Source organism: Oryx dammah, unplaced genomic scaffold, assembly GCF_014754425.2.
Source record: "Oryx dammah isolate SB20612 unplaced genomic scaffold, SCBI_Odam_1.1 HiC_scaffold_6, whole genome shotgun sequence".
NCBI lineage: Eukaryota > Metazoa > Chordata > Mammalia > Artiodactyla > Bovidae > Oryx > Oryx dammah.
This window is the reverse complement of record NW_024070190.1, coordinates 6403350-6547528: the sequence shown is the minus strand read 5'-3', so window position 1 is coordinate 6547528 and position 144179 is coordinate 6403350. Positions and strand designations below refer to the sequence as shown.

General features: G+C 40.0%; 3 protein-coding genes and 1 pseudogene across 3 annotated transcripts in view; 3 read left to right on the top strand and 1 right to left on the bottom strand.

Annotated features, from left to right (window-relative positions):
* The first annotated feature begins 439 nt into the window (after nucleotides 1-439).
* LOC120865414 (integral membrane protein GPR137B) lies at nucleotides 440-30353 on the top strand. Its single transcript, XM_040242691.1, has 6 exons — nucleotides 440-618; nucleotides 5646-5868; nucleotides 9050-9199; nucleotides 12425-12553; nucleotides 24816-24940; nucleotides 26468-30353. The coding sequence occupies exons 2-6, from the start codon at nucleotides 5836-5838 to the stop codon at nucleotides 26580-26582; spliced, it is 552 nt and encodes a 183-aa protein (XP_040098625.1). The 5' UTR covers nucleotides 440-618; nucleotides 5646-5835; the 3' UTR covers nucleotides 26583-30353.
* Nucleotides 30354-35416: 5063 nt separating this feature from the next.
* LOC120865413 (ERO1-like protein beta) lies at nucleotides 35417-107280 on the bottom strand. Its single transcript, XM_040242690.1, has 18 exons — nucleotides 106973-107280; nucleotides 93395-93514; nucleotides 81279-81362; nucleotides 75798-75839; nucleotides 74369-74451; nucleotides 60993-61066; nucleotides 55913-56033; nucleotides 55728-55774; nucleotides 52979-52990; nucleotides 51296-51322; nucleotides 47928-48020; nucleotides 47574-47820; nucleotides 46745-46814; nucleotides 44001-44087; nucleotides 42884-43017; nucleotides 38373-38429; nucleotides 36746-36784; nucleotides 35417-35755 (listed from the first exon to the last, which is right to left on the bottom strand). The coding sequence occupies exons 1-18, from the start codon at nucleotides 107072-107074 to the stop codon at nucleotides 35740-35742; spliced, it is 1455 nt and encodes a 484-aa protein (XP_040098624.1). The 5' UTR covers nucleotides 107075-107280; the 3' UTR covers nucleotides 35417-35739.
* Nucleotides 107281-115891: 8611 nt separating this feature from the next.
* On the top strand, nucleotides 115892-117100 carry LOC120865412 (annotated as a pseudogene).
* Nucleotides 117101-131582: 14482 nt separating this feature from the next.
* The window catches only part of LOC120865112 (ectodysplasin-A receptor-associated adapter protein-like), a 151511-nt gene continuing 138914 nt past the window's right edge, over nucleotides 131583-144179 (top strand). The window contains exons 1-2 of the mRNA XM_040242122.1: nucleotides 131583-131639; nucleotides 132852-132882. Of these exons, the coding sequence (XP_040098056.1) occupies nucleotides 131583-131639; nucleotides 132852-132882 (88 nt within the window). The remainder of the gene's footprint in view (nucleotides 131640-132851; nucleotides 132883-144179) is intronic.

Below are 144179 nucleotides of genomic sequence, written 5' to 3'. Positions count from 1 at the left end.
TTGGTGATGGACAGGGAAGCCTGGTGTGCTGCCGTCCATGGGGTCACAAAGAGTTGGACACGACTGAGCGACTGAACTGACTGAGGACTTCTCTGGTGGTCCAGTGATTAAGACTCCATGCTTCCACTGCAGAGGGTACAGATTCCCCTGGTAGGGGAACTAGGATCCCACACGCATCACAGTGTGAGCGACACAGTGCTGTGTGACTCAGGGAACTCAAACCTGGGCTCTGTAGCAACCTAGAGGAGTGGGATGGGGAGGGCGAGGGGCGGTTCAAGTTGGGGAGACGTAAGTACACCTATGGGCGACTGTTGGTGATGTTTGGCAGAGACCAACACAGTATTGTAGAGCAATTGTCCTTCAATAAAAATAAATTAATTACAATTTTTAAAAAAAATTTAGGCACAACCTAGAAAATGTTTAAGTAGACATTTCAGTTTTAGAGACAGTGACCTGGGCATGAAGGGAAAGAGAAGTTCCAAGCAATGACATTAGTTTGTCAGTACAAGTATGTTGTGGCCCCAACTTGCTGTATTTTTTTGTTTTTGTTTTTGTTTTGTCATTTCAGGTGATTTTTAAAGCCAAGTCAAAATATTCTCCAGAATTACTCAAATACCGGTAAGTACCCCCTGAGGCAATTCTCTTTTTGGCTGCGGGTAACCATTTTTCCAGCCAGGATTTTCACACATCACTCCTCTGTGACCTGCCTGCTTGTCAGGGGTCAAGTTCACTGCTCACTGGGTCACCACTTACCAGGCCTTGCAGCATATTGGCCTTGATTAGAAACAAAAGTCTAGTAGGGACTTCCCCGGTGGTCCGGTGATTAAGGCTTGGTGCTTCCAATGGAAGGGACTCGGGTTCAATCCCTGTTGGGGGACTAAGATCCAACATGCCACGTGGAACTGCCGAAAATGAAAAAAGAAATGAGAGTCTGGTGTGTTTCCTACCAGAGAGCAGAAAGGGAAGTAAGCCGTGCACATGGCGTTTAAACCTTTTGGAGGCACTTGGGATGGACTGGGCCTCAGCAGAAGGAAGAGGGGCTCCCTGAAGATGTCTGTGTGGCCAGGTGGCCCCCCCCCCCAACCCCGGGGGGCAGGTGCAGCTGAGATCTGGGCAGGGCTGAGTAAGAGAGGCTCATAATCTGGACCAGAGGAGGCCTGAAATCATAGGCTGAATTTACTGCAGGAGGTGGACTTGCATATTTTTCCCGTGGGCAGGATCTGTTACTTGCCCCAGGTTTTCAAATAAACCTGTTGACTTCCCCTGTGGCTTGAATGGTCAGCCTCGGCCAGAACGGGAAGGGAGACAAGGTGTCAAGAAGCCATGAGACAGTCGCCACATGAGTCAAGGTGTCTCAGTTTCCTACCCGGGAGAGCTCGACTGTCCAGGCACACATTTCTGGGAAGGAGACTTTGGCCTCTTACCTTCTGGAGTCAAAGTGAAATTTTAATTATTTTATTACTTTACAAATATGTAAAACTATACTCCTATTATATTTTATTTAAACACGTTGAAAGGGAAAGTGTTAGTCACTCAGTCGTGTCTGACTCTGCAACTCCATAGACTGTAGCCCACCAGGCTCCTCTGCCCATGGAATTCTCCAGGCAAGAATACTGGAGTGGGTTGCCATTCCCTTCTCTAGGGGATCTTCGCAACCCAGGGATCGAACCCAGGTCTCCTGCATTACAGGCAGATTCTTTACTGCCTGAGCCACCATTTAAACAGGTACCATCTTAAATTCACAAAGACTGTTTATTTAAAGTTCTGAAAGTGTATATTCTGATCCCCCTTTGCATCCCAGGAAGCTGAAGTTCAGGAAGTTAGGTGACAGTGTACTTAGGCCAAGATACAAGTGATGAGACTTGTGTGCTGTGTTTTTTTCATCTGATCTTGTTGTCTCCCTTCACTACTTAAAGAAAAAATTATCGAAGTATAGTTGATTTATAATGTTGTGTTAATTTCTGCTGTACAGCAGAATGACTTCTTTTTCATGTCCTTTTCTATGCTTTATCGCAAGATATTGAATAGAATTCCCTGTGCTGTGCAGTAAGACCTTGGTGTTTATCCATCCTGTATATACTAGGTTGGGTCTGCTAATCCCAGACTCCCAATCCTTCCCTTCCTCTTAGCAACCACAAATCTGTCCTCTTTGTCTGTCCCTTCACTGCTTTTTGAGAAGTTCAGTTCACGTTTCTGCCAGACTGTTGATTCTAAGAAGGTCAGTTTAAAGTAACAATGCTTTACAGTCAGCCCTCCGTTGTGGAATCCAAGGATTCCACACCTGTGGATACAGAGGGTGGGGGGCCCGATATGCCTTAGATGACATGTACTGCAGCGCTCTCTGTCAGGGACTTGAGTATCTTTGGGTTTCAGTGTTGGCTGTGGGGGCCTGAAAGGTGTCCCTTGCAGATGCCAAGTTATGATTGTATTAGGAAAACTTGGAGAGGGGTAGGAGGGGGAACATTAAGAATTGAGCTTGGATGTGGGCCTCAAAAGAGGCTGTTTGGAGTGTGAGTTGATTTGGGCAGAGGCAGTGGTTTGAGACAAGAGCTTTGGAACTTGGTTGAACAAGAGCTATGACAGAGGCTGGAGGAAGGAATGTATTTCCCGAAGAAGAGGATGCAGGGCAGAGAGACACGGACACCGTCACTCTGGGGGACGAAGAGGAGGAAGAGGGACCAAGGGCCTCCAGAGACAGGCTCAGATGGGGGAAGGATGGAGCGGGGGTCACACCTTTGAGGTCAGGGAGAAGACAGTGGGAGGAGGCGGGGCCAGCAGGGGGTACCTGCAAAGGAGGTGATGAGGCAGGAAGGGACACCTTTTTCTAGAAGTTGCTCTTGAGGGTGAGGATGAGGCCTCACTCTTCCCTGGGTAACATCGGAGGAGAAGCACAGGGTCCCTTGAGTTCTCACGGCAGCTCTTGGAGGCTGGAGAGGAGGGGTCAACTCTGCATTCAAATGTGGGGGCACAGCAGCCCTGAGTGGCCGAGGACTTGCCTGGTGTCGCATCTGTGACCCTTGCTCTCTGGGCCACACCCAGCAGATGCAGGCAGAGCAGTTGAGGCCCGGAGGGGAGCAGAAGCGGAGTGGGTGGCTGGGGCCACGCTCCAGCAGGGTGGGTGCTGCACCGTCCGGGTGGTGAGCGGGGCCTGCTTGTCTTTTGCTTCCTCTGTTCCCAGTGCCCTCTCACTGTCCCATAGGATTTTCACAGTGAAGAAAGAGGAGTAAGAATTTATACCCACCTTAGTGGTTAAGACTTTACCTTCCGATTCAGGTGGTGCGGGTTCAATCCCTGGTCAGGGAGCTGAGATCCCACAAGCCTTGTGATCAAAAAACCAAACATAATGCAGAAGCAATATTGTAACAAATTCAGTAAAGACTTTTGGGGCTTCCCAGGTGGCGCTAGTGGTAAAGAACCCACCTGCCAGTGCAGGAGACGCCTCATAGGAGACACAGGTTCAATTCCTGGGTCCAGAAGATCCCCTGCCGGAGGGCATGGCAACCCATTCCAGATTCTTGCCTGACGAATCCCATGGTCAGAGGAGCCTGGCAAGCTACAGTCCACGGGGTCACAGAGAGTCGGACAGGACCGAGCATAGTATTTAAAACAATGCCCAGGAGGAGTCCTTTGGAAAAGCTGAATGTCCATATTAAGCTTTTTTCTGGAGCTTCATTGCTGTCACATGGATAGAATGTGTGCATACACACCAGCAAGGGGTCAAGAACAGTAGGGCTGATTCCAGAGGTTCCAGATGTTTCCAAATTGTGTTCTTCACAAAAGCACAGCAGATAATAATAGAACAATAAGAAATAGGGTTTTTGAGGAAGCAGATTGCAGATCTCTGCTGACTCCCAGTTGGTCCTTCCTCTGTGTCTGTCTAAGCCCCTGATTCCCTCCGTCACTATGGGAACGTGTAGAGAACTAATGAAAACCTTCATAATTTAAGGTTTTGTGGCTAATTTACCATGAGTTACATGTTGTGCTAATGCCCTATGTCCATTCTCTCCCCTTGCCTCAGCAGCCCTTTGGGCAGATGCAGACATATTCAACTTAAATGGTCTTTTTTGTTAAATTTAAAAAAATAGTGTAGGATATGGCTTAAGAAAATTATTTTTTAATTTTTAAATGATGATTGCTTTACAATGTTGTGTTGGTTTCTGCCATACAACATGTGCATCAGCCATAAGTATACATATGTCCCTTCCCTCTTGAACCTCCCTCCCATCTCCCCATCCCATCTCACACCTCTAAGTTATCACAGAGAACTGGGTGGAGCTCCCTGTGCTATGTAGCAACTTCCCACTAGCTATCTGTTTTACATATGTTAATATATACATTTTAATGCTATTCTCTCAATTCCTCCCACCCTCTCCCATCCCCTGCTGTGTCCACAAATCTGTTCTTTATGTCTGCGTCTGTATTCCTGCCCTGCAGATAGGTTCATCAGTACCTGAATGGTCTGTTCTTGAGCCAAACCAATATTTGCTGCTTGAGTGATACTTACCTGAAGTAAACACAATATGGACAGTCCTAGAGAGAAACTTGAACTGATCTCCATGTTGGTAAATGTGAGAAGTGTCTCTCTAGACCCTGCACAGGTCACGTAGGCAGCATGCAGCTCTGAGAAACTGCAAGTAAAAAATGGCCACCACCACTGTCCCGAGGCTAGTGCAGGGGTTCCCAGCCTCCAGGATCTAATAAAGCCTGATGATCTGAGGTGGAACTGATGTAATAATAATAGAAATAAAGTGCACAATAAATAAAATGCGCTTGAATCATCCCAAAACCATCCCCGACCCTGGTCCATGGAAGAATTGTCTTCCACAAAATTGGTCCCTGTTGCCCAAAAGCTTGGGGATAGCTGTGCTACTAGTGAGTGTTCCCATGCAAAGGGGGTGCTGCCCAGACTTGATGGCTTTTGAGGGGTAAAACCCTTTTGAAACATTATTTCACCTAATCCTCAGGAAGAGCCTGCAAGGTCCGTGTTATTTAGGCTGTTTTCTGGTGACACTAGGGCTCACCCAGGGCCACCTTGCCCAGGCTCTCAGTGTGCAGAATGGCTGGTGCTCTCCCCGAATCCCAGTCCTGCCTCGGAGCCCGGCTCTGCTCTACCATCCTTGTGAGCAGCGCGTGCATCAGCCCACGTCCACACAGCCCCCCTGATCCTCGTAGCCTCCCGGGGAACTGGGAAGCAGGACTCAGGTAAAGGACCTCCCTGAGGCACTGTTTGTAGTTGATTTAAATCTGGGGACCCTCCAAAGTCTGAACCGTTTTTTCATCGCGGTATAAATGTTGGTTTACAGTGTGTGCCAGTCTCCAGGCTACAGCCGAGTGGCTCAGTTATACACATGTATACATTCTTTTTTTATATTCTTTTCCATTATGATTTATCATATGATATTCGCTAGAGTCCCCTGTGCTGTGCAGTGGGACCTTGTTTGTCCATTCTAAATATAATAGTTTGCATCTACCAACCCCAAATTCCGAGCTCTTAAGTGTTAACTTTGACATGTTCTGCTTCTAGCATTTAACCAAACAACAAACAAAAAACCCTCAAAAAGCCACAGTTTCCTTGCGGATTGATCCAGAATGTACCGGAAGCTTGTGGGGAAGGCTGCCTTCAGCCTCTCTCTCTTCCTTCCCAGGTTGCCCCTCTACCTGGCCTCGCTCTTCATCAGCCTCGTTTTCCTGTTGGTGAATCTAACCTGTGCGGTGCTGGTCAAGACGGGCACCTGGGAGAGGAAAGTGATCGTGTCCGTGCGCGTGGCCATCAACGACACGCTCTTCGTGCTCTGCGCCGTCTCCCTGTCCATCTGCCTCTACAAAATCTCCAAGATGTCCTTGGCCAACATTTACTTGGAGTCTAAGGTAAGGCAGACACGTGGTTGAGGTCCTGCCATTAGACCTATTCTCGAAAGAGCTTTCTGGGATTTCCCCGGTAGTCCATTGGTTATGATTTGGCACTCCTAATGCAGGGGGCACAGGTTTTTATCCCGTGTTGGGGAACTAAGATCCCACATACTGTGCAGTGAGGCTCACCTCCACCAAAAAGAGTTCCCTGGTTTGCAACAGAAAACAGAAATCAACCAGTGCCTCTCCCACCTGACCTCTTGCAAATGATTAGCTGTGGTGGTGTTGCCAAGACACAGAGCCGTGTAGTTCATTGAACTTTGTGAGAAGAATTGACTCCGGGTGGCTCGAGGTTTACTGGGGTGTGCAGAGAGGTAAATCTCTGTTTCTGGATAGAGGTTTAAGTGAGAGCTTAGAGGACCTGTGGCATTGACTGTGGCACTAATATTGTTAGAAACACACAGCTTGTATTCCCTTTGTTCATAGCCCTTTTATAAGCACTCTGCATGTAGGTAGGACTGTAACCTTCAAAATTCAGGGGGAGTAGGTGTCACCTACCTAGGGAAATGGAGGCACCGGACGTAAGAGGCTCAGCCCGAGTTCACAACTGGGAGATGCAGAGCCACGGTGTGGCCGCAGCAGCCTGGCTCTGGGCTCTGGGGTCTGTCCTCTTTACCACCAGGTCGTAGTACAGAGACACTCAGATCCAGGCGCGCCCCTGCCTTGACCGTGCCCCTATGAGGGTCCCCCTTAACAGGGGGAGCTGCTCCTGGGGTTCAGGACGGCAGGCCTCTCAAGGTGACAGTTCAGAGATGGAGTCAGACCGTGTGTTGGGCTGCACTCCGTAGGACTACAAGGCCAGGGCATGCCCAGTTTCAGTACTGAAGAAAGAGCCTGGAGTCAGCGATGGCTTAATGGATCGGGGACCTTACATGTCTGAAGCACGGTCATGGAGCAACATTCCGCATGTGCAGTGGACGGCAGCAGGACATGGTAGCGGCCTTCGTTCCAGTGTCGGGGGTCGAGAAGGAAGACGACCAGTTGCAGAGGGAACTGACGTCAGGTGTGATCAGTGGCTCAGTGGTAAAGAATCTGTCTGCAATGCAGGAGATGCTTGGGACGCTGGTTTGATCCCTGGATTGGGAAGATCCCCTGGAGGAGGGCATGGCAACCCACTCCAGTATTCTTGTTTGTAGTATCCTATGGACAGAGGAGCCTGGTGGGCTACCGTCCATGGGGTCACGAAGAGTCAGACACGACTGAAGCGACTGAGCACGCATGGGCTTGTTAGTTACCAGGGAAACCAGCAGAGGGGCATGACACTCACCACCACTTTGATAAGAAGAGTCACCAGCTGGGCCTGGGGGCAAGTCCATAGGAAGGTCAGTCGTGTGAATGGGTGTAGGAGAAGCAGGCAGTGGTCAGGCAGGGCATGTGCAGAGACGATAGAACAGTCCCCTAGAGGGGCCTGGCCACACCCCGAGAGGGCAGCCCCTGCACATTCTCTGGTTTCCCTGCTGTGCCCCAAGCCCTGGAGTCCCTGTTTTCTCCTTTCCTTCCCCCAGAGTTACAGAGAGGGGCAGATGTGCTCCCTGGTGTGGTGGTTCTGAAGTGCCCCTCACCAGCCTGGTCCCCAGTTCCCCCTCATTAAGGAGCCTGGTGATGTGCGGAAGTCATAGTGGATGCTCTGGGCTCCCACTGGCCACAGGACCCTGGCCCACCAGCACGTTGCCCACTGAGCCTTGGTTTTCTCACATGTAAGGTAGTTGAGTGATTTCATAGCCCCTCTGCTTCTGAAATTCTGTGGCGCCCTAACCCTTGCCAGGGAACCCATGTGGTTGTAATGTTGCTGGTCTGAAGACCTGAGCACTCTGCTTCTTAAGATACCTGGTCTTCAGCAGCTATCAGTAGATTAAAATCTGTGCCTCCAACTTCAAAATTACAAAGCCTTCTACGTATCCTGTGATTTGCCTGAGCTCTTGCAAAATCTGAAAAGTTAGTGTGGCTGGGTCCTTTTCTCATTGATAAATGTTGACAAATTTTATACTTGACTTTGCCTTAGCTTTATTATTTACAGTGTCTCCTGTATAAGGTCTATTCAAGGCTTTTTGAAAACAGAATTACGGGGACGTCCCTGGTGGTCCAGTGGTTAAGACTCCATGCTCCCAGTGCAGAGGGCTCGAGTTCAGTTCCTGGTCACGGAGCTAAGATGCCACATGCCTTGTAGTGCGGCCAAAACAAAACAGAATTGTGGGTTTCATAGGAGCGGTCACATTTTAGACTGTCAGATTGTCAGATTTAGATCACCTCTGGGCAAACAATCTGATAGACTGCCATTGGCAAAATAAAATAATAGCTTAGATTTAGTTGGTGACTTCAAAAATGAATTTCAGTGTTTTGGTTACCTGTTTTTAATACCAGGGCTCTCCTGGTGGCTCAGTGGTAAAGAATCCACCTGCCGGTGTGGGAGACACAGGTTTGATCCCTGGGTCAGGAAGATCCTCTGGAGAAGGAAACAGCAACCCACTCCAGCATTCGTGCCTGAGAAATCCCATGGACAAAGGAGCCTGGTGGACTACAGTCCACGGGGTTGCGAAAGAGTGGGACATGACTTAGAGACTAAATGACAACTGTGACAGCTGTTTGCAGTTAGAGGTCATTTAGCTAACCTTGGACATTGATAGCTTCATTAGTGGGGGCACAGATGACCAACTTTCACACAGTCCCAAGCTCTGAATCACACTGGGACCCCAGCCTAGGACAGTTGGGTCTTGAAGACATGCTCCCCACCCAGAGCCACTGTCCACAGCTCCACTGTCCCCAGGCTGCCATCCCTCTGAGGTGGTTTTGTTGTCTCCAAGCCAGGAGGCAGGCCCTGGGCTCATAAGCTCAGAGCATCCTTGGAGCTGAGCAGTGGCACTTAGAGATTTAACCAAATAAGTCATCTGACTGTCTTGCTCTTCCAAGCGAAGGTCTTAGGCAAATAGTTCATGTTTTCAGGTTTTGAAGCATCTCTGTAAAGAGAATTGGAAGTTTTAGGGTGGGTGTGGAGTGAGGGGAGGCTTGCAGTGGGGTTGAGAGTCTGAGAGTGGAAGAGAAGCTGGGAGGGTTTAGCAGTTCTGAACAGAGGCCATGCTGGGGAGGGGACTGTGGTCTTGGGCCCGGATCTGGGACCCCGCTCACGGTCGCTACTTTCCAGGGCTCCTCCGTGTGTCAGGTGACTGCCATCGGCGTGACCGTCATCCTGCTCTACACCTCTCGAGCCTGCTACAACCTGTTCATCTTGTCGTTCTCTCAGAGCAAGAATGTCCATTCCTTTGATTACGACTGGTACAATGTGTCAGACCAGGTCAGTGTGCGCTGGATCCTTGCTTTGGCAGCATGCCGTGTGGCAGAGAGGTGTCAGCTCCTTGCTTTTGCTGCTGAAGAGCTGGGTGACCTTGGGAGTCACTTCACTGGGTGGTGTCTACATCCTCACCCATCAAGTGGAATCACAGTACTTGCCTTGTTCCAGCTCATACGTCTCCTGAGAAAATTAGAAAACAGACACGCTTCTCCTTGCTACTTTCTGGGGCTTTCGTCAAACAGTACTTAAAATTTTTAAGGGTTTTTATATAAATGTAATATGATTTTATTAAAGGGTGAAATTTGCAAAGATAAAAATGAATGGTATTCAGGTTAGAAAACACGTAAAATGATGAAGTGGTTTTTTTTTTTTTTTTTTTTAATGGAGCAGTAAGGGAAAGAAATGTAGGCAGAAGTGACCAAGGATATTAGGGGGTTGGAAAGAGCCCATTTTACATCTCAGTAGGACACACTTTCTTTTTTATAATGTTTTCTAGAAATTTGTAAACAAATGAACAAAGGTAATGAAATATAATATGGCATCCATGTTTGCAAAAGCTCAAAATGTAAATGACTGAGAGGGGAATTCCCGGGCTGTCTGGTGGGTTAAGACTCTGTGCTTCCACTGCAGGGGACATGGGTTCAGTCCCTGGTTGGGGAATTAAGATTCCACATGCTGCATGGTATGGCCAAACAAAGAGAAGGAAAAAAAGAATGAGAATGAATCAGCATTCCCTAATTTGAAAAGTATCATTTCTTTGTCTCCAGCCCTGGACAAAGTGCCAGACACACAAAAGTGAACAGACCCATCCTTCCATGTGGAAGTTTATGTGCACTGAAGAAAAGAGCCACACAGAGAAGCCGTTAGAGCAAAGAAATAGAAGCGTCTATAGTAGTTTACCGGGTTTAGTTGCAAATGCTCCTGAGATTTTCCTGGCTAAACTCTGAATATCCAACTATAGACAAATCCACCTCTAAAATCCCAATAGTGCTCAAACCTTGAATTAACACTCTGGAGGAAAGAAGAAAACAATCATGCTAAGTTAAAACTGATGGCAGGGACTTCCCTGGTGGGTCAGTGGTTAAGCCTTCACCCTCCCAGTGCTGGGGACTCGGATTCCATCCCTGATCGGGGAACTAAAATCCCACATGGTGCAGCTCAAATAGACAGATTCTACCAAAAAACAACAACAACAACTGAGGGCAAGATGAAATCCGTAAGAGGCTCGTGCAAGGCGTTAGACTGGATTCAAACCACAACAGTCATAATCACCACCAATCAAACCAACAGCACAAATGTAGGGTGGGAGGAAGGTGGGCAGGGCACTGGTGAAGAATTTCCCTGTTGTGAGAAATCAAATGCATAAAAATCTAAACGTTCAACGGTGATAAATTAGACACTTACTCATAATACCCAGAGGATTTTTATTGTGGTAACGTGTAGGTACAGTTGACTACTTTAATCATTTCTAAGTGCACAGTTCAGAGGCAGTAAAGTACATTCACAGTGTCATCACCACCATCCATTTCCAGAACGTCTTCATCTTCCCAAACTGAGACTCTCTCCCCATTAAACAACAAGGATTTGGTTTTAACAAAATACTTATTTCAATGCTTCTTTCCAGTATGAGCTTATAAATACAATGGATTTAAAATATCACAAACAACACAATTCTGTTGTTCTGGATGGCTGTTTATAGATGTCTAGATCTGTGTTGCAGCTAAAATAATCTCGGAGCGAGCAGATGGCCCCAAGCTGCAGGTTATTTGTGCAGAATGGTAGAAGCACACACTGCGCACTTGTGAGACGTGTGGGTGGAGTTTCAGTGCAGAGTTTGAGTCCTCTTTCTGAAGAGGAGCGAGATTGGTTTGGGGTACTGTACTTTAAGGCTTCCCAGGCAGCGCTAGTGGTAAAGAACCCGCCTGCCAATGCCGGAGACCTGGGTTCCATCTCTGGGTCAGGAAGATCCCCTGGAGAAGGGCATGGCAAACCCACTCCAGTATTCTTGCCTGGAGAATCCCATGGACAGAGGAGCCTGGCAGGGTACAAGTCCATGAGGCCACAAAGAGTCGGACAAGACTGAAGCGACTTAGCGTGCACACATATACTTTAAGCACAATGTGGTAGAGAAGGTGAGAGGCTTCCATTTAGGGGATTGGCCCTTTATAGTTTGATGACGTTTCTGTCTTCCTTTGAAATGCCGGCCTTTCTGATAGACTTGCCCAGAAATAGCCTCACACACCCTCCCTCTGGCTTTCAGAAAGGAGAGCGCTGCTACACCCCATCTGCTCAGCTGTCTCACTGGTCCAGGAGGCCAGCATCCTGGTGAGGGAACTAGATAGATCTCACATGCTGCAACTAAGAACTGGTGCAGCCACATAAATAAATATTAAAAAAAAAAAAGAATTAGGAGAGGGACTTCCCTGGTGGTCTAGTAGTTAGAATTCCATGTTTCTAATGCAGGGGGCACAAGTTTGATTCCTGGCTGGGGAACTAGGATCCCGCATGACACACAGTGCAGCCTAAAAATGATTTTAAAAAAGAATTGGGAGAAGGCAGCAGAACATTATCATTATTCAGTTGTCAAAGAAAAGTCAGCTTAGAGACTTTAGTTGGATGTAAGGAAGATTCATTCCTGGAGGGTGAAGGAATGAAGCGTCAGAGACCAGTCGGCACTTACTGTCTTTGAATATTTTGAAGAAGATAATTGTCTGTCCTGGGACTTCCCTGGTGGTCCAGTGGTTAAGAATCTGCCTGCTGATGCAGGAGACATGGATTCAATCCCTGGTCCCAGAAGACCCACCGTGCCAAGGGGCAACTAAGTGGGTGTGCCACAACTACTGAGCCTGCAAGCCCCAGAGCCTACGCTCTACAAGAGAAACCACCGCAGTGAGAAACCTGAGCACCACAGCTAGAGAGTGCCCGCACTCTCTGTGCCTAGAGGAAAGCCCGTGCGTTAATGAAGACCTAGCACAGTCAAAAACTACATAAATAAAATGTTTTTAAAATTATCCATCCTATATGGTTTAAATAACTCCTCCCCCCCCCCCCCTGCCCCACCACCCAGGCCTGGCACAGTAGTATTAATAGTATCTCATTTTAACATGCATGTTTTAGGGGGAAGAAATTACACTGTATTAGATTTAGTCTCTGTCATATTAGAACTGAATCAAACTTATTCTATCCTCAGTCTGGTGACTCTCCATTTTCTCCCTCTCTTCTCAACAGGCGGATTTGAAGAATCAGCTGGGAGATGCCGGATACATAGTGTTTGGAGTGGTCCTCTTTGTGTGGGAACTCTTACCCACCACCTTAGTAGTCTACTTCTTCCGAGTCAGAAATTCTACGAAGGACCTGGTAGGTAAACCACTTTGTATTTGCAGAAAGTGAGTGTGAAAGTCGCTCTGTTGTGTCCGACTCTTTCCGATCCTATGGACTATACAGTCCATGGAATTCTCCAGGCCAGAATACTGGAGTGGGTAGCCTTTCCCTTCTCCGAGGGATCCTCCTAACCCAGGGATCAAACACAGGTCTCCTGCATTGGAGGAGGATTATCAGCTGAGCTGCAAGGGAAGCTCAAGAATACTGGAGTGGGTAGCCTATCCCTTCACCAGCAGATCTTCCCAACCCTGGAATTGAACTGGGGATCTCCTGCATTGCAGGTGGATTCTTTTGCAGAAAACATCTCCTAATTCTAATCACAAAGCCTACAGTTGGAATTTTTTCTTAGATTTTTGATAGATTCTTCCATCTTATTCTAATATGAAAAGTTCCTTTGTTTAATTGAGACTTTCTTTTCCATTCATTATCTTTTGAGGGAAATTTGTTTTTCAGTTTAATTTTACCAAAAAACAAACAAACAAACAAAAAAAACCCAAAACATTGCATCTTGAATCCTGGAGATCGTGATTAACTTTTTTCCTAATGAAACAGCTGCCTCACTAGTATTTGAGCCTTGACTTGACTTGCTATGAACCAAATATAGAAGCTTTTATTTTAGCCAGGGAAAATAGAGAATGGTAACTCAGCTTTTTACCCCTGTGTTGTGCTGGATGGTGATTAGGGGAGGGAGTGGTAGGGAAGACAACTTTATTGTGAAGAATGCTTAAATCACTCCCCCAACTCAGTCGCATTTCTGGTCAACCAGCTTCATATAAATGTCCTTATGGGAGTGGGGCAGAAAATGCAAAACCTGGTAGTGTGAGGGAGCTCATGGAAGCTTTGCTCCATGAATTCTTCCACCCAGGGGAACTAGTGGGAGAATCACTGATCTGTGAAGCCCCCAGAAACATACGTATGTGTGTGAGACCCGCTCGGTCATGTCTGACTCTTTGCGACCCCATGGACTGTAGCCCTCTGTCCATCCAATTCTCCAGGCAAGAATACTGGAGTGGGTTGTCATTCCCTTCTCCAGGGGATCTTCCCGACCCAGGGATCGAACCCTGGTCTCATGCATTGCAGGCAGATTCTCTACCGTCTGAGCCACCAAAGAACCCCACAGAAAAGTAGAGTGATGGTTTTTGGTCAACATGAGCACAGTGTGGGTGGCAAGGAAAGTGCTGGTTTTCATGACCAACTTGTGTTTTATCTTGTCTCTTTCTTATTCATCTCTGGATAGTCACTGGTAAGCCAGGAATAGGAAAAAATAAAAAATAAAAGTAAGACTGGAAGGGGGTGCTTGGTGGAGAACTGCAGCCTGACCCATGAGCCCCTGAAGATAGAGTGGCAGTGGGCACCATTTTCCAGATCTGAGGATCAGTCTCCTCTCCTTTTGCCATTTTCAGCTTCAGACCAGCAATTCGATGCCCCCACTGACTATTCCTGGCATTGGAAACACCTGGAGGCTTCTGTAAAGTCAGACTCAAATTATTCTGCATTGGTAGCAGAGAAACATGTGGAGAGTGGGCAGTGGACTCTAGGCTAGAGTCCAGTGCCTTATTTTTCTTCCTTTTCTGAAGAAGTTGAAGTTTTCTGGGAAGAGCCTTTTAACAAAAATCCCTCTGCTCTCTATGCTTCTCCTTGGCTTTCCACAGCCTTCTCACCACTTCTTAGTATGTCAGAGGCTTAGCAACTATACTTCCCAAATCCAAGGCAGTCTGAAGGAGAGACTGGACATCTGAGCCCTAAGGAGTGAAAGATTGTCATTCAAAGTACTATTTTATCAACACATTATTGACCAGAGATGCATTAATATGTCTTTTGTTACCCAAATATTATTGGCCAGAGACAGCATGTTTTTAGAGAGTAAGGTTTCCTTCTATAGCTTATGATTGTCATTATCATTCACGTTTTGCTCCATTAGATTTTTGTTCCAACCCTATGTATATTATAAATGCAAATGTATTACTGTAAAATTTTCAAAATGATCCATCTCAAAATTTTGAATGAAGAATTTTTTGGTGAATTTTATGCAAATCTTTTCTCTAATTATCTGAGTGACCTGTATACTAGTGTCTCAAAAGATGATAGTTCTGCAAAATACAGTTCTGATTCAGACGTTGTGAATATTAGCCCAAAAGAAGACAGAAAGCCTAAGTGATTGGTTTTGATACGGAAAGTGAAAATGAAGCTCCCGGTGCTGGAGGAGACTTTACAGGTGTAATTACAGGTGTAATTACTGAATATAACAACCCACAAAGTGCTAGTGAAAAAGCAGAATTAATTTTTGGCTGGTCAAAATAAAAATCGCCAGCCACAGGCATTAGTTTCTACAAAATTCCCTGGTAAATAATGAGTTAAATGAAGACAATAAAATGGATAATTCATCTGTCCTCTTAGGTTGCATTATCCAAGGAAACATGCAGCCTAACACACCCTATGTGTATATGGAGTTACTTGGCTCTTGTGTTTGAATATATCTACTGTTTAGGGTATTTTCTAGAGCAGTGGTTCCCAAACTTTTTGGCCTCAGGATACTTTACACTGATACACTATTAGTTGTTATTTGTTTGTTGAGGTATAATTGATATAAATTAGTTTTAGGTATACAGTGTAATGATTTGGTATTTATATATATTGCAAGATGATCACCACAATAGGTCCAACTAATGTGTTACCACACATAATCTACAAATTTTTGTGTATGTGATAGGAACTTCGAAGATCTACTCTTTCAGCTACTTTCAAATATGCAGTACAGTATTAACTATCGTCACCATACTGTATGTGAATCCTCATGACTCATTCATTTTTATAACTGGAAGTTTGTATCTTTTGACCCCTTTCACCCATTTCGCCCACCTCCTTCCTATCTCAGGCAGCCACCAATCTGTTCTCTATATCTGTGAGCTTGGTGTTTGTTTGTTTTTAGGTTCCCTATATAAGTGAGATGATACGCTATCTATCTCTTTTTACCTTTTTCTAGTTGACTTATTTAACTTAACATAGTGCTCTCAAGGTTCAACCATATTTTTGCAGATAGTGAGATTTCATTCTTTAAAAAAAAAGTGTAGTATAGTTGATATACAATGTTGTATTAATTTCTGCTGTACAGCGAAGTGACTCGGTTATCCATATGTGTATTCTTTGTCATCTTCTTTCCCATTGTGGTTTATCAGGAGGTTTCATTCTTTTTATGACCGAATATTTTGTGTGTGTGCCTATCATTTTCTTTATCCATCCATGCATTGGTGGACATTTGGGTTGTCTCCATATCTTGGCTGTGGTAAATAATGCTTCAGTGAACATGGGGATGTGTATATCCTTTTGAATTAATATTTTCATTTTCTTCAGATAAGTATGCAAAAGAGCAACTGCTGGATTATGTGGTAGTTCTGTTTTTAATTTTTTGAGGAACCTCTATAGTGATTGCATTCATTTATATTCTCACCAACAATACACAATGATTCCCTTTTCTCTACATCCTCACTAACACTTCTTTTTGATAGTAGCTATTCTGACAGGTGTGCAGTGGTACCATTTGTTTTTGCTATTGAGTTGTATGAGTTCTTTACATATTTTGTATATCAACTCCTTATCTTGTCTAGGACTTGCAGGTATTTTCTCCCATTTGGTAGGTTGCCTTTTCATTTTGTTGATGGTTTTCCTTTGCTGTGCAGAACCTGTTAAGTTTGATGTAGTCCCACTTGTTTATTTTTTATTTTGTTTCCTTTGCTTTTGGAGTTAGACCCCAAAATCATCACCAAGATGAATGTCAAGGAACTTACTGCCAATCCTTTTTTCTAGTTTTATGGCTTCAGGTCTTACATGCAAGTCTTCCATCCATTTGGAGTTAATTTTTGTGTATGATGTAAGATTATAGTCCAGTTTTCCCAGCACCATTCATTGAAGAGGCTGTTCTTTCCTTAGTGTGTGTTCTTGACTGCTTTGTGGTAACTTCAGTTCAGTTCAGTTCAGTCGTGTACAACTCTTTGCGACCGCATGAATCACAGCACGCCAGGCCTCCCTGTCCATCACCATCTCCCAGAGTTCACTCAGACTCACGTCCATCGAGTCCGTGATGCCATCCAGCCATCTCATCCTCGGTCATCCCCTTCTCCTCCTGCCCCCAATCCCTCCCAGCATCAGAGTCTTTTCCAATGAGTCAACTCTTCGCATGAGGTGGCCAAAGTATTGGAGTTTCAGCTTTAGCATCAGTCCTTCCAATGAACACTCAGGACTGATCTCCTTTAGGATGGACTGGCTGGATCTCCTTGCAGTCCAAGGGATTCTCAAGAGGCTTCTCCAACACCACGGTTCAAAATCATCAATTCTTCAGCGCTCAGCTTTCTTCACAGTCCAACTCTCACATCCATACATGACCACTGGAAAAACCGTAGCCTTGACTAGACGGAACTTTGTTGGCAAAAGCATATTCTGCTTTCTAATAGGCTATCTAGGTTGGTCATAACTTTCCTTCCAAGCAGTAAGCGTCTTTTAATTTCATGGCTGCAGTCACCATCTGCAGTGATTTTGGAGCCCCCCAAAATAAAGTCAGCCGCTGTTTCCACTGTTTTCTCATCTATTTCCCATGAAGTGATGGGACCAGATGCCATGATCTTCGTTTTCTGAATGTTGAGCTTTAAGCCAACTTTTTCACTCTCCTCTTTCACTTTCATCAAGGGGTTCTTTAGTTCTTCTTCATTATTTAAATTCTGTGACTCTTTTTAATGTCTGGCTTAATAGAAGACAGCTGGATTCTCCTATCTGCTTCTGTTGTGATATGTTATTTTGAAGTATATGAAGAAAATCAAGCCTCACATTTTAATATAAATGTATTTTTTAATATATACCCAAACTCAATGAGGTATGATTTCTTAAGATTTCATAGCTGTTGTCAATCTATGCCAAAACCAATACAGAATTGTAAAGTAAAAATTAAAAATAAATAAATAAATAAATTGTAAAAAAAAAAAAAAAAGATTTCGTAGCTGCAATTTGGAATTTAAACCTGTATCAGTGAGCTTTTCATGCTGTTTTCTATGTTAACATCTGTTGGTCTGCCTTGCACTTTGATATTTGCTCAGCGTTCAAATGGTCTTTCGATGAATTTGTGTCCTACTCCTGTCCTTTTCCTCCGCCATCTTCTCTCCTCCCCATCTGCCTTGCACTTTGAATGGATCTTTATACCCATACATGGTTTTGTCATGTCATGTATTGGTCATTTGGAAAATTTTGGTTTATTGACTTATGCATATCTTTCAAAAGTGATATTTCCATTATACAAGAAGAATATCTCATTCATTAATCTCACCACTGATCATCAGAAAAATCAAATATTGGGAACCTGTCAACCTCATGGTGGAGAATACAAGGTTTGCAAAGCGTTAATGTTTGCTTAAAAGGTGAAATTTGATCAGTGAAAACAAATAGTCACATGTTTTCCTTGAATTTACAGCTCAGTTCATTCATTTTTGAGAGAGTGTCTGCCAAATGTCCACAGCTGAAAAGCCATGGTTGTCATGAAGCTGTCACGTTGCATGAAGAAAGTAACTGTAACTTGGAGTTGTACAGGTTCTTTTTCTTGTAATAAAATTACAGTAGTCGGTTTTTTCTGCTTTGTTAAGTGAGTCTTCTTTAAACTGTGACCGTGTAGTGGTGAGGAGCGCAGTAACTGCTAGTATAGTTGGTGTCACTGCTTTGAAATGTGCTCAGGCAGCACCAGCTTTGCTAACTACAGCCTGTGGATCACTAGTCCAGTGTCAACACAATAGAAAAGGTAAATAGCTTCTTAATATGCTAATTATGCAAATAGGGATGACCTTGCTGATCCTCGAAAGCATCCCGGGAACATCCAGCAGTTGTTGGGCCACACTGATAACTGCTCATCTGCAGTAGCGTGTTAGTGAGTGAAAATGATTCTTCATTCCCTAAAGGACATTATCTCCTGATTCATCCTGAGAGAGTTAATTCAGCATGAACAATGTAAAATCATAAATAGGAAGTCCTTCCCATGTTTTATATTGTAGTCATGAAGTAATTCTCATTAGGTAAATCTGAGTATCAGGTTTGGCTTGGTGAAGCACCAGTGTTCATAAAATACCCCTGGGCAAGACCGCCAGGGTTAAAAGCATTATTACATACAGTATTTGGTAAAAATAGCTAACAACTGTATAGCACTTATATGTGTTAGGTCTTGTTCTAAGCATTTTAAATATACTAAAGTATTTAATTCTCACAATAACTCTGTAAAGTAGATGAATATAATACTCATTTTGAGATGAGGAAACTGAGGCTCAGAATCATGGTTGGTAGGGGACAGAGTTCCAATTCAAACTGAGGCATCCTGGCTCCCAGATCCATGATTTTTTTTTTTAATGTATTTTATTGAAGTATAGTTGATTTACAGTGTTTCAGGTGCCCAAGTTCTACAAGTACACATGTATTATTTTTGGAATTATTTTCCATCATAGATTATTACAAGATATTGACTATAGTTCCCTATGCTATACATTAAACCTTTGCTGCTTATCTGTTTTTTAGTTAGAAATCTAGCATTCTATTTATACGAGGTCAAACAAGTGGAATCAAAATGTCATAATTTTTTTAGTTAGGCAAAAATTCATAAGTTTTCTAAAATATATACATATTTATATTTATGTATATAAAAGCTTTCCTACTATACCTGATAAAGGCTTGAGAAAGAACATCAAAAAAAGAGATGGAGAAACTGGAGAACAAACTAAATGAAACGGGAGCCCTGAATATGAAATAGAAAAAGTGAAACGAGCTAGATAAAAGAAAAAGATCATCATGTAGTCCAGATGTTTTTAAGCATGACTGCTCATTAGAAACATATCTGGAGCTCTGGAGAAAAAAAAGCAATAACTGAGCATTTGTATTTTTCAAAAACATTCAAGATAATTCTTACATGCACCTGGATTTTAAAAAGTGATTATAGGTTTTTTGATTAGATCCTAGTTTTGGTGACAGAGAGTTCTGTTATTTTTCTGTTGACCAATCATGATACAATGGTATCAAGTGAGTAATAGTTACATAATCACAATGGGAAAAGATGTTTATCAGTTTTCACAATCAATAGCCAGACAAAAAACAAAAGATAATTATAATTGTAAGCCATAATGGGAACGTGACTAAGGTAAAAATATAAAATAATTATGTACAATTTGGGAGCATCAAGCAGAGTGATATGGTGAGTGGAAGTGCATACATGCACACGTTTTCATCCACCCAGCCAGTCTATGTCTTCTGGTTGGTGCATTTAATCCATTTATATTTAAGGTAATTATCTATATGTATGATCCTGTTACCATTTTCTTAATTGTTTTGGGTTGATTTTCTGTAGGTCTTTTCCTTCTCTTGTGTTTCCTGCCTAGAGAAGTTGCTTTAGCATTTGTCGCAAAACTGGTTTGGTGGTGCTGAATTCTCTTAACTTTTGCTTGTCTGGAAAGCTTTTGATTTCTCCATCAAATCTGAAGGAGAGTCTTGCTGGGTAGAGTATTCTTGGTTGTAGGTTCTTCCCCTTCATCACTTTAAATATGTCATGTCATTCCCTTCTGGCTTGTAGAGTTTCTGTTGCGAAATCAGCTGATAGCCTGATGGGAGTTCCCTTGTATGTTATTTGTTGTTTTTCTCTTGTTGCTTTTAATATTTTATCTCTGACTTTAATTTTTGTCAGTTTGATTACTGTGTGTCTTGGTGTGTTCCTCCTTGGGTTTATCCTGCCTGGGACTCTCTGTGCTTTCTGGACTTGGTTGACTATTTCTTTTCCCATGTTCAGGAATTTTTCAGCTGTTATTTCTTCCAATATTTTCTCATGTCCTTTCTCTCTCTCTTCTCCTTCTGGGACCCCTATAATGCCAATGTTGGTGTGTTTAATGTTGTCTCAGAGGTCTCTTAGACTGTCTTTTCATTCTTTTTTCTATATTCTGTTCTGTGGCAGTGATTTCCACCCTTCTATCCTCCAGGTCATTTATTGGTTCTTCTGCCTCAATTATTCTGCTATTGATTCCTTCTAGTGTATTATTCATCTCTGTTTGTTAGTTCTTTAGTTCTTGTAGGTCTTAGGTAAACATTTCTTATATCTTTTCAATCTTTGCCTCTATTCTTTTCCAGAGATCCTGGACCATCTTCACCATCATTATTCTGAATTTTTTTTTTTTTCTGGAAGGTTGCCTATCTCCACTTTATTTAATTGTTTTTCTGGGGTTTTATCTTGTCCTTTCATCTGGGACATAACTTTCTGCTTTTTCATCATGATTAACTTTCTGTACTATGGTTTTTGTTTTAGCTGCAATGGGACTGTGTTTCTTGTTTCTTCTGTGTGTCCTCTGATGGATGAAGCTAAGAGGCTTGTGTAAGCTTCTTGATGGGAGGAACTGGGAAAAACTAGGTCTTGCTCTGGTGGGCAGGGCCTTGCTCAGTAAAGCTTTAATCTAATTATCTGATGATGGGTGGGGTTGCACTCCCTCCCTGGTAGTTGTTTGGCCTGAGGTGACCCAGCTCTGGGGTCTAAGGGCTCTATGGTAAGGTTAATGGCAAACTCCAAGAGGGTTTATGCCAAGGGGGGACCTTCCAGTGCCTCCCGTCCCTGTGGTATGCCCCTGAGAGCCCACGCCTTCACAGGAGGCCCTCTAATACTAGCAGGTAGTTTTGGTTCAGTCTCCTGTGAGGTCACTGCTCCTCTCCTCTGGGTCTTGGTGCGTGCATGGTTTTGTTTGTGCCCTCCAAAACTGGAGTCCCTATTTCCCCCAGTCCTCTGGAAGTCCCATAATCAAATCCTGCTGACCCTCAAGGCCAGATTCCCTGGGGATTCCCAGTCCCTCTTTTGGATCCCCAGGCTGGGAAGCCTGATGTGGGGTTTAGAATCTTCACAACAGTGAGAGAACTTCTCTGGTATTATTCTTGTCCAGTCTGTGGGTCACCCACCTGGAGGGTATGGGATTTGATTTCATTGTGATTGCACCCCTCCTACCATCTTGCTGTGGCTTCATTGTCTTTGGATGTGGGGTATCTTTTATTGGTGGATTCTGGCATCCTCCTATCGATGGTTCTTCAACAGCTAGTTGCAATTTTGGTGCTTTTGCAGGAGGAGATGAACACACGTCCTTCTACGCCACCATCTTGAAATGGAAGTCAGGTCCATGATTTTAATTCTGTCCTACACTGTGGCTTTGCTCAGCATAATAAGGTTTGGAGAAGAAACTAAATTCCTAATGACTCAGTAATAGTCCTATTACTATCTGTAACTTTGACCCTGATGCTGGGAAAGATCGAGGGCAGGAGGAGAAGGAGGCGATAGAGGATAAGATGGTTGGATGGCATCACTCACTCAATGGACATGAGTTTGAGCAAACTCCAGGAGATAGTGAAGGACAGGGAAGCCTGGAGTGCTGCAGTCCATGGGGTCACAAAGAGTTGGATATGACTTAGCGACTGAATAACAATCTGTAACTTCTGTAATTTGACAAAAATCAGATATTCTTTTGGGGAGAAACTTGTAATTTAATTAATACTTACTGACTTTTAAAAGAGCACATCCTGCAGGTGGGGTGTTTTTAAAACATGTTCTCTACCATTTGTATCCAGAACACAGTGGGTATAAATAAGCCTCTATACTTGACATTACTGGAGCCAGTGTAACAGTGTACTAGACGTGTGGCTCTTTGGATCCACATCAGAGACCCAAGGGGTGCTTGCTTGGTCGAAGTATTGATGCTTAGGCCATGTCCTGGACTCAGTTGAGAATCTCTCAGGGTAGGTTCTGGGAATCTACATTTTAAATAATTTAATAAGCACCCCAAGTGATTTGAATGCACTGTATAGTTTGAGAATCTCCATTTTATATATGTGTGTGTGTGTATACACACACACACACACACATATTTTAAACAGCTTTATTGAGATATAATTTCCATACAACAAACTGTTTACCCGTTTCATGTGTGTAATTAAATGGTTTTTGATATATTCAGGTATGTGCAATTATCACTACCATAGAACACTTTTTATCAACTCAGAAAGAAACGTCATACCCTTTATCTACCGTGCCCCATATGCCTGTCCCCAAGCAACTACTGATCTACTTTCTGTGTCTACAGATTTCCCTATCCTGGACTTTGATAAGAATGGGATCATATAGTATGCCACTTTTTGTCCCTGGTTCTTCCACTCGGCAGAGTGTTTTCAAGGTTCATCCACATTGTAGTACGTATTAGTACCTCACTCCTTTTTATGGCCAGTATTTCATAGTGTAGATATGTCACATCTTGTTTATCCAGCCATGGATGGACATTTGGGTTGTTTCCATCTCTTGACTGTTATGAATAATGCTGCTATAAATATTCATTACAAGTTTCTGTTTGAACATAGGTCTTCGTGTCTCTTCAGTATGTATCTAGCAGTACAACTGCTTGGGTCATTTGGTAATTCTAGGTTTAACTTTTTTGAAAAACTGCCAGAGAGTTTTTATTCCCAATAGTGAAGTTTCCTCTACATCCTCCCCAGTGCTTGGTTATCTGGCTTTTTGATTCTGGACACTGTGATAGGTATCTCATTTTGGCTTTTAATTTGCATTTCACTGATGACTACAGATGTCAAGCATTTTTAAAATGTATTTATTTGGCCATTTGTATATCTTCCTTGGAAAAATGGCTATTCAGATCCTTTGCCCACTTAAACATTTTTTTTAATTGGAGGATAATTGCTTTACAATATTGGGTTGGTTCCTACTATTCATCAACATGAATCAGCCATAGGTATACATATGTCCCCTCCCTCTTGAACCTCCCTCCCATCTCCCACCCTTCTAGGTTGTCACAGAGCACCTGATTTGAGCTTCTTGCATTGAGTTGACTTTTTACTATTGAGTTGTAAGAGTTCTTGTGTATTTTAGATTCAAGTCTCTTCTAAGATACATGATTTGCAAATATTTTCTGTGTGGCTGTCTTTTCACATTTTTGATGGTATCTTTTGAAGTAAAAATACTTAATTTTAATGAAATCCAGATTATGTTTTTTGGTTTGTTGCTTGTTTTTGGTGACATATCTAAAAATACTTTGCCAGGTCATGAAGATTTGTCCCTATATTTTCTTCTTAGAGTTTTATAGTTTTTACTCCTATGTTTAGGTCTTTGATCCATTTTGAGTTACTTTTTGTATGTGTGCGTGCAGTAAGGGTTCAATTTCATTCTATGTATAGATATTCTTGAACTGCTACAAATAGTAAAGTTGAAGGTGTTCCACCTTGTATAAGTTCTGCTTTGCTTCCTATGTTTGGCTAGATTAGTCTTAGAAAAGCAGAAATTCACATATAGATACCCATCCTATAATAACCTTTTTTCAGACTCTCTTGGTTAACTTTTAAATGTACCACTAGTGATACGGACAAAGATGCCAAACAAAGGCCAGATTGAATCCACAGATGTGGAACCCACGTAGACTGAGAGCTGACTGTACTATGTTATTTTATATAAGGGACCTGAGCATCCTTGGATTTGGGTATCTGTGTGGGGTCCTAGAAGCAGTGCCCTGTGGGTAACTGTGATTTTCTTAAGCGGTAAACTCAGCTTGGGGACAGAAACAGGAGAGGCAGATTGTATAAACTGGCTAAGAAACTCTTAAAATTTCATCATTTCATTATTTTAATTCATTGCTGTGAATGCCCACATAATTATACAGGTTTAGATCTTATTTGGAACTGTCTAGTTTGGCTGATTGGAGTACTGTCTGGTTTTTCTATGAGAGATTGAAACAGTGATAATTCAATGCTGTGGGGCTTCCCTGGTGACTTAGGCTGTAAAGAATCTGCCTGCGATGCAGGAGACCCAGGTTCGACCCTGGTTCTGGGTTGGGAAGATCCCACAGAGAAGGAAATGGCAACCCACTCTAATATTCTTGCTTGGGAAATCCCATGGACAGAGGAGCCTGGTGGGCTACAGTCCGTGGGGTCACAAAGAGTCAGACATGACCGAGTGAGTTAACACAATAACAACAATTCACTGCTTCAAGCAGAACTCTGCAAGATTTTGTCCATACCAATAAGAGAAAAAGTTAATACTCTTAAATATAAAAGCAACTGAAATGAACACTCCAGCTGAACAGGTGCCTGCACTCAGGTGAATACAGCATCTTTAGTCTCCTGCAAGAAAGGGACGTTGTTTTTCTTTGCCTTGTGCTTTCAGTGACGGAAAGCACACTGAACAATTAAACTGTCCCTCCAGACAAACCCTGGAATGGTCCCCAGCCATGGATTCGGTCCCAGATCTTACTTCTTTGACAACCCTCGAAGATATGACAGTGATGATGACCTTGCCTGGAACATTGCCCCTCAGGGACTTCAGGGAAGGTAAGACCCAACCTAGTTCCTATTAGAGGGGCATGGCTGGGGGCTGAAGGCCGAGCCAATGAGATAGATTCAAACTAAATGGGGGCGGGGGGGGGAGGGTGGCGCAGAATATCTACTTAAAACCCTGGAGCTGGGAGGTGAGGCAGACAGAAAAAGGAGGGGGAAACACCTGAGTAGTGAGACTGATTGCAGCCAGCGTCAAGACCCTCCCTCCAGGGACCATGTGCTTTACCATGGCTGCCAAGGCCATGGTTGTGGTCGTGGTCTGCAGACAGGAGGTGCGGTAGCTCCTGGGTCCTCTTCTCTGCCCCCTGCTCTCCCCTCTGCTCCCCCGCCCCAGCCCAGGGATGTTTCAGCCACACTCCACTGCCCAGTGCTCCTGTCCCCTCTTTCACTCTGGGGCTAAAGCGCTGACCTCATGCTTGCCAAGCTCCTCTCTTCTCTCTGCTGGTCCTTCCAGAACCACTCCGCTGTTCCTATGAAAGGACAGGTTCAGGCCGAGTGGGGTTTTTTGCAGTGAAAGCCAGTCTTATGTAATCCTTTGTGAATTTAAAGACCTGCCATTAACATTTTAAGGTAAATTCTTTTCCTCCTGGGGTAAAATGATAAAGAGAGGATATGCTTGCTTTTCTGCTCTTTATTACCAATAGTAAAATCCTTAGAAAACCTCATAAGAAGTCTGAAAGGAGCCCTTATTGTGGGCACAGGAGAATTCAGGAAAAGCTGGGAGAATACCTTACTCTCTCAGTGGAGCAGGGAGTGGAAACATCCGGTCAGATAGAGGAAAAGATGGTGATAGGGAAAAAGAGGGAGTAGAGCCATCCATCCAGTCAGAAGGTCTGGAAGGAAGGGAGAACTAGAAGGACTTCCTGAGGTCAAAGGTGTCCTACCTCTCTTCCCTAAAACTGTCCTCTTATCCAGTCACGCCCCTGCAGTGCCGGCTCCCTATTTACGTCCCCCTGTATCTGCTGGAGCAGTCCTAACCCCTCCACCTGCCAGTCTTTCCATTATATAGAGGAAAATAGTAATAGGAACACCAGTAATTCAACATGCATGATTGAGTGGTGACCGTATATTAAGATACTGTATGTTCTAAAAGTTTTACGGATATTAACTCACAAAAGCCCAAGTTAGTTCCTAATATTACTCCCATCCTAACCCATATTAACATTGAGGCACAGAAGTTATTTGTCCAAAAACACACTGGTAGTGAATTAGACTCTCCATTAGGATTCAGATTCAATTTGTGGCTAAAGCATTGTGATATACATAGTGATTGGTATTACTGTGTATATCAGTAATACTACTCTTCCAGGCTCTGAAGAGTTGAGGTGACTTTTGTGGGAGGTCTTCTAGCCACTGTGCATAGCTAGCACGGTTGTATGGGAAAACTAGCTTCAAGAAACTACTTTGAAAAGCTTTAGGATTATCTATACAGAAGCCCACTTCTGTCAACCTGAAATAGGCATGTCATCAGCAGTCAGCATAATGTTTCAAGTCACTGAAATCTCTCTTTTCCTTTTCAAGTTTTGCTCCAGACTACTACGACTGGGGACAACAAACAGCGAACAGCTTCCTGGCACAAGTAGGAACTTTACAACCAGACTCAATTCTGGATCCTGACAAACCAAGCCATGGGTAGTGTCAGTTAACAGTTTTATGGAAGATATGCCTCAGTTGAAACATTTAAGAAAGACTAACTTAATGACAACTGAATTTTTAGGGCATGTTTCCTTAAGAAATAGGACTTGAATTTGTTACAGGTTTCTGATGGCTCTATAGGACTAAGCAATAATTTAGATTGATAAAATCTTATTTTAGTACTAAAAAGTGAGCCCGGCTGCCTATTCCGTGAGTATAATTTAAACTTTAAAAAATTCTGTACTTTTATAAAGATGTATTTTATATAACTTAATGCTAAAATATACTAGGATTTTTTGAGAATATTATTGCAATATATGTCATAGTTTGCACAGACTTTTATGCATAATTCACTTTAAAAGTATACAGTATATAGTCTGATGGTTTTTTTTTTTAAAAAAAAGGCTTTTGGACTAAAGTATTCCTCAGACCCTTACCTCGTCAGGTCACTAAGATTCTGTTAGACTCTAAGTATAGTTGACATCTAGGAAGCCAATTGCAACTCAAGTGTTGAAATTTATAATGCAGCAGAATGTCAGCAGACTACACAGTAGGTAGTTGGTTCCTTACAGTGTTGAAAAGCACAGATGGTTGGTTCCTCAAAGAATCTCCTACATTTTTCCAAAATTTAATCCTCCTTTCAACAGGGTGCTGATGTACACACTTCAATGATAAGTTGATAACGTTAGAAACATTGGATAGAATTGATTTACACTATTAAACCTCCTCTTCTGTATTCAGAGATTTTTGCATAGTTTGTCAGCCCAGTAAATCTAATAGCCATTACCTCGAAACTTCAGTAAGACTGCACCTTTTCCAGCTTACTGAACATTCGTGACTGAACAAAGAAGTTCTTAAGAGGGGATGAATAACAGATATCCTTGCATCTTTGAGCCAGAACATCTATGCGGAATTCTAACAGTTTTATTTTAGATTCCAACCATATACCTTTTATTTTTAAATAGCTCTGAAAGCAGCCTACTGGAAGCTGCTTGTTTAAAAAGATATTAATAGTAGCATTGCAATATTCTATAGCATGATGCCTGCCTCTTAAGTCATGGAAAAGTGCATGTTCCAGAGAGCTACTTGTAAGTTGTCTTTCATCTAAGTGAAGCACAGGTCATAAAAATAGTTCCCCAACCATAAGTGCCATTCTAAAGATCTCCAAGACTATATATATATATATATATATATATATATATGGCCTGCAGGTATAAAACTGCCTATAATTAGAGGCTGTACATGGTTGAGGAAGTATTACCAAAGAGAAAGTACCATATCTGGGGACAGAGGGAGGGGCAGGTGAAAAGGAACTTAGTAAGTTCTGTCCTCATGGAGAAGCCCATTTCTGATCTCTTACTTCCCAGTTTGGCCTTCAGAAATAACTTGTCTCTGGGCATTGACTTCATAGGGATCAAGTCTGCTTTTCTTACCCTGATGGTATTTAAAATCAGAATTTCGAGTTTTCAGTGGGTCACAGTAGGGTTTTTCTTGGGTATGGGATACCTTCACCCTGCATAATCACACAACAACTTCTTTGCAATATGTGGAAGAATTTGGGCCACATATTTAAAATAGTTACTGCCAGGGAAAACTCTACAGTGAAGCAAAATTTGCACTGATAATTCAGGTTGCCTTAAAATGTTATAAGCTGTTATTCTAAATAGCTTTAAGAACACCCTACTTCTCATACTATTTTTGTTAATGATACTTAGAATTTAAAGGCAGACTCAGAAAATGCTTAAAAATCCTCTAAGTCATGCTTTCAGGAAGTAATGCAGTTCTGCAGTATTAGGTCATTGAAGGGTAGATATATTTTTTTAAAACATTACTAAAATCATACAAGTCCTATATTCATCCTATGACATACAAATATTTTATTATTATGTTGTTATTGGCAGGAAGATTGAAATACTCAGCATTAACTGATAGCCTGTTTTTATGATTAAGCTGCTAGTATTATTTGAACTATTATTTTTATTGGAAAAGATAAAAATGTCCTAAGTGCCTGTTTTTCTCTTCCCTTTTAAAAGAAGTATCAACATCCAGAATATCAAAAACTGTGATTGTAACAAACTCTCTCTCATAGTAAATAATCACTTTTACTCTGAAATGTTGCATGTATGGTATGGAAAGGAAAATTAAGTTTCCCTTAAATTTCTTTTTACTTGTGCTCCAAGTACACTAACAGCCCTACTCCTAGGTGAAATACTAAAGGTCACAAGAAGACATGAAATGGAGATTACTGGTTCTAAAATACCCAAACATCCTCTTGTTTTAAGGCAACATGATGAAATTATCCCCTCCCCATCCATAATGTGAAAGTTTAAGAATGGGATAGAGGCCGTATCACCGAAAATTTTGTACCATCACTTAGCTAACTCTGATTCGACACTAAAAGGCCGCATATGAATATTCTTGTGCACCCATTGGAAATATACACAATAGGATTAATTATGGAGTTAACTGTCTAAAGAATGCCAACTGGTTTGTGTACAGGCAGACCTTGGAGATTGTAGGTGTGGTTCCAAACCACTGCAGTAAAGCAAAATAACTGCAAAAACGTGAATCACAAATTTGGTTTCCCAGTGCATAAAACATTAGGGATTTTCCTTGGAGGTCCAGTGGTTGCCACTGCAGTGGGTGAGGGTTCATTCCCTGGTTGGGGAGCTAAGACTCCACATGCCGAGTAGCCAAAAAACCAAAACATAAAAAACTGAAGTGATATGGTAACAAATTCAATAAATAACAATGGTCTACATTTTTTAAAGAATTACATTTATACTTTTAAGTGTACAGTAGCATTATATAAAAAAATACATATACCTTAATTTAAAAATATTTTACTGCTAAAAAATGTTAACCATGATCTGAATCTTCAGCAAGTCATAGTAGTAACAAAGATCACTGATCATGTTCAGTTCAGTCACGTTACCATGACAGTAATAATGAAAAATATTTGAAATATTGTGAGAATTACCAAAATGTGACACAGAGACACCAGTGCTGTTGGGAAAATGGCATTGGAAGACTTGAGCCACATAGGCTTGCCTCAGACCTTCAATTTGTAGAAAATGTAGAATCTGCAGTTCAGTAACATGAAGCACAGTAAAATGAGGTCTGCCTGTAGATACCTTTCATTGGCTTTTTTCCCTTTCTACAGTGAACCCATTTAACTGAGCTGATGATTAAAACATCCAGTGTGTTCACACACAACTGTGAACTCTAAGAAGTTTTGATTCTGACAATATACACACATCAGTCACATTTAGCTATGCCAGTTCTTTCTTGAATATGTCAGGCAGTGTTAATGACTATGCTGGCTACTGTGTTTAGCTGCTTACATCAGGCACACTTGCTAATGTATCCCCCAATTTTTTCTCTACCAAAATCCAAAAGAACTGCTCTTTGTTGGCCTTGAACAATTAACCCCTATTTAAGAGGAAAGGAGTAAGAATTAGTAAATCCTAGAGCGTGAGAAGTACTCTGAGAAAAAGGTTCTCATTTACATTTACATAGTTAAGTATTACAAGAATATTGCTTTTACTTTTTGACAATAAAGATGAACTTGTATTAGAACTAAATGGGTCTAAATATTTGAAGCTGTCAAGATTTCCAAGAAACTTAAAAAAACAACTTGCTTTGCTTTAGATAACTGCATGATAAAATATAGACCAGCATAAGGCTGATCAAAGACACATCTAATATGTTACTTCTAATTTTTATCCCAGATAGGTGAGAATTTTGTTAATTAAAAGCATTGTTAACTGTGCATAATATTGCCTAAGAGTTTTCAAAGTGCAGGTGGAGGAGCTTTTGGAAATGATCAAGCTAAATAGTGGAATTCTGAGACTACAAACAAACTGATTAAAGTGAGGAAACTTTTAACATTTTTTTAAGGGACAGTGAGGGTAAGGAACTGGAATTAAGTGTTTATTGAACACTTGCTACGTGCTAAACCCTGGGCTTGGTATTTGTGGGTCCAGTCAGCACAGTCCTTACATTAACCCTGCTCTTGGCCCTAAGCAGGCATGTATGCAGAGCCCTTTCATCAAAGGGTCAAAATACCTGAACATCAGCTAATGTCGTCCATGTGCCCCCAACCTAGATAACTGTGTGCATTCCTCATTCCTGTCACCCAGTTCTTCTGGACCTGGGCACTGATGTGGGCTCATTCTGAGTGGGGTTCTGAGACTAAAACCCCTACTTGATGACCTGGCAGCCGAGTCCTTAGGTGCAAGCCCATTGACGCAAAAGCTCCTAATGCTATCTGCCTAATTTCTCTAAAGCTGGGTTGCTTCCCTCTGTCCCTTGATCTGTGGCTGGGTCTCCCCTCTATTTTCCTTGCCAGCATTCCTTCTTTAGCCTCCAATTCTGATCTGTTCTTTGGACAGGTCAGAGGCTGCCCTGCCATGCAGAATATTAGACTCTCCCATCTGTAGAACAGATTCTCCCTCTGAACTTTAAAAGCCCACTCCAAACTTCAGATGAGTGGCCTGATCTCTTCAGCTAGACCTGTTTCTTTTTAGCTTGTATGACCTCCAAAATCTGTCTCTTTCTCCACTGATTCCTGTCACTCTGACCCTCTATTTCCCATGAACCTTGCTAAGCTACAACAGTCTGTCCTGTCTCTTTGCAGTCATAAGTACCCTTGAAAGGATTAACTGGTATGAACGGGGTACATTTAGCATAAACAAATGCTGTTTTACCAGCACCTTTCAGTTTATGCCACTGTATAATCCCTTGGTGCATTAACTAGCCCAAAGTCTGGGCTTCAGGCTTGCAGACTGAAAACCTGTCAAAAAGAACAGAACACTTACCCATTTGGGGATATGGTCTGTGAAGGAAATCAGCATGGAAAACTTAAATGATATTAGAATGATGTGTGGTGAATGCTGACTCTGCCCTGACCAAGGGTGGTAGGTAGATTGTTTTAATTGATTTTAATCGATCTGTGACAAATTGATGGCACTTTTAAGCAGACACTAAGATTCATTCACACAGTTGTTCAGTCACTCAGTCGTGTCCGACTCTGCGACCCCATGGACTGCAGCACACCAGGCTTCCCTGTCCTTCACTATTTCCAGGAGTTTGCTCAGATTCATGTCTATTGAGTCAGTAATGCCATCCAACCATCTCATCCTCTGGTGGCCCCTTCTCCTCCTGCCCTCAATCTTTCCCAGCATCAGGGTCTTTTCTAATGAGTCAGCTCTTCACATCAGGTGGCCAAAGTATTGGAACTTCAGCTTCAGCATCAGTCCTTCCAGTGAATATTCAAGGGTGATTTCCTTTAGGATCAACCGGTTTGATCTCCTTGCTGTCTAAGGGGTTCTCCAGAGTCTTCTCTAGCACAATTAGAAAGCATCAGTTCTTTAGCACTCAGCCATCTTTATGGTCTAACTCACATCCATATATGACTACTGGAAGAACCACAGCTTTGTCTATACAAACCTTTGTCAGCAAAGTGATGTCTCTGCTTTTTAATATGCTCAGTTTGTCATAGCCTTTCTTCCAAGGAGCCAGTGTCTTTTAATTTCATGGCTGCAGTCACTGTCTGCAGTGATTTTGGTATGGAGGGTACCTTCTCCACTAGACAAGTTTCTATGTTACCTATTCCTCTTCTATTAAAATACAGTTGATTACTGAACATTATGAAGGTTAGTGGGGGCTGAGCCCCAGGGAGTCAAATCCATGTATAACTTTATAGTCAGCTCTGTATCTGTAGTTCCAAATTTGTAGATTGAGTCAACCACACATTAGGTAGTGCTGTAGCTCCTATGTATATACTGAAGAAAACTCACGTGTTTCCAAGTGGACTCATGCAGTTCCAACCCATGTTGTTCAAGGGTCAACTGTATTCTTTCTCTGGGTATATTATTATAAACTAGATATAACCCAGTGAGGTTACAGAATTTACCTGAAGGCAGGGATATTTGTTTTGTTCACTGCTATATGTCCAGCTCCTAGAAGAGCGAGCGAATACTCAGATCCTGTTATTCTGACAAGTTATTGGGGTTTTTTAAGGTGACTTATTACACATGCATTTTTATCCACTGCATATAGATTTTATAAGTTTAATACTCATTTAAGGGCCCCTCCCTGTTTTTTCATGAATCTTTGACAAATATCTAACTTTTGTACAAAGAATCCATAATGGAATAAAAAAGCAAGTAAGGATTATATAGCAAGATCATTCTGAAATCATTCTTAGAAGCTGAGTCTCAGCTGCATCTTCTGTCTCTTTGTCCTTACCTGTTTGGGCACTGGCAAATAGAATACTGCTGTGATTAACACAGCAGATAGTAAAAAGTAGATTTTTTATCAAGTGAAGTATAAAAAGGACAGTGACATATTGTGGTTAAAAGTGCAACTCTCCAAACATTTGAGGTGGGCAGAGTTTTAGCATCATTCATATATTAAAGGATTTTTTTTTGAAGCGTTAATGGAACAAATAACAGCTTTAAAAAATTATTTTAAAGGGGTGTGGGGGGAGACTGAGGGGACGAATGCAGTAGCTATTAAAACCTAGGCCCTGAGTAATTAAAACAATGTGGAACAGGTACAGGAGTAACAGACCAATGGGACAGAAAACCTAGAATTTTAGATATGATTACACATAGCATCTCAAACTCATGAGGAAAAGATGAATGGTGCTGGAATAACTGGGGAATCACCGGGGGGAAAAATAGGTTGGATACTTAATTTGCACTTTATACCAGGATACACTCCAAGGAATCAAAATTTAGATCTAAAAAAATAAAACCATGAATGTTCTAGAAAACATATAGATGAACTATTGCTGTGAACAACGCATTCTTAACTATCAAAGTCCAGAAGTCACTAAAAAAATCAATAAATTAGACTGCATTAAAAAAAAAAAAAAATTCCATGACAAAACCACCATAAGCAAAGTCAGAAGATAGACAACAAATTGGGGAAAAAGTGTACAGCTTATTATAGACAGAGGATTAGTAAGGGTGTGCATGCTCAGTAGTGTTCAACTCTTTGCGACCCCATGGACTGTAGCCCACCAGACTCCTCTTCCATGAGATTTCCCAGGAAAGAATACTGAAATGGGTTGCCCTTTCCCTCTCCAAGGGATCTTCCTAACCCAGGGATTAAAATCACATCTCCTTGCATTAGCAGGTGGATTCTTTACCACTGAGCCACTTGGGAAGCCCCCAGAGGATTAATATCCCTGACAAATAAAACATTTCTAGAAATTGATAAGATCAATAGTGCAGTAGAAAAATGGGGAAAAGATACAAACACAAAAGGAAATTAAGATAAACAATAAACCTTAAACAAATGAAAGGTAGTAAGCCTTACCTGTGATAAGGAAAAAACTAAAACACACTGATACATAATTTTGCATCTTATCAGGATAGCAAAAATCCAACATTTTAATAATACTCATGTTGGTCAGGTTGTGGGCAAGCAGGCATTGTTTTAAATTGCACACGAGTATCATCTGATAACCATCTCCTGTGGAGGGCATATACTAATATCTTTCACAATTACAAATGCACATGGTCTTTGACCTAAAAATTCCATTTGCAAGAATTTAGACTACAAGTACATATTTACATATGTGTAAAATGACATATATAGAATGTCTGGAAACAATCCAAATGCCCATTAATAGACTGGCTAACTAAACAATTGTACATTCATATGTGAGGTGTGAAGTGTATGAAGTGTGAAAGTCGCTCAGTCATGTCCAACTCTTTGCAACCCCATGGACCATATAGTCCATGGAATTCTCCAGGCTAGAATACTGGAGTGGGTTGACTTTTCCTTCTCCAGGGGATCTTCCCAACCCAGGGATTGAACCCAAGGTCTCCCGTGTTGCAGGTGGATTCTTTACCAGCTGAGCCACAAGGGAAGCCCAAGAATACTGGAGTGGGTAGCCTATCCTTTCTCCAGCAGATCTTCCTGACCCAGGAATCAAACCAGAGTCTTTGCATTGCAGGTGGATTCTTTACCAACTGAGCTATGAGGGAAGCCCTGTACATTCATATAATGGAATACTAAGCAGTTACCTTAAAAAAAGAAGGGTGTTTAAGTTATCTATTGACGTGGGAAGACTACCAAGAAAAACTAAGTGAAAAAAAGCAAACAGTATGTATATACCACCACTCTTTGGGTAAAAGTGAAGGAAAAAATGAGACTTTCCATTTGTATTTGTTTGTATATGCCTTAAAAATGTATAGACGAAAATATAAGAAACCAAGAACAGAGGTTGTTTGTGGTAAGGGTGGGGGAAGCATGTGCAGTATGGAAAGTCGGGCCAAAGACAGAAAGAAGACATTCCACTGTATTGCTTTTTATATTTTTTTGGTTTTTGAACTATGTGAATGTATTAGTTATTCAAAAAATTAAATAAAATATATTTAAAAAGCTTTATGAGATTCAGTATCAGTCAAAAGATACTAAAAGCTCCCCAAGTTTTAGTTGATTGGTAATAAGCCAGTTTCTAAAATAACACAAATATACCACATTCTGAGCAGAGGCACCAGAGTAAGACTTTCTAGTTTCAAGTTCTAGTCCCACAACCTAGAATGTGACTGTGGACAAATTACTTAGCCTCTCTTCTCCTCAGTGTTCTGATTTAAAAACAGAAAAGTAATTGTACCTACCTTTTAGGGCTCCTGAGAAGATATATAACCCATGCAAAGCCCTTCAACAGTGGCTGCCAATGCTTGCAATTATTATTTTAAAAAGGAAACAATCACAGACTACTTATTTTCTCTCTTCTCTACCAATTATAACCAAATTTTCATCTCATAAAAGGAAACATTTAAAAGGGGTTTAAAAAAAAACAGGATAGGAAGATTGCAGAAACATTTACTTTAATTCACATTTTCTGTAATCTTGTGGGTACAACAGCAAATCATTTGGAATTCTGTTCAAAATCAAAGCTGCACCTGTAGATGTTACTTCAAATAGAATACACATAAACCTGGTATGTGTCTGTGTTGTTTTTGTTTTACCAAATAATTTCCATGGTACCATGCACCCAGTCTGTGTATTTTGGTGAATAGCTATGGTTTCTGCAGGTACTTCAGTTTGCAAAACTGCTGGGAGGCTTACTGTGAACTGTTCCCAAATTTCCAGATGAAGGCAATGCTGATGGAGATCAAAATAGCTGTTCTTGCTTATATACAGTGGCACCTAGGTAAAGTTGGAGAATATGGCACAGTGTTTCATAGACATACAGAGATTACAAGTATTGAACAATTCACAACGTTGAAGTGTCAAAATAAAACGTTTGACTTAGCAAATTTCAAAACTGTAAAAAAAATTCTAATATTCTGTCTGATTCTCCTCGTAATCTAAGAATCAACACAAGAGAAACATTTAAGTTTATCAGTTTTAATACAGAGTATTTCTAATTTACACAGATGTCACTTAAGAGAAAAAAAAAACTCACGCTATTGAAGGAATATGTTCTTTCTCTTCATTTTCATTACTTTATCAGCTGGTACAATCATTTCTGTCAAGTTATATTATCAAGTGCTGGATTTTTAAATTAGGTGATGAGATAAAGACAAAATGCCAAGAGGTATTGCCAGCCAAGCATTGTCAAAATGCAGTCAGTACTCTAATATCACTTCACAATAAAAGGTAGGAGTTGGAAAAAAGTTTGTATCACAGGGATCATAAAACATCACTAGGCTCACAAAACAGAGATTCCTATCACATTCATTTAAGAAATATACACATACACAAAAATGTAGGTTCCCCCCAACAATCTCATTTATGGTAAAGTTAACCAAATAGATTTCAGCTTAAGACTACTTCATTTGTTTATTTTCTTGATAGTGAAAGATTTCTTAAAACCTTTAAAAGAATTTTTTATCCTAACTAGAATTTTTAATTCCTAGAACTCACTCTAAGACACAATTTTAACTAAGCTTGAAACAAATCACAGTAAAGAAAACAAATGGAAATGACCAAAGACTTTTTTCCAGGAAATAGAACTTAAACAATAGCCTTTAACTGGGAGAATGGTGAAGTAACACTCCCAAAAAGATTTTTAAACTTATAGTAATAATAGACAAAGTGCAAAACATTCACATTTTCTTAGAAAAACACTAAGAATAATTCTTATTAATTTACCAGCAAGATTACCTAGATATTCAACTTTTTAGACAAATTTACCTTAAGGTCCCCCTTTCCCACCAGACAGTACTTGTATTCCTAAAAATGAAAACAAAAAGTGGAGGAGGGCTCCAACCAAATCAGTCTGTTTTATTCAACAAAAATATACCACCACCACCACCATCAACATGAAAACTCCAGGTCTACTAGGGTTAGAAACTGGGTAAGAAAATAACTAGTGAGCTCTTACTCCCCCCCAACCATATCCCTCCAAGGGATAGCTACACATTTTTAAAGGGGGGATGAACCAACTAAGTACAATGAACCAACTAAGTACAAATATGCCACTAAACCATCAATGAAGACATTTCAGACTTTGGCAGGATAAGATGTGGATTTAAGAGCACTTATTTACTTCATAAAAGACTGATACCCGCATTACTTCTACACAGATGCAACCTTCCAAATTAATCACATTATATATACACTAACACCTTTAACAATAATCAATATTTTAAATATTAAAGATATTTAAATCCCAGGTTTAGAAAATGATAGTTTAGGACTTATAAAGTCATCTGTTGGTACAAGTTGCAAGTTCATTTATATACAAAGAACTAAAAAAGAAAAGGTAAGGAAAAAGGAAGCTTACAGAAGTATGAACTAATTATTTAAATACCAAAGAAAATCAGGTTGAGAGAGGATTGCATAGACTGTATTCAAAAATAAAATCTTTTAAAAATGCTTACTTTAAAATAGTAAGTTTTGTGTATATAATGTTTCCAACTGGTGTTATAAATCCATATAATCTCATTCAAATTTTACCAGTATGGAAACTGTTAAGTATTTATGCCATTTTTGTTTTCTTAAACAAAAATTTCTAAAGTTGGAGTAGGGGCAAAGAGACCCAAAACCAACAGAAACTGTTTTCTAGATTCTCAGTAAAGAATCCTCGTCAGCCAGCCCACTGCAGGCCAGGAAATCTGAATGGGTAGTGTAGGGGACAGTACTTATTCACCTTTGCTGAAGGTATTTATTCACCTTTAGACCAAAACAGAACAGCAACAACAACAGCAAGTAAAAATCTTAAAACCAATGACATTGAAGTTGAAGTCTTGGGGATTCTTAAGTAACTACTGTAATTATACACTGAAAGGGTCATTCGTCACGCAGACACTTCCATATGATAGATGGTGACACACCGAGCTAGGCAAGGCTAAATACATGTAAAAATCATTGACAAATTTTTGTTACTGATACCGGCCCTAAGCATCATTTGCTCTCTAGCTCTGCTTTTCCATAACAGACTGTTAACAGTGTTACTTGGATGGAGACATATAGACATTTTTAAGTTTGACTACTGGAAATAAAGAACAGAATAAACACAAAGCCAATTCTTTGTGAATATTCTGCTGTTCAGAATATATTCAACAGATGGTAACACATGGAATTAAACACAAAATTAGTATAACTTAACATGTTTTAAAAGTATATACTTCATTTATAAATATCTCTAGTTGATAATCTATTAAGAAGCATAAATATTCAAGTGAACATTTGAATTTTCTCTTTAAGAGCTCAGGATTCTTGCCGTCTGATTAGTCTCCTTTTGCTGAAATGTCCAAGACTAAAAGGCTTCACACAGCCACTCTATGTCTCTAATTAGACACATAAAAGCCTCTATTACCTACTGTGTTGTAATAAAACTTTGAAATTCTGTAACTCTCTTATACTTGTAGAAAGCCTACAAGAGAAAAGAAAAGCATATTAGTACAGCTAATATGATGTGTACACATTTCATATTATTGATGCTGTCATATGGACTATAACTTGAAAGCAGATTGAAAATAAAATAATGTTTCACTGAACAATGAAGCTTCCATTTTTTAAAGCATATGCTATAATTATTAAAGACTGGCAAAACAGAGCTGTAGTTTGTTACTTTTGATTTAGAAGGGGCAAAGTTACTTCCTATTAGCAACAAATTCTAGATCAATGATGGGAACAGTGATATAATAATTCATTACAATAAAGAATCTCAAATCATTTACATTTGGCCTTAAAAAGTCATTTTGCACATTCCTCTGTAAATGTCCAATTCTTTCTTATTGTTCCCCAAACAATGGATTTGTTTCAACACAAACACTGATCTATTTTAACACAAAGGTACAGATTCTATTTATCTGCCTACTGTTGAATCCCTATGCCCTCCAGCCACCCATATTTATTTGTTGTTGTTAGTCACTTATTCTTGTCCAACTTTTCGATCCTGTAGACTGTAGCCCACCAGGCTCCTCTGTCCATGGAATTTCCCAGGCAAAGAATACTGGAGTGGGTTGCCATTTCCTTCTCCATGGACCCATATTTATAGTGTTCAATAAATAATTACTGGCTGACTGAATGAATAAAATACTTCTGAGCCCAAACTCAGAAAACTCTGAAATGGGAATCATTAAAAAAGAAATTCTATAAGCTCAATTATCCTTATGTATAATTCAGGTTTATACAATAAAAATCTAACATTTTTCTTTCTGTAACTTAAGATGATATAGAATACAGTACTGAGCTTTTATTTTTATTTTTTTTTTGAGCGTCTTTAAGTACATAATAAGTAATAACTTTTCTTATATTGAGACCTTAAGGTATGGTAGGCAATGTTCTGAGCCCATCACACATGTAATCTCATTAGTTGTAAACAAAACAAAACAAAAAACTCTACAAAGTAGATAAAATTAATCCTGATTTTATATTTTAAGAACACTGTGCATGCTAAGTTGCTTCCATTGTGTTGGACTCTTTGTGACCCTATGGACCACCAGGCTCTTCTGTCCAAGGTATTCTCCAGGCAAGAACACTGGAGTGAGTTGCCATGCCCTCCTCCAGGGGGTCTTCCTGACCCAGGGCTCAAAGCCGCATCTCTTAGGTCTCCTGCATTGGCAGGCAGGTTCTTTACCACTATTACCACCTGAGACGCCCATTTAGGAACCCTGAGGCTTAAATAAATCAAGTAATTTTCTCAGGGTCACTCAGCTAGTGGGTAGGATTCTAACCAGCTTATCAGATCCCAGGACCATATGGCTTCTCAAAAAAATCTATGTTCTCTATGGTCTCCAAAACATTTTCTTTATACTCTTACAAGCTGTAGATGAACAGAAAATGAATTCTTACTCAAATCCTCAGAATATTAGAGAAGTAAAAATGTTTATTAGCAGAAAATATGATTATTAAGCAAAATAAATGTGTAAAATCATATTCTGTACCTCAAAGTACCCATTAAAAAAAAAACTATCAAAATACATATGAAGATACAGTAGAGACCAAGGCCCTTAACTAAATAAAAGAGAGAGCTCAGTAAAGAGCAGCAGTTGAAAAAAGTATGCTCAAAGTCTGATTTAGATACAAAAATGGAGAGTATCAGAAAACTCAAGGTTTTATACAAGCTAACATTTTACCAGGAGAGTACAGACTCAGCAGCACTGTGTGGGACCTGAGTCTCTGTGAAGATGCATCCGAGAGCTCACACGTTATGACACAGGACAGAGTGCCCACACTCCCTGTTACTGTTCTCAGACAGACACAGCATGGCTGCATCGATCTACTGCTTCACTGGTACTTTCAGAGGGACACTAAAATATGCTGTAGGACTCAACAGGTTATTAATCCCCTCTCTATTTGTACCCAGGAAAATAAACCATTTGATAGAAATGCTGAAACTATCAAAAATTGGCTGCTAGTGTAGGAAAGACATTTGCAGAGTATTCAAAATAAAGAAAGCACATTTCCCAGCATTCTGTGGCCAGAACCAAAAACAGCGCTCATTATATGTCTCTGCCCACTAGCATTATGGACAAAGCAATGCTGCGCTGGGTGCCCTAGCTGAGGCAGAACTGCATTATATAGGTTGTTAGACCAAGAAAACTCCCAGTTCACTTAAGAACGAGTGCACAAACTCCCCAAAGTATAACAAAATAATTGTGTGGTTAGTGCAGCCAAAATCATTTACTATATAAATGAACTGATAATCAGGTGGAAGATACAATGAACAGATCTGATTAACAATTATTAATTACTTTCACATGTTTTTCTAAATTTTCTATAATGACCATGAATTACTTTAATAATTAAGGGTAGAGAAAGATGAATATTTTAAAAGAGCTTTAAAAAGCAGATGGCTGTTATTTGTTTTCCTGGGGGGATAAGGGTGATTAAATTAGGCTGTTCCTTATTTGTGTAACCATCCCACCCTGAATATCATAACCCTTAAGAAAAGAAAGGTTTCTCACATCTAGTCTAGTCGTAGAAAGAGAGACAGATTTTTAAGTACTGAGCGTATTAGAGCACTGAACACCCAGTGGTGTTTGTAAATTACCATCACCACCAGCCCTACTGCCATGGACTTCAGAGGGCTTCTTGTAATTTAAAAAGTGTCACGTGGACCCTCATTTTACCTTCATGTTAACTCCATGGGAAAGATTTTTACTTATTTATCTTCATGGTACAGAGAAAGGAAACAAACTGGAAGAAAGCAATGATGTACCTGAGCTCATGCTGCCAGTAAATGGCAGGGCCAGGATTCCAGAATGCTAATATCTGACTGAAGCCAGTATTCTCTAGAAAGCAATGAAAGGTAAAACAGCCTCTGTGGAAAATTCTGAAAGAGATGGGAATATCAGACCACCTGACCTGCCTTCTGAGAAACCTGTATGCAGGTCAAGAAGCAACAGTTAGAACTGGACATGGAACAACAGGCTGGCTCCAAATTGAGAAAGGAGTACGTCAAGGCTGTATATTGTCACCCTGCTTATTTAACTTACATGCATCATGAGAAATGCCGGGCTGGATGAAGCACAGGCTGGAATCAAGACTGCCAGGAGAAATATCAATAACCTCAGATATGCAGATAACGCCACCCTTATGGCAGAAAGTGAAAAAGAACTAAAGAGCCTTTTGATGAAAGAGAAAGAGGAGAGTGAAAAAGCTGGCTTAAAACTCAACATTCAGAAAACGAAGATCATGGCATCCAGTCCCATCACTTCATGGCAAATAGGTGGGGAAACAATGGAAACAGTGACAGACTATTTTGCGGGGCTCCAAAATCACTGCAGATGGTGACTGTAGCCATGAAATAAAAGACGCTTGCTCCTTGGAAGAAAAGCTATGACCAACCTAGACAGCATATCAAAAAGCAGAGACATTACTTTGCCAACAAGGTTCCTTCTAGTCAAAGCTATGGCTTTTCCAGTAGTCATGTACAGATGCGAGAGTTGAACTATAAAGAAAGCTGAGCACCAAATAATTGATGCTTTTGAATTGTGATGTTGGAGAAGACTCTGGAGAGTTCCCTGGACAGCAAGGAGATCAAACCAGTCAATCCTAAAGGAGATCAATCCTGAATATTCATTGGAAGGACTGATGCTGAAGCTGAAGCTCCAATACATTGGCCACCTGATGTGAAGAACTGACTCATTGGAAAAGACCCTGATGCTGGGAAAGATTGAAGGTGAGAGGAGAAGGGGATGACAGAGGATGAGATGGTTGGCTGGCATCACCAACTCAATGAACATGAGTCTGAGTAAGCTCTGGGAGTTTGGTGATGGACAGGTAAGCCTGGCTGCTGCAGTCCATGGGGTCCAAAGAGTCAGACACGACTGAGCGACTGAACTGAACTGAGCTAGAGACCTGAAGCTGGAAGGGCTGCATTTGTGAATATTCCTTATGAGACTGAGAGAAATTCTGAGGAAGTTGATATCTGGTTCTTTCTCAATTAAATTTTATTTAGATTTAAATAGATTTAAAGAAGCAGATTCTCAGCTACAGAGAACTAGTGGTGCCCAGTGGTGGAGAGGAAAGGGAAAGGGACAATACAGGGGTAACAAGTTAAAGGCACAAACTATTACACGTAAACTACAAGGGTACACTGTACAACACAGGAGTACAGCCAACATTTTATCATAACTGTAAATGGAGTTGTTGCTGTGTGTTTAGTCACTAAGTCACGTCTATCTCTTGCAACCCACGGACTGTAGCCCGCCAGGCTACTCTGTCCATGGAATTTTCCAGGCAAGAATACTGGAGTGGATTGCCATTTCCTTCTCCAGGGAATCTCCCTGACCCAGACATCGAATGCAGGTTTCCTGCATTGCAGGAGGATTCTCTACCATTTGAGCCACCAGGGAAGCCCATGAGAAGAGTTCTCACCTTCCAAAAGCATTTAAAAGAGCAACTATTTCCTGTCGAGTGAGTTGGAAGCCTTTAGATGGGCTGTTCTCTGGAAGCTTTTGGATTTCTTTTTCAGAGAATAATATCTTCAGGGCAGTTCCTAAACCCTGAGTCTAAAGAAAATAACGATAAACTTGCAATTAAATTCACATAATAATAATTGCTATAAAAGTTTAAAGAAACATTCAGTCATTGTGATGCGACGGCAGGAAATTCAAATGAACTGAACTTTTCACCAAAATATTCAACTATGCAAAATATAGTTTCTACTTCTCACATATGCATATGATAAATTTATTAAAGCTGTTAAGGAAACCTGAAAAGTTTAACACCTTTTGGATATATATCATACTATTCCAAATTACTAAAATGCCATTTTTTTAACCAAGAAAATATCACATTAGGATTAAAAGTGTTCAATATGTAACCTTGAAAGCATTCTTTCTAGCCCCTAGCAATTCAAAACTTAGAAATCATTATAAGTTCTTAGTGATACCTACACTTAATAATTTCTCAATTATTAGCACTAGAGAAAAAGAAAAATCTGATTTCAGTGTAGTCACCATTAAAAAATATTCCATCTTCTGACTTTCTATGACTTACTATCATCTTTGTAAAAAGATGATAGAAAATATCACACAAGCCTTTTTACATTGAAATATATAGGGAAATGGGCCTGCTATGCAGACTTTCCTATTTTGTGACTAGGGGACCTCCTTCTTCTGATCACTGATGCCAAGTCAGTCATTAAAATTTGATATTAAGTTTTTTATATGATTACATTTTACCTTCTAAATATGTATGTAAAATACCAATACAATCTATTTATAATCACCCAACTTCAGAAATGAAATCTGATATTGTACCAACAGAAACAGATATAATAAAACCAAAATCATTAACCTAGAATAACAGAAAAAACAACCTTATACACATACATATAACACACTAATTTTTTTCATAAATAAAATAGCAAAACCACACTTTGGATCTCTAATTCAATGAACAATGAGGACATTTTAACAAAAACTTTCAACTTCTCAGTGCAGAAATTTAAGGTTAGTAATTGTTTCAGAACAGAAAACAACACACAAACCTGTAACTTCCCCCATAATCTGCATTTGTCACATCCCACGCAGTCCATTATACGGGAGATATTCTTGAAATGTAACCGAAATTCCTCCTAATGTGCAGAAAATATTTTCATTCTAATTAGACTTTAAAAATTAAACTGCATTTATCTGAATTCTAAAAACATTTTGAAGCTTATTAATGAATGAGTTGTGTTTTTCAACAATGAAGAAAATCATCTGGATTTGTACAGCATAGCATGCATATGAAATAGCTAACATTAATAGCATTTTATAAAATTCACTCCACATATTAATTCAACCAATTTTTTAATGAGAAGCTACTCCATGCAAAGCACCAACATGTTCACTGTGGGGGACACGAGTAAATCATGCATGGTTTTTACTCTGAAGGAGCTTAACTGCTGCTTCCATTTGATATCTACATACAACCAGTGACAAATACATATCTACATTATGCTTTATTTATTTTGGATGCGCTGCTTTGTATAAGTGTAAATCAGAAAGCTAGTCCTGGAACAGTGATCAATTCCCACATCTCTCCTTAGGACGACCCCATATTTGCGCATGTGCTCTGTCAGCATGGATGGCCACAGCGTGTGGTCTCGCAGTCCCCCACATTCGCTAAGGCTGCTTCTCCAGGGACACTCACGTACTGGATCCTTGAATGGTGCTGTGTTAGTTCCCCACACAATTAGGTAACTCTTCTGCCTGTGATCTGTGCATGGGTTTCTGTGACACTGTCAGTCTCAGCTTCTCTGAGAACAATACTAACTAAGAGAAAGTTTCCTCATCCTTTTCATTGGGCAAATGTAGAAAATAAACATCATTTTATTGTACTGAGGTAAACGTTTCATTGCAAAGGGCTGGAGTGAGTCACCTGAAGACTCTGGCCCAGCGCTGCTGCCCAAAGTGTTTGGAGGAATCTGTAGCTTGGCCAAAAGAAAGACAATAGAAACATCCAAAAACTCCCTTGTGCTCCATTCTCATAGAATTCACATGCTTTGGAGCAGATGGAAAAATGGATTTAAATTCTCCTTTATATAACTTTGAAAAGTAGCAAACCAAATTTCCAGCATTTTACACTTTAAAAGCTAGTTGTGAAATTTTAGTCTGGTCTCAGTCTTACCTTCCTCATCTATAAAAAAAGATACATAATTATAGTTGTCTTGATCAAAAGTATAAAATTTATATAAACACTTATAAAGTAGGAAGCATTACAAAAATGAATTAACATTATGTTAAATACCATAATACTAATATACCTCTAAAACCATAAATCAAAACAACCTTCCAAAACTAAAATACAGTGTGGCTAAACTACTTCATTTCAGAAATACTAAGCAACACTGACTAATTTATTCATTCTTGTAGCATGTCTACATCTAAAATATCCTGGGGCCAAATATGTTTCAGAATTCATAATTTTTCAGATTTTAGAAATAAAGTACATAACACTGTTTATTATGAAACACCCCACTGGAGTATATGGCAACACCTTATAATCAAATATATGATTGTTTTTGTAGCAAAATGTAATAATAGTCATACAAAGCAGAATTTTTTAAAAAAACACTGTAACTATCTTTACATCAGTTCAGGTTAGACTTCCTTGGTGGCTCAGACGGTATAGTTCAGGTTAGACTTCCCTGGTGGCTCAGACAGTAAAGCATCTGCCTACAATGACGGAGACCCAGGCTCAATCCCTAGGTCAGGAAGATCTCCTGCAGAAGGAAATGGCAACCCACTCCAGTATTCTTGCCTGGAAAATCCCATGGACGGAGGAACCTGGTAGGCTACAGTCCATGGGGTGGCAAAAAGTTGCAGACAACTGAGCAACTTCACTTTCACTAACTATCTTTACATCAGTTCAGGTTAGGTTTTGCTAACAAACTAATTTGCACCAAACATAGGAAAAATGTTCCAGTGGTTGGAGCTTTTGGATTTCAGAACTGTATATAAAAAAGTATAGAGCTGTAGGAGAAGACTATTTGCCAGTCAATTTCAAATACTTTTATCAAACTGTAAAGGTATAATGTATTCCTTAATTACTGTAAGCCCGTGGTCCCCAACCTTTTAGGCACTAGGGACCGGTTTCATGGAAGATAATTCTTCCATGAACAGGGAGGGGGGATGGTTTCAGGATGATTCAAACACATTACATTTATTGTGCACTTTATTTCATCAGTTCCACCTCAGATCATCAAGCATTAGATCCGGGAGACTGGGGCCCTCTGCTGTAAGCAAATGAAAATGAAGTGCTCCTAATGTGAAGTTTCATAATGTTCCTAAAATATAGTCTCTTTCTGATATCCCAAGTCAACGATAATTTTTGCCTTATATGTTAGTCCATAAGTACAAAAACATAATAGTTTGAAAAACTGTAATAGTTCATAAGATAAGCTTTTGAAAATATGCTATTACTATCTTCTAAGTGGCTAACAGTGCATGATTGCTTTTAAGATGCATCAAAACGACAAGAAAGAAAAGAAAGAAAACTTCCTCTCAAAATAATGTCTTTTAAAAGGACAATTACAAAGGTGTCATTAGAGCTACAACTGAAGATTCACTAACCAGGGGGGCAAACTAGAGAGAAAAAAGGAATTGAGAGGAGTTTTTTGTATCATTTACGGTAAAATCTAATCAGACCAACCAGACTGAGAACTGGGAAAGGAAGTTTAGAGGAAAAATATTAAAACACAACCAGTCAGCTGCTCTCCACTCTTCCCACCAATCAAGAACTTTTTACCTTTAACGACTTGGCCCCCTTTTTGTCACCTGCAAACATGGATTTCTCATCAAAGTGCATGGGAAAGGACCTGATGAAATGAAAATATTATAAGTTACAGATGAAAAATTCAAGTTCTGGTAGAATTTTCTATCCCTACAAATATTTAAAATTCATAATTTACTCATGTGTAAGGTTTGGGTAACATGAGAAGGTGGCAATAGTTTACACATAACTATTTGGTAAAAGAGAGCTTTGTAATTTGTAAGACTGTAAGGTTTTGAAGAAATTTTGACAGAAATAACCTAAAAACTTAATAACAATTTATGTGAAAAATGTAAAACATTGTTAGCATTTCAAAAAATGTAATGCACTATTTACCTTAAGCATTTTTTAACCCAGCTTTCCTCCATGCTCATTTTAACAATCAGTAAACTGCAATTTCATAGACCCAGGATATTTTTTTTAAGGTTAAACTGTAGAATGTAAAGCTAATGTTCTCTTAGGTAATCTATCCTTATGCTAACACATATTACCATGAATTTAAATAGCAACTGGAAGAAAACAAACACTAAAATAACATTAAATTTTGGCACTACATAAAATTTAAAGTTATATTTAACAATACAGCCTATTCTCAAGTGTGAAAGTTTATGCAATAAAACTTTTCGGTTAACATTTTTAGAAAAAAATTTTAAAACGCTGCCATCCAATGGAACCCTGTCCTTCTCAGTTCTAATTCTCCCTTTTCCTAACCAGCTTTCAGGAGTCAGTTTTTGTTGTATTTCAAGAACTACCTCATCCAATTATAGAGTGGAGAATTTCAGATCACTGATAATTCAAGTCTTACTTTGTATCTTGAAAGATATTCAGTAGAAGGGTTTTTGTGTCAGCATCTTCTTGCACATTTCCAGTGTAAAGGTCGACAATTGAGCGCTCAAAGTATGGGGCCACTTTCGATAAAGCGCGAAGCTCAATTAAATATAGGAAGTACAGATTCTTTAGCCTTCTTGGGCCTTCTCCCTTGGTCTCCACAGGGTCGAATCGGCGTTTAAATTCTTTTATGTTAGGTCCCCAGCTAGGTTTACCCCAGGTTTCTAAAAAAGAAATATATTATGTACTTTTAATAAGTAGGATTTTTTTTCTCTAGAGAATATATTCTTTTCCCCAACAATTTTTATGCTAATAGAAAAAATGTGATTACCTTCCAAAAGATAATTTGCACACAGATGTAAATTAATACTAGCATGAAGTCCCGATATAAGCTTATAGAAGACTCTTTTCTCCAGACACAAACCTAGTCAGAAAAATATTGAAAAAGAAATTACATCCATTTAGATAACAGAAATACTGAATCAAGAGGATTAGGTATGCAGGCTTATTTTTAAAGTTAAGATTCAAGAACATTAAAAACAAATCAAGGAACAATATGAAATAATTAGTTTGAGATCCTCTCACTAGCAGATAAAATAAGATTTTGACTTCAGGAGGTAACCGAATATGATAACTTAATGCAGAATAAGATACAAATGTCTGGACTTCTGAAGGTCCAAACACTCGAGCAGATGCATTTGGTTAAGTCCACATGTTACCCAGAAGGCAACAGCACAGATACTCTGTGGTTTAGGCTAAACTAAAGCAGACATAAAGTCACTGCTTTGGCTTAACAATAGCTGTTTCTCCTTTTCCCTTCCCTACAGATGTCTTATTTGAACCTACTTGATAGTGGAGGAAGAAGAAACTGAAACTGAATTCTCTCCTTCTTCTAGACTATTATTATTTATTTTTGAAGTCAGGCCCTCAGCAGTGAAAGCGGGGAACCCTAACCAATGGACCACGAGGGAATTCCCCTTCTTCTAGATTCTTTACTGTGTCTTATTAATCCTTTGTCCTGGATTTCTCTACTTAACTACATGTTCTGCTTCTCAGGAGCCCAGACCTAGAAGACAGACATCCAGCCAATAGAAAAATGTGTGCTATTTACTCTTTGAGTAAAACCATATCAAGATGGAGTTTAGGACTGTGATGGAAGTTTATCTTATGTAGCCTTCTTAAGCCCCATAGGCTTTTGCTCAAAACAGAGGTCAAGATAATTTCATCATCGTATCCTACCCCTGCCTCCATTTAAAAATATTTTCTCTTATTATAAGAGTGAATGTGAATGTGAAGTATATTGTGAATGTACTTAATGCTATTAAGTAAAATTTGAAATGCCCAGGAAAGTAAATTTTATACTGTATTTTCCACAATAAAAAAGGAACAATATTTTTAGAAAATATTCTTTATAGAAAAATTTAAAAACAAAAATGCAAAAACCAAGTCTTTAAGAATCCACCAGATCCAGAACAATGAGCTTTTTCCCTTTTCTACCACTTAACAGAGTTATGTCTTTTTTTGCCTTTTTTTTTTCACTTTCCCCATGGGGAAAAATGGGCTCCAATAGTGGAAACTAAGAAATAATCTTGTTTATATGCTGAAGGCTTTTTAAGACATTAAGAGTATGTATGTGGCTTACTTTGCATCTTCTTAGGATCTTTTAGATCTTCAATTTACTTTCCCTTTGTGTTCTACAACAGATGGCTCTGAATCAAATAGCTTCTAATAGGAAAAAATAATTATTTTGAGATCTCATTCCCTAATTCAGAATTCTTCTTAGAATATTCTCATCTCATCTCATGGATAGAGTGTGTGTGCATGCTAAGTCGCTTCAGTTGTGTCCAACTCTTTGCAACCCTATGGACTATAACATACGAGGCTCCTCTGTCCATGGGATTCTCCAGCTAAGAATACTGGAGTGGGTTGCCATGCCCTCCTCCAGGGGATCTTCCTGACCTAGGGATCGAACCTCGTCTCCTGCGATGGCATGCAGTTCTTAGCGCCACCTGGGAAACCCCATTGATAAAGGTAGAAATTAAATTCTATTTTGTGGTTTCTTCATAATAAAAAAAAATTAAATGCAGCATTTACCTCTTAAAAAAAAAGCATATGGCCAAGTTTATGGTAACAAGGGATATAAACAATATGAATAACTTTGATAAAACATTAGGTACTAAATTCTCCTGTAGTAAAACTTTTAATCAAATCTGTCACCAAGTAGCAAAATGATCAGATTTGAGGTTCACTTTTTCTTCCTTTCAACCTAAGCAGTAAAATATCTAAAGATAAGAGAATGGAAAATAAGCAAAGCAAAGCTCATGAAAATTCATATGCCTAAAAATGAGAGAGGCAATTCAAATTTGCAAAGTCCACAGAGCTCCTTACCTAAAACAGGGATGGGTAGTAAGTGGGAAGGAAGGAAGAAAAATCTATACTTCCATAAACTGAAAATCAGGCAACTTCAAGAAAAATCTTATCAATAAAAGATGCCAAGTGAATGCACCAAGAAGATATACAATACTCTTAGCAGCAAAGTGCTGGAGAGCTGACCCCCACCTGCAGTCTGCTGCCAGGCCAATGCCTAGCAAATCCAGCTGCTGACTTTAGAAAGTGGTTCTCCTCTTTCTCTTCTGGATTTAATTTCATTCAAATTCATTTTCACTAACCAAACTATAGGACAACAATATATAATTTTTTTCTCACAAAAGGGCTAGATTTACTGCAATACTATTATTTGGCATTTGTACATTGCTTAGTGATTCTCAAAGCAGTTTTCACAGGCATCATCTACACTCACACTGTAGGTAAGTTGGATGGCTACTGCCGCTCTCGTGCCCCAGATCAGCAACCTGAATCTCAGAGAAATTGAGTCAGTTGCCTATAAATGGGGGTGCTCACTGAACCATGTATCAATGGACTTCCATCAATAGGATACTAGGAGATTCTGGGGTACAGAGTATATATCCCAGAATTTGACACTGCCCATAAATTTCACTCTTATCCTCCATTATCAATATGCAGAGTCTTTGCCCACCTCTTTTAAACTAAATACTATTTTTTGCACTTTGTACTTTTAGAATAAAGCTAATTAAACAAAGCTAAGCATCTTTTCCCACATTGGCCATTTGTCAGTGTAATTCCTAGCAGTATTTGCACATCGAAAATAATTCATTAAAAAGACAGAGAAATCTCATTCATAATATAACATTACTAACAAACATAAGAATCTAGTATATTGGGATCTATATTACTTTATTCTTTAGTTTAGACTCTATGTTTAAACATGTTTAAAATCTTCTGAATTCAAATTCATCTTCCCTTAATTTCATATACCAAAAAACCCACTTTCTTTCAAAAAGAATGTCTCTACTTAACAAACCAGACTTGCATAATGCTTCCTAGAAAAGTAGTTTGGATGAATATTACATACAGAATGGAAATAAGACTGGGAACCAGTTATGAAAATGTGATGACCATATCTGCCCTGTGTATTTCCGTAACACTGGTTTTTAGCTGACCAATATCCTCAACATTTTCAAATTTTATCCTGAACTACAATAACATAAAACCTGTTATTTTCTTTCAAACACTGTCAAGATTAGTTGTCTAGGTAATGAATCCTAAAACTTACAAATATATATTAAACAAATCTTTCTGTAAGATGCTAATACGTTTAAAATGCAGACATTAGGTTACCTTCTAGCCATGTGTAGAATGATTCTCCTAAAAAACAAAGCAAAAACAATAAAAATTATATATACATATTTACTTAAAGGCTTAAATATCCATAAGGTTGAAGAGAAATAATCTTAAGTTTGCCTTTGATGATAACAACCAAAGCACTGTTCAAAACTTCCAGAAAAAAACAATTACAATACAAAAATCAAATTACTAATTATCCTATTTTTCCTGAACCAGTAAAGCTACATATACTTCCTTAATTATCTAAAAATACTAAGTTTCAAGGGATAATAAAAAAAGTTCTCTAGTTTTCAAGATAATTCTTCAGAAAAGTTGGTGACCAGAATATGAAGGGACCTTACGCCGTGTACTGTGTGTACCATGCTGAAAGAACTCACTCTAGCCCACTGTTGTTCTGAGTGAAGAGGAAAGTGGCAGTCAGTAAGGATAAAAATAGTTAATAGACTTCCTAAGTTACCCATCCTTATTTTAATTGTTCAAAGCAAAGCATGAGGATGAAAACTCAACACACAGATGGCTGAGCAAGGAGTATAGGGGATAAATTAAGATGGTGGGGAATTACTTTGTCTCCTGAGTCATTACCCTTTGCAACAACACAAATACCTTCCTAGAGATTCAATCATTCAACATGCTCTTACTTAGATGATACTTTTACAAAAGGATCATTCATTATCTCACTCATTTATTCCGAAAGCCCCAACAGTTAATAGCGAAAGTCTAGCTTCCAAGGTCCTCAACAATCTGTCCTCTACTTATCTTTCTAATTTAAACTACCCCATGTGAAGTCTTTCCAACTGCTAACAGGGTCTCCCAAAACATGCCTTGGTTTTTCCTTTTTCAACTCCTTGGTCCATGCTGTCATTCAAGAAGCACATACTATCCAATTCTACTGGCTTAAATCGGTCCATTATTTGTGCATCTCAAATGCCACCTTTCCCAGTAATATTCTAAGTGAGATAGGATCTATTTCACCTCTGAACAAACTACTACACCACTTACTGTCTGTACTATGTATGTAATAATTCTTTATCATCTCTTATGAACAGTGCTTATCATTCCTACTGTACATATTTTTAGCTCCTAGAGGAAAGATATGTTTTATACATCTTTCCATCCTATACAATGTGTACAATGCTCATCACGGTGCCCTTGAACACAGCTAAGTAACTATTCATTTGAAACATTTATGTTGGCTGTTTTGGAGGCATGTTATAACTGATATTCATTTAGAAATCTGGAATAACCTACTGTTGACAAATTATCATTCATCAGATTAAGTGTAATAATGATGACTGAGGTTATGCATTACAAAATCAATAAGAAAATAAATCACAAGACAAATATCTGGTAAAACTATTTTAATTTCCCTCCATTTCTTTAGAACATATTCAAGTAGATCACAATAACCAAAAAATAGGGGAACTTGGAATGTGATCCTGTTTCTATACTAAACATGTAAGTAGAATGGTTGTTACACTGTTTTTAACATAGGGTAACTTTGAATTATATATATTAAAAAAACCTCTCATTTATTTTGTTGCCATTGATTGCTAATTATTTTCTGAAAAAAAATAGGATAAATACTTTTGAATTTAAAACAGGAAAAAATCAAATTTTTATCATTAAAGACATTTCTTCTACACTTGAAGCAAACATAAAATGAGAGTTTTAACTCACCATCATCTTCTCCTGAAAGATAAAATAAACAGATAGGATATCAGAAAATGTCTTTCACAGTTCAGATTCCAATCCTATTTATTTTAATATGTGATTAAAACTTACTGTGTGTTAAACTATTAATCATACCATTAACGGTTGGCTTGTAGTTATCCTACAAATAAGACTTCTTAATAAGAATAAAAGCCAAACAGCACAAGATTTTCATATATGTTTTATGCAATAAATAGTATCAGCACGTAATCATAAAACCCACTAGTTTCAATAATTCACAAATATACAAAGTTACTCCTTTAATTGTTATGCATACAAATCTTTCTGAACATGTGTTTTCAGACTGGAGCACTCTTCTTTCTTAATTTACTGCTCCTCAGCACAGTCATCTGAATAAAAGCCCTTCCCAAACTGTGGTCAATGAAAGCATCCTTGCAGGTGCTGTGGGACTGCCCAGACATGGGGAAGAGGCCAGAAGGCTGGACTATCGGGCTCCACAGCAGCCCTGCCTTTACTGGCTTTACATGTGGAATTCTGACGTAAGATTTCATTTTTGAAGAAAAGTTCTGTTGCACAAAAACTGTTCAAAAGCTAGTTGTAGAAGCCCAGCTGTTATACTCAGGAATAGCGTGGAAGACACATAGTTAAGAATATTAAATAGCTGTTCATCAACAATTCACAGTTTGAGTGAAGAAAGCTCATCAACAGCATTAGCAAGAGCTGTTCCATTACTTCCTAGGGCACCACCATCACCTGGGACCCATTCTCTCCCTTACCCAGTCTTTTGTCTCCCTCTTCTGCACTTGTTTTCTCTTTTCTACTCCTCTTTCCTCCCTCTACCTTTTTCTCTGAGCACTTTCCTTCCTCTCCTCATCTCTCCTACAGTTTCAAGTCTTAGTTTATCATAATATGGAAGTGAAGTGTTTCTTAGGATTGGATGCTTTTATTAAATGAACAACTGTACTCTCTGCTTTACAAGTGATCACATGGTCTTCCTTGGTGGCTCAGTGGTAAGAAATCTGCCTGCCAGTGCAGGAGACATGGGTTTGATCCCTGATCTGGGAAGATTCCACAGACATGGAGCAACTAAGCCTGTGTGCCACAACTGTTGAGCCTGTGCTCTAAAGGCCGGGAGCCAAACCTACTAAGCCCTCGAAACACAACTACTGAAGCCCGAGCACCCTAGAGCCTGTGCTCTGCAACAAGAGAAACCTAAGAACCACAGCTAGAGAGTAGCCCCTGCTTGCTGCAACTACAGAAAAGCCTGCACAGCAATGAAAACCCTGCACAGCCAAAAAAAAAAAAAAGAGTAAGTTATCATAGAAGAGGTCTGGAAGGATTCCTTCCAAACTGTACTATGGAAGAGAAAAAGTGTGGAGGCAGGTAGGAATGGGGGGGGGGGGGAATGTCCTCTTTTTACTTTATGTTATTTTTGTATTGTTTCAATTTTCATAAAATCTTCTACAATAGAAACATTTAAGTTGAAAATAGAAAAGCTATGAGGTAAAAGTAGTAAAAAGAGAGAAAGGGTAGGAAGCCATCCACATCGTCTTCATATTCCAATTACCTGTTCAGGCAGTTTCAGAATGAATTTGGGAAGACTATATGCCACACTGTGACACAGCGCACATCTGAGAGCAGTTCATTCATTCCACCTTCCCAAATCTCTCTGGTTTTGAGAAATGCCTAAAAAGATAAATCTAGACCAGGAAATTCAAGTTCCTAAATCAATCCTGGTCTAAAGAAAGCATTAGAATGTCAATCACAGGCTGGACTGCTCCCAGGGTTTGGGTCCTCGTTGAGAACAGATTGAAGATATGCCTAATAATTTTATACTGAATAACCTCCAACTGTGTACGATAATGCTGTCGCATGGAACTATAATACCAGCCATGTATATGATTAAAAGTTTTTTCTAATAAAAATGTAATGTTTTCTCATATCCACATTTTGAAAAGTAAATGGTATACATGCATTACAGTACATCAACAATTCACTTTGTGATGCAAGAGTTAAAGTGGTTCTACCAAAACAATAAGATTCTATTTAAGGGCAAAAATATTTTATACTGCTTTAGTTTTTTAATTTAAATCAACTAAAATTACATAAAATGGGAAATTTAGTTTCACACAAGCCACATTTTCTGTGCTCAATAGCCTGATGTGGCAAGTGGCAACCTAACTTTTTGGTACTTCTCTGCATCCTTCTGACTCAGAGTGTTGTGCACAGATCAGCACGTGGGCATCACCTGGGCGCCTCACCCAAGACCTACAGAATCAGAACCTGGTATTTAACAAGGCTCCCAGGTGATCTGTATGCACACTGAAGTCTGAAAAGCACAGGAGGAGCCACTGGTTCTCAAACTTGGCTGCATACTAGAATCATCTAGAAAGCTTTAAAATCACCAATACCTGGATCCTAATTCCAAAGATTCTGACAACTGGTATGGGATAAGGCCCAGACATCCAGATTTTCAGGAGTTCCCCAGAACCTCTAATATATATGGATTACTCATATTTCTAATTTATTTTATATAAAGCTCCTAGTTTAGGACCTGGCACATATCAAGCAGTCAATAAAGGACAGTAATTATAAAAAAACATGTGGAAATTTTGACACAACTAAGAACTAAGCTTATTCTTTTAATCATTCAAATTAGCAAATATACAAAATAGCTGAAAATTTTCTCAATACATAGTTACAAAGGTATTTTGTAAACAATATCCAAAAACATGAAAATGTATGAGACACCCACCTCGGCTGGGTGCCAGAGGATTTAAAGGACGATAAACAGATCGAGGCCTGAAAAAGAAAAGTACAAAATTCAGACGTAAAATGGTTTGACATTTTGATGTAATTTTTTCCAAAGGAAACAAATATTCCCTTTCTTCCACCTTCCCTCTAGTCAATCCTCCTCCTTCCCCTACCCCCTCCAGTTACTTGAAACAGTTCTCTTCATAGATGCTGTTCCACACTCTCCATGCAGAGGACCCTTTATAGCCAGTGTAACGCTCGGGATTCAGCAGCAGGTCTACATACTGAGCAGCTGGAGATCTCTCATCTGAACAAGAAACAATTCATAAAACCATCTACATGTCACCATCTATGCTAAATTTACCATTACAAAGCAAACAGGGCTACACAAAAGTTAGAGAAATACTGCACTTTCAAGTCATCTCCCAGTTAAAAGGTAGAGTGGTTAGCACACTTGTGACTGTCCTTGACCCAGGATTTATAATAACTTGAACTTAAGAAAGGAAAAATAACCTCTCTCTTTCTTTTGGACGCTCAGTGCTCTTTTAAGTAACATAACATCCCTTACCTTAATTAGAGGCATTAATTACTTCTCAAGTTTAAACCAAGACTAAAAAGATCTAACCAAATCATAACCTGTTTTAATATTTCATGTGTTTGCCCCCCTCCATGTATACAGCTACCTAAACACATACTTGAGACATGTTAGTACATATTATATTAAAAAAGATCTCTCTGTTACTCTCTGCTTGGATTTAAGAAGTAAATGGTACAATAACTTTGAGATTCAAATTTGATCACTCAGAGTTACACCATGTTCTAGTTAAAAAAAGAAGTTACAAATTTATTGTTAATGTTAATATATTATTTAACATATTAAGTGGTTAACATACTGGTTAGTAGGCACAACTTCAAGAACTTATTAGCACATTTAAAATTAAATAATGATTTCTATGTTGAAACCCAAATAAGTATTTACTAGATCTCTACTATTTGGACAATATTTTGAGAGAGATCTCTGGGGGATACAAAAGATAAAAGGAAAAATCATCTTAATTATTGAGGTTCATATTTTGGGTAGAAAAGGGAAGTACAGGTTTTCTTACCTATACAAAAATTATAATGACTATGCTTCACAAATCTAATAATACTTATAGGCTGAAGTGCTATGTATGTTGACACAGATGTATTCTTTTATTTATATGCTTCCTACTTTTTGGTGTCATGGTATTAATCAATAATATTAATATATAGTCACCTGACTTGAAATAAGACCAAATATGGTCATTAAAATATAATCCCTCTTAGTTTCATTACCTGTCAGTCAAAAATATTCACTGGCCATTCAATGACCATAGATTAAGATTATCCACAATCCTAAAGGGAAAAAAGAGCATCCTGACACATGTCTTCTGAGAACTACCTGGTATTTTTGTGATGCAGGAAGAGTACAAAGATAATTTCAACTTCCCATTAGTAAACGAGTGGTATCTCACAGATGATGGAAACATGATTTTAAAGAATACTGGCTCTATTTCTAGCACTAACATTATAAAGATACTCCACTATGTAAATTAAGGCATAGAAAACAGTTTGTTTGTAAATGGAAGAACAGAAACTGTCTAAAGACATTTCTTAATCAAGACTTAAGACTGATTAATTTTAAAATTTTTAATTAACAAATTAAAATTTAAATAATTAAGTTAATGAATTTTACAGTAAAATTTTAAAAGCTTTATAATAACTAATTTCTGTTAATTATTTTAAATTTCTTTGAGCCATTCTTAGTTCATCCTATAAAACTGAGTTATGTATATGAACTTAAATATTAAATTAATATCATAAATATATACTCATATACATATATGTCCATATGTATAAAGTACATGTGTGCACACACATAAGCCTACACTTACATAGAGTCATCTATGAATGTGCAGATTGAATTAGTATCACCCTTTTCACCCAATTAAACCAACTAAACAGTAAAGAAAAAAAACCTTGGATTCAGATATTAAAGTATATGGATTTAACGTATACTTCAAGGGAGTAGAAAGTCATATGAGCAAAATCAATTATACAGGTTTTAAAATTAAGTAAAACTTACATTCTTCATGTTCTTAATGTGTATTCCTTTAACTCAACCACAAGTTGTTTTAAAAAATTTAATACTTTTTCAAATCATGAAAAAGGTGGATTTTGTTAACCTACAGAAAGTGTTAGCAAACTAAGGCCCACAAGTCAAGTCTGGTCTGCTATGTATTTTTGTAAAGAAAGTTTTATGGGAACACAAGTCTTGTTCATTTGCCTACGTGCTGCTTTCACACTATTATGGCAGACTTGAGCAGTTACAATTGAGACCATGTAAACTATGGTCTATCTAATATATATAATATTTATGGTCTATCTAAAATATTTACTATCTGCCCATTTACAAAAGAAAAAGTCTGTCAACTCCTGACCTATACTGACAATAATTTCATGACATCCAGAATGAAGAACATATGTGGGAAAAAGCACACACAGGTTGAGGTCCCCTACAAAACACACCCATTCTTACTCCTGGGGTCACCTGTGACATGATGTTAACTAATTTGTTCCTAAACCATAATTTCTTTTCATTTGTACAACTATCGTTCATTCAGATAGTTCTCTTGGATCCCTAATAAATCCTCCCCTCAAAGAGTTTTCTCTTCTTCCTCCCTCTACAAACCTACTCCAAAGATATTCCTTCTTTTTGACTGTTCTAATAATTACCTAAGGATTCAAAGAATTTCTATTGAGTCTAAATATCTAATTCTGTAAATCTGTCAACTTGAACTAATATTTCTTCTTCCTCCTCAAGTACCCCTTTTATCTGATTGAATTTTCCTTTCACTGCTTTAATTTAGTATTAGTGTTTTGAGGCCACATTGCATTCTCTAGCTCTCCTGACCCAGTATCTCTTAAAATGTAACGGTTGCACAGGCCAACTTAATATGCAGGCTTTTTGCTTATGGACACAGATCAGAAATATTAGGTTACAGACTCAGGACTAAGCCCACAATCTTCTATCTCTGAAGCTACCCCAAACTGCAATTTACTATTAAAACATAATTTCCTCACTCAAGGAGAAACTATCATTTATAAAGCACCCAAGTAATTTTGATACACAGCCAGATTTAGAAATTCCTGTTTCAAGCAGTATTTTTAACATATCAATGAACCTGCTGAAAGGGGAAAAATAAAAAAGTAAAAATCTATCACATTATTTATGAACCAACTAGCACTTCCTTGTGGCTCAAAAGGTAAAGAATCTGCCTGCAATGCAGGAGATCTGGGTTTGATCCCTGGGTTGGGAAGATCCTCTGGAGAAGGGAATGGCAACCCACTCCAGAATTCTTGCCTGGAGAATCCCATGGACAGAGGAGCCTGGCGAGCTACAGTGTGTGGGTTCACAAAGAGTCGGACACGAACCAACTACTTCAATCAACAGGTATTTATTGGGAATGAACCATGGCCAGGCAGTGTTCTAGGCACTAGGGACACAGTTATGAACAAAAAGACAAAGTCCTTGCCCTCAAGTAGCTCACAGTCTAGCTGAAGACAGACAATAAACAGTTAAAAAATGTCTCACACATAGCTCTTAGTGCTCTGAGAGCAGGCAGCAGTGCACAGAGACAGGGAAAGTGGTTGCTATTTTATGACAGCAGGTTCTCTAATGAGGTGACATTTGAGCAGAAACCTGAGGCAAAGGAAGCAGCAAGCCATGCATAAAAAACAATAACAAAAAATAAATAAATAGAGGTAGGGAGAGCAGCCTACCTTAAACCACTAAATTATTTAAAAACCTATTATTTGATCTATAAGGATCGTCTTCCTTTCAAACAAGAACAAAGCCAAAAACAAATCAGCAGATAACAGGGGTGTTTGGCTATATTCCAATACACTGGGGTGAACATTCTTTAGATTTTTTGCTTTAATGATTTAGATTATTGAAATAACAATGATACCACAGCTTCTCTGATGGTATTTTAATTGTAGGTGAAAAATCTTTGGGACACACATGAACATTATTACCCAGAAGAAGTGGTAATCCAACTAGTAGCATGGTTTCACATGTTTAAGACCTACACAAACTATAAAAACTACCAGTTATTTTAATTATGTAATCCTAAAATTTTTTAAAGATGATTTTATGTAGGTAGCCATGTGAATGCTTACCCAGGTATAGTGACTTGCTTTGATGAAACCTTTGCCAATTCTAAATATCATAACAGGGGTATTTTATGAATTTGCCTATCACTATATCCAAAAAAACTTTGTTCAGATTTCTTAACAATTTCCTTGCTGAAACCATATAAACCATGGTAATAACACTCCCTCTCCCAGTGTCTCCTCACTTTACCATAATATTGGAGAAGTGCCCTGTAAGTATCCCATTACAGACTGGATTAACAGCACAATTCTACATATGAATCTTTAAAAAATTTTTAGAAAGCAGACCACTTTAGATGCTTTAAAAATTCAGAAGAACTTCTGCTGCCTGTTAATTATGTGTGCTTGAACCTCAAATCCTTTTCCACCTCAAAAAATATAACAATACCAAGGTAAAAGGTAAAGAGAGGCTGAATGAATTGTCCTAAGCCTATGCAACACAATTATTGGGAGTATTCTCCTGTGGACAAAAGATCTGGAGACACGTCAATTATCTTCTGCTGAAAGAAATGATAGTTACTATTGAACCGTGGCCTGGCTTTATTCCATTCCAAACAGGGCTGTGGGGATCAAGTTAGAATCCTCTCCAATATTGGAAGGTGTCTTTATGTTAGTTTGTTGAGACCTCCAACTAATTTCATTGTGAACATTTCTATAATATGGTCACAGACCTATAACTAAGTGGCTTGAATTAGAGGTCCATAGGAGATGGGGGTGTCACAATGGAAAGAAGACATGTGTGGGAATGAGATCTAGGATTGAATCCTGTCTCAGCCTCTTGCTACTCTGTGATCTTGGGCAAGTTTTTAGTCTTTTTGAGACTCAGTTTCCTCAGATATAAAATAATACACACCTATCAGTGTAGTTGTAAAGCTAAGAAATGATGAACTTAAGGCACTTAGTACAAGGCCTGGAACACCAGTTCTTAATAAATACTATTATGAATAATAAGATGCACATATAACATCCTGTGTATTATAGCTGTAACTTTGACTGTATTTTCACTGATTTAAGTATCTTAAAAGGGTTAAAGTTAAAATAATGTAATTACAACAGTTTATTTTATTACCATCAAGTTCACAAAAGTGATCCTGTGAATCATCATATCTTGCCCAGTCAATGAAAGCTTCTTTGCTTTGATTACTAGGGGAAGGAGGAATAAAAGAGAAAAAGGATTAAATTTGGAGTTGAAAAATTTGACACTGTATTCTAGTGTATTAAAAATGGATAATCTGAGATCACTTCTTCATTAATTAGATGGCATTACAAATTCAGTTAGTGGTCACATGAAGCAATGATTAAAACAAGTGATATGAAAGAGAGATTAATTTCCATGAGTGATTTTCATTTCTTAACTACATTAAAACTATTTTAGGCCTAGTTCAATGATAATTACTTAGACCAGAAAACTAATTTACAAATATGTATAAGATGCAATTAAACACAAAACTCAAGCTGGTCTTTTCAGTTGACTTAGAAACAAAGTAAATATGTATTATTTTTTCCTAAGTAGGAATTAAATTTACTTTCAAGATTCTTTTAATTTAAATTGCTTCTGTATTTATATTACACTCAAAAATACTAAAAAAAAATGCATTTCTAGGATCTTCCATCCAACATCCCTTAGTAACATCAATGTTACTTTTATCACACTGTATTATTCATTTTACACATTACCTCACATTTAGCAAAATCTATGACAAGATTTCTGGCCAGGAGAACTGATAAAGGAACAACTACACTCAAAATAAACCCTGACCTATATTTCCTTTAACCTATATTCAGACTTTCTCTATCTTAAATACACAGTGGCAGCCCTTATGAGAAGTATTATTACCCTTCTTTACTCACTACACAAAAAGAAAAAAAACAAGGCAAAAAAATTATGTACTAAGTATAAATCAGGTATTCCTAAACATGGTACTGTCATAGCCAATAATTTATTTTGCATTTGAGAAGCTGCTGCATAGCATAACCACTGCATGAAGTATATAAGGCTGCCTGCACTACAACCACTTTACCAATTAAAATCTCCAATTTAATTTACCATGGAATTTTCTCCTATGAGAATAAAGTTAAAAAAATTTATACCATAAGTGATTCAGTTGAAATATACGATGCCATAAAACAAGAATGCGTAAGTTCGAATTACAACTAAAATGATAACTATAGTCATGTTTAATCAAATAAGTCTTCTCCTGAAACTAGTAAGGAACAAAGCAATTTTTATATAAACACCTAATTTCTTATTAGCAATATGACTTAGAGGAACTTTTAGTACCTTTATTTGATGAGGTTTTCTAATTGTTTCATCTAACCCTTCCCTAAAGCCACAGTAGCAGAAAAGATAAGGAATGCTGCTGCTGCTAAGTCGCTTCAGTTGTGTCCAACTCTGTGCGACCCCATAGACGGCAGCCCACCAGGCTCCGCCATCCCTGGGATTCTCCAGACAAGAACACTGGAGTGGGTTGCCATTTCCTTCTCCAATGTATGAAAGTGAAAAGTGAAAGTGAAGTCGCTCAGTCGTGCCCGACTTTTAGCGACCCCATGGGCTGCAGCCCACCAGGCTCCTCCGTCCATGGGGTTTTCCAGGCAAGAGTACTGGAGTGGGGTGCCATTGCCTTCTCTGATGGAATGCTAATCTAATGCTAATAGAGCTGGCCCAGTCTGGTTTAAAAATGAGTTGGAAGGAAACTTAGAGATCATCTAGTCCAGCTTTTCTTTTTTTTAATTTTTATTTTGCTTTACAATACTGTATTGGTTTTGCCATACATTGACATGAATCAGCCACGGGTGTACATGAGTTCCCAATCCTGAACCCCCCTCCCACCCCCCACCCCATATCATCTCTCTGGATCATCCCTGTGCACCAGCCCCAAGCATCCTCTATCCTGTATCGAACATAGACTGGCGATTCGTTTCTCACATGATAGTATACATGTTTCAGTGCCATTCTCCCAAATCATCATAGTCCAGCTTTTCTAAAAAGTCAGTTTAAAGATCGATGCCACAGTACTTACAGAAGAATTTCTTGGGCTTAACCTAGGGCTTCCTATCAAGATGCTGCTGTGAGTTAAAGCAGTCATCTTTAAAGTGGGAAACGGGCAGGAAGGAATGGGATGGAGGGATTATACAGGGGCATGAAAAAACCTTGGGGAGTGCAAATATAATTATTTTGATTGCGCTGATTTTTGTGAGTGTACGCTTGTCAAAACATCACATTGTACATTTTGAATAGGTACAGTGTATTGCAATGGCACCCCACTCCAGTACTCCTGCCTGGAAAATCCCATGGATGGAGGAGCCTGGAAGGCTGCAGTCCATGGGGTCGCTGAGGGTCAGACATGACTGAGCGACTTCCCTTTCACTTTTCACTTTCATGCATTGGAGAAGGAAATGACAACTCACTCCAGTGTTCTTGCCTGGAGAATCCCAGGGACGGGGGAGCCTGGTGGGCTGCCGTCTCTGGGGTCACACAGAGTTGGACACGACTGAAGTGACTTAGCAGTGTATTGTATGTCAATTACACTTCTATAAAGCACGACTGGTTGTCAGAGAAGTTGTGGGATGAGGAATTCCTGTACAGTACTACTAGCAGCAATGTATTTTGGTACAGTCATTTTGGAAAGTCATTTGGCAGTTCTTAATTCCCTGGTGGCTCAGTGGCAAAAAAAAAAAAAAAAAAAAAGACTGCCACCCCAAAATGCAGGCAGTGCAGGTTCAAAGATACCTCCGTGGAAGGAAATGGCAATCTACTCCAGTAGTCTTGCCTGCGAAATGCCATGCACAGAGGAGCCTGGCAGGCTACAGTCTGTGGGGTCTCAAAAGGATTGGACTTAGTGACTAAACAATTCCCCCTGGAGGTATACTTCTCCACAGGAATGCATATAAATGTACCACCAAATAGCTACCTAAATGTTTTGTGAAATGGCCAAAACACCCAGCATATCATTCAACATAATGTTGCATAAAATAAGCCAGATACGGAAGAAGACACACTGTATTATTCCACTTATATAAGCTGGCAAAACTAATCTTTGCTAATATAACTAAAAATCATGGTTAACTCTGGAAAGTGATCATGGTTAGGAAAGCACATAAGGTGATCTGGGTGCAAGTATCTTGTTCTGGATGGTGGTTAATGGAGTTGGTTCACTCTGTAAAATTAAAATGACTTTTAGACTTGCATACTTTATTATATGTATGTTAACTTTAAAAGTTAAAAAAATTAGTAACTATGGTTCAACAACAAAAATCTCTAAGTGAAATCAAAAGACAAGCCCTAACATCCCACATAACCAACAAAGAAATATTATCAGATTATATGAAGAGTGCCTACCAATTAATTTAGAAATGTACCCTTTCCCCAAAGGAGAGAAAAATAGCAAAGAATATAAACAGGCCATTTACCTCAAAAATCTTATGATTACTTATGGCCCAGCCCCTGGATCACATCTCTATTTATATTTTCTCCTTGGTAATCTCACTCAGGTTTATGGTTTTTAAGTATCACATATTCACTGAATGACTCCCACATTTTCTCTCCAGTCCAGACCTCTCCGCTGAAACTGAGACTTGTACATCTGCCTGCTGGACATCACCACAGGCAGTTCAAACTTAACAAGTCCAAGGTTGAACTATTATTTCCCCTCAAACTTGCTCCTCTTGCAGATGCCCCCAGTGCAGCAAGCGGCGGCTTCATTTTCTTAGTTCTAAATCTTGTAATTTTTCACAGCTCCTATCTGTTTTCATATACTACATTCAATCCTTCAGCAAATACTATCAGCTCTACCTTCAAAATCTATTCTGAATCTGACCACCTCTGAATGTTTCCACTGCTATCAGTTCTGTTCAGTTGCTCAGTCCTGTCAGACTATTTGCACCCCATGGATTGCAGCATGCCAGGCTGCCGGGAGCCAGTGTGGAGAATCCCACCCATGGCAAAGGTCATGAGGAAGAGGCCTGACGGGCAAAGGCAAGATCAGGACTCAAGGGCCCCCTGAACTTGCTCAAGCATCTACCCCAAACCAGAATCTGTCTGTTTTATTATTTTATGTCTTTCACCAGCTCTTCTGACATTAGCAGGGGTCTGTCCCTGACCAAAAGAGTTAACATTGGGCTTTAGTTTCTAAATCTCCTGGGCATGAAAGGAGTGTTTCAAACCCTCTGTTAGCATTCTAGCTTACATGGCAGCTTTATCCAGACTCTTGCAACATTGCTGAGCCTATGCAATGCCTGCTGCCAAGTTCTCACATCCCTTATCCACTGTGTTCCTGGGAGTGCATATAGTCAGGATGTAGAAGAAGCAAGTAATAGCCTTAGCATTAGCAACATTAGACTTTGAGTTAGTAAGTTCTTTCTTTGCTGTAACCAGCTGAATCTTTGCTCCATAAAAATGTAACTGTGTACTTTTAAGGGTGACACAGGCTAAGAATTTAAGAAGAAACACTTTAAGGGAAAATCATTGTTCTGGTGTTCTGGCTGACCAACCTTTATCAAAAGGAGGTCATGGAATATCAACAGGCCTCCAGAATAAAAGATGATGTACAAAAAATAAGACTTTTGCAGGAAGGAACCTGATATCGATAAAAGTTATTACTGATGGAATGCTGAGTTGACTCTGCATTTTTCACCTTGCTGTATATATAACTCAGGGTATAAAAGCCCCAAGAAGAATAAAGTAATGGGCCTCGCTCGAAGAAGCTTGGTCACCCCGTGTCTCTTTCTTTATCTCTTTATCTATCTTTCTTCATTCACCGACGTCGTCCATCCTGAGGATATCCCTGGACTCTGCTGAGGCTGGACCCCGGCACCAGGCTTCCTGTCCGTCACTAATTCCCAGAGCTTCTCAAACTCATGACCACAGAGTCAGTGATGCCATCCAACAGTCTCATCCTCTGTTGTCCCTTTCTGCTGCCACCTTCAATCTTTCCCAGCACCAGGGTCTTTTCCAAGGAGTCAGTTCTTCACATTAGGTGGCTAGAGTATTGGAGTTTCAGCTTCAGCATCAGTTCTTCCAATGTATATTCAGGACCGATTTCCTTTAGGATGGACTGGTTGGATCTCTTTGCAGTCCAAGGGACTCAAGAGTCTTCTCCAACACCACAGTTCGAAAGCATCAGTTTTTCGGTACTCAGCTTTCTTTATAGTCCAACTCTCACATCCATACATGACTACTGGAAAAACAATAGCTTTGACTAGATGGACCTTTGTTGGCAAAGTAATGTCTCTGCTTTTTAATATGCTGCCTAGGTTGGTCATACCTATTTTCCCAAGGAGCAGGCATGTTTTAATTTCATGGCTGCCGTCACCATCTACAGTGATTTTGGAGCCCCCCAAAATAAAGTCTGTCACCGTTTCCACTGTTTCCCCAATTATTTGCCATGAAGTGATGGGACCAGATGCCATGATCTTTTCTGAATGTTGAGCTTTAAGCCAACTTTTTCACTCTCCTCTTTCACTTTCCTCAAGAGGCTCTTCTTCACTTTCTGCCATAAGGGTGGTATCATCTGAGTATCTGAGGTTATTGATATTTCTCATGGCAATCAGATTCCAGCTTGTGCTTCATCCAGCCTGGCATTTTGCATGATATACTCTGCATATAAGTTAAATAAGCAGGGTGACAATATACAACCTTGACGTACTCCTTTCCCTAATTGAAGTCTGTCTACTGTTCCATGTCCAGTTCTAACTGTTGCTTCCTGACCTGCATACAGATTTCTCAGGAGGCAGGTAAGGTGGTCTGGTATTCCCATCTCTTTAAAAATTCTCCAAAGTTTGTTGTGATCCACACAGTCAAGGCTTTGGTGTAGTCAATAAAGCAGAAATATGTTCTGGAACTCTCTTGCTTTTTCGATGATCCAACGGATGTTGGCAAGTTGATCTCTGGTTCCTAAGTTTTTTCTAAAACCATCTTGAACATCTGGAAGTTCTCAGTTCATGTATTGTTGAAGCTTCGCTTGGATAATTTTGAGCATTACTTTGCTAGTGTGTGAGATGAGTGCAATTGTGTAGTAGTTTGAGCATTCTTTGGCACTGCCTTTCCTTCGGAATTGGAATGAAACCTGAACTTTTCCAGTCCTTTGGCCACTGCTGAGTTTTCCAAATTTGCTGGCATATTGAGTGCAGCACTTTCACAGCATCATCTTTCAGGATTTGAAATAGCTCAACTGGAATTCCATCACCTCCACTAGCTTTGTTTGTGGTGATGCTTCCTGAGGCCCACTTGACTTCACATTCCAGGATGTCTGGCTCTTGGTGAGTGATCACACCATCATGGTTATCTGGGTCATGAAGATCTTTTTTGAATATTCTTCTGTGTATTCTTGCCACCTTTTCTTAATATCTTCTGCTTCTGTGAGGTCCATACCATTTCTGTCCTTTATTGTGCCCCATCTTTGCATGAAATGTTCCCTTGGTATCACTAATTTTCTTGAAGAGATCTCTAGTCCTTCCCATTCTATTGTTTTCCTCTATCTCTTTGCACTGATCATTGAGGAAGGCTTTCTTATCTCTCCGTGCTATTCTTTGGAATTCTACTTTCACATGGGTATATCTTTTCTTTCCTCCTTTGCCTTTCACTTCTCTTCTTTTCACAGCTATTTGTAAGGCCTCCTCAGACAACCATTTTGCCTTTTTGCATTTCTTTTTCTTGGGGATGGTCTTGATCCCTGCTTCCAATACAGTGTCATGAACCTCCGTCCTTAGTTCTTCAGGTACTCTGTCTATCACATCTAATCCCTTGACTCTATTTGTCACTTCCACTGTATAATCGGTTGGGATCTGGTTTAGGTCATACCTGGACGGTCTAGTGGTTTTCCACACTTTCTTCAATTTAAGTCTGAATTTGGCAATAAGGAGTTCATGATCTGAGCCACAGTCAACTCCTGGTCTCATTTTTGCTGACTATATAGAGCTCTCCATCTTCATCTGCAAAGAATATAATCAATCTGATTTTGGTATTGACCATCTGGTGATGTCCATTGTAGTCTTCTATTGTGTTGTTGGAAGAGGGTGTTTGCTATGACCAGTGCGTTCTCTTGGCAAAACTCTGTTACCCTTTGCCCTGCTTCATTTTGTACTTCAAGGTCAAACTTGCCTGTTACTACAGGTATTTCTTGATTTCCTACTTTTGCACTCCAGTCCCCTATAACTAAAAGGACATCTTTTTTGGGTGTTAGTTCTAGAAGGTCTTGTAAGTCTTTATAGAACTGTTCAACTTCAGCTTCTTCGGCATTAGTGGCTGGGGCAGAGATTTGGATTACTGTGATATTGAATGGCTTGCCATGGGAACAAACAGAGATCATTCTGTCATTTTTGAGACTGGACGCAAGTGCTGCACTTTGGACTCTTTTGTTGACTATGAGGGCTACTCCATTTCTTCTAAGGGATTCTTGTCCACAGTAGTAGATAGAATGGTCATCTGAGTTAAATTCACCCATTCCAGTCCATTTTAGTTCGCTGATTCCTAGAATGTTGACGTTCACTCTTGCCATCTCCTTTTTGACCACTTCCAATTTACCTTGATTCATGGACCTAACATTCCAGGTTCCTGTGCAGTATTGTTCTTTACAGCATCGGACTTTACGTCCATCACCTGTCACATCCACAACTAGGCGTTGTTTTTGCTTTGGCTCCATCTCCTCATTCTTTCTGGTGTTATTTCTCCACTCTTCTCCAGTAGTATATTGGGCACCTACCAACCTGGGGAGTTCATCTTTCAGTATCATATCTTTTTGCCTTTTCATACTGTTCATGGGGTTCTCAAGGCAAGAATACTTAAGTGGTTTGCCACTGCCTTCTCCAGTGGGCCACGTTTTGTCAGAACTCTCCATGATGACCCATCTGTCTTGGGTGGCCCACACAGCATGGCTCATAGTTTCACTGAGTTAGACAGGTTGTGGTCCATGTGATCAGTTTGATTAGTTTTCTGTGATTGCGGTTTTCATTCTGTCTACCCTCTGATGGATAAAGACACGAGGCTTATGGAAGCTTCCTGATGGGAGAGACTGACTGTGGGGTAAACTGGGTCTTTTTCTGCTGATGGGTCATGCTCAGTAAATCTGTAATCCAATTTTCTGTTGATGGGCGGGGCTGTGTTCCCTCCCTGTTGTTTGACCTGAGACCAAACTATGGTGGAGGTAATGAAGATAATGGCGACCTCCTTCAAAAGGTCCCATGCATGCAGTGCCACACTCAGTGCTCCTGACCCTGTAGCAGAATACCACCAACCCACACCTCCACCAGAGACTCCTGGACACTCATAAGCAAGTCTGGGTCAGTCTCTTGTGGGGCCTTTGCTCCTTTCTCCTGGGTTCAGGTACACACAAGATTTTGTTTGTGCCCTCCAAGAGTCTGTTTCCCCAGTCCAGTATAAAGTTCTGTAATCAAATCCCTTTGCTACACTCAATATGCCAGCAAATTTGGAAAACTTAGCAGGAGCCATGGGACTGGAAAAGGTCAGTTTTCATTCCAATCCCTAAGAAAGGCAATGCCAAAGAATGCTCAAACTACCACACAACTGCACTCATCTCACACGCTAGTAAAGTAATACTCAAATTCTCCAAGTCAGGCTTCAACAGCTCATGAACCATGAACTTCCAGATGTTCAAGCTGGTTTTAGAAAAGGCAGAGGAACCAGAGATCAACTTGCCAACATCCGCTGGATCACTGAAAAAGCAAGAGAGTTCCAGGAAAGCATCTATCTCTACTTTATTGACTACACCAAAGCCTCTGACTGTGTGGATCACAACAAACTGTGGAAAATTCTGAACGAGATGGGAATACCAGACCACCTTACCTTCCTCCTAAGAAAATGTGTATGCAGGTCAGGAAGCAACAGTTAGAACTGGACATGGAACAACAGACTGGTTTCAAATAGGAAAAGAAGTATGCCAAGGCTATATATTGTCACCCTGCTTATTTAACTTATATGCAGAGTACATCATGAGAAACGCTGGGCTGGATGACGCACAAGCTGGAATCAAGATTGCTGGGAGAAATATCAATAATCTCAAATATGTAGATGACACCACCCTTATGGCAGAAAGCAAAGAAGAAATAAAGAGCTTCTTGAGGAAAGTGAAAGAGGAGGTGAAAAAGTTGGCTTAAAGGTCAACATTCAGAAAACTAAGATCATGGCATCTGGTCCCACCACTTCATGGAAAATAGGTGGGGAAACAGTGTAAAAAGTGGCAGACTTTTTGGGGGGGCTCCAAAATCACTGCAGATGGTGACTGCAGCCATGAAATTAAAAGATGCTTACTCCTTGGAAGAAAAGTTATGACCAACCTAGACAGCATATTCAAAAGCAGAGACATTACTTTGTCAACAAAGGTCCATCTAGTCAAGGCTATGGTTTTTCCAGTAGTCATGTATGGATGTGAGAGTTGGACTATAAAGAGGGCTGAGTGCCGAAGAATTAATGTGTTTGAACTGTGGTGTTGGAGAAGACTCTTGGGAGCCCTTGGAGAGCAGGGAGAGCCAACCAGTCCATCCTAAGGAAATCAGTCCTGAATATTCATTGGAAGGACTGATGTTGAAACTGAAACTCCACTACTTTGGCCACCTGATGTGAAGAACTGACTCATCTGAAAAGATCCTGATGCTCGGAAAGATTGAAGGTGGGAAGAGAAGGGGATGAGAGAAGATGAGATGGTTGGATGGCATGACTGGCTCAATGGACATTCAGTTCAGTTCAATTCAGTCGCTCAGTTGTGTCCGACTCTTTGCGACCCCATGAATTGCAGCACGCCAGGCCTCCCTGTCCATCACCAACTCCCGGAGTTCACTCAGACTCACGTCCATCGAGTCCGTGATGCCATCCAGCCATCTCATCCTCTGTTGTCCCCTTCTCCTCCTGCCCCCAGTCCCTCCCAGCATCAGAGTCTTTTCCAATGAGTTAACTCTTCGCATGAGGTGGCCAAAGTACTGGAGCTTCAGCTTGAGCATCATTCCTTCCAAAGAAATCCCAGGGTTGATCTCCTTCAGAATGGACTGGTTGGATCTCCTTGCAGTCCAAGGGACTCTCAAGAGTCTTCTCTAACACCACAGTTCAAAAAGCATCAATTCTTCAGCACTCAGCCTTCTTCACAGTCCAACTCTCACATCCATACATGACCACTGGAAAAACCATAGCCTTGACTAGACGGACCTTAGTCGGCAAAGTAATGTCTCTGCTTTTGAATATGCTATCTAGGTTGGTCATAACTTTTCTTCCAAGGAGTAAGCGTCTTTTAAATTTCATGGCTGCAGTCACCATCTGCAGTGATTTGGGAGCCCAAAGAAATAAAGTCTGACACTGTTTCTACTGTTTCCCCATCTATTTCCCAAGAAGTGATGGGACCAGATGCCATGATCTTCGTTTTCTGAATGTTGAGCTTTAAGCCAACTTTTTCACTCTCCTCTTTCACTTTCATCAAGAGGCCCTTTAGTTCTTCTTCACTTTCTGCCATAAGAGTGGTGTCATCTGCATATCTGAGTTGATTGATATTTCTCCCAGCAATCTTGATTCCAGCTTGTGTTTCTTCCTGTCCAGCGTTTCTCGTGATGTACTCTGCATATAAGTTAAATAAGCAGGGATAGTTTGAGTAAACTCTGGGAGTTGGTGATAGATAGGGAGGCTTGGCGTGCTGCAGTCTATGGGGTCGCAAAGAGTCAGACACGACTGAGTGACTGAACTGACTGAACTGATTCAAATCCCACTGCTCTCCAAAGTCAAATTCCCTGGGGGTTCTACTGCTATCACTCCAGTCTAAACTGAACCACCATCATGTTTTAGAAGGATAATACTACAACTATACAACCAGGATTCCACAGACCTGGCTCCGCCAAACCGAGTCTCTCAAAATCCTCCAGTAATTTTTCATTCCACTTAGTTTGAAATCAATAGTCATAGTTAAGTGTCTTCTAGACTCTATGAGATCTCCACCCTACACTGCCCTTGGCACTCCTCCCCCAGCACCTTTTGATCTTCTCTTCTACTATTTTGTTCTTGTTCACTGTACTCTAGCCACACTGGCCATGTGATTCCTTAAGAAGTAAAGGCACACTCCAACCTCAGGGCCTTTTACTAAACATTATGCATGCCTGGAGTAATCAAACCCTCCCCCCCACCCCCACCCCCACCCCCGCCACCCATCAACCCCAACACCACCACTCCCTCCCCTGCAGCCATATTATCATGACTCATGCCTTCAAGAGCACTTTGCCTGTTATCACTCTGGTCTTCTTGGACTATTTATTTATTTATCTATTGTTGCACCTCAAGGCATGTGGGATCTTAGTTCCCTGACCAGGGATCAAAAGTGGGCTCCCTGTGTTGGAAGGCAGAGTCTTAACCACTGGACCACCAATTTAAAACAGTGCAAGCACCTTTACTCCAAGGCCTCTCTCACAGTCTTCCCTGCATTATTTTTCTCCCTGGCACTCACCATCATCTGACTTACTTCTCATTGACTTTACTTGTTTTAAGCTGCACATGGGCAGGAATCTGTTTCTCATGTACACTGCTATATCCCTAGGATAGTGCCTGGCAGTCATTTGTTGAACGAATAAGAAACCCGAATGCCCAATAAACAGAGGGAAAAATGCCCAAACTCACTGGTAATCAACAAAATATAAATTAAACAAAAATGAGATACTATTTCACAGTTAAACATTATAAATTTTTGTCAAAGATGTGGACAACAAAACAAGTTCTTGGTGTTGGTGTTCAAGTTCAACACACAGCCACACAAGTATTTTAGAAAGCCATTAGGCAATATCAAGAACAGCTAAGCCACTATATGCCAATAAACAAACAAACAAAAAATACCAGCTGTAAGAGGGCAATCCTAAGATTCAACAATTTCACTTCTGGTGTATATAAAAAAAATTATCAAGGATGCTCAAAGTGGCATAATTTGTAAAAGTAAAAAATGTTCATCAGTAGGGGAATACCATATTTTACTTGTCTATTTCCCACTGATGAACACTGGGCTTCCCTGACAGCTCAGTTGGTAAAGAATCCACCTGCAATGCAGGGGACCCCAGTTCGATTCCTGGGTCAGGAAGATCCCCTGGAGAAAGGATAGGCTATCCACTCCAGTATCCTGGCCTAGAGAATTCTATGGACTGTAGACAGTCCCTGGGGTCCCAAGAGTTGGACATGACTGAGCGACTTTCACTTTATATGATGAAAACCATTCATCAGCTAAAAGAACGAGGCAAATCTCTTAGTTTTAACATGGATATATCTAGAAAGCAAAATGTGCAATGTAAAAAGAAAGTTTCAGAATATTATTTAACACATATAATTTACATAAAGGAAAAATAAAATCTTCTACACAAACTACATCTACGTATCCACATATAGTTTATATTATAAACTAAAAACAAAAATATGGACTAGATATACACTAAATTTACTTATAAGAAAAAACGGAAGAAAAGAAGGACTGAGGAAGAAACAAATGGAATTTCAAATTTGTCTTTGACATTTTTCTCAAAAACATGGTAGATAATGTTAACACTTATTCATTTGGAGTAGTGAATATATGAGTGTTTATTATACCATCATTTCTAATTTTCTACATTAGAATTTTCATCAGTAAATCAGATACATAAAACTGCTAACTTTATTAAGTCTTTAACATTTATAGTACACAACTACATATCTATACAAGAAAAATAAAAAGAATTTCTATAATACTGCCTTCTGCTCAGTTATTTTATACTGCATTATCTGAGCCCATTTACAAATTATTTATGTTGGCCTTCAAAAGCAGGTTTGTACTTAGAGCAAATAAAGAAAAGTCAACAGAAAAAAAAATTTATGCATTGTAACAGTTATGTTAATAGAAACCTTTAATAGTCAAAATGCAACATATAGATTGAATTATCATTTTTAATTGGAGGATAAATATAATATTGTGATGATATCTGCCATACATCAACATGAATCAGTCACAGGTATACGTATGTCCCCTCCCTCTTAGACTTCCCTCCCCATCCCCACCCCTCCAGGTTGTCACAGAGCACTGGCTTTAGGAATACAGCAAATTCCCACTGTCCATCTATTTTACATATGGTAATATGTATGTTTCAGTGCTACTCTCTTAAATCATCTCACCCTCTCCTTCCTGCAACGAATTACTGTTTAAAAAAAACTTAGAGATTCAAGTTTCTTTTTCTATAATAATCAGAAAGAATGACCCATAAACCCTGTTAACTGAGAAACTGCCTGAATTTTTCATTTTTCATAGTCATTACTGATGGTAGAAATTTAAGAACAAATTAGACAGGAAGAAGGAAAGCTATCATGGAATTTAGGATAAAGAATAACTTCTTTCAAAAATTAGTTGAAACTAGTGTTTAATCAAAATCACAAGAAAAAAATCAAAGATTTCTAATGCAAATAAATTAAACAAGAGAATATTTTCTTAACACTACTAAAATAAAATTTACCTTAATGTGCTGTTAATTGCTCCCAGTTTACTAGCTTGCTCACAGTCTTCTAATTCTTTGGTATTATTTGCCACTTTTGAGTACTGAAAGGAAGTTCATAGTAAGTAAGTTTAGTGACAATTATTACCTTTATTTCATTTTCCACTGGCAGAAGAGTCAATTTGTCAATGATAATATATACTAAATATAGATACATCCTATCATCAAAATCCCTAACACAGAGAAGAAATACAAATGAAAATATGTCACAAATTTCCACCTAATAAGTAAGCAAAGACATTTAAAATGTAGCAATTTGCATTGGTATGTTGGTGATGATGTGAACTGAGAAGACTCTCTTGAGAAAGTAACTTAATATTTATGTAGAGCTGCAAATATGAATAAATCCTTGAGCCAGCAGTCCTACTGCTGAATCTATATCCAGAGCAACATTTAAAAACAAGAATCACTCTAGAAAGTTATTTGGTACTCTCTCATAATGTTGAGACAGGCATACCCTTTGGCCCAGCAATCTTACTTCTAAATATAGACCTAAAGAAACTCTTACATATGTGCACATTTCGACGAAAGACAAAGATGCCAGTGCGTCATTGTTTGTAATAGCAAAAACCTGAAAACAATTGAAATGTCTATCAACAGAGGAATGGCTAGTCACACAATTATACAAATATCTATACAACTGAGTATTCTACAACTATTAAAATTAACAAAATCTACATATATCAGCAGAGACAAAATGTTAAAAGCCAATACTGAGTAAAACTATTAAGCAAAAAATGTTTTTAACTTGAAGAAACACAAAATATAAATTTATTTTAAAGTTTTAAAAATTTCAAGTAAAAGTTCTATACATTACTTGTAGACACATGTATAATACAACATAAAAAGTATCACAGAAGGATACATGACAACTTCAGCAAAGTGGCTAGCTCTAAGGAGGGGGAAAATATTATTATATAATGGGACTGGGTCAGAGTTCAGAAGGAATTTCAATTATCTTTATATTATTTATGTTAGATCTGAAACAAAAATAAATTAAAAAGGGTGAGCACAAAAGACTGCAAATGGTAGAGAGTATAAGAACAAAATGGAGAGCAAATGCATTAGGAAGCAGAGAGACAGGGTATGAAAAAGAGGAGTAAAAACACCTGCCTGATTAGGTAAACTGACACTGTAGTTATGTTTTATAGTTCTTCTAGAAGTTCTAGAAACAGAACTAAAGTATTTCAAAAGAAGCTATATAATTTAATTGTAAGAATATATTACACCTCATGACTTGCTACAAAATTAGGGATTTGGGATTTTCAGGCAAAAACGTGTCCGTTCTCAGCTAACCATATTATGGTTCTCTTTTGCAACCGCATCAAGCAAGTAAGGGGCAAGTTTCACTACGTAAAGCAGAAATATTTAATGAAGAAAAGTGACTTACCTTATTAGAATTCCCAGCTTTAATTCCAACTGGAATTTTACTCTTAAAAGAACAACAATAAAAATTTAGAAAATGATCTTTATATTTCTCGAGATTTTTTTCACAAATTATTAATGCCATTATCCTAATTCAAAGACTGTTTTAGTCCATGAGGAGAAAATATACATTCATTCAAATTTTATTTTCACACTACCTCTTGAGATGAAAGGTAAAGAACTACCCCAATGTACAGGCTTGTAAATCACAGTACAGAAAACTGAAAGACAAAGGTTGTCATAATCAGCTCTAATAACTCTCAATGTAGTAAATAATAGTTTATATAATTTTTAGGTTCAAAAAGACCCTAGCAAAATCACTTTTTCCATAAACTTTCTTTCCACAGAAATATTCAATTAAAAGTTTTACTCAAAGTTGACATTTACAGTTTAGATAATTTTGAATTAATATTAAAAAGCAAGAGTAAGTTCTTTGACAGAACTGTGGTTGGCAAGGAGGAGGGTGTGGGAGAGGGAAGGATTGGGAGTTTTGGGTTAGGAGGTACAAACTACTGTATGTAGGATGGATAACAACAAGGCCCTACTATATAGCACAGGGAACTAAATTCAGCATCCTGTGAAAAAACAAAATGGGAAAAAATATAAAAAAGTATTATAAGTATAACTGAGTAACTTTGCCATACAGCAGAAATTATCAACATTGTGGACATGACATAATGTCTAAACAACAAAATCAACCACACTTCAATAATTTTTTTTTTAAAGAGTAAGCTCTTTGGTTCATGATTAACCTAAGGTTTACCAATGTAAGAAGTGCATCAGTTCTTACTATATACAGTAAGAACTGTATATAGGTCTACCTTTTCTGTAAAACCAATAATTCATCTCAAGCATAAATCTATGAATTATTACAACTGGTTTATCAAACACAATCTTAAATAAAAATCATATCTGAAAGCAGACAGTCTCGGGCTGATCCTCAGATCATACCAGGGGACTGATTTCCAACATCTGAATCTATGGATTATCAAATTAATAGCAAATTACCTATTAAAACTTTTTCACGTTTCCAACTTAATCAAATTTTCAGAATAAACATTTTTTTGTCAGGCTGAAGAATGTAAGTAACAAAAATGATAAGAAAATTTTCCCCAATGAACAAAGAGATCATGTAGTTAAAACATTAATCGCTGCCAATACTTTATAATTTCAATGTTTTTAGCACCATGACAGAGGGCAGAAGAGAGAAAACTATAAAACTCAAGCCAAATGTAACAGTTACAGTTATAAGACCCTGAATTTAAAGTATGGAATACTTATCAAAAGTGCCCTCTCACTGTTGTCTTCTAACTCACATAATAAGCTAAAATAAAAGTGTACTTGCAGCTTTTTAAAAGGTTTGATGCTAAATGCAGTAACTTGTGACTTAAGCGAATCTTAATACAGGCTATTGAGAAATATTTGGATAGGCACTAGAGATGATAGTCATGTATAACATAAAAATCACAAAAGAGAATTATTAAAAGCAATGACAAAGGTAAAGCTAATAACTAAAATCAAACATGATATAAACCTGGCCATTGCCACTAACAATAAGAAGCAATCTGCAAATTACAAAATTAAGTGAGCCTCGCAATTAAATTAGACTTCAAATTATAGAATGCAAATTGTAACTCTGTATCATGACAAGTTCAGATTCAATATGAAATGCTACTAAATTCTCCCTCAAAGAGAGAGAAATACAGATATCCTCACATTAGTTAAAAGAACCAACATAAAGGGATAGTTTTTTATCTCCAGAAAGAAATGAAAGAAGATGGCATTGGGAAGGGAAGAGACAAATTTTTAAATACTTGTGTTAGATTTCTTATGTTGGGGATTTACATGCAAATAAACACTTTCACTTATTTTTGTTAGAAATTTAAGACTACAAGACAGAGAAGGAGAAACACTGTATGACATCCCTTATATGTGGAATCTAAAAAGAAATGATACAAATGAACTTACGAAAAAGAAAGACTCACAGACTTAAGAGAACGAACTTATGGGGGATAGGGCGGAGGGAAGAGATAGGGAGTTTGGGCTGGACATGTATACACTGCTATATTTAGAATGGATAACCAACAAGGACCTACTGTACAGCACATGGAACTCTGTTCAATGTTATGTGGCAGCCTGGATGGGAGGGGTGTTTGGAAGAGAATGGATACATGTATATGTATGGCCGAGTCTCTTCACTGTTCACCTGCAACTATCACACCATTGTTAATTGGCTTTACCCCAGTACAAAATAAAAAGTTAAAAAAAAAATTAAGACTACAGAGGATAATCTACTGTAGACAATAACAAACTGATATTTTAACATAAAAACAACTTAGAAGCACATACTGTGCAAAGTAACTCTTACAGCTCAGCAATAAAATGGCAACTCAATTAAAAAATGGGCAAAGTATTTGAACAGACATGCTTTTGATGAATATATACAAATGGCTAATAAGCACCTGAAAAGATACCTGATATCAGGGAAATGCAAATCAAAAGCAAAATGAGATGCCATTTGTAAGGACAGCTAAAATAAAACATACTACAGAGGACTTCCCTGGTGGCACAGTGGATAGCAATCTGCCTGCCAAAGCAGCAGACATGGGTTCAATTCCTGGTCCAGGAAGATTCCACCTGCTTCCACATGCTGCAGAGCAACTAAGCCCATAGGCCACAACTACTGAGCCTGTGTGCCGCAACCACTGAAGCCCGCACACCTAGAGCCTGTGCTCCCCAACAAGAGAAGTCATGGATTCTAAGCCCTTGCACCACAATGAAGGATAGCTCCCACTTGCCGCAACTAGAGAAAGCCCACACCAAAAAAAAAAAAAAAGCAATGATAAGACAGCAATAAGTGTTGACAAGTATGTAGAGAAACTGGAACCATCATACATTGCTAGAGTCCATATAAAATGATGCAGCCACAATGGTTAACAGTTTGGCAATTCCTCAAGAGTTAAAGTTACTATATGATCTAGCAATTTCACTCCAAAGTATACTTAGGAGAATTGAAAAACATGTACACACAAATATCTGTGCCTGGATATTTATTCATTATTCATAGTAGCCAAAAAGTGGAAACAATCCAAATGTCCATCAACTGATAAATAAACAAGATGAGGTATAGCCATACAGTGGAATACTACTCGGCAATGGGATGAAGTACTGATACACGATAGCATGGATGGACCTTCAAAACATTATGCTAAGCAAAAGAAATCAGTCACAAATGGGCACATACTGTATGATTTTATTTACATGAAGTGTCCATAATAGGCAAATTCATAGAGACAGAATGGATTAGTGGTTTCAGCAGGAGAGAGTAGGAAACAGGGAATGACTGTTCATGGGTAGGGGTTTCTTTCTGGGGTAGTAAAATGTATTACAACTAGATAGTGATGACTGTTGTGCAATTCTGTAATATACTAAAACTCACTGAATTGTGTACTTTAGAACGAGTGAATTCTATGGTAGGGCAATTATGTCTGAATAAAGCTGTTATTAAAAATCATCATGATAGTAATGATATTAAATTAAAATAATAATTCAAGTCCATATTGACATAAACATACAATAAATAAAGGAAAAGCTCTTTATGCAGTAAAATGTCAACTAATGTAGAAGAAATGGAATCAGAAAAATCACAAATGGACAATCATCATATAAATAATTAATTCAGGCAAGAATCATGAGTGGATGTAAATCCATGATGGTAGAAACACGATAAAAAACCGGATGTTTTCACAGTTTCAAGAAATATTTCCCCAGTTTACAATGAAGAAATACGGCCCATACAAGCCTAATCATGTAATCGTGATGATGTAATTTGCCTCCCAATAGGACACTGAGAAGGACACAACATCCCTTCTATGGGGGTACTGTCCAAAGTGCATGACCTGAACGCAATCATCAGAAAAGGCCAGAAAAACCCAAAATAAGAGGTAGTCTCAAAATAACTAGTGTATTTTAAGGAAAGAAGGAAGGGAAAAAGGAAAGGAGGAAGGGAAAGGGTTTGTTAAAGAGACAACAAAAGAGAAAGGAACACTGAAGGAGTATTCCAGATTAAAGAAGACTAAAGAGATATGACATCCAAATGCAAGGTATGATTCTGGGTCAGAAACTTAGTTGTTGTTGCTATTTCTGTAAAAGCACATTATTAAGTCAGCTGGTGATCTGTGATTAAAGTCTACAGACATTAATATTATATAAATATTAATTTCCTGATTTTGTTAATTACACTGTGGTTAACAATCTCATTGTTTTTTTTTAATAATCTCGTTCTTAAAGAAATGTACACTGAAGTATTTAAGGATAAAAGATCATGTTGGTAACATATCTAAATGGTTCAAAATATAATAATATTAATATACACATATAGATGGAAGAAGAGCAAACTTGATCAACATTTAACATTTGGGGAAATATGGATAAAAAGGAAATGGGAATTGTTTGTACTATTCTTGCAACTTTTCTGTAGGTCTGAAATTATTTCAAACTGAAAAGTTAAAACATTTTATTCTTAAAGGAAAACGTAAATAATTAAAAAAAAAATTTTCCCTTTAGAAAGGACATTGGTTCAGATGTTTTTTTCCTGTTTGTAAGGTAAAAACTAGACTAACTGATTTTAGGTAATAGAACAAAAAAAGTAAAATGAAAATACAAAGTGAAAGTGAAGTCACTCAGTCGTGTCCGACTCTTAGCAACCCCATGGACTGCAGCCTACCAGGCTCCTCCGTCCATGGGATTTTCCAGGCAAGAGTACTGGAGTGCGGTGCCATTGCCTTCTCCGAAAATACAGCTTATAACTAATTACTGTCAAAAGTGAAAGTGAAGTCGCTCAGTCGTGTCCAACTCTTTGCGACCCCTATGGACTGTAGCCTGCCAGGCTCCTCTGTCCATGGGATTTTCCCGGCAAGAAACTGTCAAAGAGGAATATAATTAATAATGCTAGATGTCAAAAAATAAAGTCTGAAATGTAGAATTCTCCTACTAATAAGTACAGCCCTTTTTCCTCCCAATGTAACGAGACCAAGTGAAGATCTAATTCCAAGCTTTGAATTTTCCAACTTTTTGCACTCTAATTCCCACTTTAAATTTGAAATTTAAGGTCCAGTAGTATTTTCTTTGCCCACGAAACAAGATGCAGATTCAATAAAGCATGAAGTAACAGCTAACTGTAGATCTTGCCCTAGAATAGGCCTCCATTTTAGAATCAGACTCTAGTTCTACATCCAGTCACCAACATCACTGGATACATGAGTGTACTTGGTGGCAAGTACAGACTAAATCTTCCATAACCTGGTTAAAAAGAAGAAAGTTGAGGGTATATGAATCTGATGCCAAGTCCAAATGCTTTGATATAAGCCTAAAATGTAAGTTCCTTCTTATCTAAAAGCCCAAGAGAAAGCATTTCTTTTTTTGATTTTCAAAAAATTTATTTTACCTCTGGACAAGGCTCCACATGACAGTCTTTTATTGAACAATGGCCATCTTCCGCCCAGAAAGGACACGGTCGCTTCAGGTTAACCTTGAGAGAAAGAATGAATGAGCATTAGTCAACATGCGTCACAGTCTTACAGTGCTAAGGATCACTGTGCTGGGCACCAGGGACCTGGTGGTGAAAAGAAAGCATCGTGTCCTGTGGCATTTGTACAGCTCAGAAGCTAAAACCACTCAAGTTTTTCAGACATCCAAGGTCTAATATAAATTTTTAAAAATAAATGCTATTAGTCCTCTGACACTTCAAAAAGGAATGAAGTCCAAGCACACTGCTCATCTGAAGAACCTGGAAAGCACTACAGGACCGCTCTATAATGTCTCCCATCTCCTTACCATCACCCACTGACCAGGTTCTCCCAGGCACCCACTCCCTTAACAGACGTGCACTGAGCACCCATTCTGCACCAGGCACTGTGTAGGCTCCAGGGGCAGAAAAAGCACACCCTCCCTGCAGCTTACAGTCTCCTGGGGGAACCAGGAATCATCTATTTGAGTGTTTACTTAATTACAAATTCTGGCGAGTGCTACAAAGGAAAATCCAGAGTTCTGTGATGGAAAATATCAGGGCTGGTGGCTGGAGACATCTGAGGAGGTGGTGTTTTAGCTGGTGGAAATGTGTGTATGGAAAGGTACCAGGACTGGGACGGTTCTGGGAATTGAGAAGCTGACTTAGCTTCACTGACTTTTAGAGGGGAAGGCGGGGAGTGGCAGGGAATGAGGGAGAGATAGGCAACACAGTGCAGGACATTTCAGCAGGGACAAACTCTGGTTTTCATATTCTACACCTAACAGGAAGGCATTAATTCAATAGGACCTCCACATGGATTGCCCAAGCCAAAAATCAAAGCTTTAGTCTTACTTCCTCCCTTTCCTTTATTCCCTGCAAACAATTCATTGTTCACTTCTCACCATCTCTTCTGTCACCGCCTACTCCTGCCCCGACTACTGCCAGTCTTCCTGCATCTACTGCTCGCTAGTCTCTAACACAGGAGCTACAGTGAGCTCTTTAAAACACAATTCAGAGCACACCAAGCCCTGCTCAAAACCGTCCCACAGATTCCCCTCACCTTAAACCCACAGGCCCTCCATCGCCTGGCCTCCTCCCACCTCTCTGACCTGCCTCCTCCCACAGACCTCCAGGCACAGTGGCCTTCTGGCTGGGAACACACCAAGCTCCTTCCTGTCTCAGGGCCTTTTTCGGCGGCTCCTCCAGATCTTTTACGGCTCAACCCCCTCACCTCCTTCAGTTTAGTTCAGTCGCTCAGTCGTGTCTGACCCTGGTTCTCTCAAAGATCACCTCAGCAGAGACCTTTCTGACCAGACTCTCTAAAGTAGTGCCAGTATGCACCCTACATGCTGTATCATTATAGCATTTATCACTACCTGAATATTATCTACTTATTGTCTGAACCCCTCACTGTAAGGATGGGGAATTTTTTAGCCTGGTTCATTATTTTACCCCAGTATCTACAACACATAATAGACACCTCAATAAAATAAATGTGAGGTGAGGTAAGCCATACCCAAATTTACAGAGGAAGAGGCAAAAACAGGTAGAAACTGGCAACACAAAGAGAAAGTAGTCAACTCTGCCTATGGGATGTCAGGAGGGCCTCCAAGGTAACAGGTAAAATGGCTATGACTAGAAGTTTCCTAGAGAAAGAGATTTCTAAGCAGAGGCATCAGGATGTCTGAAGGCAAAGAAGCTTACAATCACCTGGCACCCTTGGAAACTGCAGGTGCCCCTGAGCTGCTGGCTTGTAAATCTAGCTCCTCCCTGACACCTCCACAGGACAGGCACAGACATCTCAAAGGTACTAAGACACCCCAAACTATGCTCTGCCCTGAAGTAATTCTTCCCATCTCAGTAAATACCAACTCCATTATTCTAGTTCTTCAGGCCAAAATCCTGGATCACCCTAACTCTTCTCTCACCCCACACAGATACCTCTGAAAATCAGGTTAGTTCAAAACACAAGTCCAATTCAAAGGCTGAGAGCCCCTCCCCTGGGCTGATTCCCTGGGTCCCTGACCCTTGCTCACTGGCCTCCTCCTGCTGCTCCTCAGATACATGAAGCACACCATGGTCCCTGAGCCTTGACTCCTCTTGTTCCTAGATAGCCACAAGGCTTGCTTTCTCATTCCCTTGAGGGTTCCTCCAGCAGCACCTTCTCAGTTTGCTGTTTTAAGTTGCTACCTTTTAGGCTAATCTGTTACAGAGTGATAGATAATTAATACAAAATGCAAGGAGTAGGCTGTGCACACACTGGAACAGGCTGCTCAGGTTACCCTTCAGGAAGAAAGGGCCTCTACCCCAGCCCTGGAAACGTTGCAGGCAGCCAACCTTGGCTAATGAGAGCCACTGTGCCCAGTGTCACTATATCCAATGACTGGTGTAAGGAAATAAAGGGCTAGACATCCCCCTGAAGTGGGGAGAGCTCTGGCTGTACTATCTTAAGAACTCCCCACTAGGGGCTTTCCTGGTGACTCAGTGGTAAAGGATCCACCTGCTAATGCAGGAGACACAGGTTCGATCCCTGGTCTAGGAAGATCCCACATGCCTCAGAGCAACTAAGCTGGTGCGCCACAACTATTAAGCCTGAGTGCTACAGCTTGGGAACTGAAACTACTGAGTCCACAAGCCACAACTCCTGAAGCCCAAGCTCCAGAAAAGAGCAACAAGAGAAGCCACCACAAGGAGAAACCTGAGCACTGCAACTGGAGAGTAGCCCCCATTCACTGCAACTAGAGAAAAGCCCTCACAGCAATGAAGACCCAACACAGCCAAAATCAAATAAATAAATTCAAAAAATTAAGAACTCCCCCCAAAGTGTCACCTGAGGTCACAGCTTTATTTCCCCCTTTGCCCAGTCCTGACGTCTCCCTTCCTTTTCCTTCTCTACATTGTTGGTTCCAAGAGCTGCCCGTAATTAACCTCTTGGACACTAAACACAGTCTCAGAGTCAGCTTCCCAGGAACTTAACCTGTGACAACTTGTCCAGCTCTAGAAAAATAAATTACTGCTATTCTGGGGGGATCACATTAAATTTATATATTAACTCTGGGGCTTCCCAGGTGGCTCAGTGGTAAAAAATCTGCCTGCCAATGCAAGAGACACAGGATTGATCCCTGGGTCAGGAAAATCCCCTGGAGAAGGAAATGGCAATCCACCCCAGTATTGTTACCTGGAGAATTTCAGATACAGAGAAGCCTGGTGGGCTACAGTTCATGGGGTTGCGAAAAGTCAGACACAATTTAAGGACTGAACCACAACTTGGGGGAGAGGTAACATCTTTATGCTACAAAAGACATCTGCCCATTTGTTTGAGCCTACTTTTGTGTCTTGAAGAAGTGTTTTGAAGCTTTCTTCTTTTAGAAATAATAACTGTATTTTTTGATAGATTTATTCCTGTATATTTTATCTTTTTTGCTAATGTAAATGGGGATTTCGTCTCCATTATATCTTCTAACATTGTTTGTATTTAAGAAGATATTGATTTTTCAATATTAAATTTACAACCTGCTATCTTAATGTACTTTTTATTATTTGTGTGCAATTTATTATTTAGAGTTTTCTAGACAGAGGAGCCTGGTGGGCTGCAGTCCATGGGGTCGCAAAAAGTCAGACATGACTGAGTGACTTCACTCTCACTTTTCACTTTCATGCATTGGAGAAGGAAACGGCACCCCACTTCAGTGTTCTTGCCTGGAGAATCCCAGGGATGGGGGAGCCTGGCAGGCTGCCGTCTGTGGGGTCTCACAGAGTCAGACACGACTGAAGCGACTTAGCAGCAGCAGGTCTACTTTTCTAGGTCTACTTTTGTCATTAACACAGAGAAATAGCTTTATTTATTCTTTTAAGAATTTTATGCCTCTAGTTGCTTTTTCTTGTTCAACTCTACTGGCCAATAGGGTCCAACATTAAATGACATAATAGGTGCTATTTCAATATCTACTGGGTTCGGGCATGGCAACCCACTCCAGTATTCTTGCCTGGAGAATCCCATGGACAGAGGAGCCTGATGGGCAACAGTCCATGGGGTCACAAACAGCTGGATATGACTGAGTGACTAAGCACAACACACACACACATACTATTTCATCTAAGGGTCCAGTATTAAAGGAAACAAGAGGTGTCCTCTCAGCACGGTTCCTGATTTAAGGGAGAATTCTTTTAGTGTTTTCCCACAAGTAAGATGTTGGCAATGCTGATTTATGATTGAAATTATCATGGTAAAGAATTATGAAAAGTGAAAGTCAGTTGCACAGTCGCGTCCAACTCTTTGCAATCCCATGGACTATAGCCTTCCAGGCTCCTCTGTCCACAGAATCCTCCAGGCAAGAGTACTGGAGTGGGTTGCCATTTCCTTCTCCAGGAAGAATTATGGATATTTCCTTATCATCATTTTAAAAAATCAGAATCTGTACTGAATCTTGTTGAAGACCTAAAAGTTTCATCCTTACATTCCTGGAATAAAATCCGCTTGGTCATGATACATTTTTTTTTGGTAACACACTCAAAACTTAGGCATGAAATCATCTTTGATTTCACTGTTACTGTCACACCTTACATTCAATCCATCAAAAAAGTCTGCTGTGTTACCTTTTACATATGACACCAAATGGATCATTTTTCACCTCTTCCATCTCTACCATCTTATTCTACACCCACATCACCTTTTATTTGAATCACTGCAACAGGTTTCTCCATTTCCTGTCTCCCACCCTTATTGTCTCTTTTGCACAAATTCCTCCAATAGCTTATCGCATTTTATGTGACAATATAGCCTTCCAGCTTTTTAAAGTCATTGTTTAATTCTCAAATTTTGACTTAAATGCTTAGATGAAAGCAGTTTTATTTTACTTTTATTTTTTGGCCACACTGTGCAGCATGTGGGATCTTAGTTCCTGATGAGGGATTAAACCCATGCCCTTGGCAGTGACAGCACAGAATCCCAACTACTGCACCACCAAGGGAATTTCCTAACTTTTTTCTTTTTAAATCAGGCCCCTGACTTTAGGAGAAATGCTTTCAATTTTTCACCATTGAGGATAATGTTTGCTGTGGGTTTGTCATATATAGCTTTTATTATGCTGAGGTATGTTCCTTCTATTCCTGCTTTCTGGAGAGTTTTTATCATAAATGGATGTTGAATTTGTCAAAGGCTTTCTCTGCATCTATTGAGATAATCATATGGCTTTTATTTTTCAATTTGTTAATGTGGTATATTACATTGATTGATTTGCAGATATTGAAGAATCCTTGCATCCCTGGGATAAAGCCCACTTGGTCATGGTGTATGATCTTTTTAATATGTTGTTGGATTCTGTTTGCTAGAATTTTGTTAAGGATTTTTGCATCTATGTTCATCAGTGATATTGGCCTGTAGTTTTCTTTTTTTGTAGCATCTTTGTCAGGTTTTGGTATTAGGGTGATGGTGGCCTCATAGAATGAGTTTGGAAGTTTACCTTCCTCTGCAATTTTCGGGAAGACTTTGAGTAGGATAGGTGTTAGTTCTTCTCTAAATTTTTGGTAGAATTCAGCTGTGAAGCTGTCTGGTCCTGGGCTTTTGTTTGTTGGAAGATTTCTGATTACAGTTTCAATTTACATACTTGTGATGGGTCTTTTAAGATTTTCTATTTCTTCCTGGTTCAGTTTTGGAAAGTTGTACTTTTCTAAGAATTTGTCCATTTCTTCCAAGTTGTCTATTTTATTTGCATATAGTTGCTGATAATAGTCTCTTATGATCCTTTGTGTTTCTGTGTTGTCTGTTGTGATCTCTCCATTTTCATTTCTAATTTTCTTGATTTGATTTTTCTCCCGTTGTTTCTTGATGAGTATGGCTAATGGTTTATCAATTTTATTTATCTTCTCAAAGAACCAGCTTTTGGCTTTGTTGATTTTTGCTATGGTCTCTTTTGTTTCTTTTGCATTTATTTCTGCCCTAATTTTTAAGATTTCTTTCCTTCTACTAACCCTGGGGTTCATAATTTCTTCCTTTTCAGGTTGCTTTAGGTGTAGAGTTAGGTTATTTATTTCACTGTTTTCTTGTTTCTTCAGGTAAGCCTGTATTGCTATGAACCTTCCTCTTAGTACTGCTTTTACAGTGTCCCACTAGAGCTAATCAATGAATAGAGTAAAGTTGCAGGATATAAAATTAACACACAGAAATCCCTTGCATTCCTATGCACGAACAATGAGAAAACAGAAAGAGAAATTAAGGAAACAATTCCATTCACCTTTGCAACAAAAAGAATAAAATACTTAGGAACATATCTACCTAAAGAAACAAAAGACCTATATATAGAAAACTATAAAACACTGGTGAAAGAAATCAAAGAGGACACAAATAGATGGAGAAACATACCGTGTTCATGGATCGGAAGAATCAATATAGTGAAAATGAATATACTACCCAAAGCAGTCTATAGATTCAATGCAATCCCTATCAAGCTACCAATGGTATTTTTCAGAGAACTAGAACAAATAATTTCACAATTTGTATGGAAATACAAAAAAACCTCAAATAGCCAAAGCAATCTTGAGAAAGAAGAATGGAACTGGAGGAATCAACCTGCCTGAATTCAGTCTCTACTACAAAGCCACAGTCATCAAGACAGTATGGTACTGGCACAAAGACAGAAATATACATCAATGGAACAAAACAGAAAGCCCAGAGATAAATCCACACACCTATGGACACCTTATCTTTGACAAAGGAGGCAAGAATATACAATGGAGAAAAGACAATCTCTTTAACAAGTGGTGCTGGGAAAACTGGTCAACCACTTGTAAAAGAATGAAACTAGAACACTTTCTGTTGGCTTCCCTGGTGGCTCAGAGGGTAAAGCATCTGCCTGCAGTGCGGGAGACCTGGGTTCAATCCCTGCGTCAGGAAGATCCCCTGGAGAAGGAAATGGCAACCCACTCCAGTACTCTTGCCTGGAAAATTCCATGGACAGAGGAGCCTGGTAGGATATGGGGTACCGAAGAGTCAGACACGACTGAGCGACTTCACTTTCACTTTCAGAACACTTTCTAACACCATATAGGAAAATAAACTCAAAATGGATTAATGATCTAAACGTAAGACCAGAAACTATACAACTCCTAGATGAAAACAGAAGCAAAACACTCTCTGACATAAATCACAGCAGGATCCTCTATGACCCACCTCCCAGAATATTGGAAATAAAAGCAAAAATAAACAAATGGGACCTAATTAAAATTAAAAGCTTCTGCACAACAAAGGAAACTATAAGCAAGGTGAAAAGACAGCCTTCAGAATGGGAGAAAATAATAGCAAACGAAGCAACGGACAAAGAATTAATCTCAGAAATATATAAGCAGCTCAATTCCAGAAAAATAAAAGACCCAATCAAAAAGGGGCCAAAGAACTAAACAGACATTTCTCCAAACAAAACATACAGATGGCTAACAAACACATGAAAATATGCTCAACATCACTCATTATTCAGTTCAGTTCAGTTCAGTCATGTCTGACTCTTTGCGACCCCATGAATCGCAGCACGCCAGGCCTCCCTGTCCATCACCAACTCCCGGAGTTCACTCAGACTCGCATCCATAGAGTCCGTGATGCCATCCAGCCATCTCATCCTCTGTCATCCCCTTCTCATCCTGCCCCCAATCCCTCCCAGCATCAGAGTCTTTTCCAATGAGTCAACTCTTCGCATGAGGTGGCCAAAGTACTGGAGTTTCAGCTTGAGCATCATTCCTTCCAAAGAAATCCCAGGGCTGATCTCCTTCAGAATGGACTGGTTGGATCTCCTTGCAGTCCAATGGACTCTCAAGAGTCTTCTCCAACACCACAGTTCAAAAGCATCAATTCTTTGGCACTCAGCTCATGACCACAGGAAAAACCATAGCCTTGACTAGATGGACCTTAGTCGGCAAAGTAATGTCTCTGCTTTTCAATATGCTATCTAGGTTGGTCATAACTTTTCTTCCAAGGAGTAAGTGCCTTTTAATTTCATGGCTGCAGTCACCATCTGCAGTGATTTTGGAGCCCCCCCAAAATAAAGTCTGACACTGTTTCCACTGTTTCCCCATCTATTTGCCATGAAGTGATGGGACCAGATGCCATGATCTTCATTTTCTGAATGTTGAGCTTTAAGCCAACTTTTTCACTCTCCACTTTCACTTTCATCAAGAGGCTTTTTAGCTCCTCTTCACTTTTTGCCATAAGAGTGGTGTCATCTGCATATCTGAGGTGATTGATATTTCTCCTGGCAATCTTGATTTCAGCTTGTGTTTCTTCCAGTCCAGCATTTCTCATGAGGTACTCTGCATATAATTTAAATAAGCAGGGTGACAATATACAGCCTTGACCTACTCCTTTTCCTATTTGAAACCAGTCTGTTGTTCCATGTCCAGTTCTAACTGTTGCTTTCTGACCTGCAAACAGATTTCTCAAGAGGCAGGTCAGGTGGTCTGGTATTCCCATCTCTTTCAGAATTTTCCAGAACTCATTATTAGAGAAATGCAAATCAAAACCACAATAAGGTACCATTTCACGCCAGTCAGAATGGCTGCTATCCAAAAGTCTATAAGCAATAAGTGCTGGAGAGGGTATGGAGAAAAGGGAACCCTCTTACACTGTTGGTGGGAATGCAAACTAGTACAGCCACTATGGAGAACAGTGTGGAGATTCCTTAAAAAATTGCAAATAGAACTGCCATATGACCCAGCAATCCACTGCTGGGCATACACACTGAGGAAACCAGAATCAAAAGAGACACGTGTACCCCAGTGTTGATCGCAGCACTGTTTATAATAGCCAGGACATGGAAGTAACCTAGATGTCCATCAGCCGATGGATGGATAAGAAAGCTACGGTACATAAACACAATGGAATATTACTCAGCCATTAAAAAGAACACATTTGAATCAGTTCTAATGAGGTGGATGAAACTGGAGCCTATTATATAGAGTGAAGTAAGCCAGAAAGAAAAACACCAATACAGTATACTAACGCATATACATGAAATTTAGAAAGAAGGTAACGATAACCTTGTATGCGAGACAGCAGAAGAGACACAGATGTATTGAACAGTCTTTTGGACCGTGTGGGAGAGGGTGAGGGCGGGATGATATGGGAGAATGGCATTGAAACATGTGAAATATCGTATGTGAAACGAATTGCCAGTCTAGGTTTGATGCATGATACAGGGTGCTTGGGGCTGGTGCCCTGGGATGACCCAGAGGGATGGGATGGGGAGGGAGGTGGGAGGGGTGTTCAGGATGGGGAACACCTGTACACTCATGGTGGATTCAAATCAATGTATTGCAAAACCAATACAATATTGTAAAGTAAAATTAATTAATTAATTAATTTAAATAAATAAATAAATCATGCCCCTAGCTACCTCTCCAATTCTCCCTCTCATTCACTTTCCTCCAGCTATACTGGTCTTCAAACACCCTATGCCTTTATTATTTTTTTTTTCACCCTATGCCTTTATACCTGTATTTCTACTTCCCTTCCCAAAATGTTCTTTCTCCAGATCTTGTCATGGTTTACTCTTTCACCTTAGGTAGGTCTTTGCTCAAATGGTGCAGCCAAAAATGCCTTCCTTTCCTGACCATCTTCTGTAAAACAGGGCTATCTACCTTCCCCACCCCTATTATTTCTCTTATTTTGCTTTATTTTTCTCCATAACATTGACATTATCACAAGAAATTATATTTTATTTTTTACTTGTTCAACGTTTGTCTCTCTAATCATAATAAAAGTTTCATAAGTTTTGAGGTTTTGTTTTATTCACTATTGTATCCACAGCACCTAGAATACACTCTGCTACAAATTAATTTGATAAATATTTGGTAAATAAAGGAATGGAATGGATAGTAGAAGACAGAAAATATAAATACCAGTTACAGCAGCCAACTGATCAGCTGTCAAAGGTTAGGCTCCTACTTCTACTTGTATTTCCTTGCTAGATGAAACAAAACTATGTATGTGTGTTTAAAATTAACCTCTTCTCTTAGCTTTCCTGTTTTTTTTTTTAATTCGTACATTGACAGAATTTGGAGTAGATAGCACCCAAACATATTAGACTTGAAACTAATTGATTAACTAGATCATTACATTACTCTCCTCTGGGAGAGGGTATGAATACATTGTGGTTATATTTAGAGTAATTTCAATATGTTGGTTGGAACATTTTTTAAATCACACGCATAAGGATGAACTGTATGTTGGCTAGCCAAGCACACTGTTATTTCTGCCTACTTGACTTTCATCTTCTTCCTTCTGTAACATCCCCTAATTTTCCTTTGAGAAACAATTTGCAAATATGCAAATACAAATAGAACTATTAACCAAATTGTCTTTTGGTCACGGAGTAGGGCTACGTAACCCTACCAAGACCAATTTAGACCTTTCCTCCCAGAAATCTGACTCTTGTATAATATAAAAATATGGGGAACTGGTTAATTTAATTCAAAATTTTGGTATCACAAAGAGAATGGCCATTAATCCCTGCTATAATTTCTGTCTCATCTGAAATATGCTTCTTTAGCTTATCGTTCAATTTTGTGAGCTGCCTCACATTTCTTAATAAAACTTCTGTTTTGTTTGTAAACCAACAAAAGTACCCTACCTTAGGATACGTAAACCATTGTATCTTTTTTGGAAAATGTGGATGATGTTGACTTAACAGGATTTCAGTGTAACAAACAATTAAATGAGATATCCATCCATATATTTGAATATTTTAGTGCTTATTATTGACCAGATGGGTGAGGATACAGAAACAGAAACAACAATTCCAAAAAGGGAGGAGTGGAAGAATGAGGCCATGACATTTTGAATGGAAGTGTGATCTGGACATTCTGTGAAGGGATGATCTTTGATAGAAGGAACACTTCCTTCACTGAACATATGAAATAGACTGAACCATATGAAATAGGCAATAGTCAAGCTTTCCAACTTCTAAAAGCAACAATTTCATATGGGTAAGCCTAGTAATAGAAAGGAAGCAAGAGAAAGTAGTTACAAATGCAGACAGATATAAATTTAGGACTAGGAACTAGAAGAAGGTATTCTAACCTGTGTTGTTTGTATGAAAAATGTCTAAAATATTAGAAGAGTTTGCTTAGACAGATTTCTTTTTGAAATAAGTTTATGGGATCTGAATCTCTAAAGGGTTTTGTATTGAGGAGATATATCCACTTTTTTGTATACTCTTGGTGCTGATGGGAAAAGGGGATGGGTTCCCAAATCTTTAGGTCTCTACTTTGGTATCTTTCTGTACAACTTAAAACTTCACAAATAGTATATTCTTTAACCCTCAAAGCTATTTAAAAGACTAAGATAACCTATACAGAAAAAGGATAAAAAAAATCATGCTCAATTTTAAAAATAAACTAATAATGAAAATCAAAGAAATTATAAACCCAACTGAATACTGAGAGCAAGATTAGAGGCAAAATAGTATAACAGCGGCTTTTAAACTATTGTTCCTTTGAATCTGTGTTATTGCTACTGCCTTTAAACTACCACTGGCTATTCTGTGAAGGTCTAGAGTGGGCTCTCAGACTTAAGAACTAATGCTGCAGTCTCACCGCAGTGCTGTTCTGCTCATGTCCTCAGGCTGTTCTATCACTCCTCCAGCGAGCTACTCAACAAATACATCTGTTGGGACTTTGCACCTCTAACACTGATAGCACACAGCACTGCCAACCACACAACTTAAAGCCTGAGTAAGTGTGTCTAGATGACAAAACCTAAGTCACAAGGGAGGCTGACAAAATAAGTCCCAGGTATTTTCTCAACATCTATAGAGGAATGAGTCTTTGCGCCTGAAAACCCAAACTGACCAATGAGAAATTCTCCAAACACAGGAAGGTAGTTCAGATTCGTAATGTTCAAAAAGACTAACAGGCTTTCACTACAAGAGTTAATACAGTCCAGTGATAAAGGATATACACAGAATGCTGAGAAGAAAGAAAAGGATTTTCCAAAGAGTTATAAAAGTCACATCTATAGACAGCTATAGAAAAATCTTCAGTGCCAATGGAATCAAGTCATACCACACCTTGTAATAACGAAAATAGTCTCGTTCTTGCAGCTTCTTTATTTTGGGGAAGATTTTGAAGGTGTTGAAGTTATCGATGCTATCAATGTCACACAAGCAGTCATCCAAGACTCCGGTGACCTAGGGAAAAAAACAAATATATAATAGAAAAGATGTAAATTAATGTTTCAACCTTAGCAAATCTGTACTATTATGTAATAAGATAAATTATGCCTTCAACTTAGCCAGTATTTGCTGGTTAAGATACATAACATTTTAAGCTGTCACTTTTTACAATGGTCAGTTAAATAAAAAACAACAGAAGGATTATATATACCCATTCAGAAAAAATAAACATTCTTGTTAGTGGTCAAAAAGAAAGGTATTGAATACTCTCACCCTTGTGTAACATGTACAGAATCCAAACAGTCACTGGAATACTAAGGCAACTACTTCCAAGATTAACCTAGAAATCACAGGCTGTAATAATACTGCTGCAGTAACTGTACCTTTCTTTTAGACTCTCATTTATGGAACCCTTTCATAACAGACATGATGCTAAGAGCACTACATATGTTAACACATTTACCCTTTAAATACCTTATGAAATGGCACTATTCTCACTTTACATAAAAGGAAATTAAAGCTTAGCAAGGTTAAAATAATTTTTTTCAAAGTAGACATAAGACTTAGCCCCAAGTCTATTGTATTTTAAATTAAATGATCTTATTGACTACTCAAAGTAATCAAAGGAGAGAAATTGATATTTACAAAGTGAATTCAGAGTTGAAAAATTCCACAAAACATTCTTTGACTAAATTTAAAAATGGTACTCATTAACATGCACAACTTGGATGAATCTTTATGGAATTATGCTAAGTAAAAAAAAAGTCAAACCCAAAAGATGAGATACTACAAGATTTCATTTATATAACATTTTTGAAATGACAAAAGTTTAGAAATGGAAACCAGACTACTGGTTGCCAGCACTTAGCGACTGGAGTAGGGGATGGGAGTTGGAGTAGGGAAGCAAGGAGGTAGGTGTGGATATAAAGGGGCAGAAAGGATCCTTGCAGTGACGACATTTTTCAGTATCCTGACTACAGTGGTGGACACACAAACTCATACCATGTGATATAAATGTATAGAACTAATCCACAGATACACAAATGAAACAAGTGAAATGAACATACATGATTACATGAATGTCAGTGCTCTATTTATATTACACTATATGTTTACAAAATGTGTGTATGTGCTCAGTCATGTCTGACTTTTTGTGACCCCATGGATTATAGCCCACCAGGCTCCTCTGGTGATTTCCTCTTCGGATTTCCTAGGCAAGAATACTGGAGTAGGGTGCCATTTTCTACTCCAGGGGATCTTCCTGACCCAGGGATCAAACCCACATATCTTGCATCTCTTGCATCAGCAGGCAGATTCTTTACCACTGTGCCACCTGGGAAGCCCTTACAAAATGTTACCACCGGGGGAAAAAAATGGATAAAGGGTAAATGACATTTTTATGTATTATTTCTCACAATTGCATGGAACAAACAATTATCACAATTAAAACTAAAATTTAAAAACAAAAATGGAATTCAGCCTGTTAAAGGTTATTCATGTGATCCACAGGTGTAATATATGCAAAGAATGATTTTAAAAATGGAAACTTTCTAGTTGTTTCTATCTCATGCTTTTTCCCTGGTTACACTCTAGGCCCCTAAATAATAATACGGGGAAAAAGGAAACAAAATACATACCAAAAAGCTTTTTAGGCTTTAAAAATACTTTACCCAGTAAGAATGAGTGAGTGCTCATTCTTACAAATTTTTCTTAAATTGTTGAATTTTAGTTAGTAAACTGCAGCATTTACAAACATATTATTTGTGGTAGGGGTTGGAGTAAGGTATATATAAAATTACCATGTACTTATTTCTAACTCTTAAAGACTACTATTAAGACAAAAATTTTGTGTATAACCAAGTTTTTTTAAAATAGAAATTAGATAGGAAAAAGAAAAAAAAGGCATCCAAAGTGGAAAGGAAAAAGAAAACTCTATTTGCAGATGATATATACCGAAAATCCTAAAGACTTCATTCACTGAAACAGTTAGAACTAATAAATTCAGCAAGTTCTAGGACACAAAATCAATATATGAAAATAGTGTACAGTGTTTCCATACACTAATAACAAACTATCAGACAAAGAAATTAAGAAATAATTCACTTACAATCAATTACATCAAAAAGAATAAGATAATACCTAGGAAAAAATAAACCAAGTGGTGAAATGCCTATAAACTATAATATATTGATGGAAAATATTGAATAAATAGAAGACTATTCCATTCTTATGGATTAGAAAAATATTGTTAAAATGTCCTTAAGTACTCTAAGCAGGATAAAGACTCAATACATCCCTGTCAAAATTCCAACAGCGTTTTTACAGAATAGAACAGTCCTCAAGATTTGTATGGAATCATAAAAGACCTAGAATAGTCAAAGCAATCATGAAAAAGAACAAAGATGGAGGCATCATGTGCCCCAATTTCAAACTAGATTACAAAATTATAGTCATCAAAACAGTATGATACTGGCAGAAAAACAAACACAGAAGAACAAAACAGAATAAAAAGCCCAGAAAGAAGCCCATGAATATATGGTCAATTAATATATGACAACAGAGCCAAGAATATATAATGGGGAAGGGACAGTCTTTTCAACAAACAATGTTGAGGAAACCAGATAGCCAGCCACATGCAAAAGAACGAAATTGTACCACTACCTTACAGCATATGCATTTGAAATTAACTAAAATGGATCAAAGACTTGAACATAATAAGACCTGATACCATAAAACTACTGGAAGAAAATACAGATTTTAAGCTCCTTAACATCAGTCTTGGTGATGACTTTTTGGATTTGATACCAAAATTAAGAAGTAACGAAAGTAAAAATTAATAAGTAGGATTATGTCAAACTAAAAAGCTTCTGTAAAGCAAAGTAAAACCACTAACAAAATGAAAAGACAACCTATGGAAATGAAGAAAATATTTGCAAATCATATCTAATAAGTGGTTAATATCCAAAATATAAAAACTCACATAACTCAATAGCAAAAAACAATCTGATTAAAAAATGAGCAGTGGAGGCTTCCCTGGTGCCTCAGTGGTAAAGAATCCACCTGCCAATACAGGAGGCACTGGTTCAACCCCATTCTGGGAAGATCCCACATGCCAAGGAGCAACAAGGCCCCTGCACCACAACTACTGAACAAAACCGAAAACCCTAGAGCCCATGCCCTTCAACAAGAAAAGTCACTGTGATGAGGAGCCCAGGCACTGCAACTAGAGAAAAGCCTGAGCAGCAATGAAGACCCAGCAGAGCCAAAAATAAATGAATAAATAAAAGTATTTTTAAATGGGAAAATCTTTTTATTTAAGGATCTAAATATTTTTCAAAGAAGACATATGAATGGCCAACAAGTACACAAAAAGGTGCTCAATATCACCAACATCAAGAAAATGAAAATCAAAACTATAATGAGATATCATGTCATACCTGTTAGAATGGCTATTATCAAAAAGACCAGAGTAACAAGTGTTGGTGAGGATGTAGAGAAAAGAAAACCCTTGTGCACTGCTGGCGGACTGTAAATAGGTGCAACTACTATGGAGAAGAGTATGGAGGTTACAGAAAGACTTTAAAATAAAACTACCACAAAATCCAGCAATTTCACTTTTTGGTATTCACTTGAAGAAAACAAATATACTAACTTAAAGATATATGTAGCCCCATGTTCACTGCAGTATTATTTACAATAACCAAGTATGGAAGTGACCTAAGTATTAACTGAAGGATGAATAAAGATGTGGGATATATACACAATACAGCCGGTAATGGAAAAAAAAAAAATCTGGCCATTTGCAACATGGATGGAACTTGAGGACATTGTGCTAAGTGAAATAAGTCAGAGAAAGATAAATAGTATATGATCGCACTTTCACGTGTAGTCTAAACAGAAAACGACAACAAATCCAAGTTCATAAATACAGAGAACAAATTGTAAAGGATATCTGATCTTTTTTTTTTGCACTAATGAGGTACAAAGTTCTAATGTTTTATAAAATACTTGTCTTTCTGCTTGTGCAAAATTTGTTCATATCTTTTGTTCATTTTTCTATTGGGTTGTCTTTTTCAATGTAGTAATCAATATTGCTTTTTCCTTATTCTATTTTAACCTCTGGAACTCATCATACTAGACCGTCTTATTTTATTCTTCATGTTTCTTAAGCTCTCTATAACATTTACTATTCTGTTACCTTTCTGAGCTTCATTCTGAATAATTTATTTGCACTTATTTTCCATTCATTCATTTATCCAACGTATTTATTGAGGGCCTAACATAAGCCCTGTACTGTCCTAAGTACTGGGGATATAATATTAGAAGAAAGAAAAGAAAAAAAAAAAGACAAAAATCTCTTCCCTTCAGGTGTTAACATTTTCACAGGAGAGAAAAAAAAATGCATGAGCAAAGTATAGAGTCTGTCAGATGATAATAAAGCAATATGGAGGAAAACTAGAAAATTGAGACAGGTGTTACAAAACTGGGACTGCTCATTTTTAAAGAGAGACAGGTACAAAAGGTCTCACTAAAGTTAAAGTGGGGAAGGAGCAAATGAAGCTTTTTTTTTTTGATGGGGGAGGGTGAAAAGAATTCCAGGCACTGAGAATACTGAATGCAAAAGCCCTGCTGCAGTAAGGCCCAATGCCGCCCCAAAACAACAGGAAACAACAAGGAAGATTATCGAGTAGGGAAAAGGAAAATTGCGTCTTCCCAGGTGGCTCATTGGTAAAGAATTTGGCTTCCCAGCAGGAGACACAGGTTCAATATCTGTGTTGGGAAGTCCACAGAGTTGCAGAGTCAGACACGGCTTAATGACTAAACAACAAAAGGAGAATTGACCTATTATTAAAATTTTGGCTTTTCTGAGTCAAATGTTTTCTCACACCAGCCAATTCTCCAACTCTTCAGCATCAACTGGGTGCCCAATTCCATTGTGATATTATCTAGAATTGGAGCAGAACCCACAGATTAAGGGTTCAGTCACATAGGACTGCTCCCACTTCAGACACCAGTCCCAAGCACTGGATCACCTGTACTGACTGGCTATTAACAGAGGTTCCCACAACTTCCTTCTCAGGTTTGATAATTTGCTAGAATGATTTACAGAACTCAGGAAAACACTTTACTTGTGTTTACTGCAAAGGGTCCAACTAAAAAACAGACAAAAGGAGGAAATGCACAGGACAGGTATTAGGGGTGAACGTGCAGAACTTCCATGCCTCTGAGCTACCCTTCCAGAAAGTCTATGTGTTCACAACCTGGGAGCTCAGCAAAACTCATCAAAAAGTCTCTTAAGAGGCATGTTTTTGTATTATACCACACTGGGTTACACAGGAAACCACAGAAAAAATTTAAAGCAGAGGCTAAAGGAGTACGGAGTAGTACAAGGTAAGGATGAAGGGTTTCTCTTTTATATTGTATGATCATGGAAGGTGACAATTTAGGTAAGTGAACACGCAGGTGACACTTAAGCAGAAACCTAAGAAAGTAAGCGAGCAAACCATATGAATACATGAGAAGTGTGTTAGCGAAGTAGAGAAAACTGCAGGTCCAAGGGACTCAAAGCAAGAGGATATTTGCCATCTTTGAGGGACAGCAAGGAGGTCAGTGCGGCTATAGCGTATGTTTAAGGTGGAGGAGGCAGTGAGAAGAACAGATTTGAGGCGGAAAAAGTCAGGAATTTAGTTCTTAATACACCAAATTTGTGATAACTATTAACTATCCAAGCAGAAACATTGAAAAAGTAGTTAGATATATGGATCTAGAGCTGAGAATCCTAGTCTGGAGATTCTAAGATACAGATATTAAATACCATATAGATGGTATTTAAAGCCAAGAGACTAAATGAGATGGCCAAGGTGGAGAGAAGAGAGAGTATAAGATTTGAACCTTGAGGTTCAAACAATTAGCAGTCGGGGCAGAGGAAGAACAAGCAAGGGATTCTAAGAAAGACTGGCCTGCAGAAAGGAAAGAAATCAGAAAAACATACTATCTTGGAAGTAAAAATAAAAGAAAAAACAAAAGTATGTCAAAGACAGTGAGTGATGAGCTATGAAAAAAGTCTGCAAAATAGTTTTTAAATCTTAGCTTTAGCAAAAAATTCCCTTTAGCAGCAAGAAAGACATTAGTGATTTTGACAAGAGCCATTTTGGAGAAGCAGTAGAGGCAAAAGTCAGACTGAAATGGGCTGAATGATCAGAATAGGAAAGACAAAGATAACTCTTTTGAGGGGGGTTTTCTATAGAAAAGAAAAAACTAAGCAGAGTCATAAGAGATGAGTGGGTCAAGAGAGAACTTTAAAATAGTAGAATTAACAGCATGTTTTATGATGACAGTAACAGGCTCAGTGGTAAAGAATCCGCCTGCCAATACAGGAGACTTCAGGTTTGATACCTGAATTGGGAAGATCCCCTGGAAAAGGAAATGGCAATCCACTTCAGTATTCTTGCCTGAGAAATCCCATGGACAGAGGAGCCTGGTGGGCTATAGTCCATGGGATCACAAAAAGAGTCAGACATGACTTAGCAACAACAACAGTCCATTAAAAAAGGAAAAAAAAAAAAAAAATCAATGAACCAGAAGAGAAAGGGAAAATTTGCTGAAGCCATGTCCTTGAACTGGAAAGAAGGAATGGGACCAAAATGCAAGTGGAGGGATTGGTCTCTGATAAGAGTACAAACAGTTTATCTATGATAATCTACAGAAGTCAAAATATGTGGGTCAGAGACTAGTAGGTGGACAGATGTGGATTATTCTGATTATTCCAATTTAGTAAAGTATGAAGCTAAGAGTTGGGATGGAAAAGGAGGTATTGGGAGATTAAAGGAAAAAAAGGACATAAAATGGTTTTTCAATTCAATAATCATTCTTTTTCTGCTGGAAATAATCAACCACTTCATCCATCGAGTTGTTAATTTGATTTCTAAAACTTCTATTTCATTATGTTTTACACTTTGAGGTCATTCTTTAAAATTTCTTGTTCTTTTTCATACTTTTAAGTCTTTATATTTAAACATGTGGAAGTGTTAGTTGCTCACTCCTGTCTGACTCTGTGACCTCATGGAATGCTGGGCTGGATGAAGCACAAGCTGGAATTACGACTGCTGGAAGAAATGTCAATAACTTCAGATATGCAGATGACACCACCTTTATGACTGAAAGTGAAGAAGAACTAAAGAGCCTCTTGTTGAAAGTGAAAGAGAAGAGTGAAAAAGTTGGCTTAAAACTCAACATTCAGAAAACTAAGATCATGGCATCTGGTCCCATCACTTCATGGCAAATAGATGGAGAAACAATCCAAACAGGGACAGACTTTATTTTTCTGAGCTCCAAAATCACTGCAGATGGTGACTGCGGCCATGAAATTAAAAGACGCTTACTCCTTTAAGAAAAGCTATGACCAAGGTAGATAGCATATTAAAAAGCAACACATTACTTTGCTGACAAAAGTAAATCTAGTCAAAGCTATGGTTTTTCCAGTAGTCATGTACGGATGTCACAGTTGGACCATAAAGAAGGCTGAGTGCTGAAGAACTGATGCTATTCAACTGTGGTGTTAGAGAAGATTCTTGAGAGTCCCTTGGCTGCAAGGAGATCCAACCAGTCAATCTTAAAGGAAATCAGTCCTGAATGTTCATTGGAAGGACTGATGCTAAAGCTGAAACTCCAATACTTTGGCCACCTGATGCGAAGAACTGACTCATTGGAAAAGACCCTGATGCTGGGAAACATTGAAGACAATAGGAGAAGGGGACGACAGAAGATGAGAAGGTTGGATGGCATCACCGATTCGAAGGACATGAGTTTGAGCACACTCTGGAAGTTGGTGATGGACAGGGAAGCCTGGTGTGCTGCAGTCCATGGGGTCGCAAACAGTCAGACACAGCTGAGTGACTGAACTGAACTAGACTATAGCCCACCAGACTCCTCTGTCCATGGAATTCTCTAGGAAAAAAATACTTGAGTGGATAGCCGTTCCCTTCTCCAGGGATCTTCCTGACCTAGAGACTGAACCCAGGTCTCCCTCATTGCAGGCAGATTCTTTACTGTCTGAGCCACCAGGGAAAGTGAAAGAAAGTGAAAGTGAAGTTGCTCAGTTGTGTCTGACTCTTTGCAACCCCATGGACTGTAGGCTACCAGGCTCCTCTGTCCATGGGATTTTCCAGGCAATAGTACTGGAGTGGATTGCCATTTCCTTCTCCAGGGTATCTCCCCAAACCAGGGATTGAACCTGGTCTCCTGCATTGTAGACAGACACTTTACCGTCTGAGCCACCTGGGAAGCCCCATTTAAACATGGTGATTTTAAATACCTGATTATTTGAAAAAAATATACACTTATTACAGACCTATTTCTATAATCTATATTTCTAAATATCACATTCATGTTGCCTTTGTGTGTGCTGTGATTTTTGACTATTAGCTTATTTTTCTTGACACTTTATCTTCAAAAATTCTTTAGGGCCTGTGTAGACAATGAATTCCTCCAGAGGGGATGGTGATGGTGGTAGTTTAATCAGTAAGTCATGTCTGACTCTTTTGCAACCCCATGGACTGTCGGTCATGGAATTTCCCAGGTCAGAATACTGGAGTGTGGCCATTTCCTTCTCCAGGGGATCTTCCTGTCCCAGGGATGAACCCATGTACAACCCATGTACATGTACATCCCTACATCTCCTGTACTGGCAGGCGGATTCTTCACCATTGAGCCAACAGGGAAGCCCTCCAGAGGGGACTGATATTTGTTTTTACCTGTAAACTCAGAGCACACCAATCTGAGATTGCTACAAATTAAATTTTCCACTTGAAGATTTTCCCAGCACAGGTAGCATGAATTTCCCAGCTCATGGTTACAAATTCTCAAGGCAGTTTTTCCCCTCCTTCCCCTAGCAAGTTTGTTCATTTTCCCCTTACTTGTGGTGGATTTCATTTCCCTTTATATTTAAGATGTAGCTCTTTGGAGCCCAAGCTTATGGTGAGGGCCCCTTTTACTTCCCTCTATTTGGGCAGACGTGGGTTTTATTTCTTGTTTACGTGACTCCATGCAGTTGTCAGAGCAGAAGCTCAAGGTCTTCAGAGTTCAGGGGAAGTCGTCAGGGTAATGGCACTGAAGCAGCACTGAGTCTCAAAGTTCTGGCTTTCCATTTTGGGGGGTGGGGGAGGCTTTATATATTCTTTGATTTCTTGCCAGCTCAGAAATGCACTTAGAAAAAATGTAAAATCTGAAGTTACTTCTTTATGGGAAGATTAACTTGTTACATCATTTGTATGCACTATGATTTAAGTTTCTAGTGTTTTATCATACTCAAGGTTGGCCAAAAAGTTCATTCAAATAAACTTTTTGGCCAACCCAATACAAAGCACACTTGCATTTCATTTACAAGAACATGAGGTATGTGTTGTACAAATGCCTACTTGTGAACAGAAATATTCTTCAAAAAATTAATTCTTCCCTTTATTCTTTACTGGTTTTCTTCCAAGTTAGTGAATGGAAGAAAAGAGAAAGAACCGGCTTAGTTCCACCTTTTTATTTTCCCAAGTTTCCCTCTACTTTATTTCTATACCACAAAGAAGCAAGCATACTGAGATGCAACTGTATAGACCAGAAAGATACTCTCCTTCACTTACTTAACCTGTGATATTAATCATGTAAGCTCTTTGAATGTCAGTTACCTCACTGCATGAAAGATGTGTCAAATGAAATGAGACAATGTATTTTTAAACATGTTACATACTGAAGTATGATTGAATACTATATGAGAAAGTACCACTGGAAACAAAAACCATATGTATTCAGTTTTGAGGACTTTTGGCACATGCTACCTTCCAGTGGTCATGTATGATGCGAGAGTTGGACTGTGAAGAAAGCTGAGCACCGAAGAATTGATGCTTTTGAACGGTGTTGGAGAAGACTCTTGAGAGTCCCTTGGACTGCAAGGAGATCCAACCAGTCCATTCTGAAGGAGATCAGCCCTGGGTGTTCTTTGGAAGGAATGATGCTAAAGCTGAAACTCCAGTACTTTGGCCACCTCATGCGAAGAGTTGACTCACTGGAAAAGACTCTGATGCTAGGAGGGATTGGGGGCAGGAGAAAAAGGGGACGACAGAGGATGAGATGGCTGGATGGCATCACCGACTCGATGGACGTGAGTCTGAGTGAACTCTGGGAGTTGGTGATGGACAGGGAGGCCTGGCGTGCTGCGATTCATGGGGTCACAAAGAGTCGGACACGACTGAGCGACTGAACTGAACTGAACCTTGAATATGCACAAATCCTTAACTGCTGAGCTACATATATTCATTTGAACATAATGAAATTTAAATCATATATATTCATTTGGATATAATAACATTTAGAGTACACCTGCAATTATAAAACATTAATACACATTAATTTGTGATAGGAACCTAAAATGAAGCTTCTAAATTGGTGAGAAAGTATACAATTAAAATATACTATCTAGAAAGAAAGAAAAATGAGGGAAAAAAATGAACTTTAGAAAAATATCTAAAGGTAAACACTACTCAAAAAGAAATAGCCCACTAATAACTAGAAAATAATTTTATCAAAGACAGTTTAGCAAATATACTTTTCATAAGTCTGGTAGATTGCCACTATATATTTCAAGTATTTCCAAGTGGTGTTGTAAGATAGCTAAAAGGATAACTACATTAGTTACTTGCAAGCCTGGTTTAAAATGCTGATTCCTGGATCACATCCAGATCCATTAAATCAGAACAGTTGGTAGTAGGCCCAGAATATGTGAATTTTTAACATCCCACCCTCCCAAACTAAAAGTCTGCCCCTTTTATTTTTATTATTCATTTAGAAAATATTCACACAGGGACAGAAACTGAGTATTCAGGCATTCTGGAGTTCAGAACACCATAGGGTCATGAAAAAAAGTGTCTGAATAAAGTCAGAAAAACATGTTTGCACTGTTACTGTCATCAGTTCAGTTCAGTCACTCAGTCGTGTCCGACTCTTTGCGACCCCATGAATCGCAGCACGCCAGGCCTCCCTGTCCATCACCAACTCCCGGAGTTCACTCAAACTCACGTCCATTGAGTCGGTGATGCCATCCAGCCATCTCATCCTCGGTCATCCCCTTCTCCTCCTGCCCCCAATCCCTCCCAGCATCAGAGTCTTTTCCAATGAGTCAACTCTTCACATGAGGTGGCCAAAGTACTGGAGTTTCAGCTTTAGCATCATTCCTTCCAATGAACACCAAGTACTGGCCTCTTTTACGATGGACTGGTTGGATCTCCTTGCAGTCCAAGGGACTCTCAGGAGTCTTCTCCAACACCACAGTTCAAAAGCATCAATTCTTAGGCGCTCAGCTTTCTTCACAGTCCAACTCTCACATCCATACATGACCACAGAAAAAAACATAGCCTTGACTAGACGGACCTTTGTTGGCAAAGTAATATCTCTGCTTTTGAATATGCTGTCTAGGTTGGTCATAACTTTCCTTCCAAGGAGTAAGCGTCTTTTAATTTCATGGCTGCAATCACCATCTGCTGTGATTTTGGAGCCCCCCAAAATAAAGTCTGACACTGTTTCCACTGTTTCCCCATCTATTTCTCATGAAGTGATGGGACCGGATGCCATGATCTTCGTTTTCTGAATGTTGAGCTTTAAGCCAATTTTGTCACTTTCCTCTTTTACTTTCATCAAGAGGCTCTTTAGTTCCTCTTCACTTTCTGCCATAAGGGTGGTGTCATCTGCATATCTGAGGTCATTGATATTTCTCCCAGCAATCTTGATTCCAGCTTGTGTTTCTTCCAACCCAGCGTTTCTCATGATGTACTCTGCATAGAAGTTAAATAAGCAGGGTGACAATATACAGCCTTGACGTACTCCTTTTCCTATTTGGAGCCAGTCTGTTGTTCCATGTCCAGTTCTAACTGTTGCTTCCTGACTTGCATACAGGTTTCTCAAGAGGCAGGTCAGGTGGTCTGGTATTCCCATCGCTTTCAGAATTTTCCACAGTTTATTGTGAGCCACACAGTCAAAGGCTTTGGCATAGTCAATAAAGCAGAAATAGATGTTTTTCTGGAACTCTCTTGCTTTTTCCATGATCCAGTGGATGTTGGCAATTTGATCTCTGGTTCCTCTGCCTTTTCTAAAACCAGCTTGAACATCAGGAAGTTCACAGTTCATGTATTGCTGAAGCCTGGCTTGGAGAATTTTGAGCATTACTTTACTAGCATGTGAGATGAGTGCAATTGTGCGGTAGTTTGAGCATTCTTTGGCATTGCCTTTCTTTGGGATTACCGTCATGCTGCTGCTGCTAAGTCACTTCAGTCATGTCTGACTCTGTGCGATCCCATAGATGGCAGCCTACCAGGCTCCCCCGTCCCTGGGATTCTCCAGGCAAGAACACTGGAGTGGGTTGCCATTTCCTTCTCCAGTGCATGAAAGTGAAAAGTGAAAGGGAAGTTGCTCAGTCCTGTCCGACTCTCAGCGACCCCATGGACTGCAGCCTAACAGGCTCCTCTGTCCATGGGAGTTTCCAGGCAAGAGTTACCTTCAATTTGACTTAACCATCAGCACTAATTGCTTCAAACCATGTCTCCCCTCATCATCCGGCCACATGAGACACCTTTTCTTTTTTTTTTTTTTTTTTACCTCTTAGCAGTTTTGCCACTCTGCAGCAGGTGCAGACTAGACAGCACCTGGCAGAAGCCTATTCAAATTCTACTGTATAAAAAAAGAAGTCTTTATTAAGGCAAAAGACCCTGGGAAGCTATTGAGAGCCAGTGTATTGAGAACCCTTCTGTAAGCTACGCCTCACAAAGAACCCCCAAACTCTAATTTATCGGCCATGACTCACTGCTGAGGGAGTCACAAGGTCAGACACGGGCCCCGTCCCCTCGTACTTGAGCTCACCTGGCGGCGCCACTCAGCAGACGGAGTACAAGCTGGGTAAAAATACAACGGTCCTGAGTAAGAGGAGAGCCGAGGGACTCTCTAGTCCAAAAGTCAAGGAAGTTCAGACTTGTCTCCCTTGCGATCGACTTGGCTTCTGCAGGGCCACTGGGTCTGTCACCTACTCCCCACCTTCCACCCCCCACCAATCCCCTGAGTTCCCCGCGGGGAGGGCTTCCCCTTTTCTCTGCGTGCTCTCGTCCCAGAACAGTTGCAGAGGTTTTCATCCCCGTCCCATCTCCCGCCACACTCGGAGCCGCTGAAACATCAGAAAGATAAAAATGAAAACACCTCAGGGGACCGTCACCATCTTCCTCTTTTTCCTGCCATCACCCCGTGTCGCCACCCTTCACACCGCAAGCGGCTCGCAGGCGTTCCCTGGGCTCGATGATCGGGGCTTCAGCCCCTCGGCTTTTCCGCTCGTCAGAAACCTCCCGGGGCTCCCTCCCCGGGGCGCCCGCGCCTCAGTCGCGGCCCGGCCGCCGCCTCCACCGCCGGCGTTCGGCCGGGGGTCCCCACACCGCCATCATTCCGGCTCACCTGGGCCTCGACGACGCTCGGGAGGAAGCTCAGGGTGACGAGAAGCTGCACCGCGGCCGCCGCCCCCTGCCCTGCGCCGGCCCGCCGGACCCCCGGGCTCATGCTGACCTTTCCCCCCACCGCGGCCGGCCGGGCCCCTCGGGGCCGGGAAACGGCGGGCGGCCCGGGCGACGACCCAAGAGGACGGTTCCCGGCGGCCGAGAGACTCCAGGGTCAGAGGTCTGCACGCCGGTCCAGAGGCGAAGGACGCTCTCCCCGCCGCCCGGCAGCTGTGAGTGAGGTTGACGAGTCGAGCGCCCCCACTTCATCCCCCAGGCGGCCCCGCCCCCGGCTTCCCCTGCGCCCGGCCACGCCCCCCACCTCCGAGCGCGAGGCCTTGTGGGAGTTGTGGTCCAGTGCGGCCCGGTGGGCGCCGGCGGCCGGAAGGCGGGGCCGGCGGAGTGGGTAACTGGAGAGCTACAGCTGCGGAGACCGCTCCGCCTCTCCGGAGCCTGAGCTCAACCGCGGCCAATGACGCGGGACCACGCGGGCCTTCAAAACAAGAGGCGGTGCTGGCGGGTGGAAAGGAACGCCCGCCCTTCCCGCGGACCGCCGGCCGCGCCCCCTCGCCGGGCAGTTGCTCATGGAAACCCGGCGGGGGCCCCTGCCTCTGTCGTTGTCCCCTGACACCCGCACCGCCACGAGGCTACAGGATTCGCCCGCGATCTAGGCAAACGAGAAACAAGGGCTCTTCGACTTTCAGTGTCTGGCGCTTTCTTTGGCTCATCCACTTTTCTGTAGCCTCCCATCGATCGCCCGTGCCTAGATGAGCCACCTGAGACTTGCGGAGTTGGCTTGGGCTCCTCCATCTTACACGCCCCAGATGCGGATGTCGTCCTCTGGCAGGTCAAGCTCTGACTCCCTGGTCATGCTCTGACTCCTGTGTTGACCCATACAAACATAATGCACGTTAAAGGATGGGAACAAACCCAGGTTTATATAAAATCCAGCAATGGGGTTGAACTGGGAGTGATAACTGGGTTCAGCTCCCACCTCTAAGACATTCTAGTTGGTTATGTGACTTTAGACAAGTTGCTTAACCTCTCTGAACCTCCGTTTGTCTGTCTCTAAAGTAAATACACGCATACCCACTTCAAACATTGTTCTAGGATTGCATAAGATTTCATACATAAAGGGCTTAGTATGGTCCTAGGACAAAAGAAATGCTCAATAAATAGCTGCTATTAGTTTTATTAATAGTCTTGATTTCTGGTAAACTAGTAAGGCATCACCTTAAGGTGATCTTGTACTAACCTTGTAGTGTGTAGGTTTCCCATCACTTTTATAACAAATTACCGCAGATTTAGTGACTTACAACAAATTTATCATCTTACAGTTCTGGAGATGAGTTCAATTAAGATAAGCAGGGCTACATTCTTTCCAGAGGCTTTCTCTAGGGGAAAATATGTTTCCTTGCCTTTTCATTGGAAGGACTGATGCTGAAGCTGAAGTTCCAGTCTTTGGCCACATTTTTGAAGAGCCAACTCATTGGGAAAGACTCTAATACCGGGAAAGATTGAGGGCAGGAGGAGAAGGGGCAGACAGAGGACGAGATGGTTGGATGGTATCATTGACTCAATGGACATGAGTGAGCAAACTCCGAGAAACAGTGAAGGACAGGGAAGCCTGGCATGCTGAAGCCCACAGGTCTCAAGGAGTCGGACACGACTGAGTGACTGAGCAACAACAGAGAGGCCACCTACATTCCTTAGCTCATAACCATGCGTCACGCAGTCAGATTTCATGCCCTTTGCTTCTGTTGTCACATGCTTTCTCTTTCTGACCCTAATTCGGTGCCTCTGTCTTGTAAAGGACCCTTGCAATTACTTTGGGCCCACCAGATAGTCCAAAATAATCTTCCCAACTCAAAATCCTTAACATAATCACATTTGCAAATTCCTTTTTGCCACATAGGGTAACATACTTAACAGGACCTGGGAACTAGGGTGTGAGCATCTTTGGGGGGGAGGCATTAATCAGCCTTCACATAGTGCTTTATATCATATGAAGCACTTTCATAATTGGCTGGGCCTAGTGCAAAATGAAAATGCAAGGTCCTGGCTCAAAAAAAAAAAATAGAATTTCAAGACAACAACAGCAGAACATTACCACACAGGTCACATGCCCAGAAGTCAGCCCTGCTGTCCTTATCTTCTTCTTCAACAACTTTTTCTCCTGCCTCCAAACATGTCTAGTTCAACCCTGGCTTAAAAGCAAAAATAATTTTTACTTGATATGTTTGGAATTGTAACAGATGTAAAGTGAATGCACTAATTCCCTTTGGTTGTAAGCCACAAAAATCAGCTCTAGCTTTAAAAAAAAATAAATTTCAGCAAATTTTAAAAGTGTGGAATAGTTTTTAGGACGCAGGAAGATTTTGCCGCTCATACCTCTGGAAAGGAAAATCCATGAGGATAGCATTCAGGGACTCCAAGTAGAGTCTTTTCTAGGACACTGACATTGGATTGAGCAACTCCAGTCATTTTAGTCTTTGTCCCACCTATCAAAATTCAGATTTTTTCTAGAGTTTACCTTGGGGAGAGGGAGCAAGCAATTTGATTGATAACTGCACAGTACTATGTGGGGTGTGCACAAGGGGATAACGCAGATGAAGATTGAGTGTTACTGCCTTCAATCATTAATGGAAGGGAAAAAAAGATGCTGGTCAGACAAAACTGACAGTTGTCCCTTTCAGGAACTCATGGATTTACAGGTACTCCCTTTGCACAAACTTTTTTTTTTTTTTAACCTCAGTATGTATTCACACATTCATTAAATTATTCCAGGCATCCTGAGCTTAAAACACCAAAAAAACACATCTCAGGACACTGGTACCCCCGAAAGAGCAACAATATCCCTTCTGTCACGAACAGTCAGACAGGTCTTGGTGACTGAACACCAACAGTAAAAACAAATGCCTTCTGTACTTTCTATAATATTTTATCTATTAACACCATCTGGATTCAGTTCAGTTCAGTCGCTCAGTTGTGTCCGACTTTTTGCAACCCCATGAATCGCAGCACGCCAGGCGTCCCTGTCCATTACCATCTCCCGGAGTTCACTCAGACTCACATCCATCGAGTCAGTGATGCCATCCAGCCATCTCATCCTCTGTCGTCCCCTTCTCCTCCTGCCCCCAATCCCTCCCAGCATCACAGTCTTTCCAATGAGTCAACTCTTCACATGAGGTGGCCAAAGTACTGGAGTTTCAGCTTTAGCATTATTCCTTCCAAAGAACACCCAGGGCTGATCTCCTTCAGAATGGACTGGTTGGATCTCCTTGCAGTCCAAGGGACTCTCAGGAGTCTTCTCCAACACCACAGTTCAAAAGCATCAATTCTTCGGCGCTCAGCCTTCTTCACAGCCTAACTCTCACATCCATACATGACCACAGGAAAAACCATAGCCTTGACTAGGCGGACCTTAGTTGGCAAAGTAATGTCTCTGCTTTTGAATATGCTATCTAGGTTGGTCATAACTTTCCTTCCAAGGAGTAAGCGTCTTTTAATTTCATGGCTGCAATCACCATCTGCAGTGATTTTGGAGCCCAAAAAAATAAAGTCTGACACTATTTCCACTGTTTCCCCATCTATTTCCCATGAAGTGATTGGACCAGATGCCATGATCTTCTTTTTCTGAATGTTGAGCTTTAAGCCAATTTTTTCACTTTCCTCTTTTACTTTCATCAAGAGGCTCTTTAGTTCCTCTTCACTTTCTGCCATAAGAGTGGTGTCATCTGCATATCTGAGGTTATTGATATTTCTCCCAGCAATCTTGATTCCAGCTTGTGCTTCTTCCAGCCCAGAGTTTCTCATGATGTACTCTGCATAGAAGTTAAATAAGCAGGGTGACAATATACAGCCTTGACGTACTCATTTTCCTATTTGGAACCAGTCTGTTGTTCCATGTCCAGTTCTAACTGTTGCTTCCTGACTTGCATATAGGTTTCTCAAGAGGCAGGTCAGGTGGTCTGGTATTCCCATCGCTTTCAGAATTTTCCACAGTTTATTGTGAGCCACACAGTCAAAGGCTTTGGCATAGTCAATAAAGCAGAAATAGATGTTTTTCTGGAACTCTCTTGCTTTTTCCATGATCCAGTGGATGTTGGCAATTTGATCTCTGGTTCCTCTGCCTTTTCTAAAACCAGCTTGAACATCAGGAAGTTCACAATTCACGTATTGCTGAAGCCTGGCTTGGAGAATTTTGAGCCTTACTTTGCTAGCATGTGAGATGAGTGCAATTGTGCGGTAGTTTGAGCATTCTTTGGCATTGCCTTTCTTTGGGGTTGGAATGAAAACTGACCTTTTCCAGTCCTGTGGCCACTGCTGAGTTTTCCAAACTTGCTGGCATATTGAGTGCAGCACTTTCACAGCATCATCTTTCAGGATTTGAAACAGCTCAACTGGAATTCCATCACCTCCACTAGCTTTGTTCATAGTGATGCTTTCTAAGGCCCACTTGACTTCACATTCCAGGATGTCTGGCTCTAGATGAGTGATTACACCATCCTGATTATCCGGGTCATAAAGATCTTTTTTGTACAGTTCTTCTGTGTATGCTTGCCACCTCTTCTTAATATCTTCTGCTTCTGTTAGGTCCATACCATTTCTGTCCTTTATCGAGCCCATCTTTGCATGAAATGTTCCCTTGGTATCTCTAATTTTCTTGAAGAGATCTCTAGTCTTTCCCATTCTGTTGTTTTCCTCTATTTCTTTGCATTGATCGCTGAAGAAGGCTTTCTTATCTCTTCTTGCTATTCTTTGGAACTCTGCATTCAGATGCTTATATCTTTCCTTTTCTCCTCTGCTTTTCACTTCTCTTCTTTTCACAGCTATTTGTAAGGCCTCCCCAGACAGCCATTTTGCTTTTTTGCATTTCTTTTCTTACCTAGAGTGAAAGTGAAGAAGAACTGAAGAGCCTCTTGATGAAAGTGAAAGAGGAGAGTGAAAAAGTTGGCTTAAAGCTCAGCATTCAGAAAACGAAGATCATTGCATCTGGTCCCATGACTTCATGGCAAATAATGGAGAAACAGTGGAAACAGTGGCTGACTGTTTTCTAGGGGCTCCAAGGTCACTGCAGATGGTGATTGCAGCCATGAAATTAAAAGATGCTTACTCCTTGGAAGGAAGTTATGACCAACCTAGACAGCATATTAAAAAGCAGAAACATTACTTTGTCAACAAAGGTCCATCTAGTCAAGGCTATGGTTTTTCCAGTAGTCATGTATGAATGTGAGAGTTGGACTATAAAGAGGGCTAAGTGCCGAAGAATTGACGCTTTTGAACTGTGGTGTTGGAGAAGACTCTTGAGAGTCCCTTGGACTGCAGGGAGATCCAACCAGTCCATCCTAAATGAGATCAGTCCTGGGTGTTCATTGGAAGGACTGATGTTGAAGCTGAAACTTCAATACTTTGGTCACCTCATGCGAAGAACTGACTCATTTGAAAAGACCTTGATGCTGGGAAAGATTGAGGGCAGGAAAAGGGGATGACAGAGGATGAGATGGCTGGATAGCATCACCGACTCAATGGACATGGGTTTGGGTAGACTCCAAGATTTGGTGATGGACAGGGAGGGCTGGGGCGCTGTGGTTCATGGGGTCGCAAACAGTCGGACATTACTGAGAGACTGAACTGAACTGAACTGAAGGTGTAGAAAAATTGACCACATTTCTCAAATCAAAATATTTCCGGACCTCCCAGATCGATTAATCTGAGAACTGTCAGTCAGTACAACTCTCTCATTGCAAATAATGGCAATTTACAATTGATTTGGCTGGGACAGATTATTGCAGGCAGTTAACCTGGAGGTACAATCTTCGTGTAGATGGTGATCCTACTAGGGTCAGTCATGACTGTGTTTCCCATGGTTCTTCATGGAACCAAACAATCAGCCAAGGATGACCTGAGTGTGCTTCAGCTTTTTGAATGAATACTGTCAAAATGCGCAAAGTCAAGATTAATATTTATACTTGAAATGTCATATTTACACCATACACAAAAATATATTTATATTGGGTTGACCAAACTGTTAGTTCACGTTTTTCCATAACATCTTATGGGAAAACCCAAATGAAATTTTGGGTCAACCCAGTATTTACTGCAGAATTCACTTTGCTTTCAAATACATCTTTCTGGACCCTTTGTTTTCCCTCCCCTACTTTTCACAGCCTATCTCACTTCTGCTCTGAGAGGATGACCGAATTTTCTCATCTCTGTAGTTAGGAGTAAGACATTCAAACATTCATTCTGATAGTTCCTACCTAGTACATTCATTTTAACGCCAACAATCTGCTGCTCTGTATTAGTTGGTCCTGTGAATACATATATTATAGACATCTAGAGGGTAAAGCTGTAGAGGACTCGATCTTCTTATACTCTGTTCTCTTTAATGGCTATCTCAGTTCCTATGAACAGTAATTGATAAACATTTGTTGATTGGTTAATATCAGTTAGGATCTTAATTTATCTTGGAGGACATCTATCTGAGAACCAGTTCTGGGTATGGTACCCAGAACTTTTCCTGTGGACAGATGGGAAGTGGCTTCCTTAGACCAGAACATTTCTGGTGAAGGCACTAAGATGAAACCTGCAGCTTTTCTTTAAGGCAGTGAATTACACTTCTTTTAACAGAGGGTATTGGGGGACTAGCGAAAAAAACAAAAACAAAGATAACTGAAGGAGTAATTGTCAGAGGACGGGTTGAGACAATTACTAGAAATCTACTATGTCAAGAGTTCTGTTTTTTTCTCAAGCAATTTTTGAAATGTCCATAGCTAACAGTTGAAGCAAAGGCTTGAGAATTGTCTGGAGTAGATTACTATAATGCTTAAGAGACTTTGTGAATTAACCAAATTGCACTAAGTATTTACATTTCCAAGATATCATCAAATTGTGCTTCTTGATGACTTTTTTTTTTTTTTTTTGGCTTGGTTAACTTGTGACTTCTAATGAAGGAGGAGATTGTTGAATGTTTCTAAATAAAAGTCAAGGTAATGGGGTGGAAATTTAATAACACCAGTAATTTTCACTCCTGATAGCAAGCTGAATTGTGATTAATGAACCTGCTGAGTAATGACAATCTGTTGTGTTTAAAGAACTGTATTTGTAGATGGTAATGCTGTGTTAACAATTGGCCACAGCATTTTTTAAAGTGAATTTCTACCTGTAACTTAGCTATAAAGAGAATTTTTGCTTGATGATAGGATTTCTAAATTTTACTATGGGCATTTCCTCCCCTTTTCAATTCACAATAGAGATGAAAAGTACTAAAAACAAAAGAACTTGGCTGCCCATGGCTTGTTATTCGTTGCCTACCTAAAGCATTCATTGTTTTTCTTGAATATTTATTCAGCTGTGACACTTAACTTATTTCACTTAACAGCTTTAAAGCTGATAAACTTGAGTCAGAATTATTTCCATTTCTAAAGGAGTTTACATAGTGATATATGTAGTTTGGATAAAACTTTCTTTTATATAACAAACATATTATGGTATTATGCTAGAAGTTCATATATTATGTGATCAGGGAAACTCCTATTAAATGTAAATAACTGGGAAAACTAGAGTCATAATTCTGCTGATTTCATCCCCCCCACTCTAATTTCTAGAATGCAAAAGACTGTATAATCACAAAGTCCTTTGTCACTTCCTGCACGCTGTCTGTCTTCTATTCACTCTCCTATTCCAATCCACTCCGCAAAGGCTCCAGGGCACACGACCAAGAAAGAATGTTTGCATAACGCAAAAATGAACACCCCAGGGAATAGAATGGGATACCAAGGTCACGGAGACGGTGACTGCAGACAGGGAACGGCAGAGATGGTTCCAGGTGGTTATTCAGTGCCTGCTGGAGGTGTTTCTATGTCGGCAATGACTGAGTTCTTTCCTCCTGTCGATCTGCAACCCCAGTCATTGGGATCCTCAAGAAGTTTAGTTTCTTCAAATTCAGTGCTTTTACCTGAGTCCAGTCAAGCAGATATTATATATGGAGTTCCGTCAGCTGCTGCTTCTTTGTGCTGCTGCTCCTCCACTGGTCACATTCCCACCTCCTCTCGCCATCCCTCCTGCCCTCCTGTCTCCCTTCCACAGCCCCTTCCGCCAGTAGAGTCTGGTTTTGATTGTCCAGTCTCAGTTGGGCAGGAATCTGAACGCCATCATTCTCACCCATTGGCCAACATCTTGACTCAGATTTAGATCCCAATTGGCCTTAACAGAATCACATACTTGCTGGTTTCTGTTGGGTATTATTTCCTTTGTTCTATTTAGGAACGTTTCTGTTTATTTATTTGTTTGCTTTCTTTGTCATGCCATGCTTCGCATATGGGATCTTAGTTCCTCAACCAGGGATTGAACCTATGTCCTTGCAGTATGAACTTGGAGCCCTAACCACTGAACTGCCAGGGAACTATTTGGTTTTTGTTTTTAAATGATGCATAGTTGATTTACAATATTTTATTGGTTTTGAGTGTAAAACATAATGATTCCATTTTTAAAATAAATTATACTCCATTTTATACTCTGGGAGATGGTGATGGACAGGGAGGCCTGGCGTGCTGCGATTCATGGGGTTGCAGAGTCGGACACGACCGAGTGACTGAACTGAACTGATACTCCATTTAAAGTTATTATAAGACATTGGCTATATCCCCTGTGCTGTACAATATATCCTTGTAGCTTGTTTATTTTTTATATTCTCTCATATATACACATTCAAGTTTTCCCTTCCACTTGAGCAAGACGACCAACATTTAGAATGTTACCTAAAATATTCTGTTCTCACCCTGCACGGTGTTGCCCTGCCAGCTCCTGTTCCCAGCCTGAGGCCCAGTCCCCTTTGCCGGCATTCGCCACTCCTTGCAGAAACAGAAACACTACCAGCATGTCCAACAAGCTGCTTTACAAAGCCACTGACTTCAGCCTGGCTGCCTGGGACGCAAAGCCCTGGACCTCGCAGAGAATGAGCTGCCAGGCCTGATGTGCGTGCAGGAGATGTACTCTGCCTCCAAGTCACTGAAGGGCGCCACGTTGCTGTCTGCCTGCACATTACCATGGAGACAGCTGTCCTCAGTGAGACCCACGTCTGCCTGGGTGGTGAGGTGCAGTGGTCCAGCTGCAATATCTTCTCTACCCAGGACCACGCAACAGCTGCCATTGCCAAGGCTGGCATTCCATGCCCAGAAGAGTGACACGGATGAGGAGTATCTGTGGTGCCTCCAGCAGACACTGTGCTTCAGGAATGTGCCCTTCAACATGATGCTGGGCAACGGTGCTAACCTCACCAACTGCATCCACACCGAGTACCCGCAGCTCCAGTCTCACATCTGAGGCATCTCTGAAGAGACCACAATGTGGCTCCACAACTTGTATAAAAGGATGATCAATGGGATCCTGAAGGTGCCTGCTGTCAGTGTTAACAACTCCTGACATGATGAAAGCGGGCAGGACGGCAGTGGTAGTGGGGTGTGGCGACAAGGGCAACGGCTGTGCCCAGGCCCTAAGGGATTTCGGGGCCCGATTCATCATAGGGGAGACGAACTCCATCAACGTGCTTTAGGCTGCCATGGAGAGGTGTGAGGTGACCATCATGGATGAGACCCAGCAGGAGGGCAGCATTTTGTCACCACCATTGGCTATACCGACCTCATCCGTCAACCCACACTTTGAACAGATGAAAGATTACGTCACTGTGTGTAAATCAAATGCTTTAACATGGAGATTGATATCCAGTGCCTGAATGAGAGTACTGTGGAGAAGGCAAACATCAAGCCCCAGGTGAACTGCTACTTGTTGCAGAATGGGCACTGATCATCGGGCTGGCCAAGGGCCGGCTGGTCCACCAGGGCTGCATCATGGGCCACCCCAGCTTCATGATGAGCGACTCCTTCACCAATCAGGTGCTGGAGAAGACTGAGCTGTGGACCCACCCAGATAAGCATCCTGTGGAGGTCTCCTTCCTGCCCAAGAACCTGGATAAAGCAGTGGCTGAAGCCCCCCGGGCAAGCTGAATGTGAAGCTGAGCAAGCTGACTGAGAAGCAGGCCCAGTACCTGGGCCTGTCCCATGATGGCCCCTTCCAGCCTGATCACTAAGAACCAAGCCTGCCCTTTGCCTGCCAGTTGCTGTCCTTACCTGGGCCCCTCCTCTCCTGCAAGCATGCTCAGTCTCTCAGTCCCATCTGACTCTTTGCGACCCTATGGACTGTAGCCCTCCAGACTCCTCTCTCCACAGGATTTTCTAGGCAAGAATACTGGAGTGGGTGGCCATTTCCTCTTCCAAGGGATCTTCCCGACCCAGGGGTGGAACCCGCATCTCTGGCATCTCCTGCACTGGCAGGCGGAGTCTTTACCACTGAGCCACCTGGGAAGCCCCCCACCTCTCCTCCCCAAGAGCAAAGATGCCACCACCTTTGAAGTTGGTTTGATATGTCCCCCGTCGACTCCCTGGGGCTAGTCACTCAGTCTTCAGCCCCTGCTGCATTCCTCATGCTGTCCCAAGTGTGGCGGGGGGAATTGAAAAGTCCTCCCTCAAGCCCTGGTCATGATGGAGGTACATAGGAGTTACCCACAGGGAAAGAGCCTTGAGCTCAGGGGTTTTTGAACTTCTCACTCAGTCAGTCTTTCCTTAGGCTGGAAGTTGGCAATGGTAGGAACAAAGCCCATGCACTTTACTATCCAGACCCTTGCTTGGCCTGTGGATTTTATACCCATGTTCTTGATGACAAGTTCATTGGTTCCTCAGCCCATGACAAGGAAGAAGGGGATTTGTCAAAGGGTAGGGAGGAACTGTTGGAGTTTGAGGCTCCTGAGAGCCTGGCTTAGTGCTTGGCATTCTCTTCAACCTCAGAGCAAAGACTGGTACTTTTAGTCCCTATTTTACACAGGTTGGAATATACTGTTAAGCGAGAGAGGACAAGAAAAGTGACAGCCAGAGGTTCAGAGGAGCCAGAGAAACTTAAAGGCACATTGGAACTTGATAATTCCCATCATAACTCTGGGTCAAAAAGAGATTCATTTGGCTTGTAATGATAAAATTGAGCAAGAAAGTGGGTTAATAAAAATTTTGATGCCTTAAAAAAAAAAAGACTTCCTGGTGGTTCAGTAGTTGGAGTCCACTTGCCAATGCAGGGGATGAGTTCCACCCCTGTTTCTGGAAGATTCCATATGCTGTGGGGCAGCTGGGCAACTAAGCACGTGCTCTGCAACAAGAGAAGCCACCACAACGAGAAGCACAAGCACGGCAACTAGAGTGGTTCCTGCTTGCCGCAACTAGAGAAAGCCCGTGCACAGCAACAAAGACCCAATGCAGCCAAAAAATTAAAAAAAAAAAAAAAATTTTTTTTTTTCTTTTTTAATTAAACAAAAAAATTCACTTTTCTGGGAAAAAGATGAGTATAACACATACTCTACGAGGCACTCTAAGTGCCCCTCACCCAATACCTCTTAGGATTGGGATTCTTGTTGTTTGTGACAATTGTCTTAGACACCCACGGAGGCAGGATGAGCCATCATACTAAACTGCATTCCAGGGGTTCTCCCAGCCCCCAAGAATGAAACAGGTCATTTACGCCTCTCCTTTCTTCCATGACTCCAGAGGTTCACTTTCCATCATGCTGTACAATAAAATCAACTGGCTATTTCTTAGAAAATACTACCTATTTTCACTAGTCTGAAGTTGCCACCAGGTTATAAAACCATCAGAAGACCCAGAGAAAATATCCAGTTATCCCGGAGATTACTTTGCAATTACTTGAGAGAATCTTTCTGCCCAGTTTTCAGGTTCTGCCTTAAAAAAAAAAATCTGAAAATCTAATACTCCTCATCTATGGTGCTTTTCTCAGACGTCCCTAAGTTTGTCATACAACTAAATTAGAATGATTCTTCACTGTACAAAATAATTTAACAAAGAAGTAAATGCCTTCACTATAGTTTTTAATTGCCATTGGTAACAGTTTATTTAAAATGACTCCAAGTTTTCTAATAACAAAAAAACATTTTGGAAATGAGTAATTGTGCTTCTTCAAAACTCTGAAAGCTTTGTGAAATCATTTTTTGATAGACTTTATTTTTAGAATTGTGTTAAGTTTACAGCAAAACTGAGCAGAAAATACCCCTTTCCTTATACCCCTGCCCCGTACAAGGACAGCCTCACTTTCTGTCAACATCCCCCAACACAGAGGTACCTGTGTTACAATCAATGAACCAATATGGACACACTATTATTGCCTGAAGTCCATAGTTTATATTAGGGTTTATTCTTTGTGTTCTACATATAGAATGTAGTTTTGATAAGCATACATTGACATCATTAGGGCATCATACAGAAGTGTTCTGAGGCTTCCCTGGTGGCTCAGCAGTAAAGAATCTGCCTGCAGTGCAAGAGACTCGGGTTCAATACCTGGGTCAGGAGGATCCCCTGGAGAAGGGCATGGCAACCCACCCCAGTATTCTTGCCTGGAGATTCCCATGGACAGAAGAGCCTGGTGAGCTACAGTCCATAGGGTCTCAGAGAGTTGGACACAGCTGAAGTAACTGAGCACGCACACACAGAAGAGTCCCATTGCTCTTAAAATTCTCTGTGCTCCACCCATTCATCCCTCTCTCCCCAGTGAAATAATTTTTTAGTAAACTTATTATCCTGTTCAGTTCAGTTCAGTCGCTCAGTTGTGTCCGACTCTTTATGACCCCATGAATCGCAGCACGCCAGGCCTCCCTGTCCATCACCAACTCCCGGAGTTCACTCAGATTCACGTCCATCGAGTCCGTGATGCCATCCAGCCATCTCATCCTCGGTCATCCCCTTCTCCTCCTGCCCCCAATCCCTCCCAGCATCAGAGTCTTTTCCAATGAGTCAACTCTTCCCATGAGGTGGCCAAAGTACTGGAGTTTCAGCTTTAGCATCATTCCTTCCAAAGAACACCCAGGACTAATCTCCTTTAGAATGGACTGGTTGGATCTCCTTGCAGTCCAAGGGATTCTCAAGAGTCTTCTCCAACACCATGGTTCAAAAGCAACAATTCTTTGGCGCTCAGCTTTCTTCACAGTCCAACTCTCACATCCATACATGACCACGGGAAAAACCATAGCCTTGACTAGACGGACCTTTGTGGGCAAAGTAATGTCTCTGAGGTTTATATAAAAAATGGAAAACATTATTTCAGCTGGAATTAATGCTAACCATATCAATTAAAGCAAAGATAAAACATCAACTTCATTAACCTGAAATGATTTCACCCTGTCTGTATTATGTGTATTTAAGAGGAAAAAGGATGCATAGTTTTGTCCAATTATCTTATCAAACATTAATGATTATGAACTAAATCTTCTGACCAAAATGATGAACCAGGACGGGGGGATTTTAAATCTTGCAGCGAACCAGGTACCTTGAGCTAAATCAAAGACAAGAAAGCTGTCAGCCATTCTGTCAAGTTTAGGGAAGACAATTCAGACACAGGATAGCTTTGGGAGAGCAGCCTACAGCTCAGACTTTCCACATCATCCTCTGCCCTCAACTGTGAAGTGACTAGTGCTTCAGACCAGGATTAGCTTGGGACTCTCAGCATCTCAGCCTGCTGTACAAGGTACTTATGCCTGAATTTCCACCTGCATGTCCCCATTTGCATCTCTGTAAAACCAGAATTCTGATTTATAATCCTTTGTATAGCAACTGAAAAATCTCTTGACTGTCCTGAAAACTTTCATATAATTCATCATCATCACTTTAAAGAGAAACCTCCAGATGTGTCCTTGTATGTTAATTTCTATGATGTAGAGGAGTAAAGTAGTCACTTTCCTGGCATTAGAGCTAAGGAAAGTGTGGACACATTAGCAGAGATGTTACAGGGGAGTTGAAGCATCAAATGAATGATTGGGCCAGGTGATCCTTAAGAGGTTTTCAATCCTGACTTTAGTGCTTTCACTGAAACAACAGAGAGCTACGCCAAGCCTTTTATCAACTAACAAACAAAAAGTCTTCTTCTAACATATTTTAAGCATTCTAGAATGATCCCTTCCCATTTTCAGTATGAGCATCAGTATCAACAACTCAGTAAATGACCCATTATCTCATGTTCCTACCTTTAATCACTTGAACTGGAAAGTAGCTATAAATTAAAAATTAACTGAATGGAGCAGTCAGCAGCTGTATTTTACCAGTTTTTGAAATGGCCCATAATCAAGCTTAAGAAACAAGAATGTAGGCTACTTTGAGAAAAAAAAAAAAAAATAGAAAAACTTTGTGACTCAAAGATCCAAACTAAAAAATAGCTGGTATTTACATGAAGGGAGCTAATTATTGTGGGGTTATTTTAGTAGAGTTGATTATTAAGGAAACACTTTAAAACAACAAGAGAGGCATATCCAGGAAGAACAATTTGGGAGGAAGGTCACCACACTGTCTTGGAATGTTACTATAACATTCCTCCCAGTGTTGACGGCAACAGCATTTGCAACATGTATACTTTTCAAATGTTAAAGATAATCTTCTTGGGACTTTCCTAGTGGTCCAGTGGTTAAGACTTCATTTTCTGAGAGCAAGGGGGTGCCATGTATGTTCAATCCCCAGTCGGGGAGCTAAGATCACACATGCTTCTACAACAAAAAAACTAACACATAAAACAGAAGCAATGCTGTAACAAATTCAATAAAAATTTTAAAAACAGTCTACATAAAAAAAAAATCTTTTAAAAAAACAAAGATAATCTGGTCATCCCAAAGTGAGTATGTCAGCCATCACTATCATTATGTATAAGTACATTAACCAAAAGTTTTATTTCTTTTGTAAAAAGTGTATAGAAACCCAAGGATAGTCATATCTCCTGCCACATCTACCCAGCCTGCATCTGCCGTTCTTCATTGCCCACCCCTTACACACTAGCCCTATTCCTTTTGTCAATTTAAAAGCATTGCTCTAACAATTCTCTCTTCTCTTTCCTGTGTGTCAACTTGCCAATCTATAGACTTATTCATCAATATATAAAGACATGTTGTCAGGGACTACTTTGGTCATCCAGCAGTTAAGATTCCATGCTTCCACTGCAGAGGGCATGGGTTTGATCCCTGGTCAGGGAACTAAGACCCCACATGCTGAGAGGTACAGTAAAAAAAAAAAAACCACCTCTAAAACAAAGTATCATAATTGCACCATCCTTTTTTTCTTAACACCCATCCTTTAAGAACTCTTTATTGACCCTGTTTCTGCCAGGCCTTTCTTTTTACAGAACACCCCATGAACTAATTCTCTATATTCGCCTGTGTCCAATTCTGCTCATCCTGTTTCCTCATCGACTCAAACCCATTAAATTTTTGTCTTCACTCTTCCACCAGCTGCTCTTATCAGAGCTCACTGCAGGCCTCTAGATTGCTGTATCCAGAGGTCACGTCTCAGTTCTTATTCCTGTGACCTAAAGCAGTGTTTGGCCCAGTTGATCACTCTCCCCTAGAAACACGTTCTTCACTTCCAGAATACCACGCTGCTGGTTTTTGTCCCCTGTCTCCTTTGCTGGTTCTTCCTCGTCTCTGTGACCTCTGAGCAAGCTCTTTTATTTATTTTCACTTCCTTGGAGGTTTCCTCCAGTCACTTTATTTTTAAAAAAATTTATTTTTTAATTTTAAAAAAAAATTATTTTTTAATTTTTAAAAAATATGTGTTTATTTATTTGGCTGTTCTGGGTCTTAATCACAGCATGCAGGATCATTCATCTTCTGTGCAGCTTGGAATCTTGAACCTTCAGAACCTTGAGAAAACTTGACTGGTTTCAGTTCAGTTCAGTCACTCAGTCGTGTCTGACTCTTTAGTCATATAGAACACCGACTCCCAGCTCCCTGGTTAGACTTTTTTAAATTAATTAATTAACTTTATTTATTTATTTAGCTGCACCAGGTCTTAATTGCAACACATAGGATCTTTAGTAGTGGCATGCAGGAGCTAGTTCTCTGACCAGGAATTGGACCTGGACCCTTTACATTGGGAGCAAGGAATCTTAGCCACTGGACCACCAGATCTCCAGCCCAGACCTCTGCATTCAGCTCCAGACTCACATTCCCCTGCCTATTCGGCACATTCGCTTTGATGTCTGACAAGCATCCCTGCTCTAGGATGCTCCTCTTGCCATCATCCTCATCTCAGTAAATGGCAACTCCTTTTTTTCCTGTTACTCAGGCCAAAATTCTTGGTGTCATCCCTTACTCTCTCACCCCAGTCTGATCCAACAAGTAAATCTTACTGGCTCTCTCTTCAAAATACATCCAGAATTTGATCACTTGGTACCATTTCCACTACTACCACTCAAGTTGAAGTCACCATTGTTTCTCATATGGAATACTGCAACATCTTCCTCAGCTCTTCCTACTTCTTTCCTTGCTCCTCTTAAAAAAAAAATTTATTTATTTGACTGTTCTGGATCTTAGTTTGCAGCACATGGGGTCTTCTTCTTCTTCTTCCTTTTTTTTTTTTTTGCATTTGGGATCGTTAGTTGGCAATCAAACTCTTAGCTCTGGCATGTGGAATCTAGGTCCCTGACCAGGGATTGAACTCAGGCCCCCTGCATTGAGAGTGTGCAGTCTTAGCCACTGGACCACCAGGGAAGTCCCTCCTTGCCCCTCTTTAATTTTTAGTTCAACAAAACAACAGTAGCACTCATGATAAAGCATACATCAATCATGTCATTCCTCCTTATAACTATTAGTGGCTCCTTTTTCACTTCTCATAAAAGCCCAAGTTTTCACAGTGACTTATGAGGCACTGTGTAATCTGCCCCATTTTTCTCTAATTTTACCTCTATTTACTTTCTCCTTAGCTTATTCCTCTTCAGCCAGATTTGCCTCCTTGCTATTCTTAAGACATAGTGAGCAAGCTTCCACCAAGGGCCTTTACACCTACTCTTCTCTGCCTGGCATATTCCCCTCCAAATATTTACATAGCGCACTCCTTCACCTTCTCCAGGTCTACACTCAAAATACAACTCCTTGGTAGGCTTTTCATATCAAGAATTGTAATCCCCCTTTTCCTGATGTTTGTCTCCTTTCTCTGTTTTATTTTCTCCTTAACATTACTTTAAATAGTATTTTACTTATCTTGCTTCTTTCCTTTCTTTCCAGATAGAATGTAAGTTCCATGGGAGTAGGAATATTTGTTTAATTTGTCCTCTGTTATATCTTCTACAGCCAGAGTAGTCACTCAATAACCATTTGTTGAATGAATGAATAATAGTTTAGACTTGTGGTCAAATACTTTTAAACCCAGGATGCAGTTAGAAATCCTACAGTCCTCAGTTAACAAAAGTAACCTTGTGAGCAGTTAGGGTAATATTGATACAATTGCCCTGGCTAAGGATAAGATCATGCTTTCTGTTTAGTGGTTGTTCAGTCACTAGCCAAGTAGTGTCTCTTTGTGACCCCATGGACCTCATGGACTGCAGCACTCCAGGCTTCCCTGTCCTTCACAACTCCCGGAGTTTGCTCACATTCATGTTCATTGACATCCTCTGTCATCCCCTTCTTCTCCTACACTCAATCTTTCCCAACATCAGGGTCTTTTCCGATGAGTCAGTTCTTTGGTGGCCAACGTACTGGAACTTCAGTTTCAGCATCAATTCTTCCAGTAAATATTCAGGATTGATTTCCTTTAGGATTGACTGGTTTGATCTCCCTGCTGTCCAAGGGACACTCAGGAGTCTTCTCCAGCAACATGATTTGAAAGTATCAGTTCTTTGGCACTCAGCCTTCTTTATGGTCCAACTCTCACATCCATACATGACTACTGGAAAAGCTATAGCTTTAACTATATGGCACTTTAGTCACAGAGACATCACTTTGTTGGCAAATGATGTCTCTGCTTTTTCATACGCTGTCTAGGCTTGTCATAGCTAGTTTGTTTAGGTTTCTCTTTAGCATAACTAAATCAGTGTACCAAGACAAATAGTGAAAGCAACCCATGAAAGATTTTTCTGGTTCTCCAGGTACCAGAAAATATTGAGGGAAACTTCTCTATACTATTGCTGGTTCAGACTCAAGAGGCAAAATGTAGACTCACAGTGTAAGTAACCCAAAGTTGTGTCATTTGTTATCCAACAAATGATTAGTGACTCCCTACTGTACTTCTTCGGGTTCTCTCAGAATAGGAATTCATCTGGTGGACACACAGATACTGGAAGGCAGAAAAAGAACAGTTGCGAAGGAGGCACAGCGAGTTTTGCCACTCCTTAGGTAAAGTTCAGTCTGATTTCTCAAAGGCAGTGAGTATGTTATGGTAAGACTGGGGCAATCATTTTTACTTTGAGCACCACAAAAGAGGTTAAATAAGAAAGAGTGGGATTTTCAAAAAAGAAGAGACAACTTTAAGATCAATGAGAGTAAGGAAGGATCATGCTTGACTTGATCATTGCTGAATCCCCATTCATCCTATTAAGCCTGGAATAAGGACTGTGTTAATGTCTGCTGTTACTGTTATAAACAGGATTCAACACTGTTGACATGGTTGGGGGAAAGTGTTATAAGAGAGAAAGGATACCCAAGTTACTCAATATAAACATTAAGTGGCACAGATATTTTAGTTTCTCTGACTTTATAGAACTAAAACATGTTGTGTTGGTAGCAGGTGACAATACCTAGGAGGATTTGACATTAGTAGGAATCATTGTAACAGAATAAATAAATAGCTAAAGAGTATCTGTATTATATAAGCCCCAGTATATTTCAACAATCCTTAAATAGGTTTGCCAAATATCTGTCTCTTATGTCCATTGAGTCAGTATCTCCAGAGATGGCTAGGGTGTCAGTCTCTCTGAATTCTTTCAAGCTGTGTTTGTAGTCTGGGATAGGATTTTCATTTTGATTCTTATATGCATGCTTTTCACAATAAACAGACATCTGAAACAAAAGATCAAATATCATTAGGGATTATTCTTGGCTTAATTTCCCTCTCATGTTTGGCACATCAACAGAAATATCAACACAGAAATTCCCTGGTGGTCCAGTGGTTAAGACTCAGTCCACTGCTGTGGCCTGGGTGGCCTGGGTTCAATCCCTGGTAGGGGAACTAAGATACTGCAAGTCGTATGGCATGGCAAAAACAAAACAAACAAACAAAAAACAATCTACTGTGGTTTTACTTTATGGAGGACAGGAGCTCCTCCCAGGAATGGGTACTGTAAATGCTTCTCCACTACATCTATCTCTCAAGCCTTCTTTTTGGCTTATAAAGAGGTTTACCAGAAATTCAGTCATAATCAGTGGAGTAATTATACCAGTACTTGGGACAGCAAGATCAAACTAGTTAATCCTAAAGGAAATCATCCCTGAATACTCTTTGGAAGAACTGATGCTGAAACTCCAGTACTCTGGCCAACTGATGTGAAGAGCAGACTCACTTGAAAAGACCCTGGTGCTGGGAAAGATTGAAGGCGGGAGAAGGGAGTGACAGAGGATGAGACGGTTGGATGGCATCTTCGATTCAATAGATACGAGTTTGAGCAGACTCTGGGAGATAGTGAGGGACATGGAAGCCAGGCGTGCTGCAGTCCATGGGGTTGCAAAGAGTCAGACATGACTTAGTGACTGAACAACAACAGAAAATTATACCAGTGTTCCACTCTTAGGTTTTGAGGCAGGCTGGGACCTGGGGTCCTTTGCTGCAGTGCTTGTACCTGGCCAAACTTCTCCTCAAGCAACAAAAAATAAAAGAAACTATAAGGGACTAAAAACTGTGCCTGTACAGTGGGGCAAATTATGGATAAGAAGATACAAAGATACCCAAAACCCCACTGCCACGTCTAAGGAGCTGGAAGCAAAAGCAGGGTACTGCACATGTCCCACTGCACACACCACCACCAAAGTGGTGAGCAAACCACGTAAATCACCTGTCCAGCCCAACCCCTGAACACACCCTTTCCCTCACTGCGTAAAAGGAGCCAGCTCGCTCCCAGAGGCAACGAGTAAGGGAATCTGTTACTTGTTCTTATTCCCCACTGCTGCAGCGGGAGCTCCAGTAAAGCCTTGCCTGAATTTCTCGTCTGGTCTCTTATCAATTTCTATTGATTAAGGAGGCCGAGAACCCCAATTGGTATCAATTTCTCTTTGAGATTTTTCTATCTGTGTACCTTATTTTATGCATCTACTTTCAGGGCCTGGATTAATCTTTCCTCGGTGCTCCATTACCTTGTGAGTCCTCCTCCCTTCTCCAGAGGAAACAATAAGTAGCCTCTCTTAATCCAAGGTTGGAGAGCTCTGATATGATCAAAACAAAAGAAGGTCCTATCCCGTGAGGAAGGGGAAGCAGTTCTATGCTTTATACTGTACAGAAGTTATTTCAACAAACAGTCTAGGAACCAAGGAATATGAAGATATGAAAAGGACGAGTGAGTTGAAACCTGATTGATGAACAGAAAACAAAGGAAACTTGTTCTTTCTCCAAGGCAACTGCAGACACTATGATTTTTACTATGAGTTTTAGATGAAGCCTATAACCCTTGGTATGATGAAATAGTCCAGTTTAAGGCTCCCCATGTAGCCAAGACCCTCAAGTCAGCCTAAAGTGATCTCATACTGATACTATTGATTGTCTTCTCCTTGTAGAAACAAAGTAAAAATCCTCTACTGGGGGAAAAACTCCAGTTTAGGCATTATGAATTCCCACAGGTTAACCACAGTCAAATGTAAACTCACAATTTTGAAAAAAAAAAAAAATCACCAGGCACACAGGAATCACCAGTTCAGTAAAAGTCAGCAGAAACCATAAATAACAGATTTAGACCTTTGAGGAGTCAAACTGTAGGCATACCCCAGAGATATTATGTATTTCCAAAAGATCACAATAAAACGAATATTGCAATAAAGGAAGTCACACAAATTTTTGGTTTCCCAGTGCAGAAAAGAGTATGTTTACACTATAGTGTAGTCTCCTAAGTGTTCAATAGCTTTACATCTAAAAAACAACAATGTATAAACCTTAATTTTGAAATATCATATTGCTAAAAAAATGCTAGCCATCTGAGCAAGTCATAGTAGTAACATCAAAGATTATTGATCACAGATCAGCATAACAAGTTTGAAGTATTGCAAGAATTACCAAAATTCGACACAGAAACATAAAGTGAGCAATTAACGTTGGAAAAAACGGCACTGACAGACTCGCTGGATGCAGGGTTGCTACAAACCTTCGCATGGACGCATCTGAGAGTTGGAGCATAAAGAAGGCCAAGTGCTGAAGAATTGATGCTTTTGAATTGCAGCGTTGGAGAAGACTCTTTACAGTCCTTTGGACTGCAAGGAGATCAAACCAGTCCATCCTAAAGGAAATCAACCCTGAGTATTCATCGGAAGGACTGAGGCTGAAGCTGAAGCTCCAATACTCTGGCCACCTGATGCGAAGAGACGGCTCATTGGAAACGACCCTGATACTGAGAAAGATTGAAGGCAGGAGAAGAAGAGAGTGACAGAGGATGAAATGGTTGGATGGCATCACAGACTCAGTGGACATTAATTTGAGCAAACTCTGGGAGATAGTGGACGACTGAGAAGTCCGATGTGCTACAGTCCATAGGGTCACAAAGAGTCAGACACAACTTAGCAACTGAACAATAACAACAACAACAAATCTTCAATTTGTGAAAAATACAATATCTGCAAAGCACAATAAAATTAGGTATAACTGTATAGGAATGATCAGATTCTGAATATAAAATAACTGTGTAAGACATAGTTAAAGTATGATCACACAATGTGGATATACATATATATTTTCATATATATATATATTTTTTTTTTTTTAAGAAAGAAAAATGTCTGTATCTGGCCAGTTTAAAAGCAAATTCTACCAAATTTGAAAGGAATAGATTGTTTCAAACTTACAAAACCTCCTCTGGAAAATAAAGACAAAGGGAAGTGAAGTGAAATGAAGTGAAGTCGCTCAGTCATGTCCAACTCTTTGCAACTTCATGGACTGTAGCATATGACGCTCCTTTGTCCATGGGATTTTCCAGGCAAGAGTACTGGAGTGGGGTGCCATTTCCTTCTCCAGAGGATCTTCCTGACCCAGGGATCAAACCTGGGTCTCCTGCATTGTAGGCAGACGCTTTACCATCTGAGCCATGAGGGAAGTCTCCAAAGGGGATAGTCTCCAATTCATTCCATTAGACTAGTGTAAACTTAAAAGTGAAATTAAACAAAGACAGTTTGGGAAAGGAAAATGACAGGAAGTGTCATTCATGAATAAGATGTCAAAAATCTCAAATCAAATATTAGCAAGCTGAATCGAGCAGCATATAAAGAAGATGACAAAGTTGAGTATATGCCGGGAATGTTAGAGTGCAATAACGTTAAAAATAATCAATTAACACAATCCAATGTATCAAAGACTGGAAAAAGAAAATCTTTATAATCATCAAAGGAGGCAGAAAGTATTAAACTCAATAGCTATGATTAAGGGGAAAAAAGCTTAGCAAATTAATAATAGAAGAGAACATCCTTTATTCAGTAAGGCTTATATTCCAAAAATACTACAACCATTGTACTTAATGGAAAATCTCTAAGATAGCTTCAAGACAAGTGATACCCAATATCACTGGGTATGTGTTAGTCACTCAGTCGTGTCTGACTCTTTGAGATCACATAGACTTAGCCCACCAGGCTCCTCTGTCCATGGAATTCTCCAGGCAAGAACACTAGAGTGGGTTGCCGTTTCCTTCTCCAGGGGATATTCCCGTCCCAGAGATCAAACCCAGGACTCCTGCATTGCAGGCAGATTCTTTACCATCTGAGCTACTAGGGAAGTTTTCAGCTTTACCTAATAGAGGTCCATAAATAATTAAGTCAATCTTTAAAAAGAAAGAGGGAAAATGTTCCCTTTCAGGTATTAAGACATACCTCAAAGATATAGCTTAAAATTTTAAATAAATTTTTAAATGGTGACAGTGGTCAAAGAACAGATAAATATCCCCTGGGAACAGAAGTTAGATTTGTGTATAGATGAGAACCAAGTATACCGTAAAAATAGTACCACAAATTAAAGGGAAAGGGACAGATTATTTACTATAGGCCATTGGTAAAACCAGTTTACTGTATGAAGAAAATTAAATCATTTCTACATGACACCATACAAAAGGGCTCTAGGAAGATTAAATATCTAAATTTGAGAGGCAAAATTATGAAGTGAATGAATAGAAAGTGATACAGGAGAACCTCTTTGGAACATCCTTGGAGAAGGAATTACTGTAAATAGTGCTGCAGTGGACAGGTATACCTGTCCTTTTGAATTTGGGTTTTCTCAGGGTATATGTCCAGTACCAGCTTGCTGGGTCATATGGTGGTCCTATTCTTCAGTTTTTTAAGGAACTTCCATACTATTTTCCATCACGGCTATATCAATTTGCATTCTCCTGGACAGTGCAAGAGGGCTCCCATGAGTGCACCACCATGTATAAAGTAGACAGCTAGTGGGAAGCTGCTGTACAGTGTAGGGAGCTCGGTTCAGTGCTCTGTAGTAACCTAGAGGGGTGAGATTGGAGGGAGTGTCAGGGAGGTCCAAAAAAGGCAGGGATATATGTAAATGCATATAGCTAATTCACTTTGTTGTGTAATACTGTAAAGCAACTACGCCCCAATTCAGAAAAAAAAAAAAGGAATATTAAACACAACTTCAAAACACAAACCTGATACATTTATTACAACAAAATTAATGATTTCTGTTCAATGAAGTATATCACCAACAGAGTTGCAGTACCTCACAGTACACATGTTATCCACAGAATCCTTGTAGAGTGTGAAAAGCAAGAGCAGCCTCCAATCTCCCAAGATTTGCTACTTCTAAATGTAAACACTACATAGTCAGTTTGTTTCTACTTTTCCTGACCACATGTGCTAAGGGCAGCTGTTCAGTACTCCATAGCTAGGCCATCAAGGGTCCATAGCTAGGCCATCAAGGGTCCATAGCTAGGCCCTCATGGGTCCATAGCTAGGCCATCAAGGGTCCAGTTTATTAGCAACAGCCCAGAAGCCCTGGGATGCTGTTCATTGGAAATTCTATAAAGATACTTCATGACACCAAGGAACAGTGTGTACTGTCTAGCTTGGCCACTCATTGGAAGAAAGATCAAAAACAAAACCTAACACTTGATCTAGCAATGATACGTGTGACGTAATTCACTTGTTAGTGCTACTGTAAGGCTCACAGTAGGTACTCAGGCAGTTATTAAGGGCATTATCTGGTCACCTAAAAAGTATCTTCAAAGGCGGCAGTTCTTGGCTGCATTCAAGAGAAGCAAGAATAATATCCCCAGGCCAACGTAGTGAGGGAAAATGGGATTGATCTCAGTTTGTGAACCTTCTCCATTTAGGTAACTGTTACATGAAATAGCTTTATGCAAACTGAATGTAAGGTGGGGGGATACTAAAATTAAAACTGTAGGGAAAGGAGTCTCATGTGCATAGTTTTTCAACTCCCACTCTGCCCCAGTAAGCCTGGAACACTTTCTTCTGAAGAGATAAAGAGTCCTTCCAGCCTGTGCTGGACTCTCCACCCTGGGTGGAAGCACTTTTCCCTAGTTCAGACTCAAGCTGTACTCCTTTGTTCTGCTTCAGCATGCGGGTCATATGGCGCCTGGCCAACATCACTGCTCTACTGTCCTTTATGGAGAGGGTGTGGGATCCTTCTGGTACAGATCAAGAGGGGTGCGTGTGAGACAGTTGCCCTGAATAGGCAGCCAGGAGGCACCTGGTGGCCAGTACCCACTGCTGAAGCCCCCCTTGCTCTGTCTCCATGTGAATAAAGTGTTCCATCCAGTGCTTTGACTGCATTTTGTTTTTTTTTTGGCAACTCCCATACCATGACACAGTGGGCAGAAGTGTTCAGACTTCTACTCTTGCAAATAAGCCATCCGTGTCACTTGCTCAACAAAAACTGAAAACAAACCACCAGGCAAATATACAAATTAGAGAAAAATTTGAAATTGTGAATAGTCATCTCCAGAGTGTTGGACTAATAGTACTGTTACCTAGAAATTCTGAGTTATTATTATATTAGGAGTATTATTTTGTTATTTGCTGTCAAGTCAGGTTAACATTAGCCCCCTATTTTTAATGTGCTATAAATATAGATCAATATGAGATTGTGTCTTGATTAAAAACTATATATGGCATTTGTTTGCACATAAATCGGATCTGAACAGAAAATACAGAGAAATGAAAGCGATTTGATACGCTTGTAAGAATATAGGTAAAATTTTTAGTTAAATGCATGTTAACATGCATTAACATTAACCTTATATATGAAATAAATTAGTAAAGGTATCAAAGTCAGTGATAACACTAAAGATCTACTGGTGAAAGAGAGAGATCAGATGGGGGCAGGCAGGTCGGTCTGAACAAATCTTTTTCTGAAGAAAATGATCTTTCAAACCTAGGGAAACTTCTAGATAGATATCTATATGCCCTTTTCTGTTGCTGAAGGTTTACTACCAGTTCTAGGAATAGCCCTAAATTCAGAGTGTCAGAACTTGTAATGTCTCTGGAAAGGATGTCTTAAAGTGGGAATCTGATGAGACAACTGACTCATCAAGGGTCCTTGAAAGTGAAAGTGTTAGTCGCTCAGTTGTGTTTGACTCTTTGGGACCCCATAGACTGTAGCCAGGCTCCTCTGTCTGGGGAATTCTCTAGGTGAGAATAATGGAGTGAGTAGCCATTCCCTTCTCCAGAGGATCTTCCCCACCCAGGGATCAAACCTGTGTCTCTCTCATTGCAGGCAAATTCATTACTGACTCAGCCACCAGAGAAGCCCAAGGAACACTCATTTTGATCACACTTAATTTTCACTGGGATGTGACGCACTTAAATTTTTCTTTTTCTTTTTCAGGCAAAGCTGGATGCTTTGGAGGAAGTACAAAGTCAGTTTTACACAAAAGGAACAAAGAACAGCAATGTCACTCACTGGTAGTCTGTCTGGCAGGAAACCAAAGTTGAGGTCCCTTTTTCTACCCACTGGTAGCTTTTATGACCATGATCAAGTTGTCTACAACCTCCCTTTATAAAAGCTCATTGGTAAAGTGAGGGCAATAATACCTGGCTACTTTAAGTCTGATAAGGCTGCCACAAGAGTAAAATGAGATAACACATAAGATTTGTTGGTACTGACTCCTTGCTATATCTCCAGGCACCTTTCCTTTCATTTCAATGAAGATTCATTGGCAATTCCAACTTCTTAAGATAAGGACTAGAAATAAAACCATAGTTTAGATTATAAGACTTGCAAAGGAAGAATGCAAAACTTTCCAAACGACACCAAAATTTAACCTTCATGAAAGCAGGAGCAGGGATCTGTGTTGATCTTAATTGAATGCTCAGCCCCAGGCCAAGAAGCAATTAAAAGCCAGGCACTCAATGGCCTTGAAGAGTAGCCCTGATTATGTGATTATGTGTTGGAGAAGCCAACTGAGACAGTTGCCCATATGTAGAATCTGAGTGCAGTCCTCAATGTTCTACCTATATGCAAGGCAACCAAAGAGGGAGGAATTTGGAAAATGTCCTGGGAAGAAAAGTTATGACCAACCTACATGGCATATTCAAAAGCAGAGACATTACTTTGCCGACTAAGGTCTGTCTAGTCAAGGCTATGGTTTTTCCTGTGGTCATGTATGGATGTGAGAGTTGGACTGTGAAGAAGGCTGAGCACCAAAGAATTGATGCTTTTGAACTGTGGTGTTGGAGAAGACTCTTGAGAGTCCCTTGGACTGCAAGGAGATCCAACCAGTCCATCCTAAAAGAGATCAACCCTGGGATTTCTTTGGAAGGACTGATGCTAAAGCTGAAACTCCAGTACTTTGGCCACCTCATGAGAAGAGTTGACTCATTGGAAAAGATTCTGATGCTGGGAGGGATTGGGGGCAGGAGGAGAAGGGGACGACAGAGGATGAGATGGCTGGATGGCATCACGGACTCAATGGATGTGGGTCTGAGTGAACTCCAGGAGATGGTGATGCAGAGGGAGGCCTGGCGTGCTGCGATTCATGGAGTCTCAAAGAGTCGGACACGACTGAGCGACTGAACTGAACTGATACTAACGGCACTCTACTTGTTTGCTTAAGCAGTGTTTTGTGTTTGACTTTGAACCCTACACATTGTATAACTGCAGATATGAGCAATGTGGTTAGAAATGAGACAGAATAGCAATGTATTACTTGATATGTCTCACAGAGTTAAGGGAATCACTGGCTCTTCAAACCTTATTAGGAAGGTAGTAGACAGTAGCTTGGTGCAAGCTAGAGTGTTTTCTGAATAGATTGGTATTCATGGTTCATTTAGTTTTGGTTCTAGTAACTATTCTTTTTACCAGGTTACGTAGTTGTATCATAAAGGATGGGTTGAAGGTGCCTCCTTACATGGGCTCCCCAGATAGCACTAGTAGTAAAAAACCCGCCTGCCAATGCAGGAGACATAATCGATGCAAATTCGATCTCTGGGTCAGGAAGATCCCCGGGGGGTAGGAAGTGGCAACCCACTCTAGTATTCTTGCCTGGAGAATCCCCTGGACAGAGGAGTCTGGTGGCTACAGTCTATATGGCCGTGAAGAGCTGGCTATGACTCGAGCTACTGAACACATAATGACATAAGTTTTTTTATTTCCAGGTCATTTTGTTAAAAATCCTGTCTCAGGCCCTCTCTGGTGGTCCAGGGGGCCTGGGTTCCATCCCTGCTCAGGGAACTAGATCCTGCATGCCACAACTAAGAGTTTCCAGGTCCCAACTAAGACCCAGTGCAGCCAAATAAATAAATAATATCTTAAAAGCCCTGTCTCTATCTTAGGAGCCAGACAAATACACTTAGGATCCTTGGACCAAACATTTCTTTCACCTGAAAAGAAAGAGGGGAAACAGGAAAGAGGAAAAAGAAAGATTACTTTTTACAATTTGAGCAAAACCTGATCGTGGCATTGGCTGTGCTGAGCTGAGCCTGGCCAGAAAGCCTGGGAACCGAGGAATGCCTGCTTTCTTGAGGGCAGGTTTATAAACTGCTAGCACTTTGTAATGGCTTGCAACATTTTATTCATCCCCAAATTATGATAACTTAAAATAGGAATACTGTATTAAAACTTGTTACTTTGAAGCATTCTATTTCATCCTCATTTACTTTTATTTTTCATAAGACCATATATGAGGTTTAGAAATTTTGTATTTGTTTTTTCTGCTTGTCTTTTCTTGCTTAGAATTAAATCTTTATCCACACAAACACACACACACACATTCTCTACTAAAGACATTGGTTCCATGTTTAAATTATAGTTATTGTACCAGATAATTATATTGAATCAACATTCTCTATATATTTTTAAGTATCATATGTTAACTTCTTTATACAGCTTGAAGAGAATTATTTTTACCTAAGAAGAACAGATCATTTTATTGTTAGTTTAATTTACAGTATGACCACCCCCCCCCCAGTTCCTAGCACTAAGGAAATATTTTAATACCTCCTCTTGAAACATTTACTTCCAATTTTTTCACTTTGAAAACATAACTTAAAAATAGCAGTTCTGATGTATGGCAGAAACCAACACAATATTGTAAAGCAATTATCCTCCAATTAAAAATAAATACAATTTAAAAATCACAGCTCCTTTTTACATGGCATTACTTAAAGTCACACACACAGAATCACTCACCCATAGGTACAACGTACAATACTTTTTTAAAAAGAGTTAAGCATTCATCCTTGATATTGCCAGAAAAAATTCTCTCTAATGGAAATACTGAAGAAAAGAAGATTAAAAAAATAATAATGTTAACTAGAATCATTCTATTTTATGCCCATTTTATAGATGTGGAAATGGAGGTGGGAGAAACAATCACAGAAGGAGAACTTGGGAAACTGCTAAGCTGATCAGTTGGGAGACTGAAGCAAAGGTCCAGTGCCCTGGGCCCTCCCATCTCTCTTATGGCCCGGGGCGTTAAGAGGGGACGGCATCTGTCTCTCGGTTGGAGTTGTGAGTGTGGGTATCACATCCTGTGTTTCTCCCTCGTTCCCACCAGGAATTGGCCAAGATATAAGTCAGTGATTCTCCCTTGGATTCTCACTCCCCTTCTCCCAAGAGGATATACAAATGAAGGCAACAGACATTCTACAGAGTCTCTTCTGGGAAGATAAGTCCATGATCTACAATGACCACTTACCTGGGGCAAGCTGACACTATGGGAGAGAGAAAATAAAGGGACTTATTGACTTGGGAGAACACAAAGATAGCAGAGACAACAGGGCAGGAATATATTAATGTCTTCAAACATTAAAATGAGGTCTTATACATGAAAGTTTTTTATATGCATTTTAAATATTAGAGATCTTGGAAATGAAATGTCTAGTTGTTTCAGAATCCCTTGGAGCTATCAACAGATGAATGGATTAACTAAATGTGGTAACTATACTCAATGGAATCTTTTTCAGTCTTAAAAAGGAATGAAATTCTGACACAGGCTACAATTTGGGTGAACTTGAGAACACTATGCTAAAGTGAAGTAAGCCAGATATGAAAAGATAAATGCTTTATGACCCCTCTTGTATGAGGCACCTAGAATATGCAATTACACAGAGACTTTAGAAAGTATAGCAGAAATTTCCAGGGCCTGGGGCAGGGGAAGATGGGGAGTTATTGTTTAATGGGTGTGGCTTCTGTTTGGGATGATGAAAAAAGTTCTGGAAATAATGGTTATACAAATTATGAATGTACTTAATGCCACTGAATTGTTCACTTAAAAATGGTTAAAAGGGTAAAAATGGTTAAAAGGTGATATTGTATAAATTTTACCACAATAAAAAAGAGAGGCACTTTGGGTAACCTGGGGGAATGAGACTAGCAGCTGATGAAAAATTTCAAACAAAGTTAAGAGGCATGGCAGATACATTTAAAAGTTCCAATATTGGCCCACATATATTTTATATGATGTCATCATTCCTCATCAATGTCTCTAGCAGAGAAATCACACAAAGGGCCCATCCCATCCCCACCCACTTCATAGGCCTCAGCCTGGCTGCACTGGTTGTTCTGGGCACTTGGCCTTGTGTACTGGCCAACACCTGTGCCCACGTGTGCTTCCTGGTGGGTGCCTCGGAGGAGTGCCCCAGGGAGCCCACCACCACCAGGAACCTCTTGGCTACCATGGCCCAGACTATTCTGCTTCTAGAGCATAAGTCTCAGAAGATGAGAGACTGCAGAATCAGTGATTTGATCATTTAAAAAGGGCAGAAAAGTCTCCTTGCAGCTTCTAGTAGCCCTAGGTGAAACCTGAAAACTCCAGGTTTCACTGGACTTTTATCCTATTATCCTCCACCTTCCTTCTCAGCCAGTTGCACTGGGACAGTTGGAATCTTTTCTTATGGTCTCCAGGTCCCCAGCAGAATAGGAGATTTGCAGTGAGAGAAGGGGGCAAAAAAGGGAGGAAGTCAAGGGGCGTGTAAAGCAAGGGGAAGATGCAGGCTAAACACTAGTCCTCCAGGCTGGGTTTCCTCCCTTCAGCTCCAAAAGGAGTTGCAATGCGTCAGCCCAAACACGAAGGTAACAGAGCCAATAGCATGGGGATATTCTGAAACTATAATTAATCTCTTCAAACATTTTAGAACAAAGAACTCAAGATGGTGGAGGAATAGAACTGGGAGACCACTTTTTCCCCCACAAATTCATCAAAAGAACATTTAAACGCTGAGTAAATTCCACAAAACAACTTCTGGATGCCAGCAGAGGACATCAGGCACCCAGAAAAGCAGCCCATTGTCTTCGAAAGGAGGTAGGAAAAAATATAAAAGACAAAAAAAGAGACAAAAGAGGTAGGGACAGAGCTCCGGCCCCCGGAAGCGAGTCTTAAAAAGAGAGACGTTTCCAAACACCAGGAAACACTCTCACTGCCGAGTCTGTGGCAAGCCTTGGAACCACAGAGGGCAACATAACTGGGAGGAAAAATAAATAAATAATTAAACCCCACAGATTATGTGCCCAATTGTAACTCCCCCAGTGGAGAAGCAGCACAGATGCCTGCACCCGCCACTAGCTAGCGGGGGCTGGGCAGGGAGGCGCGGGCTGCATTGCTTAGAGTAAGGACCGGGCCTCAAGGCCCCGAGGGCCATCTGCGGGAAGTAACTTGGGCTAGCAAACCTGATTGCGGGAGAGCTACCACGCGAAAAGCCCTAACCTGAGACACCGCCAGGCCCGCGCACAGAACAAAGGACTGACTAGAGCTACGGGAAAAGCCCTAACCTAAGACACCGCCAGGCCCGCGCACAGAACAAAGGACTGAACAGAGCTAGCTGGCTGCAGACCATCCCCTTTCAGTGACAGGCAGCCAGAGCTGGAAGGGGGCAATCGCAGCCCCAGAGAGGCATTATCTTCCAAACTGCAAGCAGGCTTCTTTGCTGACTAAGACTTCTTGGGATTCTGGACAGTCAACATCTGCCTGAGAAGGTGCACTGGTTGTACACACAGGAAACCGAGCGGCAGGGACGGGGCAGGCGATGAGTCACAGTGACCGTGCTCGCCAAACACCTGATCATCTGAGCTGCTCGGACCTGGGAAGGGCACAAAACGCAGGCCCAACCCAGTCTGCGCCTCTGAGGACTGCCCGACTTTGGAAGTGACAGGTGCAATAGATTAAAACCGTGTAGTTAGTACCAACTACATAGGAAGGGGCCTATAGATCTTGAGAAATATAAGTCAGACCAAGGAACTATCCAAAAATGAACTGACCCAACCCTGCCCACAACAACACCAGAGAAAGTCCTAGATATATTTTTACTATTTTTACTATCATTCTTTATTTTAAAAAAATTTTAAAAATTTTAAGTCCTCTATTACTCCTTTAATTTTCATTTTTATAATCTACTATTCAGTTCAGTTCAGTTGCTCACTTGTGTCCGACTCTTTGTAAACCCATGAATCCCAGCACGCCAGGCCTCCCTGTCCATCACTAACTCCCAGAGCTCACTCAAACTCACGTCCATCGAGTCAGTGATGCCATCCAGCCATCTCATCCTTGGTCGTCCCCTTCTCCTCCTGCCCCCAATCCCTCCCAGCATCAGGGTCTTTTCCAATGAGTCAACTCTTTGCATGAGGTGGCCAAAGTGCTGGAGTTTCAGCATTAGCATCATTCCTTCCAAAGAAATCCCAGGGTTGATCTCCTTCAGAATGGACTGGTTGGATCTCCTTGCAATCCAAGGGACTCTCAAGAGTCTTCTCCAACACCACAGTTCAAACAAATTAATTCTTCGGCACTCAGCCTTCTTCACAGTCCAACTCTCACATCCATATGTGACCACTGGAAAAACCATAGCCATGACTAAATGGACCTTTGTTGGCAAAGTAATGTCCCTGCTTTTCAATATGCTATCTAGGTTGGTCATAACTTTCCTTCCAAGGAGTAAGTGTCTTTTAATTTCATGGCTGCAGTCACCATCTGCAGTGATTTTGGAGCCCCAAAAAATAAAGTCTGACACAGTTCCCACTGTTTCCCCATCTATTTCTCATGAAGTGATGGGACCAGATGCCATGATCTTCGTTCTCTGAATGTTGAGCTTTAAGCCAACTTTTTCACTCTCCTCTTTCACTTTCATCAAGAGGCTTTTTAGTTCCTCTTCACTTTCTGCCATAAGAGTGGTGTCATCTGCATATCTGAGGTTATTGATATTTCTCCTGGAAATCTTGATTCCAGCTTGTGCTTCTTCCAGCCCAGCATTTCTCATGATGTACTCTGCATATAAGTTTTGCAAAAAAAAGAGAGACCCTATTTTTTAAAGCAAACTTCAAATGTATATATTTTTTATAATTTTTGTGACTTTGTTTTCTTTTCTTTAATATTGTAGTTTTGAAAATCCAACCTCTACTCTAGATTTTTAATCTTTGGTTTTTGGTACTTCTTATCAATTTTGTACCTTTAAGAACCCAATCTTCAGTACCCATTTTTACTTGGGAGCGAGATTACTGGCTTGATTGCTCTCTCCCCCTTTGGACTCTCCTTTTTCTCCACCAGGTCGCCTCTATCTCCTCCTTCCCCTTCTGTTTAAAGTGAATCTCTGTGTGTTCCAGATGGTGGAGAACACTTAGGCAACTGATTACTGGCTGGATCTGTCTCTCTCCTTTGCATTCCCCCTTTTTATCCTCCTGGCCACCTCTGTCTCCTTCCTCCCTCTTCTCCTCTCTGTATAATTCCGAGAACATCTCTGAGTGGTCCAGACTGTGGAGTGCACATAAGGAAGTAATTACTGGCTAGCTTGCTCTCTCCTCTTTTGATTCCACCTCATCTCATTCGGGTCACCTCTAACTCCCTCCTCCCTCTTCTCTTCTCCATGTAACTCTGTGAACCTCTCTGGGTGTCCCTCACTGTGGAGAAATTTTTCATCTTTAACCTAGATGTTTTATCAATGGTGCTGTATTGATGGAGAAGTCTTGAGGCTACTGTAAAAATAAGACTGAAAACCAGAATCAGGAGGCTTAAGTTCAAATCCTGAGAACACCAGAGAACTCCTGACTCCAGGGAACATTAATCGATAGGAGCTCATCAAATACCTCCATACCTACACTGAAACCAAACACCACCCAAGGGCCAACAAGTTCCAGAGCAAGACATACCACACAAATTTTCCAGCAACACAGAAACACAGCCCTGAGCTTCAATATACAGGCTGCCCAAAGTCACTCCAAACCCACTGACATCTCATAACTCATTACTGGACACTTCATTGCACTCCAGAGAGAAGAAATCCAGCTCCACCCACCAGAACACTGACACAAGCTTCCCTAACCAGGAAACCTTGACAAGCCACCTGTACAACCCCACCCACAGTGAGGAAACTCCACAATAAAGAGAACTCCACAAACTGCCAGAATACAGAAAGGCCACCCCAAACTCAGCAATATAAACAAGATGAAGAGACAGAGGAGTACCCAGCAGGTAAAGGAACAGGATAAATGCCCACCAAACCAAATAAAAGAGGAAGAGATAGGGAATCTACCTGATAAAGAATTCCAAATAATGATAGTGAAAATGATCCAAAATCTTGAAAACAAAATGGAATCACAGATAAATAGCCTGGATACAAGGATTGAGAAGATGCAAGAAAGGTTTAACAAGGACCTAGAAGAAATAAAAAAGAGTCAATATATAATGAATAATGCAATAAATGATATAAAAAACACTCTGGATGGAACAAATAGTAGAACAATGGAGGCAGAAGATAGGACTAGTGAAGTAGAAGATAGAATGGTAGAAATAAATAAATCAGAGAGGAAAAAAGAAAAATGAATTAAAAGAAATGAGGACAATCTCAGAGACCTCTGGGACAATGTTAAACGCTCCAACATTCGAATCATAGGTGTCCCGGAAGAAGAAGACAAAAAGAAAGACCATGAGAAGATACTTGAGGAAATAATAGTTGAAAACTTCCCTAAAATAGGGAAAGAAATAATCACCCAAGTCCAAGAAACCTAGAGAGTCCCAAACAGGATAAACCCAAGGCAAAACACCCCAAGACATATATTAATCAAATTAACAAGGATCAAACACAAAGAACAAATATTAAAAGCAGCAAGGGAAAAACAACAAATAACACACAAGGGGATTCCCATAAGGATAACAGCTGATCTTTCAATAGAAACGCTTCAGGCCAGGAGGGAATGGCAGGACATACTTAAAGTGATGAAAGAAAATAACCTACAGCCCAGATTAGTGTACCCAGCCAGGATCTTATTCAAATATGAAGGAGAAATCAAAAGCTTTACAGACAAGCAAAAGCTGAGAGAATTCAGCACCACCAAACCAGCTCTCCAACAAATGCTAAAGGATCTTCTATAGACAGGAAACACAAAAAAGGTGTATAAACTCAAACCCAAAACAATAAAGTAAATGGCAACAGGATCATACTTATCAATAATTACCTTAAACGTAATTGGGTTGAATGCCCCAACCAAAAGACAAAGATTGGCTGAATGGATACAAAAACAAGACCCCCATATATGTTGTCCACCTCAAAACAAGGGACACATACAGACTGAAAGTGAAGAGCTGGAAAAAGATATTCCATGCAAATAGAGACTGAAAGAAAGCAGGAGTAGCAATACTCATATCAGATAAAATAGACTTTAAAACAAAGGCTGTGAAAAGAGACAAAGAAGGACATTACATAATGATCAAAGGACAAATCCAAAAAGAAGATATAACAATTATAAATATATATGCACCCAACATAGGAGCACTGCAATATGTAAGACAAATGCTAACAAGTATGAAAGGGGAATAACAATAACACAATAATACTGGGAGAGTTTAATACCCCACTCACATCTATGGATAGATCAACTAAATAGAAAATTTACAAGGAAACACAAACTTTAAATGATACAATAGACTAGTTAGACCTAATTGATATCTACAGGACATTTCACCCCAAAACAATGAATTTCACCTTTTTCTCAAGTGCACACGGAACCTTCTCCAAGATAGATCACATCCTGGGCCATAAATCTAACCTTGATAAATTCAAAAAAATTGAAATCATTCCAAGCATCTTTTCTGACCACAATGCAGTAAGATTAGATCTCAATTACAGGAGAAAAACTATTAAAAGTTGCAACATATGGAGGCTGAACAACACGCTGCTGAATAACCAACAAATCACAGAAGAAATCAAAAAAGAAATCAAAATATGCATAGAAACGAATGAAAATGAAAACACAACAACCCAAAACCTGTGGGACACTGTAAAAGCAGTGCTAAGGGGAAGGTTCATAGCAATATAGGCATATCTCAAGAAACAAGAAAAAAGTCAAATAAACAACCTAACTCTACACCTAAAGCAACTAGAAAGGGAAGAAATAAAGAACCCAGGGTTAGTAGAAGGAAAGAAATCTTTAAAATTAGGGCAAAAATAAAGGCAAAAGAAAGAAAGGAGACCATAGCAAAAATCAACAAAGCCAAAAGCTGATTCTTTAAAAGGATAAATAAAATTGACAAGCCATTAGCCAGACTCATCAAGAAACAAAGGGAGAAAAATCAAATCAAGAAAATTAGAAATGAAAATGGAGAGATCACAACAGACAACACAGAAATACAAAGGATCATAAGAGAATACTATCAGCAATTATATGCCAATAAAACGGACAACTTGGAAGAAATGGACAAACTCTTAGAAAAGTACAACTTTCCAAAACTGAACCAGGAAGACATAGAAATTCTTAACAGACCCATCACAAGCACGGAAATTGAAACTGTAATCAGAAATCTTCCAGCAAACAAAAGCCCAGGTCCAGACGGCTTCACAGCTGAATTCTACCAAAAATTTAGAGAAGAGCTAACACCTATCCTACTCAAATTCTTCCAGAAAATTGCAGAGGAAGGTAAACTTCCAAACTCATTCTATGAGGCCACCATCACCCTAATACCAAAACCTGACAAAGATGCGCAAAAAAAAGAAAACTACAGGCCAATATCACTGATGAACATGGATGCAAAAATCACTAACACAATTCTAGCAATCAGAACGCAACAACACACTAAAAAGATCATACACCATGACCAAGTGGGCTTTATCCCAGGGATTCAAGGATTCTTCGATATCTGCAAATCAATCAATGTAATACACCACATTAACAAATTGAAAAATAAAAGCCATATGATTATCTCAATAGATGCAGAGAAAGCCTTTGACAAAATTCAACATCCATTTATGATAAAAAAAACTCTCCAGAAAGCAGGAATAGAAGGAACATACCTCAGCATAATAAAAGCTATATATGACAACCCCACAGCAAACATTATCCTCAATGGTGAAAAATTGAAAGCATTTCCCCTAAAGTCAGGAATAAGACAAGGGTGCCCACTTTCACCACTACAATTCAACATAGTTTTGGAAGTTTTGGCCACAGCAATCAGAGCAGAAAAAGAAATAAAAGGAACCCAAATTGGAAAAGAAGAAGTAAAACTCTCATTGTTTGCAGATGACATGATCCTCTACATAGAAAACCCTAAAGACTCCACCAGAAAATTACTAGAGCTAATCAATGATTATACTAAAGTTGCAGGATATAGAATCAACACACAGAAATCCCTTGCATTCCTATACACTAATAATGAGAAAATAGAAAGAGAAATTAAGGAAATAATTCCATTCACCATTGCAAAGAAAAGAATAAAATACTTAGGAATATATCTACCTA

What these genes read in the sequence shown, in the direction of transcription:
- LOC120865414 (XM_040242691.1), top strand. Translation starts at nt 5,836, where the DNA reads ATGTCCTTGGCCAACATTTACTTGGAGTCTAAG. An exon ending in ACATTTACTTGGAGTCTAAG is followed by an intron (nt 5,869 to 9,049) that starts GTAAGGCAGACA and finishes GCTACTTTCCAG; the next exon opens with GGCTCCTCCGTGTGTCAGGT. An exon ending in GGTACAATGTGTCAGACCAG is followed by an intron (nt 9,200 to 12,424) that starts GTCAGTGTGCGC and finishes TCTTCTCAACAG; the next exon opens with GCGGATTTGAAGAATCAGCT.
- LOC120865413 (XM_040242690.1), bottom strand. Translation starts at nt 107,074, where the DNA reads ATGAGCCCGGGGGTCCGGCGGGCCGGCGCAGGGCAGGGGGCGGCGGCC. An exon ending in ATTCTACACATGGCTAGAAG is followed by an intron (nt 48,021 to 51,295) that starts GTAACCTAATGT and finishes TTTTCTGACTAG; the next exon opens with GTTTGTGTCTGGAGAAAAGA. An exon ending in AATATCTTTCAAGATACAAA is followed by an intron (nt 46,815 to 47,573) that starts GTAAGACTTGAA and finishes TCATTTCATCAG; the next exon opens with GTCCTTTCCCATGCACTTTG.